Source organism: Anomalospiza imberbis, chromosome 17 (assembly GCF_031753505.1).
Source record: "Anomalospiza imberbis isolate Cuckoo-Finch-1a 21T00152 chromosome 17, ASM3175350v1, whole genome shotgun sequence".
NCBI lineage: Eukaryota > Metazoa > Chordata > Aves > Passeriformes > Viduidae > Anomalospiza > Anomalospiza imberbis.
Genome location: NC_089697.1, coordinates 6,500,683 through 6,641,825, shown reverse-complemented (window position 1 = coordinate 6,641,825; position 141,143 = coordinate 6,500,683). Strand labels below are relative to the sequence as shown.

The 141,143-nt window shown below is 53.2% G+C and overlaps 3 protein-coding genes across 9 annotated transcripts; 1 reads left to right on the top strand and 2 right to left on the bottom strand.

Moving 5' to 3' along the window:
* Window positions 1-1,664: 1,664 nt before the first annotated feature.
* Window positions 1,665-20,690, bottom strand: NCOA5 (nuclear receptor coactivator 5). 2 transcript variants are annotated; one of them, XM_068207646.1, is made up of 10 exons: window positions 20,542-20,690; window positions 17,395-17,581; window positions 16,793-16,900; window positions 12,784-12,850; window positions 9,025-9,384; window positions 8,682-8,773; window positions 8,454-8,580; window positions 6,309-6,508; window positions 4,023-4,346; window positions 1,665-3,614 (listed from the first exon to the last, which is right to left on the bottom strand). In XM_068207646.1, the coding sequence occupies exons 2-10, from the start codon at window positions 17,555-17,557 to the stop codon at window positions 2,959-2,961; spliced, it is 2,097 nt and encodes a 698-aa protein (XP_068063747.1). In that variant the 5' UTR covers window positions 17,558-17,581; window positions 20,542-20,690; the 3' UTR covers window positions 1,665-2,958. The 2 variants fall into 2 exon arrangements, with proteins under 2 accessions (XP_068063747.1, XP_068063749.1); XM_068207648.1 differs by lacking the exons at window positions 12,784-12,850; window positions 17,395-17,581; window positions 20,542-20,690 and having other exon boundaries at window positions 16,793-16,888.
* CD40 (CD40 molecule) lies at window positions 20,690-28,342 on the top strand. 4 transcript variants are annotated; one of them, XM_068207651.1, is made up of 9 exons: window positions 20,690-20,752; window positions 24,241-24,322; window positions 24,898-25,023; window positions 25,122-25,265; window positions 25,490-25,589; window positions 26,507-26,568; window positions 26,815-26,913; window positions 27,331-27,356; window positions 27,661-28,342. In XM_068207651.1, the coding sequence occupies exons 2-9, from the start codon at window positions 24,286-24,288 to the stop codon at window positions 27,814-27,816; spliced, it is 750 nt and encodes a 249-aa protein (XP_068063752.1). In that variant the 5' UTR covers window positions 20,690-20,752; window positions 24,241-24,285; the 3' UTR covers window positions 27,817-28,342. The 4 variants fall into 4 exon arrangements, with proteins under 4 accessions (XP_068063752.1, XP_068063751.1, XP_068063750.1 ...); XM_068207650.1 differs by lacking the exon at window positions 20,690-20,752 and adding an exon at window positions 22,865-23,008 and having other exon boundaries at window positions 27,739-28,342; XM_068207649.1 differs by lacking the exon at window positions 20,690-20,752 and adding an exon at window positions 22,872-23,008.
* A 33,509-nt stretch (window positions 28,343-61,851) lies between these two features.
* Window positions 61,852-139,072, bottom strand: CDH22 (cadherin 22). Of its 3 annotated transcripts, none has more exons than XM_068207640.1 (12): window positions 138,644-139,072; window positions 112,767-113,700; window positions 108,572-108,866; window positions 99,527-99,646; window positions 90,372-90,539; window positions 89,224-89,411; window positions 88,137-88,390; window positions 81,031-81,167; window positions 73,859-73,980; window positions 73,466-73,583; window positions 66,277-66,528; window positions 61,852-64,883 (listed from the first exon to the last, which is right to left on the bottom strand). In XM_068207640.1, exons 2-12 carry the CDS (start codon window positions 112,989-112,991, stop codon window positions 64,345-64,347), a joined length of 2,418 nt encoding a protein of 805 aa, XP_068063741.1. In that variant the 5' UTR covers window positions 112,992-113,700; window positions 138,644-139,072; the 3' UTR covers window positions 61,852-64,344. The 3 variants fall into 3 exon arrangements, with proteins under 3 accessions (XP_068063741.1, XP_068063742.1, XP_068063743.1); XM_068207641.1 differs by lacking the exon at window positions 138,644-139,072 and adding an exon at window positions 133,032-133,053; XM_068207642.1 differs by lacking the exons at window positions 61,852-64,883; window positions 66,277-66,528 and adding an exon at window positions 71,165-71,303.
* Window positions 139,073-141,143: the final 2,071 nt, after the last annotated feature.

Below are 141,143 nucleotides of genomic sequence, written 5' to 3'. Positions count from 1 at the left end.
CTCCACCGTGGTGAAGACAGTGTCCTCCTCTGGTACACATGCAAGTTCCTCCTTGGCACATGCGCAGACACGGTCCGGTTTTTGTTCCAGACAGGAAGGTCTTGACCCCCCAGTTTGTTTTACAGGCAGGCTGCTGCTGGAGCAGCACTGAGCAGCACAACCCACGGGAGGGTGGGCTGGAGCGTGGCCACAGCTGCAGGGAGTGTTCGGCCAGCACACAGCGCTGGTGGTGCGTGCTCCAGTCCCTGCTGCAAGAGGGCCAAGCAGTCCTAGCCCCTGAGCAGCAGTGGGCAGCTCAGGTCACTGTGGAGGGCAGCTCAGGTTGCTGTGGCCACCACGCAACACAGGCAGCAAGCCACAGGGCAGCAGGGACAGGAGGCACAGGCAACATCCAGCCTGGGCAGATGCTGGTCCGTGGCTGGACGAGAAGGACAAGAGACTGCACAAGGGCAAGAGTTGCACTAGAAGAGTCAAGACCCTCCTCTGTGTAGCAGGACTAAAAACTAGCAGAAAGACTGAAAGGTCTGAGATCTGCTGGTTACAACACTTTCTGTGCTACATGTGCAATATATTTGTTATGAATGTTATCACAAAGTCAGTTCATTCAATACTCTTTTAATCACTGTAGCTAGATGTTCTCTGTCCATTCAAGTGACTTTTATTCGAGTGCAATATTTCAATAGACATGTAGTGACCTAGAATGCTTTGTGTTTTAGAGAATCTGTGTGCAGAGCAATGCAATTAAGTTTAAAACCTTGTAAATAAAACAGATTGCAAACCAAAAAAAAAAAAAACCCTAATAGGCTTGCATTTAATTTCTGTGTGTGTTTCAGTGTTGTGCATTAGGCCGCCTCGGTGCAGACCCCGTGTTCTCTGTGCAGGTGTTCATGGAGGAGTGGCTCCTCAGCTGTTGAATGCTCCCTGTTACTGCTTTACTGCTTTACCTGTATTCATTTTTCTAGACTCCTGTCTGCACAAAATGCAATAAATGATTTTATTACACCCTTCACTACTTGCACGGGGACTTTCACTTGCTTCCAGGTCTCCACAGCTATATTGCACCATTTCTGTAACACGGAGCAAGCCCTGACAGGGTGCAGATTGCAGAGGAAGCAAAGCACAAGGAGAGGAACAGCCTCTCCAAAGGGATGAAGTTCCCACATTTCACCTCTCAAAAATCTCAGGTCACTCCACCAGAAGTGCTCTACTGGGCTGCAGGAGTGTAGAGGTGGAGAAAGGGATCTGTCAGGAGGAGAGAGTAGACAAACACAGTGCTGTCCAGACTCAGCCTGTGGGGTGATGGTAGCACGAAGCCATGGGACACCAGTGCTGAAGGCACAGGGACTTGCAGCCCTGACCTCACGCTGGCTTGTGGCACTGACCCGGACTGTCCCTCCCACAACCGGTCACCAGAGAGGTTTTGGGCTCCTCACACTGGCTGTGCCACACCACATCTTCCTGAGGCCACCCCAGTGCTGTGCAAGAGTCAGGGCCTGTGAGGTCCACACACATTCTGCTCAGCATCCAGTGTGGAGCTTCCAGCACAGCTTATCCAGGAGAGGAACAGCAAACACAGTGAAAGGACGTATTCTGGGAGTACTCAAGTGTCAAAAAAAATGCAACAAGAATTTTTTTCTGGCCTTTTATTAGAAACTCATGTCCTCTTGTTAACAGCACAGAGATAAAAGAAATGCTACAACACAAACCACCTGGGACAAAGAAAATCCTCTGCTTCAGTCCACTGCTTTCTTAGGATCTCGCAGTTCCCTGCAGGAAGCCCACAGACTCCAAGAAGGCCATGACGGGGAGGACCACACAGTTAAGTGATGTTTTGTGTTCTGGTATCAAAGTATGTTCCCAGTAAAAACACGGTGAGGAATCACTGCCTGATGTACCACTCCACTGTCTGCTGCAGCTACCAAGGTGTTGAAAAAATGTTTAAAATTATGGTATTAACATCTTGGCACTGCCTCTCCTCCTCAGATGGACAGAACATCCATCAACAGCAAGAGGTTTGACAGAGAAGCACTGCCCCACAATATGTGGTGACAGGCGTTCCCAGGGAGAGCCAGCAGCACATCAGTATGGCTGCAGCTAAACTACACTAACAACGGTGCCAAAGATTGTAAGAAAAGGAAATTTACACACCAAATTTACCAGGTTGATCTTAACACTGATTACTCACGGTAGGAAAATTGACAGACCATTTGAAATCTCTGCCTCGGCTGGAAGTTCTTGTGTTGCAGATGTGTGCTCAGCCCACAGCTGCCAGTCTCTGTGAGTGGTCAGGAACACCGGCCCCTCTGCCTGGACAGGGCAGGCCAGCTGTGGATGGACTGCACAGTCCTGGTTACAGAGCAGTGGTCAGGCATGTGCCTCATGATTTTGGCTGCCAGCACTATCACTGGACTTTCCAAATGGTGTGTATGCTATTAAAAGGGGAAAGAAAAAAAAAAACCCAAAAAAAAAGAAATCCAAAGAAAAAGAGTGCCCATTCCACAGTGGTGTGTGTGTCCAAGGCCCGTCAGTTTGCTGCTCTGTTCAGTCCCCTAATTCATCAAAACTGATGATCCAAAACTACACCGAGACCAATCAGTGAGCCCAGCCTGCACCTCAGTGGGAAGGTGAACCTGGTGCTGGGAGTAAGGAAAATGCAGCAGGACTGAAGCTGCGGCAGCTTCTGGGATGGGACAAGACAACCAATGATCCAACACAGTTCAGCACATCGTGCCGTGGAGAAAACTGAGCATTCTGCTCCAAACATTGCTAACCAGACCAAGGAGAGGGAGGGCAGCACCAGCAACCGTTGGCAGCAATGCTGCAGGGGGGATGCTCTCGCCAGAGAGGAGAGGACATGCATGTCCAGGGCATCTGTCCCCGGTCAAGGATGGGAGACTTCTTTAACTGCTATAAGTATGGAATGGCAAAGGGAAAGGGAATGGGTCCAACAGCTCAGCTCTAATAGTGTCGCTGGTAGGCACCCATCGGTTGCTGGGCTGAGGACCCCGCTCGCCCCTGGGCCACGGTTTGGCTCACAAGGTGGGAGAGTGCAGGACCACTCTGGATAAGGGTGTCCAAGGCTTTCTGTACACTGGGGTTGTCAAAGTTGATACCAGAAGACACTGGCCTTTGGGCGGGCACATTGCCAGGCGCAGGGAGGCGGGTTTGGTGCTGACCATAGAGCGGCTGAGGTTGTGGAGGAGCTCCAGGTCTTGGACCTGCGTTTCTCGAAGGGCCTTGGAGAGCAGGAAGCTGCGTGTTTGGAGTCTGCAATCTCTGCTGAGCCTGGTTTAAATTTCCAGCATTCATCTGTACTGGCCGGGGCTGCCCACCAGCCAGGTTAGTGAAGTTCTGGTTGGGAGTGCTGCCCGAAGAGCCCGCGGAGGCCGCAGGACCGCTGTTTGCCACAGCAGCTGCTGCCGCCGCCGCCCCGCTGTTGAAGAGACTGAGGATTTTTGCTTGAAGCTCCTGCTGAGGAGTAGAAGAGGACACTGGAACAGAAGGAGTAGAGACCAGAGGCTGTGAACTCTGATGAGCCTGAGAACTTGGAAGGTTGGACTGACTACCCAGTGATGATCCTGAAGGTGCTCCCAAAGGTTGTCTTGACATGGGTGCTGGGAAAGAAAGGAAAGGTGGTTAAAGCTCTGCAAATGCCCTTGAAGGGACACCTAAAGAAAACTAATGAAACAGTTACCAAAGACATGGCATCAGTGAACATCCACCCTCAGATCACAGCTGCACAGCTCTGGGAACCCACACCACTCTAGAGAACTGAGCGTAGCAGCCCAACCAGTTATGGCAGCCCCGCTATCGCCCTAAGAGAATCCAGCATAAAAGGTCTTCCACATGAATACTCTGAATTGTCTCACGGCATGCAACGACACATCTATCTCAGTAATATCAGGTACTACATGAGGATGTTATGCTCCCAAACTCCCGTGCAGTCCCAGGACTCTTTTCCTGTCCCAGCCCTGAGGACCACAAACCACACAGTAAAGTCTGTCTGGGGCTGTGGGACTTACCCTGCAGAGATTCAGTGCTGCCCCGCAGCAACCGTTCCTTCCGGTCTCTCAGGTAATTAATGACTTTATCTATCTCCTCAGCAGTCACATAGCGATTGTCTGCCAGCAGGTTCAAGAGAGTTTGGATCCCAGGAGGGTGACCTCCTCTGGCACCCTCCTCCATGGGGGGTGGGCGCTCCCGCTCTTGCAGAATAGCTTCATCTGCCATCTTGGCAGCCTGCCGGGCGATCTCCTCCCGCTCCTTCTCCCGGGACTCTGTCTTGTAGCGCTCGTAATTCCTTGCCACCAGCACCATGGCATCAGCCTGGGGCATGTTGCGGTGCTCTGCACAAAGGAAGAAATGCTCTGAGTGACCCAAAGTGACCCTGGTGGAGGTGCTGTTCTTCCCGCCTGCCAGCACAGCCCAGTCAGCAGCACTCAGGGAGTGTGAGTGCAGACTTGGGAACTTCCCAGGCACACAGGAACAATTACATTTTCAAAGCCAACACAAGGCTCACGGCTATCAGCCAGCAAGGCCAGCCTTTCCTTCCGCAGCTGAGGGCTCAGCCCAAAAATGTCTTTCTTGTCTCTCATCAGTTAAAAGGAAAGCAGCTCCCTCTACCTCTCATATAAATTCTCAGTTCTCCGAGATGAGATGGTCCCAGTCATTTTACTGCTAAACCCTTGGACAGATCCAAAACTTGCCCTCTGAAGGGTGTATGCTTCCCAGAGGAAAACAGCCATGGGAATACGTTTGTTTCTGTGCTGCCAGTGCCTTAACATCTCATGTGCACATGCAGCTGGGGAGGGAGCAGCACTGGCTCAGCGTCACATGGCTGCTCACATTCACCACTCTTGAGGCAACAAGCAGCAATCAAATTCTTCTGTAATAAAATGAATAATGGGCAATTTTAATGGTGGGTTTTGAGGTCATTATTTCCAACTCCCGAAGCACACACATGAACAGTCACCTGAACACAGATTTAAACTGGGAGATCATAAGTGCCTTTACCTTCCCAAAAGTGCCCAAAGCTCTGGGCAGGGTCCTTTTAACACCTGCATAACATTAAATCCTGCAAGCCTTTTCCTCCTAACAGGAAACTTGGGTTCATTTTAACATTAGGCTTTGCACAAGCTGTGAAAGAGTTCCCTGAAACAAGCATGCATGCAAAGATGGCCAGGAGCGGTTGAAGTGACCATATCTAATCTCTGGAATGATCTGTGGATGAGCTAATGACTGGGGTTCCCATCACGTCTGATACACCAGCAGATCCAGTGAAGAAAAGAAGCTTTGGCCTCCTGCCAAAGGTTTAACAGGTGTTAAACCAAAGAAGTTGAGAATTAAAACCAAGGGTAGTGGGAAGCCCAGTGACAGTGCATATGAGCTGTGTGTCTGCAGGAAATGAGGGAGCTCTCCTATCACATCTGCATCTGATGTTAAAAGAAACTGGGCTTCTCCAGTCTGCGAGCACACACCAAGCACTGAGTGTGCACTCAGAGGTTTCCTCTCCCAGATGAACTCACAGAACATTACTTGGCAACACAGTAAGGGAGAAATAACCTTTGAAAGCTCAGCTGTGGTCAAACCAGTCACCTGTGTGACTGTGTGGTCAAACCAGTCACAGATTACATGAGCAGGCCTACGATCAGGGCAACAGCTGCTTTCCCCGATCACATTCTGACAAGCCATTTTTAGTACCTACACCCACCCTCATGCAACAACCAAATCACACCCTGTGATGGAAAGTGATGTGACAAGTGTAAAGATGCTAAGAAGGTGGAGCCTGTATACCCAAACACTTTGTAGATCTATCTTTTCATAACACTTTGCAGTTTTATTTTTTCATAACTCTTCCCAGTTTCATTATCAAATCTCTACCATTACCAAATCCTTATTAAATCACATTTGATTTTAAAATCTGTCCTTTAATTTACCATATTCCCAACACACTGCTTCTGAGAGCAAGAAGTGGTAGAGTAAGGTTGGGCTGATATTACTCAGAGGTCTCCCAGAGCAGTGCAGCTCTAGGGTCCATGACTTGCCCTAACACTGCAAAGGCTAGCAGTGTTAGGAGCCAAGAACACAGATGAGATTCCCTCTTGGCAGGAATCAGACATTCCTTTTGACAAGGGGCAAATAGAGTATTACGGAAGCTTTTAAATAATGATATTCACATTTATGACATGGTGTCAAGTAATTTATAACTATTTATGTGACAGCAAGGATGAACTTTGTCCTGTATGAGTCTGCCTGAAAGAAAGGTTCAGAGTGACCACACAATTCCCAGCCTACTGAGACCTTAGTACCTTGTGGAGTGCCAAACATGATGTTAACAGTGCAAGAACGGTGAACTTGATGCTGCTGGGTGATGACAATGGCGAAAGGAGACCCCCCTCTGCTCACATCGTCCAGGGCTTGCGTCAGTGACATCTCTGTGTTGAGGAAGATCAGGTCCACTACCATGCCCAGGTCCCGCACCTTCCGCCCCACGGACTCTGCGTACTCCCTACCACAAAGCAAAGCCAGCAGTTTACCAGATCAGCCACATACAGGAACAGAAACCTTGGCACTGCAGCCTCTCCACCATCTCAGATTCACTTTTCTGATTACTTGCCCGGCTTCATGACGTTTACCAGGACAGTACTAAAGCAATCCCATTATGGCAATATAAAAGCCCTTATTCTGATCTGAATCAGTCATTTCAGTTCAACCAAAATAAATTACAAATCAAGCCTCAGCTGAGCTGAGAAATAGAGTGTTTGCAAAGGGATTTACACTATTACGACTTTGTTTACAAATAAATGCATTTCAACTGAATTCATTAGGGGAAGAAATTTACGCCAGCAGAGGTCCGAGGGGTACAGAGCAGAGAAGCCAACCTACAGAACTCATTTACTCCTGCTTTGTTCAGTATTTCAACTGTTCATACACGCCTCATTCCTTATTGGCCTGCTCTTCTCTACTAGCTGCTTTCTGCTCTACCCACTGCCAACACAGCATCTCTGGATCCACAGCTCCTGTATACCCTGTCCTAAAGACTTCCCTATCCAAGCACAAAACACAGCTCACAAGGCTGAGCTTGAATTGCCAAGGGTTTTATTTAAGCCTACTATACTTAGAAGCAAACCTGCAATATTGACCGCACAAGAAGTCTGACAAATTCAGTCTGTGTGCATCCACACCTCAAGAAAAAGGGTTATTTTATTTTCTTTGGAGGCAAAGTCTGTAATGGTGATTAAAACTGTCACCCCTTCAACCATCTTTTTAAGAGCTTTGAAGTCAAATGACTGTATCTAAGGCATTCAGGAGTCATCTTTCAACAGGTCTATAGCAGGTGAGATCAGTGCTTCAATACAAGATTTATGAACAGGCTCCAGCTCTTAAGGTTTGTAGCTGTTACAGACCAAAATGATTCTTGGGATACTAAGCTAATTCTCTGGCACAAAAAAAAAAATATTCTTGGGTGAAGCACAATAACTTGTACTTTATTAGAATATCTTTCAAAGAATTTTAGCGACCAGGGGATAAAGGATCTAAAATTTCTTTTCAAGATTTGTTCCAATAGGTAATCAACTCCATCTGAAGTTTATTTCTAGTTTCACTGCTTCTCCTGTTTCCATTTCCTGCTCCATTTTTTACCAGCAGACGAGGCAAGTGCCAGATGTCTCTTTCTGCCCCACATGTACAGCAAATTTAAAGAAAAGCAACTCTTGATCTTTTCTCTGAAGGGTGAAGGAGACAGAACTTTAATTTTCCCCCAACATTTTCCTCAGATTACAAGCCAGATCTGTGATTTATTTACATATTTATTATTCTTTAGTATATTTAATTGTAAAGATACAGACATCAGACTGGTAACATTGTTAAAGCCCTCTACTACTGTGCCAGGTGTACCTCTTGTTCCAAACAGAGTGCCTGCCACAGGATATGACCCTGGTTACTACTTTTACCTGCTTTTGATACCGTCTCCGACTGTCTTCAGCAATGATTTTGTATTTCTTGCACATTGGACTAATGGCAATGACTGGTGTCTGGCCTAGGAACCAATCCAGCAGGAGCTCTGAACTAACACCCCCAATCCACCCTGACCCCTGCTCTGTACTGTCACCTGGTTGGCACATATTCCTAAATTTCATATCAAGCTACCCATGAAAAACAAGTACAGGACCCTACAACCTGCTGAAATGGTAGGCTGATATGGAGAGTAGGTATAAAAGTATTAGGAGAAGGTATAGCAATAGATTACAAGGGGGAAATACAAGTAAAGCACAAGATACATTTCCTCATCTCATCAACATATATTCCCAGAAGACAAATGGGAGCTGTGGCTTCCTGGGGACTCTAAACCCACACTCCTCAAGAGCAACCTGTAAGACAAACAGCCTCAAGGCAGCACTAAGTTTAAATCTTCTACCATGCAATAATAAAACAGATTATAACTATTTTCTTACTTTGTCTGTTTATTCACCACTATCACAGAACAATCCACAGGTCTCTCTGCATCAAAACGTCTCTTGATTTCCTCATAGTACTGACGGTACAGCTCCTCTCGGCGCCGCTCCTCGCGCTTCAGGCGGTCTGAAATGAGCCGCAGGGACAGGACAAGTGACACCCTTCAGACCTGCTCAGAGCACCACAACCGTGGCACCGTGGCACCCTTCCTTAGAAGTCATACTCACCCTCTGGCTCCTTGTAGCGCTCGTAGTAGGAGTCATCCTTGCGCCGGTAGTAGTCGTCGAGGCGCAGGTAACGGTCGTAAGATTCATCTCGTCTGCAACATTCAGAAGCAGCAATGGTTTCCTGCAGCATCATCTCAGGCAGTGACTCTGGGCAAAGCATCACACCCAGATCTCCCCCAGGTTTAATTTCTGAGGTACCCACCTGCTCCTCATAAGACACAGAGCAGCACCCAACTGTCCCCAGGCAAGGGTGATTTCCTTAAACACCTGACACCACTCAAACAATTGTGTCAGAAATGCCATAAAAACATTACTTTGGCAAATAGGATCTTGGAGAGTTTACCTGTACAAAGAGTCCCGAGGGTCTCTCATATCCCGTGGATCCCTCACATCTCGTGCACTTCTCATATCCCGTGGATCCCTGTATCGATCATACAGTGGCTCCCGTGGGTCACGAAGATCTCTAACATCCCGTGGGTCCCTCAAGTCCCTTGGATCCCTGATATCCCGTGGGTCTCGCAGGTCCCGTGGGTCCCTGTGGTCTCTGGCATCACGCATGTCTCTAGCTCGAATGTCTCGAGCGTCTCTAGCATCTCGCCCGTTCCTGCCATCCCTGCCATCTCTGGGGTCTCTCCGTGGGCTCCCCCGAAGAGGGGAGCGGTCGCGCCTGGAATCTCGGCCATCCCCGTAGGCATAGTGCTCTCTGAGGAAAACACCAGGGAAATTCCATTAGCCTGCTAACAACACGAGTACAGTTACCCTTACATCTCTTACCTGAGGTGCCGAAGTCACCTTTCACAGCAGCTGAATCCTCCCTCTTACCCCACAACAACAAACATTGACCAAAAGTCATATTTTTGAAGCAGTCTGAAGAAGGTTCTTAATTCTAATATTCAGCACAGCCAAACAAGACCCAGAAAGCTCCTTAATGGAGCACTAAGTGTAGAGCACCTGTGGATGAAGTGAACAGGCACTTCAGAAACCACCATTTTAAGGCCTCCAACCTCAGCCATAGATGATCTATCAATCATGTTTAACAAATTCTTTGAGAGAATTTAAGGTGATGTAGGTTAATACCCACATATACACAATAGCCAGGAGTGTTCAAGGGATCCATTAAATTTGCTCATCAATGACAGCAGAACACCGAAGTAATGGTACTGGCACATGATTAAAAAAGGAGCAGCTTGTGAGGAAAGACATTGCAGGTTCCATGTTGTGGTTGGATTTGTGCTGACAGACAGCAAAGACAGCTATAGCCTTGTCCTGGATTTGAGGGATAGTTTCTGTAGAAAGTCAGCCTTATGTTTGTAACGCCCTGGTTAAGAGGGTACTAAACCCAACCAGCACTGCATCCTCAGTGGCCGCAAAAGGCTTCTCTGTTGGATCTGAATGATCCATCTCATTCAGACTTTATACTGCAGTCTTCAGAGGCAAGGAAGAATAATGTTCCAGTCTTCATCTTTTCCCAAAGCAGTAGGGTTTTTTTCAGGTTGTATTCTGTTTTCCAGAGAAGACTATAACTTCACTGTAGTCAAAACAAAGCATTAAAAAAATACTGTGGAGAATCTATGGAGCTTCATGTGTTTGGACTGGTTTTTCCCCAAAATAGTGACAACCATAATGAAAAAAACCCCATTTTTTGAATCTTTTTATTTCCCCATACTTGACATGACTTTTACAGTCCTCAAACAGCCTAATCTAGCTTATGAAAGATAAGCAGAACCTACATCCACTGTAGTGCAGTCACATAGAGATCAGCTGGAGAGAACGAGTTAGATGAGCCCAAGTTTGGTGTTAGGCAGAGTAACAGGAACGAGATGGAAGAGCAGTCTGTGCATGGATTTTGGTGTCAGACACCCAGCTGTGCTGGGAACACATAAGAGTGCTGGCATTCTCTGTTTGTATGTCAGATACAAACTAGATTTTGGGACAAATTAGAGATGCCACCAAGAGCACACCTAGCTGCCTCCTCCTCTAAGTGACATAATGAATTTGCAGAGAGCCAGGTGTAAACTCCTTCAGCTTCTTGGACATATAAATCCACTTTTTGTTTGTGATCTGCATTGAAGCCACATCCTGTGAGAGACATGTCATAGACCCCTTCCCAAAACCTACAAGGAATGATGGCTGAAGCTCAGGGGAAACTTCTGACTTGCTCTAATGGATACTGAGTAACTGATCTTTCCATAGGTGTGAGACCATTTAGCAAAACAACCAGATGCAGGGGAATTGTTTGGCATATGACATTTATTCCAGCTGGAGTGGGGGTGACCAGAACAGGCCACATTCATTATCCGCAGAGACAAATAGATCCGGAATGAACAACGCACAACTGCGACAGAAGGAGAGATGTGGCACAGGTACCCTCAGCTCTTGTGCTCGCATGGCTGTCCTGCTCAAGGGAGACAGCAGCACAAAGGCACAGCTTCCACCTTCTGCTTCCACACCTCAGTCACCATGGTCTGGCTCCTGCAGCATCAGCACCACTGCCTGCATCTGCTTGGGACTTGGCCCTGCTGGCCCAGCACCGCTGCGTGCGGCGCAGCGTGGGGCTCTGCAGCAGCGGCAGCTCTTGCTCCCAGGCCACAGTGTGGTCCAGAGCCCATCGATCACAACCATGCCCAGGACTTGATGACTGTGACCCCACCACCACGTGTGCCCAGAGTGCTGCTTGGGACCTGGTGCTAACCACACGTGATGGCCACGGTGTATCCAGTGCCAGCTGAAATCCAGTGCATGTCACAGCGGCACCAAAGCCTTTGCCTGCTGTCCAGTCACATCCAGTGCTCCTCAGGACTGCAGCACAGGCAGCTGCTCTTGCACACATGCAGGATGACATAGGTTGCAATGCCCATGGCATCAATGCCTGTGCTTGTCCCTCTGCAGTGCAGTCCAAGGATCAATGCTCATGGTACAGACGCCTGCCCCTTAGCCCTGCAGTGCCACAGCATTGGTGGCACTGAGGCAAAAGATGTGCCATCAGTGCCTGCTGCTCACATATTCCCAGGGTCCTCCCACGAGCACCAAGCACACCCCAGGCCCAAGACTTGCTGCATCTGCCACAGGAATCCCAGCACTTCTTGGGTCTGATGCCCACATGCTGGTCTCTGCAAGCACATTTGGCCTTGTGTAGGGTTAAGTGCAGTGCATAAAAATCCTAGATGGTGCCAAGAATTGCAGCTACTCATTCTCTGCTTTTTTCTTTTTTGGTGTATGTCTTGCTAGTTGCACTTTCCCCTCATTTTTGGTAATTTAACAGTTCAAGCTAGTAAAGCACACTAGATGTGGCACCTCAATTACCTTCAAGTCCAACAAGCACCATGCTTTTTCATGGAAAGCTTTACAGCAGAGGCACACAGGGTGGATACCTTGTACCAAACAACACTGGAGCATGTCTTTGTGTGCTTCCTAGTGATGCTGTGGAAAGGAAACTGAAGTCATCTTCCTGTGACAGGCCACTCCATAGCTTTTCCCCTTGCCTGTGGCTGCCTATACAGAGGAGGTGAAAGAAGTGAACATGCTGTGCCCACTGCAGGGGGGGAAGCCAGGAGAAGCTGGAGAGTACAACAGTGACTGCGCAGGGGGGGCTGGCTCCAGGCTCTGATAACACAACCACATGGGCAGACAGGACCGTGCAAGAGATATTTGCTCTGTCTTGTGTTTTGCTCAAGCGCTCTTTTCCAGTCTCATGGCTGCGTTGGAAGATTTCAACATCAGAAGAGGCAAGATCCCAAGATCCTCTGCACTAGAAATGCTGCAGCCCTTGGCTTTCTCTAGATATGTCTCATCTTCTCTGATCCTTGGAGGCAGGAGCAAACATCAACTGTATTCTTCCTCCCAAGTCTCTTACAGTCTGTGCTGCAAAACTGAGTGCTGGGCTGCAGTAATGGCAGCAGACACAAGGCTTCCCTCGTGCCTCCCAAGGTGCCCAAGCCAAAAGGGCTCTCAGAGGTGGAGCAGACACTTTCCTGCTGGACCATCACTGTTTGACTGGGGAGGTGGCAGTAGGGAAGAGACACAGACATTTAGCACAGGCCGCTGGGCTCACGCCCCAAAGGCCTGAATTCCTAGTACAACTCACTGCTTCCAGGTACTTTACCTTCGTGTGGGACTGGACCTTGATGAAGCCTTATTCATATTTCTTCTTTCCACTGCTTTATTAATATCTGTAAAGAATAATCAACCCATCTGTTCAATGCTATGAAACAAAAAAAAGATCATCAGCACAATTCAAATGAAAGCAACTTAAGCTCAACAACATCCAGATGGTGCAAGGAAATCCATTCAGCAGAGAGACATTGTCACTTTGACAATTTTTTTTATTAAGTTTAGATAGTACATCATAATGAAAATTTCATGGATTTCTTTGACTTCAAAATAGGGTGGACAGCTTGGGTGAAGTTTTAACCCTGCATGTTCAGGCCTACATCCAGACTCTTCCTTCCATAAGAGAACCTCTTTCTTCTGCAGTCTATGAGCGAGCAGAAAGCGACTCATGGACTCTAGGAGAAAAAGCAGAGTCTGAAAACCTCCGAGAAAGGAATGATGGCCAGCACAGTCTTAAGTTCACAGCCAATCCTGTTCAACGGAGCATGCCGATACCCTTGTTGGAAATCCAAGGGTTCTCAAAGGGGCACATGCAACTGCCTTCCAAGAGACTGCTGCAGTGTTAAGGTGCATGGCCCCCACCACTGAGAAATGGATCCAGAAGCCTGGAACACAGGCTCCTTATGAAGTCAACACGGTGCATTCAAAACACCATTGTAAATGTGATGCAGACTAAGGCAACAGATCAGAAATTTGAAAACTGGTTGGCTTTTGAGCATCTCTGTGAAAAACACCATGAAGGGAAACACAAAGAAGGAAGACAGCTGAAGAAACAGAATCTTGTCCTCAACCCACAAAAGTGAAGTTGCCCAGAACTGGCAGGGACCCACACTGTTCTCAAAGCCTCCCATGACAGCTGACTGAAGATGAAATAATGCACTGGAGGGGGGCAAGAGCAAATAGCAATGTGACTTTGGACATTTTACTGAGAACCTTTTAAGGAAAAGAACCCAAATCAAGGCCCTATCTGCTCCCCCAGAATCTATCAACAATTAACATTTCTGATGAGTTATTTGCATTAACCACTTTCAAAGCTCTTACATGAGAATACAAACTGAATATGCTGTGATGTCTTTAGGCAGACTCAGTCTTAATATCTTCTGTAACATCCCAAATTATTCTTCGTATTTTCAAGATTAAAATTGTAATTAAGGGATCAGGTCTAATTTTTGTTCTTGATGTCAATCAAGCAGCATGTTGCCTCGCAGATGGGGCAGAGAAGCAAGTGCAATCTGAACATTAACTACAACTGCAGCATAACACCACTCACAGGACCCCAAAGCACCTCCCCAGGATCAAACACAGCTGCAGGGTCTACTGTTACAAACTACATCTGAAGGACATTTATTCTCTAAATAGTTTTACTACTAAAGGTATGAAAACACTACTGTGCATTTGTGGAAATACTTGTATAATGCTACACTGGACTTAAACTCTCCCAAAACTTTTTACCTTACTGTGTTATTAATGATTGTATTCAATACTCAGACTGTATAACTGAAGTAACTGTTCTCCTTGCATTCATTTTTTAGTTGGTAATTTTGCCCCTTAAAGTCAAGTGTTATCTTTAAGCAAGACACTAGCTGCTTTCTTTGGTTTAAGATTATTTTTATTTTCTGTTTTAAGATGCCATTGAAGAAACCTATTATGATTTTTACACTTGATATCATACATTTCTTTCAAATAAAAAAGATATTTAGAGCTCCACAAAAATATTTTACTAGAAGGAAAAAAAAAAAAAACTTTGACAGGGATCCTTCTCTTGTGCAAAACAAACACATTTAGTAACATTTTATTCAATGCCAACAGCATTTACAAGTTAAGTATTTGAACACTGACAAAACTTCGGGAAAAAAAGCCCAAATAAAAAGTCTTCTGTCCCGTAGGATTTTGAGATGACAGGCCACTGTAATCACACAGTATAACCTTCTGAACAAACACAGGTGACAGGAGTTTCTGGAATCCGTCTATCTCAAGTTCAGCAGTGGCACTGAACTAGTGCTTATCTTTTAGCAAAACATCCAATTCCTATTTAGAAGTCTTCAGAGCACAGAAACCACCACAGATCCAATAAATTACTCCAGAAGCCAATTACTCTGCTGTTAGAAAAAAGTCTTTATTCACATTAAGGCACTGTCACACTTATGCCTACTACACTAAAACTCCCTGATCCCCAGATCTGTCTGTAACACAGAGATCACATCACTCCTTTCTCTTGAGATTTTTGCTTAGGCTTGTTCTTTAATTCTAAACCTCTGTCATGTTTTTTCAAGGCTTTTCCAATTCAGCATTATCCTTTTTGAACCAGGCATACCAAAACTGAGCACTCTTCCAGCAGCAAAATCCCACAGGTACCAAAACCTCCCTACTTGCACACCTGAGTTTTGCACAGCCAAGGACGACCAAAGCACTCTGGCTGCGTGCAGACCTTCCCAGTCAGCTTCACTTAAACTCAGGGCTGCCTGCATCCAGGGCAGGAAGTCCAGGTCCTTTCACCATCAGTGACTCAATCTTCTTTATTTCACCCTTTGTTAAAAACACGTTTTTCTCTCCAAGTCACTTATAAAAGCCCTGTATGGCCAGGACTCAGTTTTTCTAGACCACCACTCAAAGCACTGAGAAATTCCATCATGTTACATCTATTCCATTCTAGATTCACTTGAAATCAATTTAACTCTGTTGTTTTTAACTGTTCTCGTTTCTTATCAAGTCAAACACCTTACAGCAATCTGTACACTAACACTACTGCTTCCAGCCCCAGAGCTTGCAGTACCGTAAGAATAATTAAGACAGGATTTATTTTGATGGACATTAATCAGTTGCCTTCTCTTCAGCGTCAGGTGAAAGAATCCCTTTGTTCCCAGGCTCTGATGCCAGGCTCATTCCACTTACCCTGCCTACTGGCTCACCTGCAGCACTCTAGCAGCTCCCTGGAAACTCCCTAGTTTTCCAAGGCTTGTGGAAAAACACCAGTAACAGACCAGGCAGGTCAGTAGTTCACTGAGCCTCACTGACGTTAATTCTTTTGAGAGCTCTAGATTTGGTAGCTGCAGTTTTACCTTTTTGGTTTTGCTACTAAAATGGAAATTACATTAAACACATCTCCTGCCTCTTCAAAAACAGAAAGAAGACCAGATTAACTGGTCTTCTCAGAAATTTTATCATTGCCATTCAGTTACCCTTAGCTTCTAAAACAGCCAAAGTTGTTCCTGTTTAAGTCTCTACATTTGGATAATGCTGGACATAATTTCTTGTATCCTTCTACCCCTTCTTGTCTATTTGCCTTCATTTCCATCTTCAGGCTCCTATTTGTTACTGCACATACACCTTCCCACAGGTTACTATTTATTCCTCCTGTCATTCTTTTTAAGTCACACTGTTTTTCTTCAAATTATAGGCTTACTTTGAAAGTAATTTTTTTCCTTGCGTTTAAATATTACTCGTGGATTTCTAACCATTCATGTCCATTTAAGTCTGCTTCCAGCACATTTAGCAGAATTATCTTCATCTTTATGAAAATATCCTCTTTAAAGCATCCAGTATTTATAGCACTACTTAAAGGCTGGCTCCACTTGTGCAAAAATCCCAGCTAAGTTTACTTAGCCAACCAGCCGCTAAGCGCTGTGACCAATTCCTTTGAGTATGTCAAGATGAAGCCCAGTTTTGGTTTACAAATGTTATTAAACTCTGTGCTGGATGTTTCAAAGATCCCTTTCCAGGGCTCACTTGCTGCACAGTTTCTTCTCTGTTCTTAAGGCTAACAGAGCTTTCCAAACACTAACACATAAAAATTCAGGGTAAGACCCAGGCAGCAAGGTGAACCACACTGCAGGTGAAGCACACAGCAGGAACTCAGGAGGCAAATACATTCTGATTAAACTGATTGAGACTAAGGCCAGACAAGTGTCACACTGTGACCTTTCCAGAGGGCTTTAAAACAACAGCACTCTTTCTCCCGAACGCATGCTGGGGTCAGGAGAGCGAGGAGCAGTTTTCCTTACCTAATCTATACCCTTTATAAAGGCGACCCTTCTCACCGTCCAGAGCGGCCTGGACATCTTCTAGACGGTCATACTGCACGAACCCATAGCCATGGTACATGCTGAGGGCTGCAAGAGTTAACAGCAGGGCAAGACCGGTTACAACCACGGACAGTGCTGACCCACACCCGGCCATCGCTAACCCCACCAGCTGCACTCTACCCAGAAACCACTATGCAAGCCTCCTGGGAAAATCAAATCCACCAGGATCAAAGTGCAGAGTTCAAAGACTCTGATCAGGTTCTTTTGGACAAGGCAGTGACCAAAATACAGACCGTGAAGTGACCAAGATTTGATTAAGAGGCTATGAAAGAGTATTGTGACATCACACTGTGACCCTAAAAGCTAAAACACAGCTGATATATTTGCATTACGTTTGAGCTGTACTGAAGGAATCACTTTTCCAGACAAAATGCAGGCAGAGAAAATTATCATTAAAAGGTCACTATTTAGGAACAACATTGGTCACTCCTCTCATCATCATCAAATAGCATTTGACAAGCATGAAGCAATATTTCTTCCTGAAATCCCTGCCACAAAAAGGCATAAGATAACATACTAACCCCTGATTTTGCCATATTTTGAAAATATCTCTTCCATTTCTTCACGAGTCATGTGGTCTGTGGGCAAATTGCCGACAAAAAGTCTTCTCTCTAAATCCTGAGGATTGGTGCTGTTAGTGAAGTCGCTCTGTTTGATGCTATTGCTCTTGCGTACTCGAGGCATTTTGCTTTCGTTCCAAATCCAACTCTTTGCAAAAAAAAAAAAATGGCCATGCATATAATTTCAATCCATGACATTAAAATTAAACTGGAACAAGATTAAACTTAACAGCTTTGCAGACTAGAAGCCAACTGGGTCTGCTTGACGCAAACTTCACTCCAGAGAAATCTTAATATGAGGGACACAGAGGTCAGGCAAAAACACTCACTGCAGCATTCTGGTTGAGCTTTTCTGTAATACTGAAAGGTAGCAAACCTAATTATTCTGCAGATAGGTTTTAATGGTTTGACTCCAAACTAAGATACAAATAAAACTAATTTTCCACTAAAACTCCTTAACTTTAAGCTTTTCAACATGCCCATTGTTGCCACATCTCATTCTTCAATCCGCTGATAAGAAATATTGAAATTTATGCAATATTTTAATAAGCGGAAAGGAAACACTCATTGCAACATTGCATAACGGCACCCAAATATTCCAGCAGGGCTTGGAATGAGGTATCAGGAAATACTGCTGAAATACTCATAAGTGACCACATCTGGATCACTTCACTACATGTGAAATCTCAGCTTTCCAATCCCAGAAAGCACAGGTCCTTATCTGCATCTCTGTTAGACAGCATACCCTTGTCCCCATGGAGATGTCAGCTCCCACAGCAGGCGGGTCCATAGCTGGGAATTTAACCACCCCCAGGTAAACGCTGCACCCTTCCTCACCTCCCCTTTGCAGAAAAAGCACATTTCTTTAGTCCACACCCCTGCACACAGCTGGAGCAGTCAGCAACATTCGCTGCACAAACTCACCCAAACAAATAAAAAAAAAACACCCCATCAAAAAAACAAAAACAACACTGCCAAGAATAACAAAAAACACCATCCCCAGGAGATTCAGACCTTCTGGTTTAAAATTCACCTTTAGATAAAGCTTAAAGAAATTAGTAACACTGAAACTTTCAAGGTGAACTTAAAAGTTTGAAAATTATTTAATAAAGTTGTTGTATTTCCTAAACATTCACCTACAGGAATGCAGGATGGGATTTTCTGTTTGTAACATGCAAGAAGCTTGGAAAAAGAAAGATGGTGAAATTGAGTGTATCAACAGACACTTCTCTTTTTAATCATGCAATGCCTATAACCAAGATACTCCCTAACAGTACCCTGGAGTAAATACAATTTAAAAGTCATCTCTAAATAAATAAATCAAATGTCAAAATAGATAAGACGACTCTATATGAATACTTAACTGGCATGAAAAATACATCTACTCCAGATCTTAGACATAAAATGTATTTATTTATCCTTTAAAGATCAATCAACTTCAGATTTGTATCACTCTTGCCCCTTTTTAGGAAACCCTCCAGAGATGGGGGACAGAGAACGCTTCCTTGTCTAATAAACTTTTTAAAATTAACTGCCAGAACCGGGGTGAGTAAAACAAACCCAACACCCAAAATAAAATCCAAGAAATTTAATCTCCTCTATCATATTTGCCCCAGTCCCCCTGCAAGTTTGTCCACACACATACACAGTTTTATCTTCCCCATGAGTAGTACCAAATCCCTTTTTTTTTTTTAAACATGAAAGCATTGGACTTCTATTCCACTACTGCAGCTCAAGTTCTCATCAGTTGAGGGTAGAGAAGCTTTCAAAATTTCCTCAAAATGAATAAGAAGCAATAAAACACAGAAGGCACCATCTAGCCCAAGATCCCATTCAGAGCAGGATGCAGTGCACAGGCACACACAGCAAACAGGTGTCAAACAGGCCTGTAGCTGCTGGCAGGACTGCTCACTTTCAGTGTAAAAAGCTGTAAGAAATTCCTCTTGTGTTCCTTAGGGGTGGGGATAGCAGGGGTGTCTGAGGAAGAGGCTGCAAGAACTTTCCACGTTAAGAAAGCCAGAGAGCTATTTTCCCACTTCAAAATAATCAGTAAATCAGGTGAGTTACCCCAGAACTCTCATCTAAGACAATTCACTGCCTCTTACCATTTTCCACACGGCAGCTTACATAGTTAAGGGCTATTTAGTGATCATAAGACCAGAATAAATGAATGTTGTCCCACCTCCGGGCACGTTACATCAGGTCAACATCTAATTCCCACATTAAGTCTTGTTGTACGAATGCGGCCAGAGAGGCACCGGGACAGTTTAAAGGTGCCAATTCCCCGCTCAGAAACGGTGGGTCCTACCACAGGACAGCCCACGGCACCTCATGAGCCAGCAAGTCCTCTGGAAGTTAATTAAAGCCACACCTCTCTAAAAGTCTTATATTTAAAACCAGAGTCGTTTATTAATAGCGCTACAGCCTCAAGGAAGCAAGACCGCTGGAGTGGGACACTGCAACTCATTTGCCACAAGTGAAACTCGACACAAGTCTCCATCAAGTTCGGGGGCAAAGCAGAAACAGCGGGCACGGAGGGCAGCGGTGCCGAGGAGCAGGGAGCTTCCCTCGGAGCGGAGCCGCGCTCTCCCCGAAGCCAGCAGGGCCCGCCGGGGGCAGCGCTGGCACCGCCCGTGCCGGCCCCCCGCACCTGGGCACAGGCGGTGCCGCCCACACGGTAACCCGGGGAGCGCCTCCGCCTTCCGCCCGCCGTCAGAACGCGCCCCGGCCCGCCCTTGCCCCGGGCCCCCGCTCACCGCGGGCCCGCCGCAGCTCCCGGGGCAGCGGGGAGGGACCCCCGGCCGGGAGCTGCACCGGCGGCCGCCGCTCCCACCCGTGCTTCCCCTACCTCCGTCCGGGCCTGGGCGCTGCCAGCGCCGCTCAACTCGCACACCGGCTGCTCCGGGGGTGCGGAGCAGCCCCATCGAACCCCGGTGATCCCGCGCTGCCCGGACGCGAGGCGGAGGCGCGGCCCGCCCGCAGGCCGCGAGGCACGCCCGGCCCGGCCTCAGCCGAGAGCCGAGAGGGACCGGGCCCTCCGCGGGGCTCGCTGCCTTAAGCCTCTCGCTCGGGCGCTCCGCGCACGGGGCCGCGGACCCGCAGACTCACCGCCGCTCCTGGCCCGGACCCGGTGCCCCGTCAGGCCGCCGCCGCCGCCAGGACAAAGGCGCCACCCGCCACTACCGCACGGCGCCGCCGCAAAGAAGAGGAGGGGGAAGCACGGTCGCTATGGCGATGTAGCGCACTTTACGGCGCGGCAGCGTACCGCCATGCCTGCCGAGGCAAAGGCCACTTGCCCCGGCTCCCGGCATATCCCGCGGTACGGCGCTGCAAGGCAGGCCGGGAGTTGTAGTGCCGAGGAGGCCAGGCGGCCGCTGGGTGGCGCTTTCGGACCTCGCGCGGGGGAGGCGGCGGAATAGGGATCGCGATCAGACAGGGACCGGGACTGGGATCAGACAGGGACTGGGACCGGGAGCGGGATCGGGGTCAGACAGGGATCGGAACCGGGACCGGGATCAGACTGGGACAGGGACCAGGATCGGGGTCAGACTGGGACGGAGACCGGAATCAGGGTCAGACTGGGACAGGGACCAGGATCGGGATCGGTATCGGACCGGAACCGGGACCGGGATCAGACTGGGACAGGGACCAGGATCGGGGTCAGACTGGGACGGAGACCGGAATCAGGGTCAGACTGGGACAGGGACCGGGATCGGGATCGGTATCAGACTGGGACCGGGACCGGAATCAGACAGGGATCGGGAGCGGGACCGGGATCAGACAGGGATCGGGACCGGGGTCAGACTGTGACCGGGACCGGGATCGGGATCGGTATCAGACTGGGACCGGGACCGGAATCAGACAGGGATCGGGAGCGGGATCGGGACCGGGATCAGACAGGGATCGGGACCGGGATCAGACTGGGCCCGGGAACGGGATCAGACTGGGACTGGGACAGGGACAGGGACAGGATCAGGATTAGGCTCTGACAGGAACCGGGATCGAGATCAGACAGTGACAGGGACCGGGATCGGGGTCAGACTGGGACACGGACTGGGATCGGGATCAGACTGCTGTTGAGACAGGAGTAGGAGTCGGGATCAGACAGGGACCGGATGGGACTTTGGAACGGGACCGAGACTGGTGTCAGGATCGGGACACCAGGGGTGGGGATCAGAACCAGGACAGGTTCTCAGACTGAGACCGCGATCGGGATCAGACCGAGACCAGGACCGCAGTGACCCTGCCCCGTTCAAGGGGCGGCGTCCCCGTGCTGCGCCCCTAGCCCCGGCGCCGCCCCGAGCAGCAGCTGCCCCGGTACTCTGCCCCGCTGTGCGGGTAGCGGGACCGGGGGCTCTCGTAGGGAGTCCCACCTGAGCAGCTCCTGCCGAGCGAGAGCACCGGCCCCCGCTGCCGCCCGGGACCGGGAGCAAGGGGCTCTCACAGCCCGTTGCCACAGGAGACCCTGCTCAGGCAGTGCCCGGCGCCGCGGGGATTTCCCAGGCCAGGCCCACGGGAGTCGGGCCCAGAAATCCCCTTCTCTCCGCAGCCGCCCCCTTTGCCCTCGAGATTCCCCAGGGACCCTTCGTGCTCCCGAGTGAGTCAGTTCTGGGAAGTGACATTGGGCCGGGGAATCCAGAGCGCACGGTTCCCAATTCTCGCTGCCCGCGGGGAGCACGCTGCCCTTCTCCCGGGAGCAGCTGTGACCTGGCGATGGCCGATTGTGGCCACCAGCCTCCAGCTGGGGCCGAGGCCGTGACCGGGCAGGCGGCTGCTGCGGTGTGTCCTCTCGGGCATCGCGGCAGTGTGGGCAGTGTGGCGGCAGTGCCGTAAGTGACCGGGGCACCGAGGGGCGCTGAGGAGCCACCGTTCGCTGCCCAGCCACCGCAATGCCAAGGGAAGTGCAGGGAACGTCTCCGGAGCGGGCAGGGATCCTGGAAATTCCTTGGCCGTTGCTGGGAACCTCTTTGGGGAACTGAGACGAAGGTACATCAACGTCACAGCACTGTTGCCCATTCCCCTTTCAGGACTGACGTGTTTGCGGGGACACTCCGCACAGGCCAGGGCTCTTGGTGGCTGTGGGGGCTCTCCAGGGCTGCAGGCAGAGGGGCTCTCCCTGACCACAGCCGTGGGGGCTCTCCAGGGCGACAGCTCAGGGGCTCTTAAATGCTAAATTAAAAACAAAAAAAACAAAAACTAAAAAAAAAAAACCTCTCTGAGCTGCTGTTGGAAAGAAGAAGTGAAACCTGGGGCGGGGGGCAGGGGGCTGCACAGGCGCTCCCCTCCCCTCTCCTTTCCGCGGACCCCGGCCGACCCCTGCCCCTGCCCCTGCTCCTGTCTGCAGCCGTGACTCCGGGCCGGGGGTTCCCGGCGGTGGCAGCGCGGGGATCGGAGGGGCCGGCCGGGAGTTGTCCCCAGCCGGGGCTGGCGGGGAAGCCCCGGGCAGAGCGGCCCAACGCCCCTTCCTGGGCGGGAACGGACCGAGGCGTTCTTAGGAGGGCGGCGGCGGCGGTCGGGTCGCAGCGCCATGAACCGGCTGGGGCTTTTGGGACTGCTCTGCGCGGCGCTGCTGGGCGTGAGTGGGGCCGGGATCGGGGCATGGAGCGGGACAGGGGCAGAGGCGGAGGGGATCCCTCCATCTTTGTGTCTCGCTGGGCTTTCCGGGAGGGGGCACGGTCCGGCAGCTCCGGCCCGTCCCCTCGGCGCAGCCGCCCCCTCCGGGGAGCTCCGGGGCTGTGCGCGGGCGGCGTCGGCGGGACCCGGCAGCGCTCCCGCGTCGGGTCTGTCGGTCCGCTCTCCCGGGACCCAGCCAGGGCGGAGGAGTTGTCTGGGCTGCCTGGTATCATCTCCCGGTCTTCTACCCACGCGCTTTCGCTTTCCTCCGATGGCGCGGGCCCGGCAGCCCAGCCCCGCCCTGCGCTAGCCCGGGGGTCCCCACGGGCAGGGACGGGCAGCGGCGAGCCCCGGGACCCTCGGCCGGGACCCCTAGTCGGGCGGGGCGCTGGAACCGGCTGCCGGCGCTTCTTGCACTTCTCAATTGCATGTGGGCGGCTGGGACGGCCCCGCGGCCTCGTCGCTGTTCCCGCACCGGGACTGCTCGAGGTGCCCACGGCGGTGGGCTGCGCCCGCCCGTGCTGGGTGCTCGTGTGGCACCCTCGGCCCGGTCTTCGCTCCCTCGCTCTCTGCCGGAGCCCCGTCCCGCTCCCCAGGATGGCCAGGCCAATCTGCCGGGATCTGCCGGACTGCTGGGGATGGGCAGCGAGGGGCTGGCTCTATGAGAGGAAAGGGTGCCCTCTTGTACCCTGTCTTGCCCTAGAGCTCATTCCCTGCCTCCTTTTTACCCTTCCCTGTGCAGGTCGTCCCCTGCCAGGAGGAGCAAGGGCAGGCTCTGGCAAAGTTTGCATGGGTGATGTGTTTGACTGGGGTTTTCCTGTCCCTCAGGGATGGTGTGTCAGCCTTGGGAAGGGGCTGGCAGTGCTCTGGCTGTGAAAGCTTGGTGATCGCTGCTCCCTCTGTGAGGGACTGCAGTACTGTTAGCAGGGGCACAGGGTGATGTGCAGTCACCTTATGATAGGAAATCTGGGGAAATATGGAGTAACTCTGCCGGAATCACTGCCACCCCACTTCAAAGACAGCACTGATGGCATCAGGCAGCGTGGGTGGCTGCTGTGGTCTGTGGTTAGTGGAGGTGTGGGAAGAGCGGTGTGAGGAAGCCCTCACCTCAGGGTGCAGGTTAGCACACGTGTCTGTGGAAGCGCGGTGATGTGGGAGTGTTGGATATGAATTCACAGGTCCTGTTTCTTCCAGTGCTGGGAACCTGGTGATGCCTTAACATGCTTTGATAAGCAGTATATGTACAAGGGCAGATGCTGCAACCGGTGTCGGCCAGGTATGGAAATGCTTTCCTAGGGACCTTACAAATGGGCTGTGCCAGGATTTACTATCTTGGCACAGCGGGGAAAGCTTTGCTTGGTGTGATGGAGCCCTTTCACCTTACTGCCAACAATGCTGACAGCTTCACCTCCCTGTGTCATCTCAGTGATAGACCAACTGGGACCTTGTGGGTGCTCTGAGAGACCCCTTGGACCTCACCAAATGTGCCACAGCTCTCTTGGGACTGTTTGTGCTCTTGCAGCTACAGGACCCCATGGCAAAGGCAGCTTTGTGGGGAGAGCGCTGGCATTGGCACTAGCAAATTGTGATGGTGTTTGCCAGCTCCTGCTGTCACTGTCAGGTTATCTCCCAGTCCCTGGATGCTGGAGTGGCCCCACAGCCCTCCCTCCCCGCCTGGCCCCTGCAGTGTTTGTGGTCATCAGGCTGACTCCTTCAGCCCTGCCTTCCATGCAGAATAGTGCAGCAGTCTCGGCATCCACAGCTGCCAGTCTTCCCCTGTCCTGCTGGTAGAGGTGCTGTCTGGAGAGAGGGAAAGCCCCCTTGCCCCTTCCTCACCAGCCTCTATTGCAGGGGAAAAGCTGGTCTCTGAGTGCAATAAAACAGAAGACTCTGTCTGTGTCCCCTGTGAGAGCGGGCACTATCAGCCAAGCTGGACCAAGGAGAAGCACTGTGCTCCTCATGATATCTGTGAAGGCAGTAAGTGCTCCCTGTGACCACTGACCCCAGCCTGGGGGGACTGGGGGCACTGGCTCCCCTGCTTGGTGTCTCACCTCGTCCCCGTTCCCTCCGCCCAGATGCCGGCCTCATTGTGAAGATGCACGGAAATGCAACACACAACACGGTGTGCCAGTGCCGGGCTGGCACGCACTGCTCTGACATCAGCTGCCAGACCTGCGTGGAGAACCAGCCTTGCCAGCTTGGCTCTGGCTTCGTGGCAGGTAAATCTGACAAGCTGTTCCCACTCAACAGGACTGATGCCCTGTCAGCACTGACCTCAGGGAATGGGGGCTCCCCCAGCATGGTGCCCCCTGGCAGGGATTTGGGAGAGCCGTGCCATTGCCACAGGGCGTGCTGCACAGCTGGACTCTGCAGCCCCTTGCCCCCTCAGGCCTTCACCCCTCATAGCCCTACTGACCTTCCTGCCATCTCTGCTCCTCTTCAGCCAAGGCCATGGACCGGATGTCATCCCCCTGTGAACCCTGTGCAGAAGGCACCTTCTCCAATGTCTCTTCTAAAACCGAGCCGTGCCACCCCTGGACAAGGTATTATCTGAGTACAGACCATGTCCTTCCACCAGACCCAGTGAACACATCCTCTGCTGCCGGTTTTCTTGGTGGCCTTGGGGACTGGGCAGCCAGGCTGGTCTGTGAGTGACACAGCATCTGGCTGGTGTAGGGCCAGAGTGAGAGGAACAGGGCTAGGATCACGGTGCGGACCAGGGCTGAGGTCGAGGCAGACATTCAGGCACTTGTGTCTGTCCTTCACTATGTGCACAGACTGCTTGTCCCTTCAGGGGTGTCCAAGCTGTCATCCATGCTGGAAGTAAGGGATCAGGGTCTATGGGGATGCCCCATGCCCTGTTCAGGTTCTCCCTCCCAGAGCTCTCTGTGGCTATAGACATCAGCCAAAGCACAAGCCCTCTCCATGGGGAGTTTGGCTTTGAGGATGCCATGAACTGGCAGGTCATCCCTGTCTCTAGAAAGCTGCTTGAGGGTTAATTGCAGTTCCTGGTAGAAACATGAGCCTTATTTCCAAGCTGAATTAGTCTTGCTTCAGCTGGCAGCCATTGGATTTCACTTTGCTTTTATCTGTGCCCAGAAATTACTTCCCCACAGAACCACTTGTAACCTATCTTAGCTTTTCTGTCATAGCTACCATGCTCAAGCCCTGGGGGCTTCTATGACCAGGCAGGTCTGCTCCTTCCTGTGCCTTGTCCCTAAACTTGTTCCCATCCTCAGCAGTTTCAGCAACTGCAGGCCAAGTCCCAGGGTTGGTACCCTGCTGTGTGCCTGCTAACCCCCTCATGCTGTGTCCGTGGGGGTCCCCCTGCTCGCCCTACTGGAGCTTGGCAGGCTTGGAGCAGGATGCGTTTTGGGGAAGCTCAGGTGCCTGCCCAGCCCCAACTATTCCCTGAGCTCCGGTTACTGCTGTGGTTACATGGTCTTGTTCTTCCCTGCAGCTGTGAGGAAAAGGGGCTGGTGGTGAAGGTGAAAGGGACGAATTCCTCGGATGTGATCTGTGGTAAGTGCCTGGTGCCCAGGGCTGACCCAGTGCAAAGCAGAGAGCACCCCAGGGCTCCAGCTCCTGCCGCACTCAGAAGAGCTGGCCTCATGCATGGTGTTTTTGGGAGGGGAAGGTCTGAGTGCATGGCCAGTGTGATGCCTTCCTGCCTCTCTGTCTCCATGCGGGACCCCTGTGGGGCTGGGGCACGACTCTGTGTCATGCATGGTCCCGTGGGTGCCTCACTGACCCTGTGTCCTCCTGCAGAGTCGAGCAGGCGCTCCTCGCTGTCGGTGCTGATCCCCATCACAGCTGCAGTTGTCACATGCCTCGTGGGTGTCTGCATCTACTGCCTGGTGCACACAGGTGAGGGGCTAAAGCCTGTGAACTGCTGCCTTGGTGGAGGGAGGGAGAACCTTAGCCAGAAGGGCCATAAAGGGCTGAGGGGTTGAGCCACGGAGGACAGTGGCAGCTCTGCTGAGAGTGAGAAAGCTCCTCTGGGGACATCACCAGGACAGGGTTTGCTGAGTCCTGCCCTGTCTTTGGGAGCAGGTGTGTAGGCACTGCTGCAGCCTTGTGTGACAGCACTGGTGCCCCATGAGTCCATTCTGACTCCTGCTGTGATCCCCAGCCTGCCCAGCCTGGCAGTGGCAGCAGGCATAATGTGAACTGCAGGACGTGTGGTGCAGCAGCACCAGCCCTGGCTGTGACCCCGGGAAGCTGCCTGCAGGGCAGGAGCACTTCCCCCTGAACATTGCCTTTTCTGTCCCTCTTTCCATCCAGATTTCAGGCGACGAGTGCCAAAGGAGGTGAGTCTACCTAGAGTCCCCTCCAGCAGTGGGTTGGGATCCCTCCTGGGCACAGCTGGGGATGTGCCAGCAGCAGAGCAGGGGTTGTGGCTTTGCAATGCAGGAGGGGTGGGGGCTGAACTAGGCTACGTGGCTGGGGCAGGACAAGGGTTGGGGCAACCTGAGGATGCTGCTGGCAAGTGCTGAGCATTTGGGAGGGACCCATACTCTGGCCTACATGGGAGTGTAGCAGGAGCCTGTGGAAAGACATGGGTGCAGAGTCGGGGAATGTAGCTGCCTGCCCCTGACCCCTGCCCCTGTGCAGATAGAGGCTGGGGAGCCCGGAGAGAACCCAGATACCCAGCAGCCCACGGAGCAGGATGAGAATGTCTTGCCTGTGCAGGAGACCCTACTCAGGGGCCAGCCTGTGGCCCAGGAGGATGGCAAGGAGAGCCGCATCTCGGAGCAGGAGATGCTGTGAAGGCGCAGGACACTGCCTCCGACAGGAGCACAGACTGGACAGCACCATCTCCTCTGTCCCCTCTCCAGCTGGGGAGGAAATCTGGCATCTGGCCTGGCTGCAAATGATGTGATGCTGCAATGGACCATGACACGACCACCCCACGGGAATACCACTACAACTCCTGGTCTGGTCACCTGCACAGGGCTGCCCTGGTGGAGCAAGGCTTGGCTGTCCGCATGGGGACATGGAAGAGAGCCCCATCCTGCTTCCTGCACAGGTGATGCAATGACCTGTGTGGCTGCTCGCCTGCTGAGCCCTTGCAGAGCCCAGTGCAGCCCCTGGCCACAGCAGAGCGTCACTGCTGACAGGAAGACCCCAGCACAAAGCCCCATCTCCCTGAGCGCTGGAGAAGCCAGGGCCGGGAAAGGGAGCTGCTAGTTTGAGATCACTACGGCAGAGCTCAGTCCCCTGTCTGGGGTGCTGTGGAAGCGCTGCCCGTGCTGGAGCAGGGCCCGGTGGGTGCTGGCATCCGGACAGGGCACCCCGGCCCGGCCCCTTCCGTGCCGTGCAGCGCTGCCGGCCTCCGTGGGACGAAGAAAGGCAGGACCGGCGGGCCCGCGGCTCTGCCTGGGCCAGGGCCGGGGATCGCGGCGGCGGGGCCGGAGCGCAGAGAGCGGCGTGCGGCGGCCGGGAGATGGTGCTGCGGGACCGGCGCGGGCTGCGCGGGGCGGGACCGGCACCGCCCGCCCCCGCCCCGTCCCGCGTACGCTCCGGGTGGGCGCGGGGGGCTCTGGCCCAGCGCGGGGCCCCCTCCCGCGGCTGCCCCGCACAGCCGCCCGTCCGTGCGGGAGCGGCCGCGCTCCGTCACCCTCCACCCGCTGCTGGCGAAACCGTGTGATTAAACGTGATTATCTGCCCCTGTGCGTGAGCAGCCCCGAGCCCCTGCCGCCCACCGGCGCCCCCGGGACCGGCGCTCCCAGCTCTGATGTTCCGGGAAGGATGCTTTGAGAATGGGCGGGTGCTGCCAAGGCAGAGGCTCGCAGAGCTGCCACCAGCTGTGCCGACCCCCACCGTGCCCCCAGGCCCCTCCCCAGCACACCCTGGCTGGCCCCACTGCCCTGCATGTGCTTCCCCTGTGGCTGCCCTCACTGACCCCCACAGCAGGAGCTGCCCCAGCACAGCCATGCCCAGCCCGTGTCCTATGCCGGAGGAGACAGGGAATGTGGCCAGGGCTGCCTGCAGCAGGCAGCTCCGTGCCCCTCTCCTCACTGCTCTGGCAGTAAAATGCACAAGTGGGGTCCGTCGCGCTGCAGGGCAGCACTGTGGGGTGCTGTGGTGTAGCAGTGGAGTCACCACGGGCTCCAAAGCACTGGTGTGGGGCTGCAGTAGCACTGAGCCCACTGCAGGCTTTAGCTAGTGGGAGCAGCCTCAGCCTGTGACCCACTACTATCTGAACACAGGCAGCACGACATGAGAAAGGCCATAAATCCCAGAGCAGGAGCAGCTGGAGCATGGAGCAACTTTGCTAGTACAGGCAGTGGCACATTATTTAAGGCTCCTCTTAAAACCTAATGTTAGGTTTAATAAGGGAGATAAAAACATGGCAGCAGCTTTCCCTCCTCTCAGTGCTGGTCGGATGGTCTCAGGCTGGGTAGCATTCCCTTGGCACTAGCCCAGAGAACACCCAGTTCCGCGGACAGATGTGATCCTGCTCCTGCTGGAGGAGAAGGTGTTATGTGGGCCCCAGATGCAAAGTCTTTGGCCCCAAACATGAAGCCCCAGATGGTTTCCAAAGGACTGTCACCCCAGGTGGCAGGCTGAACTCTGGGGCCACCTCCCCACTTCCCCCAAGGCTGACCCTTCCCTGCTGGCATGCAGCATGCTCAGTGCTCACTCCCCCGTGTCAGACATGTGCCATCTCATTAGCGCATCTGTCCCCCAAAGTGAGAAGGGAGAGCGCGTGAGGCCTAATTGAATGTAACTAATTATTCACTCTGCAAATGCTCTGTTTAAATGGGATTGTGAGGGACAGAATTACTCATTCCAAAAAGGGGAGAGAAAAAGAGAAAGACAGAGATAAAACAAATAGAGGCGGATGCTGGAGCTGCAGCTTGCTCTCTCTCCCTAGAATACCAATTACCGGATGAAGTGATTGTATAAATCTTTACCGAGTGAACGGACTGTACTAGTCACTTACTCCTGTCCTCTTATTATGAGGAAGCAATGAAAAATCATCCCACTCTCCAGTCCAGTTAAGGGTTCCCAGTCGCTGTCTTGGGCAATATCTCACCAGCTGGAGAGCTCGTCCTGGGGCTTTCTCAGGGTAGGGATCCCACTGAGACAGGGCTGAGCACTTGGCAGGAGCCCATACCCCTCCTGCACCCCCAGCCCTGGGGAGGAGCAGTGGCTCTGCATGCTCTGGGGAGGTGCAGGACTTCTGCCCCAGCAGGAGCCAAACCATGCCATGCAGCACCCTGGAACATGGGGAGACATGGGCTGGACAAAGGCCCCAGTGTCACACATGTGACAGGTCACCCAGAGACCCCAGTGCCTGGCTCAGTGGCACTCCAGGTCCTGATCCTTCACCTTCCTTGTTCTTCCTTTCTGTGGGTCCAGCCCTGTCAGTCCCCTGGTCTCCTCTACTGGCTCCTGCAGTGCTCACTGAAAAGGGAGAACACAGTGCTTCCCACCCTCTTCCCACGCTGCAGTCATTGTTTCTCACTCAGGGTGTCTCTGCTCCACTGGTTGCAGAAATGCACTTATTGGCAGTGACCTCCATCACTCTTGCCTGCCACATCTTTTAATCCCAGATCCCTCCCAACACCCACATTTCTGTTCTCAGCAGTGGTGTGGGATGGGAGAGGAGGTTCTGGCCATGCAGAGCTGGGAAAGCTGACAGTCACCCTGCACCCTGCCATCAGTGGGGAGCACCGACATTCTGGGGTCCTGCTGCATGGGCTGGTGAGGACCCAGCCAGTCCCATGTTCCCTGCAGGCAACCCTGGATCCCCTCACCACAAGGCACCCACAAGGGGCTGCTTTACGGGGAGAAAGACCACTTGGTCTCCACATCCTGCAGCCAGAAACAGAGAGACCCCCTCAGAGGGGCCCTGCAGGTGCTATTCCAGAGAAGATACAGGAGTTGTGTGGTGGGTAAGACAGGCTGGGCACAAGTCAGTGATGAGAGGGTAAAGCCTCCAGTCTATCCTGCCTTGTCCTGATTGTTGCCAGCAGTGAGTTTCCATGCACTGGAGATGTGCGTGTGTGGGTGTGAGGGAGAGATAACATCATCATCATCATAACAAATGCAGTTGTGCAGCTCCATTCTCTGCTTATTGGCTTTCTTCTCTTTATCTATAAATAATTGCAGGGACACAATAGACTTTTAAGTCTGCCAAAGAGTTTGTCTCCCTCCAGCAACCGTATTGCTACAGCGCTGCCACCTTATCTGCTTGTAGAAGGATGAGGGTGGGAAAAATATTTACTGTCAGGGATATTTGTCATCTGCAAATTACCTCCTCCTACAGTTTGCAGCGGGGATGGGACTGACAGCGCCGATCTGTACTGTGGGAGTGTGAGCACAGGGGGTCTCCACACTGCCCCAGACCCACCTGAGCCTCATCCCATTAGCTGGTGGGGTGGGCAGCAGCAAGCTGGCAAACCCACCGTGTGTGCAAAGCCATGCCACAGGAAAGAGGGATACAGCTGATGATGCTGAGCCAGGCGCCAGCAAGTGCCTTGACACAAAGGATCACCTTGATGGGACTGGGACATTAGACTCAGAGGTTTGCCAAGTTGCCAGCCCCTCCCCAAGCACAGGCCTGCACCCCCAGGCTGTGCAGCAGCCCCCAGCACAGCAGCCCCAGGCACTGACCACTGTGAGAGCCGCAGGCCTTACTGTTCTCCTGCAAAAGCCAAAAGTGCTGGACACTCCACCACTCTCTCAGCACCCAATGTCCCTGCTGGCCCTGCTCTGCCTGCTGCTGCCAGCCCCACCAGGCTCGCTCACTGCTGGAATTCCTCACATCCTGCAGCCCAGAGGCCTTTGCACAGCACTTATCACTGCAGTATCCAAAAACCGATCTAATTGATGTGACACCAATTATTCCTGTATCACTAAATGCAGAATTAATGCATCTGTGTGTACAAACTTCCTTAGACCCTGACCATGAAATTATGACTTTGACATGAAAAGAGCCAGAGCCTGGCAGCACCATCTCTCCGCTGAGCCCCCATCATTGCAGCTCTGGCCCGCCCTGCTGGGACACCTTTCCGAATGGCCACACGTACCATGCGGGATCCCTGAATCATCCAGCTGGCTGCACGGAGAGCTGGGGCTTGTGGCTCTTTGCAGACTGGGCTGCAGCCATGGTGGTCCCACACAGCCATGCCAATCCAGGCGGCACCAGCCCAAAACTGAGTGCTGGCAGAGCTGCCATGGCTGTTGTGACAGCCAGCCTAGGGAGCTGCATGCTCCACAGGGCAGTGCAAAGCCATTTCTGGGCTGCTCCGCACAGCTTATGCAGACTGCAAAGCTCTTGGCTTGGACATGGACTGGTGCTGGGAAAAGGCATTCATTGCACTTGAAATTTTACTGTGAAATTAGGCTTTGCCTGGACACGCAGGGCTTGGCACAAGCAGAAGTTTGTATTTTGTAAATTGCTTTCTACAATCAATTAAAGAAAAGAGATGACTGTAGCCAGAGGTGGCACACGGGATGGCTCCAGGTTGGGGCTGATTCCAGATGCCTGCCATACAGCCCCAGGAGCAGTCCCAGCCCAAAAGGAGCAGCCTCAGAATGGGTAGATAATGTGGCTGGGCAGTGCCTCACCTGGTGGAGGAGGAGGTGGGCAGCCGTGGAGGGGGGAGGATGGCCCCATCAGGGGCTGCTCTGCTGCCCCTGTGCCCACACTAACCACTGGGGTCACATGGGAGCACACGGGAGCTGCTCCCAGGCCTTTGCACTGTGCCAGTCAGTGGCAGCTCAAGCTGAAGCCATCCTGGAGATGTGCCCTGTCCCCTCCCAGCCTCATCCCAGCACCAACACCCCTGACACTGGCAGCACACCATGGTGCCAGCTCTGCTTCAGGGCAGCAAAGCAGAGAGGTCCCAAGTGAGCTGGGGGTGCAGTGAGGCACAGCCAGCATGGCAAAGCTCTGGTACCCTTTCCTGTCACATTTGGGCAGAGCATGGTGAGCACAGCATGTGTTGGGCTGCTCGGATGGCGAAGGGCTTGCCCTGGTTCTGGTTTGCTCAATGTTTTTATTAAGGTCCTGGATGATGGAATAGAGAAAGTGCTTATTAAATTTGCAGATGACACGAAGCTGGGAGGGACTACAAGTATCTTGGAGGACAGGATTAGAATTCAAAATGATCTTGACAAATTGGAGAAATGGACTGGAAAAAATAGGATGAAATTCAACAGGGACAAGTGCAAGGCAGTACACTGAGCAGGGGAATCAGCCGTGCAAACACAAGCAGGGCTGGCGGCGTGGGGCCCAGCCGGGCACGAGGCCACACAGGCATGGGGCAGGCACGGGGCAGGCACGGGGCATGGGCAGGCAGGAGGCTCAGGCTGTCTGCTCAGTCTGAGCTGGTGGGGTAGGGCCATGAGGAGGCAGGAGGAATGGATGGAGGGAGTGAGAGAAACTAATGTTGGCCTCAAGCACAGACTGACCTCTTGGAGCTGTGCCATGGGCTCCCCTGTGGTCCCGTGCACTTCTCCCACCTGGCCAGGAGCTAAAGTGAGATCTGGCAGCATCCCAGCCCCTGTACACTTCAGGTGTGTGGCTGAGCAGACATTCCCTGCTGGGCTTCTCAATCCCCTGCCTTTGCCAGCTCAGAGCCAGCACAGACACTGCCCTGCAGTGCCCCAGGGAGATGCCCCTATGTCAGCTCCAAAAGCCTTTCCTACAGAGCCCCACTGAGGCAGATCTCCAGGCACTGGCACAGCCCAGCACCAGGGGCCAAACCACCATCAAATGTGCAGGAAGCTTTGCTCTAAAGGCACTTCCCATGCCTGGGGCTCCGCTGGAGGTCTGGCCACAGCCCCCTACCCCACAGCACACACCCCTGCAGAGATCCCCGGGAGCTCTCCAGCCGCCTTCCCTTCGCTCCAGCAATTAGAGCTCCAGCCAGCCCCCTCCGAGCCTGTGCAAACACCAAGGCTCATTTAAATAAATTAAGAAGACATAATAAATCAAAGGGAAATGAGGGGCTGTGCCTGGGGGCAGGGGAGTCACTCGAGTTTAATTACACTGGTAAGCCTCTCGCAGCAAAAGCACAGCAAGTCCCAGATGTGTCAAGCACAGATGTGCAGGAATGTGCAGAGCTTGGTGGCAGAGCTGGTGGCACCGCTCTGACGCCTGTGCCCGGCACAGCACCGGCTCCAGTGAGTCAGGAAGTGGGGCACGTGCTGGCAGAGATGGGTCCTGGGCACTCGCCACTCCAGGGCACCTGTGCAGCAGTGCCCATGAGGGCAGATGGCATCCTGGAAGTGCAGCACTGACAGCACCTAGTGCCACATGGGCCATGCTGGGGCAGCCTGCAAAGCCCTGTCTGCCCCTTCCCCAGCCCTGTGCCCTATGCCCTATGTGCCCTGTGGCCACCCAGAGCCAGCAAGTCAAGCTGAGGCTCCGGGAGTATCAGTGGCACCACATCCCCCTGCCACACACGCGATTTGCAGCCCGTCCCCCGTTGTTTAAGGACTCTCGCTCACGGCTGCATCAGGAACTCCAAATAGAGCTTTGTGTAGAGGCTGCAAATTTATGATACTGCCTCTGATTTCCTAGTCACATCAGGGGCCAATTCGTCTTCCCAGGACTGAGGATGAAATTAAATTATTGTAAAATAAATCTGTAAAAATGATGAAAAGACCATCACCCAATGGCAAGGGCGGGGTGCTGAGAGCCCACGCGTGGCCGTGACGGATGGGGCTCACCAGGTGATAAAGCGCCCGGGACCTGGGAGCTCAGGGATTTCTGCTGTAATCTCACTAAAGAGATGTTGTTTACAGGAAAAAGGATATTTTGGGGAGGAAATTGCATTTCAAGGTTAAAGGAAAAAAATGGAGCAAGTCTCCCAGGGAGCCACTTACATGCGAGATGGCGGCAGAGAGAGACAGGAGCGGGTGCCAGGGAGCAGCCGGGGTGGGACGCGGTGGGAGGCAGTGCCAGGCACACACATGTGCCAAGGGCCAGCTCCCCAGCAGCCCAGAACCAGGCAGTGATTGCCCAGGCTCACAACAGGAGGCCAGAGGCGCTGATGGGTCCAGGACAGTCTGAAGGGGCTGAGGGTTCCTGTGGGCGCTGCCAGCCCACCCTGATGGAGAAGCTGCTGCCACGCTGCTCCCCAGCCCTGGTGCTACCCTGCCCCACCAGAGAGGTGCCTCATCCAGCTCAATAATGGCAAACCCTCCATGCTTCCTGTGAGGAGTCCTGCAGGGGCCTGAGTGGCCACCATCTGATGCTTCAGGGCAAGGGGCATGTGCCCTGCACAGGGACTTGCAGCTTCCAAGTTTCAGTCTTATCCTACAAGATGGATGCTGGAGAGAGATTTTATTCCAGCGATGAGTGGAAAAAATAATGACTTCAGCTTACAGTGAACTGGCTGGCCATTTAACAATAGGCCATTAGCATGGCTCAGCGTGGGGAAGGGATTTATTTAGGGGACACAGTTGCAAAGACAAACCAGCACCAGGTGCTTAATAGCAGTTCAGAGGTATCGGAGTGTTGCAGTGCTCAGAAAATGCAGCTGTGGGAGTTCAGAGACTTTATCCTTCATGTCTGTGAAATCCCACAATACCAGCAGAGATTTCTCAACTCTGCCCCAAAAGCAGCTCAGGGAAAGTGAGCAAGGGCAGCAGCTCCTACTACATCCACCCTGGCTGCCCCAGCACTGCCAGGACTGGCTTCCACTGGCACAGACCATACCTGTGTCCTCACACCCACCACAGGGCCACTTCCAGGGCCTGTTAGACCCTGGGATTCCCCTCTGTCCCTGGCAAATGCATCCTGAGTGTGACACAGGAGAGGGACATATTCTGCCATCCTGGGAAAGCCTAGTCCTCCCATCCCAGGACTGGGTTGAGCTCTGACATGAGCCTCCCTTGCTCATCTCCAATACTAGTACCATTGCCCAGAGCAGCTCTGGAGCATCAGCAGGCTCTGCCTGAGCCCTCCTTGTGCCTTGGTGGCCTGGACAGGCACTGTCACCCACCAGAAGCCTTCTCACTCCTGCAAACACCATGGCTCAACCACGGCTCCAACCCCTGTCCTGCCGTCACCACCAAGGCAGCACAATGATCACCAACGTGTCCCTGCCCACGGACACGTTCTTGACAGCAGGGATAGGTGCTGGGCAAATCCCCTCGTGCCTGTGAGTGCTGCCCCAAGAGCAGTCACTGCAAACCCTCCCAGTGCATGCCAATACATCCCAGTGCATCCCATGTCCCAGCCAGAGGTCCCGTGGCCGAGAGGCTTGCACTGCTGTAGTGGAGCCGGAGAAAAGGCCTTTGCTGGACCCAGAGCCTGTGTGGCCCCTTGCCCGCAGCCCTGGCAGCGTGTGGGGCCCTGCCATGTGCCGAGTATGGTGAGGGGTCCCATGGCAGCAGGAGGGGCCGGGGGCAGGAGCTGGCGGCCGTCCCACACAGGCGGCACGGCAGCAGTGTGCCGAGGTGGAAGTAAAGAGTTACTGAGCAAGCAGACGTTCAATAATTCATGGTCACTGAACTGCAACGGGAACGACGACAAATAATAATACAGGAAAATGGGGAAAAACCTGAAATCGTTAGGCCAGTGGTTCAAGCACGAAGTGTGCATGCTGAGGGAGAGGGGTGCAGTCACGCCATGCCTGGGTGCAGGGGTGCTGCCAGCTGCACTGTGGCCCTCTGCCCCTGGCCTGGCTCTCCAGCCCAAGGGCTCCAATGGTGTCGTTGCCCCATGGGGGCTGTTCTGGGGATATGTCCAGCCCAGGGGAGGCTGAGCAGTGCCACGTGCCAGCCCTCAGTGCCCCTGAGCCTGGTCGGCATGCAGGGTGCTTCACGTGTCCAAGAGGCAGGAAGAGCAGATCTACTCTCCTTAATTATAATTAGTAATGCTTGCCATGGGAGTTTGCAAACATGGTTTAATTAGAGCAGCCGGGCTCCCTCCACATGCTGCACCCTCCCCAGGGTCAAGGACAGAGAGGAGTGAGGGAAGCAGGAGCTGAGGAATGCTTGGCAGAGTTTGGCTGCTGGGCCCACACAAGATTTACCCCTTTTCTCTGCCCACAGCCATGGCTCAGGAGGCTGTGCTTAGTTTAGCTCAGCTGGCAGGGACCACCTTGTGTCCCTGCACGCACCCTCTCCCCAGGCTCCGGCACCACCAGGACTGCCTGCTGCTCCTGGGGACAGGAGGACACCTGTGCACAGTCACTCAGCCAGAGGCCAGCCGACACTGAGCTGGGAAATTTAATCTACAGCTACAAGAAAGGGCTGTGGAGTCTCTGGATGCATGAACCTGCTGCTTCTGTCGAGAAGAAAAATAGGAAAGGGGCGTAGGGAATTAGACAAAGGCCATGAAGCAGAAAGGGAGGGTTGGGTGAATTTGGGAAGAGCAGGCAGTGGATGCTGCAGCCCCAGAAGGGGCTGATAGCCAAACATCCTTGGTCCCCAAAGCCCTGCAGAGCTGGGACCAGGATGGTGAGAGACATCCATGAGTGCCAAGAAGGGATGGGTGTTGAGGGAGAGCAAGCCCCTGACAGTCTGAGCCTCTGGATATAGCCAAGACAAGCCCTGCCTGGGTTGTCCTATCACCAACCAAGTTATCTGGAGGGATGAATTTGGGATGAAGGAGAGCATCCTGAGCTCAAGGACAGTTAGCTGTGGTGGCTGTGCAGCAGCAGGCAGTGTATCTGTGTGGGCTGAGCCATGGAGAGGACACCTGGAGCCGCAGCATGGAAAGCAGTGATCTGGTCTGAGCTCTCTGCACGTCCCAGGCACCGCAGTGGGGAACCTCGATGACTAATTGCCATTGTCACCACACCTAATTAGGAGGCTGGCCACAGCCAGCTGGAAACTGTAGGTGTTAATTCTTTCTGGCAGGGGTGGTGCCCCATCCAGAGGGGCTCCTGCCACCCAGCCTGTCCAGAGCAACTCCCATCGGCCTTGGCACCATGTTCAAGTCCTCACGCTGCTCTGCATGCACCCCAGGATCCACTGGCGGGGCACACCCTGCCTGGATACTGGCCGGACACCCCTCCCCGGAGCCGGACCGAGGGGACACGGCTGGGGCGCTTTGCAGGGAGAGCTGGGGCGGATGCCCCGGTCCTGTGGCTCCGGGGGCAGGTGCGATGGTGTTCCCGCTGCCGTGAGGCCGTGCCGCTGCGGCTGGCAGCGGAGCTCGGTGTCTGGTGACAGGTTTACAAATCACCACTGCTGCGTGCAGAGGGAGCTTGGTTGCCTCGGCATTCATCCCCGCGCTAATTGCTGCCTCCCCGAGGAACCTGATCCATCTCGCTGTAATTGACAAAAGGCAATTAAAAAGCAGTTGTGAATAAAGGGGGACATCTCCGGAGGGCCTGGCAGGAAAGATTTAGGTGCTTTTCTCCCTGGTGCTTTGGAGATGATCCGGTGGCGTGGCCGGGCAGCGATGCTGGGGCGGCTGTACCCCCTCCTGCCCCATGCCCGGCCCTGAGGCACGGGCGCTCTGCCCTGCTCCCAGACCAGCCCTTTGCTCACCTGCATCTCTCCCTGCCCTGCCCTGCCCTGCCCTGGCAGCTGCAGGACCATCCGCTTGCCCCATGGTTGATCACCAGACAGACCTGGAGACCCAGCTGGCTGCAGGCTCGCTGGCCACCTTCCTGAGGGCAGGAGCAGTAGGGTCCTGCATCCATGTGGGGCCAAAGCCAGCACCCTGCAGAGAGCCCATCCCTGGGGCTCCTCTCAAGCCCCTGGAGCTGGGAGAGCCCCAGCACCTTCCTCTGCTGGGAACTGTGGGTTCATGGGGAGTGGAGGGCAAAACCACACCATGGGAATGCCATGGGAGCGCCCTGGCCCTGCTGTCTGCGCTGCCACCGAGCACGGCCTTGCGGGAGACAAAGGGCAATCAGCAGCGAGTGGCACAGCGAGTGGCACAGCGAGTGGCACGGAGCTGGGCGTGAAGAGCAGCTGATTGAGGAAGAGATGCGTCAGCTGCCTCTTGTGCACAGCAATCTCCTGATTGTGGAGAGCCGCAGGTGCGAGTGCTGCCAGCTCACCTGCAGAGAGGAGCCCTTCCTGCCGAGGTGGAAGGGAGGACAGCGGGGAGGGCAGGGTGGATGTGAGTGTGTCCTGTGTCCCTGCACAGCAGAGCCCCGTGTCTCCAAATGGCAGTGCCCTGTGCCCTTGCAGGTATTTTTCTGCCAAGGGCTTGGCAGGTCTGCCCCACCCTGGCAGGGACAGTCCACCTGGGGACCCGGGACCAGGGGCCAGGCAGCCCCATGGGCAGCAGCAGGCAGGGGCACTGTGCTGTGGTCTCCAGCTTTGGGGCAGAGCCTGTCAACAGGGCAATCTGTGCCCACCTTGAACAGTGCCAGCTGCTGATGCTACCAGGAGCCAGCCTGTGGCATGGCAGAGCTACCTTTTTGCCTGCTGCTTGCTTGGGTCAGGGCTCAAAAGTGCCCAGGGAGAGGAAAAAAGAGGCAAAATGCCTGGGGCAGAGTTGCAGACCCAGCGGCCCCCGGTGTGTGCTTTAGGCTGTTCCAGCCCCTCCTCTTGCCCCAGAATGAGCACCAGCACTGGCTGTGCATGACTCTAGTTGAGAGAACCCCACCTACCTGTGGTCCATGGGGGGCAAAGTGTCAGGGCTGCCCTGTCCTAGGTGTGGTTGCCATGGGGCATGAGGCTTTGGTGGGGCTGCCATTTCCAGAGGTGGCAGATGGCAGGATGTGCTGATGCTGGGATGTTCTTCACCATCTGTTGGGTCTAATTGACTTCCCGCAGAAGTTCTTAAAAAAATTAAACCAGTTGCAAGAAGAAAATTGTTAATTAAAAGGCCTTTTGATTAGATAGACAAATATTTACCAATTATGACTGACCCCGGCCACTCTATTTTTTGTTTGCAAACTCCACAATCAGCAGTTATCTCAGCAATTACGCCTGTGCCAGCAATTCCCTCGTGTAATGCCTCCCCCGGGGGGGAGTCCCTGCAGTGGTGGGGAGGCCAACGGGAGGAGGGGGACACAGTACTCCCGAGCAAGGGGTGAGCTGCCTGCTGTGCCCTGGGCATGGCCACGCACCACCCTACCCACAGCCTGCTGGTGTTACAGGTGCCCCGTTGTGACCACGGTGGTTTCTGGTGGCAGCATCCTCTCCTGGGTCTGGTGCCGGTCCCAGGCAGGCAATTTAGGCTCATGTCACACTGTGAGTCGAGGGGACACGACTCCCAGCAGAAAAGCTGTCTGTGCTTTTGGGGGAGACTGCACACACAGCAGGGCTTCTGGCTGACCCCAGTGCCTTGGGACAGGGACATCCTGTGCCCAGAGGCTGCAGGACAGGGAACCTGTGTCTGTCCTCATGTTTGCCCATGTGATGCCAATGACTCCTGGGCAAATCCCACTGCCCACGAAGTGGCCAGGCCAGTGTGACCACAGCCTGTGGCACACCAGTCCCCCTCTCTGCAGAGGGCAGTAGTGTGGTCACACTGCACCAAGAGATGTGCTGGGAGGGACTCTCGCGGTGTAGCACCAGCCACGCACTCCCAGGGCAGGACGTGGGTTTTAATGTGGTACAAAATTGATGCATGATTCTAAGCAAGAGAATGTTCAGTGTAAATTACCCATGTTAGGCTCCAATCCGTGGCTAATTCATTAGACACACATTTCTACACAAAAATAAAAAGCCTTCTGCATGCATTGTTCACCAAATGCTCTGAAGAAAAGATGTGGGGAGGCGAGGTAGTTTCTTGACCCACTCTTGAGGTTAAATCCTAATTCCCAGCCTCTCTGCTCCTGCTGCCAGGAGCGGGAACAGCTCCAGCTCAGCCTTCCAGGGAAGTGCTGCGAGTGCCTCCTGCCCCAGAGCCTGCTTGGCCATGGGGCTCAGCCCCCCTCGAAGCACGGAGGTGATGGAGATGAGTGCACAGCATGGCACTGAGAGCACTGGCTGCCAGTGCTGCAGGGAGAACAAACCCTGGGCATCAGACTGGGCAGAGTGCCAGGATGGCTGTGAAGGCACATTCCCATGATGTAGCACTATTGAGAGTCTTATTAATGGAGTGGGAAAGCTAATTGTGATTAAAGTAACAACGGTGCTAAACAGATAATTCTGCCCTGAACGGCAAGATAGATTTTTTTAAAAATGAATGAAAAAGGAAAAGATAGAGTAACCAATCTTTCAAAATACAGAGATCAGTAAGTGAGGATTCATTTTTTTTATTAGCACAGGGCTCTCGGGGGAGGCATGTGTCTGCATCCCCAGTGCCCGAGACTGCTCAGCTCATAATAAACGGCACGCTGGTGATGCTGGGCCTGCCCGCTGCATTGCCATGGCTACTGCACTCTGCCTCTGCAGAAACTAAATATTGAACACAGAGCAGGTGTGCCAAGGATCCCAGCTCTCCCACGCCACCAGCATCATCCCTCTGGGCAGCTGGTCCCTCAGGAGGGAGAGGTTGGCTAGGGGCCACAGCTCAGTCCAGATGGTGACCATCTCTGTTCCAGCCCCCTTGCTGCAGGAGCCTTGACACCTGAGTCAGGGACAGGGACAGGCCAAGCCCTGGGCAATGGGATCAGCAGGGAACCTTCTCCAGAGAGCTTGAAATTACTGCCTGAGTGGAGCAGCACTCCTTTCCCTGCCAACTGCCACAAGGAGAGCCCAGACAGGGCCAACGCTGTGCAGGCTGCCAGAGAAGGACCCTTCCAGAACCAGGGATCCTCATCCCTGCACTGGCCACAGAGGATATGTGACAGGGACATCCCATGTGCAGCCTCCCTTCAGGGCTTGGCTCCTGATTTCAGCAGATCCCAGCGCCCAGGAACTCAGCAGACACCCTGTGGCTCCTGCTGCCCGCAGTGACTGGCGCAGGAGGCAGCGGGAAGGAGCGTGCGTATCAGGATGCTGGAGGTTATTGCTTTCATTAATAGCTGCATGAGAGCGCTCGAGGTGAGCCAGGCAGGAGAGAGCCCCCCTCTCAGCACAGCTCCTGCCTGCAAACAGCCTTCTCCTCCCTTTTGCTTCCCAAAGGCTCCCACGGCTGCTCTCTGCCCAACGGCTACGGGACTCCTGCTCCTGGGTGCCCCTGGGTGTTTTGCACCCCACTGTTCTCCCACCCCCACTGTGCATTTCTGCTCACCCCTCTAAATGTTCTAATACTGTAAAAGATCCATCAGAAACCTTCCACTCCAGAGGGATATATATTATCTAAATTTGATAAGACAACTTAATTTCTCTCCGTGTCTGTTACTGGCGATAAAACTGGGAGACTTTTATGACCCGGAGTCCTCTGTAAGATTGTCAGGAACTTATTATACAAGGTATAACTGGATTTCTCTCCACAGATGGCTCGCAGCCATGAGCTGTAACGCAATTCTGCAGCACATTTGGTAGAATAAATGCAAAGAGCTTGTTACAGTGAGTTAGATAAGAGAGACGGGAACACGGCTCTCGCAGGCTAATTCGGCATCTGATCTGCCTTTTTCTCACTGTGAAGGACGACTTGGAAAAGTGCATTTCACACTGAGGAAGGAGCCGAGCCCTTCCCAGAGCCACCTGGGATTGGTGTGGCAGCCAGCATGGTGCACTCAGAGGGGCAGCGCCCAGTGTGTCACGGCAGAGCTGCTGCCCTGGCCCTTTGTGCGTGCCACTGCTGTGTCCCCAGCGCCAGCAGGTGCCTTCCCACGTGGCACGAGGGCCAGCAGGTCCCTTTCAGAGGCCCTCATGGCAGGCTCATCCGTTATAGTTATCACACAGCCCATTCAGGCTCTGACCAGATAAAGACTGGTGATTTTTTATTTACTGATTTTTTATTTCAGCATCCTGCAGGCAGGATGCCATGCAGCATGCTCATTTATCTCAATTTGCTCCCTCCCACCTCCCATCCCTAATTTTTCAGCAGAGCCTTGGAGGTGAAAGCCTTATCTCTGTGGCTCTTCTGCACATGGAAAGCAATCATGGCCTCTCCTTGTAGGGGCCCTAGTGGGGCTATTTGTTGTCAGGGCAGTAGCTTTGTGAACTGGAAATGAGACAAATGTCTCTGCAGCTGCTCATGGCCCTGGGTTGGGGCAGACCCTGCACTGTTTTGTGGGACTGCAGTGGGGCTCAGGTGTGGGGCTGCAAGAGCTCCCAGTCATTGTCGGCTCTCCAGTGACCATCCCCAAACAAGAAATGTTTGCCCAAGCTCAGACCATGTTAGAGCAAATGGGAATTGCTGAAAACCATCAGGTGGTGACAGCATGTTCCTCTTGTAGCACCCATTCCTCTGCAATCCCACTGGCTGCAATCCCTGGGGTGGGCAGATCCAGCCCCGCAGAGCTGTGCACCCTTCTGCGGGCAGCACCCCGGTGTCACACTATCCCCAGAGCAGAGGCTTGCCTGGGCCCTGCCTGCCCCTGCACCACTGCCAGAGCCCCTACAGTCATTTGGAAAAACAGCTGCTCCCTGGCTCTTGGGTCCGAGGGAATGGCAGGGCCAGGAGCCCAGCTCAGGGCAGGGCTGCAGCACAGCATGGCCACGTTAATTCTGGATGAAACGTGTTGTTATGAGCATCAGGTTTTGTAATGGAACATGTTTAAAATTCAATAGAAAGAAAGATTAAAAAATAAGTTTCTTATCTAGAGGAGCCATAGAGCCAGTGAGGAAATTATGAATGTCTCGTTGTCCAAGGTTAAAGAGTGAGAGCTGAGGCATGAAAAGGCAGGAGATAAGATGAAATGTTTTCTGTTCAAATGAATGGGCTCCACTCTGCTCCCTAATAAACGATCAGTGTCAATATGACAAATTAATTCTGCATTGAGCTCCACTCAGGGCTCAGTGTGTGCAGGGTGGGGAGGGTCCTGGCCAAGCCTCCACTGCCAGACCTGTGCTAGGGGCCAAGCCAGCCCTGCACAATCCACTGCTCTGGAAGGGTGGTGCAGGGGAGGCCCCATGTGCCTGGCTCTGCTGTCCCTCTCCATGAGGAGAGGATGGGATGCCCTGAGGCTCAGCTGTGTGCTGCAGCCGCCTGTGGGTTGGGCTCTGACTGGGAGTACTTTACCCGTGGGCACAGAGGGGACCACTCAGGACCCCAAGGACAAGGGGACAGGGATGACGCATCCTGGACTGGCAGCTGCAGCGGCTGCAGCAGAGCTGTGCCAGCACGAGGAGCTGCTGGCAGAGCAGCCAGGTGACCCCACAGAAGAGATTGGACCTTTTAAAAGAGACAGTGACAAATGAAGCTCTGTTCCACTCGAGGCACAGAGGAAGGGGACAGGGAGGTGCTTCCAGGAGCTGCAAGCTGAAGGTCACCCAGGAGCCAGATGAAGGCAAGGGGGGGGTCCAGGAGGGGACAGTGCAGGACAGGAAGGTGGAAACAGGGTGGGATGATGGATGTGGCACCTGATGGACAGGGCCAGAGGTGCAGATAGTGCTGGGAGGAGAGGTCAAGGAGGAGCTGACCCCACCCTGGGAGCAGGGGCTCTGTGGATGATGCTCCTCAGCACCGTGGTACATGCCTGGTACCATGGCCTGGCCATGCCAGCCCTGTGCAGAGTGGCCCAGCCAGACCCAGTGCGGTCCTGACAAAGCCCCCACACCAGTAAGTGATGCTGCTGATGGGGACTTGTTTTCCACTGATGAGCAGGAGCCCAGGCAGAGAACACTGTTCCTTGTGGTGGGGAGCAGGCTGTGTGGCCAGGCAAAGCCCAGTGAACCAGTCACTAGCCCTGACACTTTCAAGGCACCGTTCCTGCTGGAGAGCAGCCTCCAGCCAAGCCCTGGAGCTGCACCACCCAGGGCAGGAAAAGGCCAGCCATGCCAGGCCAGCAGGTGCCAGTGGAGGCAGGGCCGTAACAGCAGCTGTTATTACTCACAGGAGACCCTTAGTGCAAGACATGCTCCTGCAGAAGACAAATCACAGCCGACACACAACACTGTTACTCCGTGTTTATCTCCAGCTGCCTGAGGGCAAAAGCAGGTGAAGTTACAGAAAATGTGGGGTGTCTGGAGCTTAGCATTGCTGCAGCCCCGGGCAGATCCACAGCCCTGTCTGCACTGAATCACTCACAGCCAGCCTCTGTCCCACCAGCCTGGCACAGACAGGGACACAGCAGAGCCCTCAAACTGGGGAGACATCTCCATCACTGCTGTAGGGCTGGACTTGCTTCTTTTGGTGCTGCTGCAGCAGCTTGGAACCCAGCTGACCAAGGAAGGTTCCCATGCCATCGTGCTGCCCTTGCCCCAGCACCGGGGCTGGCGTGGGAATGGGGCACTGCAGCAGCTGGGCTGTGGGACCTGCTCTGGGAAGGGTTAACAGCCTTCCACACGGACACTGGAGTGGAATGGATAGAGTATCTCAACAGCTGAGATTAAAACAAGAAAATGAGTATAGAAATTATGTTTGTTAAAGCGAAATAGCTAATATAATCCTCAAAGGATTTTTCCTTTTGACTTAAAAAAAAATCTAATATCTTCATTTCCATACCTTTTTTAAGCTAATTTGTGGAAAATTAAAATGGTGAACCCACAAAGGCTGCAGTTTAATTGAATCTTGCATCAGCCCTTGGTGAGCAGTCTCTCTTGGATTCCTTGATTAGTTCCCTCCATTAAATCATTTTTGCATCGTTTAGCTGAGATACTGTCTTCTGGCGGTTCTGGGACTCAGGGACCTGGATAACTCAGTCTCCATCTGAGCAGATGTAAAACGACACGCCATGCTCTGGAGAACTCTCTTATTTGGCCTCCTGTGTCTGTGGGACTCGCTCCTGTGGCTTGCTGCCTGGGCAGAGAGCAGGCACGGGCTGCCCTCAGCACCAGGCCTGGCTGGGCTCAGCACATCCCCAGGCAGCTGGCACAGCTGCCAGGCTCGGGCTGCAGTGCCCCCGTGGTGGCAGGATGGGGAGCAGAGGGAGCAGAGGGAGCAATGCTTGGCACTAGACAGCTTAGAGGGGTGCACTCACCCAGCTGTGGGAGATGTGGGGTGAGGTAGGGACCACAGCGTGACATCCTGGCAGGGGCAGTCCTTCCTCTCTGCCCACCTGGAATGCCCTGTGCACGTGCTGCAAGCACCAGCCCTGGTGGAGCCACCAGTCCCCAGCATGGGCAGGCACACAGGATGCAGCCTCAGCGCTGGCAGCCACTGAAGTTCACCTTCTGTGTCTCCCTGCTGAATCCCCTCTTTTTAAGAGCGGATCAATTACACCTAACAGGGATGGTTCTTAATTTGGATCACTTACAGCCTCCCCTGTCCCACGGCACAACACTCCTACTGGGTCAGGGCCACTCAGTCTCTCTGGGGGCACCAGCAGCAGCTGCACACCAGGACAGCTGGCCTGGCTCTGGGCCCACTGAGCCACGTTCCAGCCCTGCCACTCTCCTGACCCCGTTGCACTTGGACTGGTGGGTGCTGGATGAGCCAGCTCTCCCTCTTGCATCCCCTTTGCAACTCTGGCACCTCTCACTGCCCCAGCAGTGGTGCAGGAGTGTTCTGATGGCCTTGTCAGGCTATCATGTCCCGTAGATTAAAACAGATTTATACAAAGTCCTTTTCACCCCATTAGATTACTCTGGATTAACCTTGATCTCAGTAATAGATGCTATAAATGTAAGTCCCGCTCAGGGGGATTTTATCCATATGTTCTTGGAAGGCAGAAAGTAGATAAATTCTTAGAGAAGGTCTTACTGAGCGATTAGAAAGATTTAACCTCTTCAGAGTCAGCTGGAGCTGCCTGCACCTCTGCAGGGTGAATGCTCAGCCCCACCTCCTCAGGCAGCGCCCCCCAGACCCAGCACCCCCAGACTTGAGCTGGGACACATCCTGTGCTGTCTCCCAGGGGTGGGGACACAGTGTGCTGTGCTATGTGACCGGTCACCCCGCTGCTGTGTAGGGCTGCCCTGCAAAGCCTGGACTCTGCACCCACCCAAGAGTCCCACTGCAGTCATCTGGGGGGGGTTGGTGGCCACCAGCACCTGAGCTGTGCTCATGAGCCCTGCAAGGTCCCTTCAGAGCCAAGGGCTGCCTGATGCTGCTGCTGCCCTTGATTTACGGCCTGTGCTTTCCTTGAGAGCTTTGTGCTTTTCCTTCAGCAGAAAGGCCAAGCCTGTTGGGCAGAGCCAGCTGCAGCCCTTCAGTGTTTTGTGGCTGAGAAACAGTTAATGCAAGGAAGGATGAAGGCAGGACAAGGAAATTCAAGCAGCTGTTCCAGCAGAGGAAGGGGGGAGCCAGCACATTGCACTACCCAGCACACGTAGGTGTGGCCCGAAGGGGTGGCAGCAACCAAAATTAATTCCCCATCCCCTCCTGCTGCTGATATTAAATTGTTCTAAGCGCAGGCTGGAGCCAGAGCCAAGCTCAGCTCCTCCAGGAGAGCCTGACCAGCAAGTTGCCTTCTGCTTGCTGATCAGAGAAGCACCTAATGGAGGAAGAAGAATTTGGCAGTGGGCTGGTCCTGCTGGAAGCTGCTGCTATAACACAGCCCGGGCAGGAGAGAGGAACAGGCTGTTGACAGCAGACACAGTAATGAAGAGGAGTCAGCTCTGTGGAGCAGGGCAGTGCAGCCACAACATTCAGGGTGGTCCGTGAGCTCTCCTGGGGTTCCCTGGTGGGGGCTGCAGCGCTGCTGCAGAGCACTCAAAGGCTGGAGCTGGTGGGAGGTTTTGACTTCAGCATTAATCACTGACTGCCTATGAGGCTCCTGGCAGGGCTGGACCGTGGCAGGAAGGGGCTGCAGTTTCACCTGTCCGGTCCCAAGCCAAGGTGCTTTGCCTTGCAGGGGCATGGGGAGACAGCCCTGATAGACAGAGCCCTCTCAGTGCTGCCCACCCTGTGGGTTGCATGGGCAGCCTGGACTGCAAATCTGTACTGCAAGGGCATCACTCCCTGGGCTGGGGGGAGGCAGGGAGGTCACCCAGACCTGCCTGCAGCACAGGAGGACCAGGTGGAGCATGCCATCCCTCTGCTTATGTCCCCCAGCCAGGCACCTCTGCACACACGGTGGATGTACAGGAGGACCTGCACCGTTAGCAAAGTTTGATGCAAATGTGCAAATGTGTGGTTGGCAGTGTGCTGCAGCCAGGGCTGCACCCGAGGAGCTGTGGCACAGGGATAGATCAGCCAATCCAGCTGGCATGAGCAGAGCTCTCTTTGAGGCAGCAGGCACGGGGGATGCAGAGTCAATACTGCATGCCCTGCCCTCAAGGGCGGGTGCGTTCATTACTGCAATGGGCTTGCTGCCTTCCTCCCGCCAGTGGCCATGGCCACACATACCCCCAGGGACGGGAAGCTCCATGTCCCTTGGATCAGCCAGGACCCACACTTCATGCTGGCTCTCCTCTTGCAACAGGAGACAATTCCTGTGCTGGCTCTGCAGGGCCATGTCCATCCCACATACCACAGGGCTTCTGAGCAGGTACAAGGCAGTTTTTGAACAACGACTTGTGCTGCAGGAAGAAGCACCAGCAAGGAGAAGTGACTGTTCCTCATAACCATCAGTGGGAGCCGGGCTGATGGCAGCACTTGTGGAAGCATCACTCTCAACAGTCTGCCCTGACCTGCTGCACAGCACTGCAGCACTGGCCCTGCCCTAGTGCTGCTGCCACTGGGAATCTGCAGAGCACCTGTCTGCAGCCCAGCAGGCACCCTGCTCCCTGTCCAAGGCATGGCTCTGGAGGGCAGCTCTGTGGGCTGTGCCGAGCTCCATCTCTCTTCCCTGCTGACCCAGCTACTTTACATGCTCAGCCGAGCCTGCCACTGGCTCTGCCCACACCCCTTGCACCGCCGGCCTGCCCAGACCCCTGTTCTTCCTGGCTCAAGAGCCTCCTGCCCACTGCCACTTGCTGGGCCTCTCAGAATGTGGCTGCCACAGCCATCACCAGAGGGCTGAGGAGTGCCAGCTCTGGTGTGGAGCTGGTGGGAGCCCCCAGTGCTCCTGAGACACCCCAATGCACCGGTGCTGACAAAGCAGGGTGGCTACAGGCAGCACAGGCACTACCTGCACGCTCCAGCTCGCAGGGAGCAGCTGGAGCAGAACAAGCTCAGCAGCATCCTCCTTCCTGCACCTCCACTGGGTCACCAGCCACGGGGAGCACAGGGAGCTCTGGCCAGGCTCACCACGGTCCCAGCCTGCGCTGTCCCCAGCCACTGCCGCGAGGTGCCGGGCTTTGTCCTGCTGTGCCCCCCCTCCCAGGGGGCCAGGAGGGCTTTTCGAGACGTACAGAAATTCTGCCTGCTGCCATGAGCTGTCACCTCCGATTCTGCTGAATATTTAAAAACCGCCTGAATCTGAAGTGACAAATCCATCATTGACCATCTGCCACTCTGCACGGTCACCCTGCAGCAGTCCCTGACATTTCCAGCTCTGCCCTGACACGAGCCAGTAACTCAGAGATGGAAGGCATCAGCCTCAGCAGGCTGACAGGCGCTGTCCCCCGCCTGCCCCAGGCCCCTCGGCAGCCCACGCACAGGGACAGCCGGGGTACAGGGCCCCTCCTGCCCCTCCCTGGCACAGGCTCCGTGTCCGTCTGCTGCTTCCACCGAGCGCACGGCTCCACGGGCACTGATCCCACCGCCAGCACAATGTAGGGGACAGAGCCAACGGGACACCCTGCTGAGGGCACGGCCATCCCCAAAGTGAGCATCCCCTGCTGTCCCTCAGAGGGGTGTTGTCCTGGGGGACAGGGATTGCTGCAAGCCCCATGGGCAGCAATGAATCTTCCTGCACCTGTACCAGAGGCTCCTATGGCTGCTTGGGGGTCTGTGTACAAATCACCAACGGGACGGGGCTGCTGAGGAACACGTCTCGAGCTGTTTATTTTCCAGCATCAGTCTCATTACATGGTTATGACAATGGGAAGATGCCAGCAGCTCACATCCTAGGCAGCAGACTAAGAACCTAATGTTACAACTTACTTCAAAAACTTTTTGACTAATCACACAAAGCAAAAGCATACTGACAGTAATTCTGTCCAACCACTATAAGCACACGTACCTTTGGTTAAAACAATGCTTGCATACTTCAAATACAATACCTGCTTGTAAGCCTTAAGATACAATGCACAGAGCTCCATGATTAAGCTTAGAACTTCCTAATATCTCACTAGATATACTTTTTTGTAACTTAGAGAGTTCTTCTAACTAAGCGTTAATATACTTACCATTGTTCTATTTGTCTTTACTTTCTACTTCTTATATAATTTTTCTACTGGCAAATCTTATAGCTACTACTTAACTCTAATCACAGTTCTACTGTCTCTAAAGCCTACCTTTTACAACTTACCCAAAACCCTCTCATATTAAAGATTCCCACAGTTCCCTCAGCACAGCTGAGCAAGTGGGGCTCCACTGTGGGCCCCCAGAAGCTTGTCCCTCCCTAGGGCTGCACAGGAGTCCTGCCACGTGTCCATGGCCAGCCAGAGCAGCCAGGCTGCCTCATACTCTGCACAAGGGTTAGGGGGGGATGACTGCTTGGGCATGAGTGACAGCCCATTCCAGGGCCCCCTCCTAGTCCTTGACAGTGCCTGTCCTGTGTACACCAGGCAGGACAGCATGGGATGATGGGATGGTGCAGGGAACAGGTTGGTTTGAGGCAGTCATGCCCAAGAGAAGTGCACATGTTCACTGCCTCACATCCCCTTGGCAGCACAACAACCACACTCACTGCTTGGCTGTAGCCAGTCGTCCTGCAAGGTGAGCCCATGCTCAGCCATGCCTCCCTGCCCCACAGGGACAGGTCTGGGGGTCCCCCTCTGAGAAGTGGTCTCCCCAAGGCTGCTACCCACACAGGATGCAGGAGGCGTGTTACAACTACCCACTTTCCAGCAAGGCTGCTGCACCCTGGACACCTGCTTAGGGGACCCATGGGTGGCACTGCTTATTTGGACTCTGAACCAGTGCAGTTCAGGCTCCAGCATGGAGCAGAGGAGGCTCAGGAGCTCTTCTGGAGCAAAGGATGCTCTAGGAAGTCAGCATGGCTCTTATACCTGTGACCCCAAGAAGGGCCAACAGGTCCTCTCTGCAGAGCTGCTCCCGGCAGTTCTCCACAGAGGAACTGTACAAGCAAGGTCACAGGGCTCCTCACCAGCTCTCCTGTGTCTGCAGCAGCATGAGGGGGAGGCTGTGGGGCCAAGTGCCAGGAGACCTCACAGGGGATGCTGTGGGCCACGGCCCTACACGTCCTGCTTGGCTCAGACCCGAGCAGAGACAGCCAGGCTGCAGGAGAGCTCCCGCCAGCCATTCGCTCCGTACTTGTAGCTGGCACAGAGCTGCAATTTACAATCAACCTGCTGTTTGAGCTAATTGTGCTGTAATTGCTGAGCTGTGCTCCCTCCTGTTCCACCAGCGAGAGGCAGTTCTCACACTTCTCTAGGCAAGCTGGCACATCCACGGTCAGCCCCGGCGCTCAGCTCGCGTGCTTCCACCCCAGCCATGCCCCGGGCAGAGGCAGTTTTCCTCTCGCTCCTCTGCCAGCAAACACCACTGTGTGCTTGGCAGCTGCTGGTCTCTCTACAAGCCCTCATTGGAAGCAGCTGCTGGAGGCCACAGGATGCCCAGGACCACGGAGCCTCGTACACATGGATGGGCAGGCACTGGGCACTTCAGAGAGATGCCTCTGCCTCCTGGGAAGGCATCTTGCCAAAGTTTCCTTTATTCTTTATAAAATGTGGGCAATTGGAGGAGCAGAACAGGCTGTGCCTGGGTTCAGGGAGCAGCTGGGTAGGGCCTGGGGTCCCATTGTCCCGCTGCGAGGCAATGAGCTGATGAGCACTGGGGAAGGGAGATGCCAGGTCATCAATTGTAATTAAAGGACACTGTCACTGCCGGGGTTGGGCTGGCTCCCAGCAGCTCCTGTCACTCCCCCGTGCTGACACCGCAAAACTTGTACATCCTCTGTGCTATTTAAAAATCCCATCTTTAATAACTTGGAGACATCAGGAACCTGCATGACAGGCACAGGGGGGATGTCAGACACCAAGGGGACAAGCACAGGGGGAAGCCGCTCCCTGGGGAGCAGGGGGTGCTGCAGGTGGTCCCAGCCCCATGTGAACAGGCAGGCGGCCCCCGGGCTCAGTGTTCCCTGCAGGCTCAGAGCCCCCAGGCTTGGTGCCCTCCGCTGTGCCCTGGGCTGGGACTGGTGCGGGGTCACGGTGGGGCAGAGCTGGCAGAACTGCAGGCAGAACTGCAGGCAGAACTGCAGGCAGAACTGCAGGCAGCACCGCAGGCTCTCGCCGCTGCAGGCGGCGTGTGCGCAATCAGCGCTAATCAGGTCGCTCACTAATTGCGGGGCCTCCCGCAGGGTGGTGAGGGCTGGGGGGTGCGGAGGAGGGTGGCACTGCCCTCCCCATCCCCTCTCCTGTCCCGGGCAGGTGTCACATCTCTTGTCAAAGGCATCTATGGAGAGTGGGTGTTAAACACTCACAAAGGCGCTGGGATTCTTTCAAGTGAGAAGGGTTTGAAAAGTCAATTTTCCTGAGAAAATTCATCCCTCTTCACATCCCAACAGTTTTTCTCCAAGGACACTGTACCACTCTGTTTTTCCCACAGAGTAACTTGTGGTCCCAGCAGTGGGCAGCCTCATCCTGGCTGCCTGGTGTCCATCCTCACTGTCTGGTGTCCATCCTGGCTGCCTGGTGTCCATCCTCACTGTCTGGTGTCCATCCTCACTGCCTGGTGTCCATCCTGGCTGCTTGGTGTCCATCCTCACTGCCTGGTGTCCATCCTGGCTGCCTGGTGTCCATCCTCACTGCCTGGTGTCCATCCTGGCTGCCTGGTGTCCATCCTGGCTGCCTGGTGTCCATCCTGGCTGCCTGGTGTCCATCCTCACTGTCTGATGTCCATCCTGGCTGCCTGGTGTCCATCCTCACTGTCTGGTGTCCATCCTGGCTGCCTGGTGTCCATCCTCACTGCCTGGTGTCCATCCTGGCTGCCTGGTGTCCATCCTGGCTGCCTGGTGTCCATCCTCACTGTCTGATGTCCATCCTGGCTGCCTGGTGTCCATCCTCACTGTCTGGTGTCCATCCTGGCTGTCTGGTGTCCATCCTGGCTGCCTGGTACCCATCCTCACTGCCTGGTGTCCATCCTGGCTGCCTGGTGTCCCCATGGGATTCCCAGCTGGGAGGCAGAGGACATTGGCTGGGCACTGACCCCCCTGGCAGGGATTCCTGCCCAGCACACCTGGCTTGGCAGGAAGTCTGCAGCTTGTCCTCATCATGGGTTTGTGCCTTCAAACCCATCCCACCTGACAGGCTGGGGCCTATGTAAATTCCCACCATAGTCACACCGAGAGCTATCAAACTATCTAATTTAATTTCTTTGTGAAAATAAATAGCTAAAGTGGCCCTAGGTACATGCATAAATACTTCAGCTTTATGTTGGGCCTGTTATTACTTCTCCCAGCTCGTGCAGTTGTAATGCACACTTAATAAGTACATATTTATTGCATGTCTCGTCTTTGTGGAAGAGTAGGGAATTTTTGCTGAATAAGCAGGAAAACAGCTTAGTCTGTAATAAAAAAGGGAGAGAGTTAAACAAAAATATGCTGGGTAATTAATGATTGAGCTTTGAATGGCCATAATTTTTTATTAAGCAAGTATGCAAATATGGCGTAAGTGGCTGTGTTAGTATTCAATGGCTTTTTTCAAATATTGGTGGCTGATCTCTGGTAAGACTGTCTCTCTTTTCTTCATGCCTGTGTGCACGATGATGAGCTAACGTGAGCACTCCTGCGTGTCCATGTGGGAAGCTGGGAGCATGTACCCAGGGAGGTGTGCTGCTCCTGTGCAGACCTGGCCAGCTTCACTGACCAACACACCCCCTCATCTCCCTCCTGCCTGCTGCCAGCCGCTTGCTCTGTCTCTGCTGCTTTCTTTGCCTCCCTATCCGTTTGTTGCACGCTTCATTAATCCTGATAAATGTGTGGGTTAGTGCTGGGAGAAGCAGCTCCAGGGATGCTGCCACCGTGGAGCTCCCTGTGCTCCGCTCTCACTCCGGAGGGTCGGTGCTGGCACCCAGCAGCCCTGGGACAGTGTCCTGCTGTGCAGCTGGCACCCGTGGCTGTGGAGCAGGGAGAGCAGGGGACAGGCACAGGGAGAGGGACAATGGGCCCCAGGCCTGTGGAGCAGAGATGTCCCCTGCAGAGCTGCTCTGTCCCCAGGCACCAGCAGCACAGCCATGCGAGCCAGGATGGGCATGCAGGTGACAAAAAGTTACTGAGCTGTGGCCAAACCATCACTCCCCTAGGTACCAGTGACTGCTGTACCCTGTGCAGACCCCAGGGCACAGCAGGGCAGCACGAGGGGTGACACAGACTCCATGAGTAGCTGGCTGCCCCTTCTCTAAAAGGAGGGTCCCAAGGGTGTGTGTGGCTCTCCTGGGGCTGCAGAGACACGAGGGGACGTGGCAGCACTGTGGGTGTCCCAGCCACAGGAGCTAATTGAGCTTTTGGGACTGTTGATGCTGTGACACGTGGGAGCCCTGGAGATCCTGGGGACTGCCCATGGACAGCACCAGGAGGGTTTGCTCCCCAAATGAGTCTTGTTGCTCTGTGGTCAGAGAAGGTGGCTTGGTGGAGCGGTTTTTGACATGCCACACGAGCCCCAGGGGGAGCAGACCCCGAGTCCCTCTTCCCATCAGAGCAGCAAGGCAGGAAAGACACCAGCCAGTGAGGACAGCCAGGCTGCAGGAGTGACAGGGCCATGGCAATGCACACAGCAACGCTGGCAAACAGCAAGCTGATCTTCCCATTAGCCCTCATTAGCACGTGGCTGAAAGACAACACGAGTTTAAATTAAGACGACATCACAATGGTCCCAACTGTGTTACCGCTGTGCTCAGGAAGAGCCCGACAGCTGCTGCTTAATACACCTTCACGATCTGTCAGGGCACACACAGGCTGCCCTGCACAGCGTCTGCCTCACCACACTCATGCTTCTGCATGGCTGCACACCTCCACACGCAGACAGCACCTGCCTCTGCACGTGCCCAGCGCCCTACACGTGTGTGCGCAGGGGCAGCTCAGCCCCGCTGCCCAGCATGTGTCCCTGGGGCAGGACGTGCTTCCTCCATCACCAGAACACCTTGCTGTGGCTCCATGTGTGTCTGTGCTGGGCAATGGATGAGCCCCTCCCTGTATGCCTTCGTGTGCGGCCACGACCCAGCTCTCTTGCACTGTGCCCTCATGGAGCCAGGAGGAGCCTGTGGATCTAAAGAACAGCCAGGGTCAGACTGATGGGTGGGAGCTGCCAGGGGAACAGCGTCAGTCTGGGATTGCTGCTCCCAGCACGGCAAAGTGGGATATCAGCACTCCATATTTACACTGCAGATTCCCAGCGTGATGCCTGCTAATGACTCCCACTGGTATGGGGGAGCTGGTGGCTGTCATGAGAAGGAAGGAAAGAAAAAGTCTGTTAGTGGGTATGAAGGGAGCCAGAACCATGTGATGGGAGTGTAGGGGGCTGAGGCTGAAGGTGTGAGCTTGCCCCTCTCCACAGGGACAGAGCAACCTGCTGATGTCCCCCATAGATGTCCCACATGGGTGTCCCACATGAGTTTCCCACACAGGTAAGCCTTGCCTGCAAGCTCATCTGCCAGCCCACAGCTCATGCCTGATGGCCTGCAGGAGCCCCAGTCAAGGATTGCACTTGGCCTTTGTGCCAGCTCTTTGTGCAGAAGGGCTGGAGTGGTCTGACTGGTGAACAGAATGTGTGCCAGGTACTACACTGTGGTGGGACTCACGAGGGACAGGTCCCCCACTAGTCACGGCCAGGTGAGTGAGGAAAGCTGTGTTCAGGGATAGATTGTGTTTCCAAGGCCACAGCAGCAACAAGCACTCCCAGCCATGGATTGTGAATTTCCCACACATTTAGTGACAGTATTGGAAATGCATCTGAGTACACTAAACTATTTCAGATAGCATTAACTGTGCTGGCCATGTGCTGGCACGGGGAGACCTGCAGGTGCTGCCCTGGGCAGCTCTGGAAACTTCAACAGATTGGGAAGTGGTGGGCACTGACAGCCAGGAACTGCTCCTGAGTCACTGGGATCACTGGGCTCCTCTACCCACGTGCCAGGTTCTCCTCACACATCCACAAGTGGCAGTGCCCCAGGCAGGAGGCAGGAAAGGCAAGGTCTGGAGCCTGATGGTCTGCACTCAGCCCCCTGCAGGGAGCAGCCCAGACCCCCAGCCCTGGGAGCACGGCCGGCCAACACAGCAGAGAAATCACTATGGGGACAAATGTCAGTGCCCCTTCATGTCTAAGATGGTGAGTGGGAGAAGGAGAGGTCATCTCCCCAGGCCGCCTCGCTGGAGGAGCAGAAAGCTGCAGCACAGAGCTCAGTGCAGACCTGCTGCCTCAATTATTTATAGGTACCATGGGTAGAACATGTTTTAATGACATTTGTGCTGGAGCTCAGCAGTGCGGATCCGCAGCGAGCCAAAAGGAATATGTCACAGGCTTTACGGCCGGTAAAAGCAGCGTGTCAATCACAGTGGCATGCTCACCTCAGCCCTGGATTTGCTCCCCCTGCCCTGCGGAGAGCCTGCCGCCGCCGTGATGGATTGATGGGCAAACCCACAGACACACCAGCATAAGTCACCGGGCCTTTTTTATGGGTAAATCACAAGTAATAAGCTTTCTCAGTAGAATTAGAATGACATCCTGGAAAATTATGCTCTGGTTTTACAGAGTATGATGGAAAGGCAACGGACTCTTTTGGAAGGGGATGCTTGTCCTACCATCAGGCAGCCATGGCTCGAGGCTGGTGCGGATGAAGCAAGCCTGGCTGGCGCAAACTTGAGCAGGAGATGAAAGAGACAGGACAGACCTGGGGGTGTGATCTGCACTGGACTGCACCAGCTCTGCACACAGGACTCATCCCAGGCCCCAGAGGCCCTGGGTGATGGCTGGGTGCTGCTGTGCATGGGCAGTGCTGGCTGTGTGCAGCCCTGGCTGGATGGGAGAGCCTGGCAAGGAGCACGCCTGATCCCAGCGATGTCTGCAGTGACATGAAAGGGATGTGTCTCTGCCTAACCTTGTAATCTTGCAGCCAACTTTTCAGTGCAGCTGGTGGGCTAGGGGTCCACAGGCCAGGGCCCTGGCAGCCAGACCTGAAAACAGATGAGATTCCAAATCAAGCCATCTGGACACAACACGCTCCAACACCTCCAGCAGCTTCCCAGAGAAGAACCTAGGACACAAAGCTGTGATGCTGAAGCACCTCCAGCTCACCAGTATGTCTGACAGCATGCCTTGTGCTGGGATTTAAAGACAATTGGCCCTTGTGTCTTTTTGCTTTTCTGCTTGCAGAGTGTCATTTTCTTCAGAAAATGCTCTTTTGCAATAACTGTGATTTACACATGAAAAGCAAGCGACCACGTATTGATTGGAGCCCAAGAAAAACACCAAAGCTATTTAGAGTAGATTAACTTTTTCTGGAAAATGGCTTCACAATTATTTAAAGAGATTAATCAGTTCATTTTAGGTCATTTACCATTGTTTCCATGGCCTAACCTGGAATATCTCCCTCTCCATTGTGGACAGAGCTGAGACCTTCTCAGGAGGAGGAGTGCCAGGAGGAGGAAGGAGGGGTGCAAGCAGATGGTGCTGCTCTCTGGGTCCCCATGGAGACTGAACCACAGCTGCCTCAGGGCAGGACACAGGGGAACCCTCCTGAGCCAACCCAAATACCTGCCTGCTCCATGCCAGGTGCAGCCAAAGAACAGGAGAGCAGCATTCCTGGGATACATCCTGGGTCATCGCATGTGCACCCTCACTCTCCTCCCGCTCCCCATGCCAGCATGCTGCAGGCAGAGCAGGCTCCTGCCCTCGAGTATTTCAAAGCATTTTTTTCTTCAGGAAGAAAGAATTGAAGTCAAATAGCTCCTGTGGTGGAATACTTCCCAAATGTCAACACAATCTGTGCTACATTACGGGTAAATGTGATAATCTTAACGCCTGGCTTCTTAATGTCAGTGGCACTGAAGTCTGATGGATTGACAGACTGCCAGAATGACACGCAGTCATAGCTGATAAGGGCTCTCTCCGGGGAAATCACAGCTTTTTAAAGATGTTGGCAGCTACTAGCAAGTACCTTTTTATTTAAAAGGATTACAAGCATTGATTGCACTTCCTGTTTTCTTTTTATCACATTCCTGCACCAAGTGAAGCTTGTGCTGTGAGCTGAGCTTTTCAGACAATTATTCTGGAATAATGAAGGCGTGTCATGTTGCCTGTAATGAGTGTTTTCAATGCCTAATTTGCGTGCAGTGTGAAGGGATTTCAACAGCTGCCTGGCTCCTGGCTAAAGGTGAGTGACTCCTGACCTCGGTGGAGGCTGCCGTGGGCTGACTCTGCCGGGGTGGATGGCAACACGTGCTTTCCCCAGCAGAAGAGGGATTAAAACTCCACGAATTACTATGGTTAAAACACAAGCTAAGGGGATGTGTTATGCTTAGAAATGGCTGGTGGCTGTTTCCCCGGTGAACAGCTGGACCAATTCATGCTCACCTGAGCAGCTCCTCCAAAGCAGCGAAGGAGAGAGATGAAAAATGGATGTCTATAAACTGCAGTGTAGCTGGACAGGGCAGTTAACAACCCTGAGCCACAAACACTTGCTGTCACTGACTACAGATGAGGGATGTCTAAGAATCACCACTTGGCCTCCCAACCACGGCCGATGGGCACATGCAGCAGCAGCACAGGTGGGTGGATGGTGAGACTTGCTGCACAGCCTAGGGGAGGCAAACACCAAGGCACTGGGCTCCTGCTCCTGCTTTCACCCTTTCTTGCTGCCCAATGTCATGCTGTTAAATGCCAGTTTTGACCCCTCACAACTGGGTTCCAGTGTTGGTGAAGGCAGGTGGGATGGGAAGGGTCATGGGAAAGCCAGGGCTGTGTGGTTGTTGCGTGGGGAGCCCTGGTTGTGCTTTGCTGTGTATCCCAACTGCTTCAGACTCTGCCCACCCATGCTGGATCCAGCTTTGCAAAGCCCAAGGTACTTCCCTAAAAATTTGAAGAACAGTCATTCAATCCACAGTCATCTGGAAAGGAATTGTGAGGCTGGAGAAAGCCCAGGCTGGGATGTGTGAGTGACAGATGATGGCCAGCCTGGCTGCTCAGCATGGCACCAGCATCCCGAGAGGGCACAGTCCCGCTGGCAGCAGGAACACCAGCTCTCCACCACACTGCCCCGGCTGCTCCAGACAGTGAGGGGTGGTTTCAGCCCCACTGGCTGCCCAGAAGCACAATTCCAGGATCAAGTGAAATTCAGTGATTTTGTTTCTCTCCAACTTCTCTGGCTGTGGTGACAGAGCTGTGACAGCTGCCTGGAAACACAGCTCTGTTCCCACCAGTGAGAGGGAAGCAAGAATGGCTGCTGCCAAGCACAAAGCCAGGTCATCTCCAGATACTGGGAACACTCCTGGGATGGGCTGGGAGGCAGCAGAGCCACAGCCAGAGCTCTCAGTTGAGAGCACAAACCAGAGTTCTGTGACAGCAAGAGAGCCCTGACAAGACAGAGCTGCTGCCTGCACCAAGCACAGGGCAGAGATGTAAAACAGAGATTTTGCTGAGCAGGGGGAGTCTGACACCAACCCTGAAAGCAGCTCAAGGGCTGGGTAAATGAAAGGATGTAGAGGGCTGGGATATTAGCCTGGTGGAGGTGGTTAAAGGAGTCAGCTTTCTGGTGATAAAGCAGCTTCCTCAGAGGGAAGAGAAGGGATCACCTTCCACAGCAAAATACTGCCAGTGAGAACGGGAGGTAGAGGTTGACACAGCCTTGCTACATTCAGTTACCAGAGATGGATTTTCCTCCTGGGGGTGAAGGTATCACTGCCCTTTTTTCACTTCCTTTTAATGATCCCAGCAGATCACATCCATCTTTTGCAAATACCTCTCTAGAGGAGACCTGGACACCTTGCCTTCTGGAGCTTGCCATGGCTCAGTGCAGGCACGGAGGTGACTGATGCAGCCTCCCTGTGCTGGGGAAGGGGCTGCAGCAGCCCGTGGTTGATGGGACACAGCACTACTAGCCCTGTAGGACCCGTTCAGAATGTGAGAGTGGCAAGTGCCACTGTCCTTGGCCAGCACTGCCAGCAGACAGCCACAGGTCATGTCCCATGTGGTGAGAAGCATCATCTGCAGAGCAGGACTGGCTTCCCCTCCTGCAGGAGGAGGAGGAGAGGGACCTGCCCTTACCCTGCTCTACAACGAGGCTGTTGGGCAACTGCTGGAGAGAGAGAAGCTGCTATAGAAAAATTTCCTCAGAAGGGGCTGTGTTGAGGAGGCATGGAGCTATTCAAGCATCTTCACAGATGCTTCTGCAATCAAAGCTCTCAATAATCCTCCTCTTTTGTAGTGAAGGGTCTGGTTCTGACTGGCAATTTGTTGCTTTGAGCTCTCTCCATTTCCCCACAATATACAAGAAGCAAATCCTCCTGCACAGCGCAGGCTCACACTCAATGCCAGGCACTTGTCACCTCCACTGCAATGAGCACAGTGACTGCAGACACCTCCTCCTCCTCCTCCTCCTCCTCAATGTGGAGTTCCCAGAACACTCCAGACCCTAGCCTCTAGAATCTCAAAGTGTTTGGGTGCCTGAAGTGGGACAGCAGGACTTGGAGAGCTGCAGCTGGATGAGAGTTCTTGTTGCCAAGGAGCTGGGCTGGAAACTCGGGTACAAACACTCAGCTCTTTGCAAACAGCAACAGGCCAAGTGTCCAGATCTGCCAGAGCAGGTGGCTGTGACCACAGCACTGACTGACTTGCTATGAGGGGGCAATTAATGGTGATGCTGGCAGAAAGGCTTCCTCAAGGCTGGCAGCTGTAGAGGCACTCACTGTATATTTGAGAAGGAAAACAGTGCAGATGTTGGGGTCAGACAGCACACCCTGTGCCTCTGGAAAACCCTCCAGCCTCAAGACTTCCCCCTTCTGTCACAGCCTCCCAGTAACTGCTGTCATCAAAGGTCACCAGATGCTTCTTCCATAACATTTAGTGAATAATCAAGGGAGCAGGATGGAGTGGAGGCAAGGGGATGGTGAAGGATAAGAAAACATTCAAAGACCTGGGGGAACAATAATCCTGTTTTGGAGCCAGGACTGTAAGATGCTGTTTAAATGACTGTTCCTTTATGGAGCAGTTTAAAGTTTGCCTGTTCTCTCTGCTGACCTACACTGAGGCCACCACTGAGCTCGGCCATGTCCCCTCTCTCTCTGCCTGCTCCATCCCTCCATGGTGTGCCACTGTCACACTGATGGGTGCTGGAGCATCTGCAGCCACCTCAGTGAGGCTTCCCAGGTCCAGGGAGGGTCACATTTTTTTGCCATGAGCACCTTGATCCTTCCCCAGCCCCTGGCCATCAAGGAAACCACCAGCAATTGATTTAGCTGGGGTCAGGTCAGAATGTTATTTATTTGCATAATTTCAGTATTAAACTGAGTTTGAAGGAGGATTTTTTAGCTGCTGCCAGTAACTGAACACTGCTGTAACACACAGCATCACCAAAATGAGAACGGGTCAGGTACCAAAGCTGTCGACAATGCTCAGCTGTACTGAATCCATCAAGAATTACAGAATCATACAATGGTTTGGGCTGCTCAAAGCACAACCCAACTTTCTTCTGAAAGGATGGAGAAAACCAAGGGCATTTTTTTTTCATTGTTCATTTTCATTTTTTTCAAGTTCAGAGAGAAAAATGACCCTTCTCTTGAAGAAGCTTTTTCTGATGAGCATTTCAATGAAAAATGGGAAGAAGGCAGAGATGCAGCATCCTGCCAGTGGGAACATGCTGCAGGGGTTGGCTGTGCCATGGCCCATCAGCCACCCAGCCCCTCGTGGAAGGCACCAAAGGGACCACAATGACAGGGCAATATAAGGAAAACAAAAAAGACAAAAAAACCCACGTAAGACTCAGGCTAGACGACAAGGAAATAATTTATTTCCAGGTCCCAGAAAGACCTTGAAAAAATTAACAAGGGTGAGGAAATCAACCTTCTAATTTCATCGGGGTAGAGAAACAAAACCGAAGTGACTCCATCAGACATGGTGGCAGCTGCCAGCTCCTCCTGCGGGGCGGGCAGGGGGTGCGGGCACCGCGCTCCGCCCGTATTTACAGTGGGATGGAAACTAAAACGCAAGCGTGAGTGCATGCGCGCCGGGGAGCACGGGCTGCTCAGGGATGGGGAGAACCCGCCGCGAGGGTTGCTAAACACGTACCCTGTCAGACCCCATCTCCTAGGACAGAGCCCTGCTATTGCACAACACTTGGCTAGAGGAAGGGCCAGTGCCGGAGGGGCTTGGGCACAGCTCTGCAGCCCAAGGGAAAACACGAACACATTCCTGAGGAAAGAGAGGGATTTCTCCGTTCTCCTGCTTGGAGGTGCGGGGTGTCGCGTGCTTGAGACGGCGTGGCCAGAGCTGGCACTCGAGGGCCCTGCTGCCTCCCCAGCATCATCACAGTGAACCAGCAGCATGCTGGGCACAGGTGCCAGCCACAGCACCATCGCCTCCTCGGAAGGACCAGAGAGCCCCTGAGGGGCTCCTGGTTCCAGTATGAGCCACGCTGGAGCTCTGCACAGGGGCCGTGGTGGCAGTGGGCAGGAGCAGCTGAGGGCAGGCACCGTGGCAAAGCCAGGTGCTGTCCCTCTCCGCTGCCGGGTCTCGTGCTGCAGCCAAAGGACCAACGCCAGCAGCCGGGAAGGAACACACAGAAAAAAAAAAATGGACACGCATGTACATTTACAGTTAAACCTTCTCCAAAGAGAGAAAACAGTGTCTGTACTTAAATAAAAGGACAAACCCAATGACAAGCCCAGGATGTGTCAGGCCTTGGGAGACCATATCAGTTACCTATCAATGATATAATTGATTTTTTCCCAACATGAACAGATAAGGAGCTGCACCAGCCAGGACGGCCTGAGGTGCTGTGCAAGGACATCACTCTACAGGCTGTTCCATTCCGTTTTCCCTGTGGCAGTTGGCAGGCTGGGAAGGCAGTGGGCACCCAGTGGTTTCCTCCAGCATCATCTGCAGCCTAAGGAGCATTGGCACATCCCACTGGCATCTTCCTCACCTGCCTCCCAAACCCAGGAATTACATGCAAAAGCAGTCCTGCTGGGAGCTCATGCTGGTTTGCTGCAGGATACTGTGCTGGGGTGGGGACACCCTGGGTATCCCGAGGTGTCACAGATGTGCTGCCCAACCTGCAGCCAGCTCGGCCCCAGAGCTGTGCCAGCAGGTTCTGGCCTCACACACATCTCCTGGGCATGGCTGTTCTGTTGTTAATGGTGATGCTCTGCTGTCAGCTGGGGGCAAGCAGGAATTACTTTTCCCAGCCAGGGGCCAGGGTTCTCCTGCACCCTGCAGCAAGATCCTGCATGGAATGCAGCTCTCCCCCAGCCACTGTGGGCCAGGGAGCTCTGGCGTCCTGCCTGCTGCCCTGTGCAGCTCACACCATTTGGTGACAGCTAGTGCCTGGCTGGGAGCCCTGCAAACACCAGGTCCTGTGTGAGGGGCTGGCAGAGCCCACCCGGGGGTGCTGCTCTGGGCCCCTCCGATGGCACTCCCCAGCACTGCAGCTGCTCTGTGGCCCAGGCCACAGCATCGTGCCTCGGTGACAGGTGGGACATCCCTGCCTGCCAGGGGGGCTGTGGGGCACACCAGGACTTCACAGACAACGTCTGCTGCGCAGGGAGTGTTGGGGATCCCCTTCACACCACCAGCACCTCTGTGATCACAAGACAGCGGTGAAGTGATTGCAGCATGGAAAGGAAACCTGGTTTGAGGTTTGAGCCGTTCTGCAGGATGTGATCCCAGCGTGGCACCCTCCCTCCAACACCGTGCCCGCAGCCGGGGGCTACTGCGAGCCCCACAGGGAGCAGCGAGAAGGAAGACTTCAAAAAGCAAGTAAACTTAGGAGGGGAAAATCTGAACAGAAGTTAAAAGCTTGTTTCCCTCAGCAAGGAAAGCTCTTAAAGAAATCAAAGCTCTTTAAATGCTCTGACTCAAGTGACAAAAACAATTTAGACAACAAAAGGCTCCCGGTTTGCTCTTCCTCTCCTGGATGGGGATCACCGAACAGATCTATTTAAATGATAATTTGTGGGGGAGAAACCCTCTCCAAACCCTCTTGAATTAGATTTGCTCCTTCTTAAGTCAATGCGTAGTGCTTTAATGGAGACTGGCTTTGAGGAGATGAGGACACCCCCGTGGCTCCTCTGGGCTCCCCAGCCTCCCCACGCGGGTGTGGAGCCCACCCGAGCCGAAGGCAGCTGCAGAGGAGCATCGCGGTGCCGCCTCTCGCCGGCAGCCGTGCAGTCCGGCCCGGGAGCACACGATCCCCGTGTGGCACCTCACGGCCTGGAGCCCCGGTCCAGGAGGTGGCCGGAGCCCGCGGGGCTGGAGGGGCAGCTAGGAGTCCTCGCTGTCCTCGTCGCCCCTGCGCCCCGCGTACAGCGCTGCCAGCTGCCGGAAACGTGGCCCCCAGCCGCCCAGGTAGGAGAAGTCCTGCTCCGAGCCGCTGGACCAGGTGTTGATGGAGCTCAGGGAGGGCACTGGGGAGTCCGAGCCCTCGAAGGCATAGGTCTGGAATGAGTCGTAGGGCGGCACAGAGAGGTCCTCATCCGCCTGCTCCACCTTCCTGCAGATATAGTCTCTGAACACAGAGAAGTCCAGGTCTGGGCTCTGCACCCACTGTGGGAGGGCATGGAGCTCGGAGGCTGGGTTTCTGCCTGTGCCCCCCTCTCCTGGCCCCCCACCTCCATCACCAGCTTTGATCTCACTGAAGTCGTAGAGGCTGCGCAGGGCTGACATGTCATAGGCCTCTGTGTCCTGCTCACCACCTCCTTCATCGTTGTATTTGATGACATTGTCCCTCATGTCCTCGTCATCCTCAGAGGTCAGGTGGCTTTTGTGGTGCCGCTTCAGCGTGAGGATCAGAAGGACCAGCACTGGGAAAGGAAGAGACAGTCAGACGGGCGCAGAGTCTCGGGACGCTGTGCTCCTGCAGGGCGAGGACGACCCCTGCTCGGTGGCAGCTGGAGGCACAGCACCCCTGGCATGGGGAGCCCTGCCGAGAGGCCAGAGGTTCCCATCAGCCAAGCTCATCAAGCAGCAGCCCTGCTGTGTACTGGCTTGGAGAGAGGTTTGCCCAGGCTCCAGGGCAGACCAGGAGCTTCCTTTGCCATGCAGCGCGACCACTGAGACAGGAGGGAGCGATGGATAAACACACAGCTGGACAGATAAACGGATGGCTTGTGCAGATGATGAGCAGGAAAAGGGGGTGCATGATTCACAGTAGCAGCTAAATATTGGATGGGTGAATGTGGAGCAGATGGCACAGAGCCTGAGCAGCGAGCCGCAGCTGTGTCCTGGGTCATCATCCATTCAGCCCATCACCTTTAAAGCACCGATGTGCACTTTATTTGTCTGGGCAATTAGGCAGAAATTTGTTTGCACTGCGTTGGAAAATGAAACCAGTGTAAAGTGCACCCTGTGGGTAAGGGTTTTCTGAACGGACATGCAGCACGAGACAGAGAGTGGAGCCATGCCAAGGAGACCTCACTAAACGATGTGCTGCCTCCCACAGGTATCTGGACAGCCCTTGGAGCCAGCCAGGAGCCAGCCCTGGGGCCAGAGAGGGCTGTCAGCAGCTGCATCCATCAACTGTCCTGGGCTAAACCTGAGGGCACTGCAACATCCCTCATTCAGAGCCCCTTCCCACACGCACACAAGCACACGCTCCCCCTGCCCAGCAAAGCTTGTGCCAGTGTGCCAGTGGCAGGCAGCAGCATTCCCGGGGTACAGGTCCTGACCTAGGCAGCACTCTAGTTTGACCACAGCCCAGTTTTGCATCCTGCCCACACACTCACACACGCTCTAACACTGACCTTTTCAGGTAAGAGCACGCCTGCGTGCCCCACGCCCACCAGCCCTGCCCACACGCTGGGATCACACAGCCCCATCTGCTGTGAGACGCCTGCAGTGGGCACAGCAAGGCAGCTGGCAAGCAGCTCTTGGCTCCTGCCTGTCCAGGCAGGGAGCGAGCCAGCAGCTCTCCAGGCTCTGCTGGGCAGCATCACACCTGCCTGGCACAGGGAACTCTGCTCTGGCTGCCTTGTGGAGCCCAGCGTGCATGAGCTGTGGCAAACATGGTCCCCCCCAGCAGGGGCTGAGGTTCATGCCCCGCATGCTGCAGCTACCAGGGAGGAGACAGATGCAGAGAAGCCTGCTCTGTGCCCACAGCTCTGTGCCCACAGCACCTGCCTGCACACATTCACGTGATGCTGGTGGAGAGGAGCTGGGACAGGACAGGGAGGACTCAGGGGACAGGCAGGCACTCACCAACCAGAATGAGGACACAGACCAGCAGCGCGATGAGGGCGCCGGGGCTCAGCGTGGCTGACACGACGTAGGCCGTGCTGTTGCAGGACTGGATGGCCCCGCTGCTGTCACAGCCACAGACACGGATGGTCAGAGTCCCTGTGCTGCTCAGGGCTGGGGGGCCGCTGTCCACCACCAGGATGGGGAGCAGGTACACATCCTGCTCCTGGCGATTGAAGCCCACTCTCTGTGTGTGCACCGCTGCCGTGTTGTCTGCAGGGAACAAGCAAAACCACAGCAAAGTCACCCCCACATCACAGCCTGCAGCACTCGCCAGGAGCTCCTCCATGCTCTGGATGAACAGCAGCTACTCCTGCACCACCTCCAGCAGCTATCCTGAGAGAGCCTTGGGTCTTCCCCTCCTCCATCACATGGACCCAGCTCACTGCAGACCCCCTGCAGCCTCGGCCTGAACATGGGCAGCTCCACTCCAGCACTTTCCCCTTTGCCAGCAGCACCTCAGGGCCAGCCTGGCACCTTCTTTGTCACTACACCTGGGAGTGAGCCTGGCACAGGAGCAGCAGCACATGAATGTCTGAACCATGCTGACAAACAACGCAGGCGGCACAGAGAGGGGAAAAACTTCCAAAAGACCTTCTATGAGTGGCAGAGTCAGGATAAAAATCAATTGCTGACATGTACACAAGAACAGACAGGGTCTGCAGGTGGCACTGAGACTGCAAGAGCAGACTCTGCTTCTTCCAAAGCCAAAAGCCATGAGTGAATGGTCCTGCCTCAGCCGGGGGGCCAGATACCCCTGTAATCCTCTGTAACTCCTGAAGGAATAGGCAGAGCTTCTTCCAAGCCTCCCAGCCAAGTCAGGCATCCTCCTCCCCATCTGCTTACACCCTGCTGCTTCAGGGGCTCAGCTGGCACAGCACAACTCGTTAAGATCCCATTAACACAGCCACTTCACGGGACCCTCCAGGGCCCTGGTGCCAGCAATGAACCCAAGGAGCAGCTGCTGCCAACCAGGAGCAGGGAGGGAGGGCAGGGACAGAGACTGACACTGGGACTGACTCCCTGCTCAGGGGTGCTACAGGCTGCCAGCCAGCAGCAGCGTGGGCAGGATGAGGCTGAACAGCAGGTGACAATTGGAGGCAGGTGTCACAAGCCACTGCCGACTGACTGTAGCCTTTATCTAATAAACCATGGACTGGCCCACTCACAGCAAGGTGCTGCTGTCTACAGATTCTGCTCATCAGACCTGATTTATGCCAGACCATCCCCTTTCTCTATGAATTAGCTCCTCCATTGGAAAAGACATGCACTGTAACTCTGGCCCTTGGGCTGCTGCCATCACGGAAATTGCTGTATGGATTGGGTGCTGCATGAGAGCGCACTGGGCATGGTGGGGACAGGAGGTGAGCCAGGATGGAAAATCTGCTGGTCAGCCAGGAAGCAGATCCCAAAGATTCTGTGTGGCAGCCAGGGCACCGCAGAGCACAGATTCCTGTCCTGTGGGACACCTGCCACTGTGGCTGAGACTCCTGGAGCAGCATGTGGCAGCAGCACCATGGCAACTGGGCAGAGGTGTCAGGAGGAACAGGGGAGCACTGGCCCCTGGGTGCAAGGAGGCTGAACCAAGTGTGGTGGCAGCAACATCTCAGAGCTGCTGGTGGCATACCAAGGATGAGCTACGGAAAAAAAAAATTGTTATGCTAATAGTTTGCACAGAGGTAATGAGATCTCATTTGGTGCTGGTCCCCCCTCCTTGCTGCAGTGTAGCAGGGGGACATAAATAACATTAATGGCACTATCTCAGCAAGAGACCAGGACTAACTCCTAGCTAGCCCAGGTACAAGTAAGCCTCAGACACCTGGATCAAGTGGAGATAAAACCACAGGACAAAAAGGACAGACGAAAGTGCTGTTAGCAAGGCTCTGGCCACAGCCCAGGAAGGTCACCTTTGCTGTCACTGTCACACCAGCACAGGGTTGGGGTCAGATCCTGGCTCAGAGGATCCCTGAGCACACAGCCCTGCACCTCCACTGCAGCTCAGCCCAACCATCACACAGGGCTGATGGAACACAGTGCTTGGGAACTCCCCCAGCTGCTCTTCAGCACTGTGTAAACACAGGGGTAGCACCAAACCTCTCTGGAAATGCAGCAGGAGGCTGGCAACTCCCTTCTGTTTACAGCCAGCTCCAGCTCCTGTTAGGGACCTGCGACAAGTCATGCTGTATTTTTAGAAACAGCCTCTAGAAACCAAGGAGAACTACACATGCAAGTGGCAGAGGGGCAGGCACCAACCTCAGCTCAGCCCAGACAGTTTAGGCAGCCTGGCACCACTGAGAAAGAAATATTGCCACCCACCAAGTCAAAATAAAGAATGTGGTACTTAAATTTAACAGCAGCATGACAGACAGGTCTGCTCAAAGAAACCTCGCCTCAGGAAGGGGCTGTGACCCAAAACTTGATGCAAGGGAGCAACAAAAATCACAGCTACAAACACTACTTTAAACATCATGAAACAATATTTTATCTCCTGAACAGGGTGGCAGGCGCCCTTCATCCCAGGAGGGAGATGCACAGAAATGTCTCACGTACACTGATGAAACTGCTCACCAAGGCTCGACAGCCAGAGCCCAGCCTGGCAGGGACCACCTGCCTCTGGCACTGAAATGGCTCCACCACCTGCCCACCACCCCCTGCCCCCCACCACCATGAACTCTTCTCGTTGGGTGTTTGCACCCCTGTTACTCACAAACTTCTGTGTTCCCCTCTGAGATACTACAAAAAAAGTGCTCTGCCATACGATTGTAGTCCTTTTGATCACAGATCTGGGAAAATTTTGCCCAGATCTTGGAATGTCTATCCTGGAAAATGCATCCAAAGCAACCTCTTACAAAACAATTGTCATTTCTCTTGGTGCGGTTGTTTCTTTACATGTAGCTGACCCACAGCAGCTGCTTTGGGATGTGTCTTGGTGTAGATTTGTTTGCATTGGCACAGCCCAGGCAGCCCTGGCCCCGCAGCCCTCATGTCTCTTCCTCCACAGCAGCTTTCTGCCAAATCCATTTCTGGGGTGATGAGCTGAGGAGCAGTGCTTCTCAGGAGCAGCACTGGAATGTGAGCAGACGTTAATCCACAGCTTTCCTGAACAGACGAGTCTGGGTCTCCACACTTGGCTTCCTGCCCAGTCCCCACAAAGCTGCACCTTCTGCTGCGGCAGTGCTGAGTGTCCTCTGATGCCCCAACCAAGCCTTTTACTATCACTGCTTTCTTGCTGCACAAATTGACATTTTCTTCATAGGTTTCCACTGCCACCCTCTCTCTGAGCACGCAGTGACATTATCCTGTGTTACATCACATCACCTTGCGTGACAGGGCAGGAGATGGCCCCTCTGTCCACCTGAGGAGCAGGACACTGGGCAGGGCAGGAACTGACATGAGCTGAACACACAGGCACTCATCAATACTGCCCTAAGAGGAAAGTTTGGGAAGGCAATATACTCTAGTGGTAACCTAATGTCACTAGGAATAATAAAATAATTAAGTCTCCCAGACTCCCTCTCCAAAGAGGCTCTTGGCAGCCTTGAAGATAGAACTAACAAATCCTTCTCATAACTCAGTCTCAAACAGTGCTAGCAGAGCAGGAGGGATTTTGATGTCCCTACCCTCTCCCACACTCACAGGGCCCAGTGAGCATCTGCCTTCCCCTTCTCCAGCAGCTGCTCTGCTGCACCAGAGCCTGGGAACACCAGTTCTGGAAAGGAGCACCAGCACCCTGCTGAGCCTGCAGGCACACTGCTGCCAGAGCTGCCCCAAGGGAGCAGACCTCCTCCAGCCCCAGGTGGTGCAGCTGGTAGAAGAAATATCCTGTTTTTCCCTTCTGCCTCTTCATTTTCTTGAGTTCTGTGGGTACCAGGCCACAGCATCACTGCTGCTCTTTTGCTGTTTGCTCAGCCCCGAGGTGGTTTGATGCTCTTTTACACACACACACCAACCCTGCCCCAGTCAAACGAGCATCTGAGCTGCTTGTGCTGAGAGGGGCATCCCTGCGGGGCTCCAGGAGGTTTCCTCTATCCTCAGGCAATCCTCAAATCCTAACATTTTGCTTTTGATTGTTAGGATTTTCAGATCTTCTATCACCCATTACGCGCTTTTAATGAGACCTGCAGAGAATTCAGACATCTGCTTGCCGAGCCCTTGAGCCCTGGAGTCAGTAGCTCCATGTGTCACTCCATACTACCTAGCACTCCTTCCAGGTTGCTGGGCATGGATGCTTTCTACCATCCCTTCCAACACAATTAGCACTTCTTGGAGAACATGATTTCAGGCTTTAATTGCCTTTGATCCTGCTGTAATCAATTTTCTCAGGCCAGAAACACCCAGCAAAAGGTGAGTTAGGAAACAGAGGATGGTGAATGCCTTTGGAATGGCACCAGTTGGATCTTAACATGGTCGGCTCATCTAATTCCATCTCTTCCTTTAGTCACTCCATATGATGGGCATCTTCTTCCTGGATGCTTGCTGTTGTTACCACAGGTGACATTTATTCCTTGTCTGATGAATCAGGAAGCGTGTGAGCGCTCCCTCAGACAGGGCAAAAGCACGGAAAGAGAGGAACCAACAGGCAATGGTGCTGTTTCCAAAAGCCCAATTCTTGCCAACCACCTGTAACTCAGCTATGTGGTCGCCTGCAGGGACACCCTTGGTTTTTGCATCTCCAACCCGAAGCCAGCACAGCTCTGTGTGCCACACCCAGGACGCCTGGAGGGAGCCCCAACAGTGCTGGCAGCTCAGAGCCCCCAGGCTCCCCCCAAGCAGCCCCACCATGCCAGGTGCTCCTGCCCTGCCCCACCGCACCAGCAGCACTCTCAAGTGGGTGCTGGTCCTCACCCTGCTGAGAACAAGTCACTCCCTGAGGTGGCTTTCTGGTGCCACAAAGGAGCCAAGTGAAGTAGGTGCAAAGCAAAAGAGAGGATTTAAGCAAAGTCTTTGAGAATCCATCTGTGCTGACATCCATCAGTGTCACTCCTTGGCTGCAAAAGCAATATTTATAAATCACATTTCAAAACTGGCTACAAATTTGTACAAAGAAACAGATGGGCTGGTGGTAGCAGTTTGTCACCACTGATATTTGCACGGGGGAGTAGAGACAAGTGCAAGAGGGGTGAATGCAGGAGAGGGAAGCAATGGGGATGAAAGGGAAGATGCAGCAAGGACACCAACAAGAGCAGGGGCAAAGGTGAGTGTACCCAGGGCAGTTAGTGGACTGGAGAAGGGGACAGAAATCAAAGGGAGGGAGATGGCACCAAGGCACCCTGTTAGAAATGAGGGGTGCCTCCATCTGCCACAGGCAGCCACCTCCGCTTGCCGTGGAAGACAGCACTGCTCAGCAATTGGGAGGGTCTCCAAACACTCTGGGAATAACCCTGCAGCAACAACATTTGTTTTCCCAGGAGCGGGAGGTGATGCCAGCTTTTACTCATTTTATGCAGTGTTACACCACACAAAAAGCTCCAGGGATCGTTTAGCACAAAGAGTTACCCTGTGCCACAAGAGCCTCATCCCACTCAAGAGAGCAGCAGCTCTGGAGGAGATGGTGGCACACGTGTCCTGCATCTTGGACCACTGCTGGTGAACTCCCACACAGAGCCAGGGAGCCAAGCAGCCCCTGCTAAGCCCCATACACCCCCAGCCACGTGCCCTGCCCGACGAGCAAAACAGCGGTGGTGGCTCTGGGGTGGCAACCGGGCTGTGGCAGACACCCTGGCCCGGAGCTCGGAGCCTCATTGAGGGTCTGGGCAGGGATGGACACCTGGATGTAGCTCAGTGTGTTCAAGCACATTTTCATAAGGCTTTTCAAAGAAAGTGAGGGAAGTTAATCAGTGGGTGTGGGGCAAAATCTTGCTGAGGATTAAAGCCTGTTTACATAAGAAGCAAAGGTCTTCTGAACAGCTGCCCTCGAGCAGAGGGGGAGGGACTCAGGTCAGGGACAGATGTGCTACTCAGGACACAAAGCAATATCCAGCTGTGCTACCATCACATCTCAAGCTTTTCCATTTTGACTATCCCTAATAATGCTGAACCAAACTGAGCAAGCAGGATCTTACGTCAGCAGGAGGCTCCTATGATAAGCTCAGAACAAACTAAACCAGGCTTTTGACAGATAAAGCTGCAAAAGCAGAGAAAGAGAATGGCTTTAAAAGAAAACCCAACCAAAACCAAAGAAGAATTTCAATGTGGTCTGCTGGGCCCTGTGACAAGCACATGTACATGTGGCTGGAGAAGGTCCCAGTATCTACAGGGGACCCTGCTGTACCTATTGCTACAATCAGCACCTAAATTCCCCCTTAAACATCAACCGAAAATAGGAAGCATCCTGATAACTATTTTTCTAGATTGTTACTGTCTACACAAACGCAGCCTGACCTGACAGCCTGCAAAATCCAACAGCTGCCAGGCTCAGCCAGCAGAACGTGCATGGCACCCCATCACTCACAGCAGCATCGAGTCGCCCAGGATGAGCTGCTGAGCTCAGGGATGCAGAGAACCCCAGAGCTGCCCAGAGGAACAGACAGGCTCTGCCTGGCTGCCTGTCCCAAAGGAGAGGACGAGCCCCAGGAAACAGAGGAACTGCACCCCAGAGCCACCACCTTACAGGCTCTGCAGGCTGTGTCCCAGAGAACCCACCGTGGCTGTGGGCTGGCTACAGCATGGCCCCACTGCCTCCCAGGGCTCTGGAACTGTTCCCATTTGTCAGGGGCACAGGGCTGGCCAACCACATAGCAGCCCCAAGATGACCCATGCTCCAGGATTTACCTTGGAGAGGAATAAATCATAACTCTCAAAATGGGAGTATGTTCATCTATAAATCCACATCATCTCCTTGCCTAGAGGCAGGTTGTAGATTTCCCATCAAGAAAGGGACTGAGAGCCCTGAAAATACCAAAGGCTTAACCAGACAGCATGAGAGGAGCTTTGTAGCTGCTTGCAGTGAAGAATAAAGCTGGCAGAGCCTCCTTGAGGAAATCCAAGCTGTTAGCTGATCAGTCCCACCATTTCAGGTTGACAAGAAGCTCTGCAACATGCCCGAAGCACCCAGAGCTGGCACAGAGAGACAGTAACCCACCTCCCTGTCCATGGCCAGAGGTGCTGCTCAGCCTGAAGGATGCTGGGCCAAGGGTACAGCAGGACTTACCCTGGATATCCAGCAAAGAGAAATGGTGGTTGTTGGTGGCTTCAGGCGCCAATGTGAAGTAGAAACGGTGGCCGCTCTGAGGCTCATCCCGGTCCACAACGCTGATTGTCTGGATCAGCTGTGGGGAGAAGGCAGAGGTGAGCACCAGAGCTGCTCCCACAGCCTCTCCCAGGGTCCCACGTGCAGGGTCCAGCCAGCAGCATCGCCGGCTGCAGGCAGACTGGGACGAGTCTTCAGCCCTGCAGAAGGGCTCAGTGGGACCAGCAGAGCGACTCCCACTGTGACAGGGGCTGCACAGGAAGACTCTCAGGCAGAAGGGGACAGATGGGCAAGCTGGCACTAATCCAGAGTGCTGCCTGCAGCCCAAGACCAGGGCTGGGGGACTCTCACTACCTGGCCTGGCTTGGCATCCTCACACACAGCGGCTTCATAGGGGGTGGCAAGCTCAGGTGGATTGTCATTGACGTCCAGGATTCGGATACGGAGAGAGGCCCTCGACACCTGGGAGTGGTTATCTGAAACAGAAAGAGAAGCAGAGCTTCAGGACAAAGGGCCAACTGCTGCTATCAGGGAGCAAACCTCCTCATCCCCACCTGTCCAGAGGCCGTTGTGGCTGCTGCCAGCACTGCAGCTCTGCCTGCCTGTGGCACAGACTGGCTACAGGACAGCAGCACCTGTAGAGCATGCTTCAGCCTCACTGCAGCCTCACGGCACCCTGCAAAAGAAGCCCACTGGGATTCTGTGTGCCAAGGATTCCTGAAACATCACCTGATCTACCCCTGAAAAACTAGAGCAGCCCAAAGCTAGTCCCAGCCATAAGGGTCAGGATCTATGCTGCAGCAAAACAGCACCAAGATGGGACAGAAAACTTGGATGTGAGATCCCCCTCTGACCTGGATCCTGATCCGTAGGTGCTTGAGACTGGCAGCAACATCTGAGAGCTGAACAAATGGAGCAGGGATGTGAAACAGCTGCATCAGCTAAGGGCACAGGTTGATGGTGAGATCTGTCCATCCACCTCTGCTGTGTCCAGGTGACCCAGGGTCACATGTGCCCCACTGAGGCATCAGGCTCTTGCCCAGGGACTCAGGCTTCTTATGCTGACACTGGGTTTTTGTTGCCATTGCAGCCGAAACTTAAACACAGCCCCATCCACCAGCTGGCATGAGGGGGTCACGCAGTAAGACTGAGGGCAGCCCTCTCACCCTGGCACTCACCAGCCCAGCCTCACACAGGCTGGGGACCCCCCTCCCTTGGGGTTCACTCTGCACGTGGGATGGGGCAGCATTTACACCTCCACTCACTGCAGCGTCACTGAGCTGCACACACAGTGCCGAGGGACACTGAGCCCGTGCCATAGGATTATAAATCACTCTGGAGGGCCTGATGTTTGCTGAAGCACCTCATATATCTCCAGAAATGAGAACTCCCTCTTACTCCATCTCCTTTGTTTTACCCAGAGGCTGCACCTGTGACAGAACTAATGCTTCTCTCCACGCTCAGGCAGGAGTTCTGCTGCCTGTTTGTCTATAACATTAATACTGGCCCCAACAGATCAGGTGGGGGAGGACCCAGGGGAGAGGAGATTTAGCACTGCTCCATAATTAGCCAGGAATCTAAGCCCCCTCCCCAGAGCTGCCTTCACCCGGTTCTCACGTTATCACTCCCTCTCACCCAGACCAGCTGCTCTGGTGATTAGATAGTTGTTTTTGGGGGAGGGAGGCTGAAGTCGTGACTAAAAGCCTAGAACTATGTGTTATTTTAAAAGGCATATTGGTGCAGTGAAATTGCTTGCAAGAAGAGAGAAAGGGGGAGGCAGCGGGGTGAGAAGGGAGCCCGGGGAGGCGGCGGGGTGTGTGCTTGATGCCCACAAAAGAGCAGGAAGAAAAAGGGTTCAATTCCTGCAAGAAGGAGGATGACAGCGTTTCATCACCCCCTCTTCAACCCACAAGGAAGATGGATAACCATCCCCGCTGCTCAGCTCTGGAGCAGGCTGGGATCGCTGAGAGAAAGACGAGGAAAGGCAGAAAGAGAGGAGAGGAAGTAGAGCCTGAAAGGAGGAAGAATCCAGGACCCCAGCTCTTCCCCTTCCTAACTGTAACCCAGAGGAAGAGCTCCTCCCTTAGTGCCCCACAGTGTGGGAGCCAGCTGCGAGAAGGAAGCCATCCCAGCACTGCCAAACCCTCTCCAGAACCTGGTGGGATCGTGCGTGCCAGCTCTGGACATCCAGGTGATCCTGAGCAAAGCAACTTCTCTTCGAGACCACCTCCCCCAGCCCCTGAGGAGGGACGTGATCAGCGTGTTCAGAGCCGGGCAGAAGCACAGGGCCGTGCTCATCCCCAGCTCCAGCCGTGGCTGCCAGGAGCAGGGTCACATCCCTGCCTCAGCACAGAGCTGGGGACCTGCACCGACCCCTCCCGAGCCAGGGCTCACGTCCCGCTTCCCTGGGCACGGCTCTGAGACACTGACCTTTCTAAATGCACCCTGTCATACAAAAACTCTCCTTCTGCCCTTCCAAAACTGCTGAAGCCTGAGGCTCATGCTCACTCCTGGCTCAGTGACAGGGTCAAAATTTGACGTGTCCAGGAACATCAAGGTTAGAAAGGCAACTGCTGCACTCTTGTCTACCTTTCCAGTGAGGCATACATCAGCTTCTTTTTATTTTGGCTGTACAATGTATATTTGAAGGTTTCTCAATGCTTTATCAACTTCCCTCATCCTTTGAGCCAGTACCTGTATTTATGGGTGGAAAAAAAGAAAAATGGTTGGATATATTTGAAAGAAGTTATCTTCAAAACATCTGAAATATGTTTTTTGTAACAGTGGCATAAACTGATATTATGATGGTCAGAAGTGTGATTGAGATTGCTGGAGCACATCTGTGATGAAAGGCACAAAGCACTCAACTAACGCAGGATTCACACCTGCGAGGTCAGAAACTCTGGCCTGTGCTTTTTCTACCTGTGTCCACGCACCCAAAATGCCCCAGCACAGGAGCAAAGGCTCAGCAGGCAGGTCCAGCACCAGAAAGAGAAGAAGAGAGGGTGGATGAGGCTGTGGCGTGGGTGCCTGCCCTCGCAGGGCGCTGTGACCAGCACCTGGCCCGCGACTGAGGCGAGGGCAGCACGTGCTGGCTGAGGGCACCCGGAAGGAAAATAACCATCTTCCATTGCAGCATCTCTCCTCGGTATTCCAGCTCAGCTGACTGACATGCAAATTAGTTTAATTATTTCTTCTTCTAAAATAAATTATATTTTGCAGTGGCTGCAATATGTTGTGTCAGGCAAAATTACATTCAATATTTTTAAACTAATTGATGTCAGCCTTGAGAAAACCTGATTGACAGCAGTGAGAAAACTAGGCTGCTACCTAAACGCTTTCCTAAATTAAAATTAAACACGCAGTTTTTCTGCATTTCCTTCAGGAGTTGGAATGCTATTAATCTGAAAAGACTGAGGAAAGAGACATGGAAAATACACAGAACAAGACGGAGATGCTGGAAGCACAGCCGTGCAGTATGGGAGCTCCAGGCTGGTGAGTGGCAGCTGCCTTTGCCAACAAGGGGAAGAATTATTTCAGAGCCACTGGAGCTGCTCTGTGTGGGGGGCAGAACTCTGCCCAATGCTTCCATGCTGCTGCATATGTGCCTGCCTCAACACAGCCACCAGCATGGCTCAGGGCGTGCCAGCCAGACACCCCTGCCCAGGTGCCATGTAGCAGAACAGGCAGCACTGGGACAGGACTGGCAGGGATGGGACAGGCAGCGCCAGGACTCTGGAGCATGAGATGGTCACAGTCCTGCTGCACGGCAACCCTCAGGCCGAGAGTCAAATGCTTCAGGGCAATCTTCATCCACATCCCAGAGTGTTTCCTTATTTAATTAATCATGTAAGTAAGTAATCTCAACAGGACAATATTCTCCTCTTAAATATTCAGATACAAAACACCAACTTGGCCTCTCCCTGAGCTGCAGACGGCTGAGTGCTCACAGGACTGACACCGAGCAGCTCTGGGCAGCTGCTCAGCAATGCTGTAGCTCTGCAGCAGCTCCCAGGGATGGGAAGGGATTGACAGTGCTTGGTCACCCCTGCTGTGGCAGGAAAGGAGGGGACTTGTGGTTTCTGCTGTGCCAGGATCCAGCCCTTACTCCTCCAGACACTCACACAATCTCACAATAAAACACTTTGCATTTTTATACCCAAACATCTCCTGTGGAGCTCCAAATCCAGCAAACGCCATTTGTCTTCCTCCCCACACACACCCAAAAGTGCTTAGCAGCTTCTCTGGGTCTGAGGAGAGCCCAGGGGACCGTGGGCTGCCACATGCAGCTGCAGCACCTGAAGCAGACCAGCTCAGGGACACTGCTGGGCACAGCATCCAATCTGCTCTTCTGTGTTGACACCAAATTGGTACAATACTGAATTCAAAATTTTTTCATTAGTAAGGAAGTCAGAAGAGGCAGGAGTGGAATTTATTCCTCACTATCTCAGCAAATTGGGAGAAGAAAATGCAGAACAGAAGACTGGGATGTGCCCTCTGCTCTCTAGCCCTGATGCCATGGCTCTGGGGCACAGGGTGGGTCTGTAGCTGTTGTGCAGCTCCTGCCTGCAAACCAGAGTGCTGATGCCAAGGACAGAGCAGGGGCATGCCAGGGGTATGACTTGTCTGACAGGTGGCTGTATCAGAGGCTGGAGCTGAAAACGTGGCCCCCAGCTGGGGAGAAGCAAAGTGGAAGCAGCAGTTAAGCCAAGTAACATAAATGGCTCTCACCTCTCCTGAGTCCTGCCCAAACTCAGCAGCATGAGAGTCATTAAATTGCATCCAAACACAATGCTCTGATTAAAGCCAGTCTCCAGCAGGAAGATTTATCATCTCAATTACCAGCAGTGGACACAGCAGTCAAGGCCTCATCATTTTACATGAGCAAAGAGGAAAACAGGAAGAGAATCACTAATATTAGCCCAAGGAAGGTAAACAGCTTGCGAGAGAGATGAAGATTTATCTGTGGAAACGCTTGGCCTGGTCCCAGGCCAGATTAGCTGAACAGCCCCCATGCTTCCTGCTGGCTGCCACGCTGCGAGGCCAAACACTCTGCTGGTCCCTGGCTGGCCCAGGCAGCTCCTGCTGGGGGTGCCTGGCTGCGGGGGCAGAGCTGCCCTTGCTCCTCAGAGCAGCACTGGGAAGCCCAGACAGCTCATGGGCACAGCTGGGCACCTTCTGCAGCTTTTCTTACTGCTCTCAGGGGCAAACACACTCTGATACCTGCAGGTGGGAAATAACCTGGACACGGTCTCTGCTGCAGCAGCAGCAGCGGGCACCAGACAGGGCTGTCCAGGGTGGGGGCACAGCTCCTGTACGGAGCTGCTCGAGCCCCGCAGGCTGCCTGTGGGAACAAGTGTTGCCAGTGGGGCTGGCCAGTGGCACAGCCAGTGGGGCTGGCTGTCCTTCAGCCTGCAGTGGTCAAACCCTGCCCGGGACAGCCCCGACAGCAGACCAGCAGGGCAGCTCAAGGAGGCCACAGGGATGCAATATCTTGTTGCAACGCACTCCAATCCATGTGACTGGTGCCATGGGAATCAAGTGGGTCCTGGCACCATGGGAATACAGTGGGTACAGTTTCCCACCAGCCCCAAGGAGCTGAGGCACCAGGCACAATCCTGGGCAGCAGGACTCCCACTGGGTATGTTCCATTCCTCCTGCCAAGTTTACATCTCACTGAGGAAAGAGAATATATTACCACTTGCCTCTGATGCAGTTGGTGACGTCTGGCCCTGTGGCATCCAGCTGCACCCCACATGCCCATGGTGAGCACCACAGAGCCCTGCCAGCACCCCTGGCCCCAGATCCCTGTGTGCCAGGAACTGCACTGCTGGATGTGCAGCTGCCAGCGTGGAGGCTCCCAGCTGCCCTGCATTCCCCACACCCATGGCTGATCCCACTGTGCCAGACACAGCTGCTGCATGGCCTCGTTCCCAAAGCCCTCCATCACTCAGAAGGCTGTACCTTTACAACTGCCCTTTCCGCCAGAGGATTCAGACATAAATTGTACTTTAAATTCAATATCAGTCATTAATATTTCATGATTACAAAACGTTAAGGATAATGTCACTGGGAAGAATGTCTGGGCAGCTAAAACGGATGAGTCAGAGCTCACCATGGGAGAAGTCAGAGCACTGAAGAGTCTCCATGGCTTTTGAAGCGATGCAGCCTGACAGGCTTCCCTGCCAGAGGGGAGCTGCAGCATTTACTGACTTGCTCTGAAATCCTAGCCACAGCGTGTAAATATTGTCCTTCTGATTCTTGTCACCTCACGTTTCCTCTGGATGCTGAGTTGTGCTGCAATGCTGCCATCCCCTGCTCCCGGCAGAGCCTCCCCATGGAGCCCCCAGTACAGGTCACAGCTGGGCAATGGACTGCCCTCCCTGGGACGTGACCAGGCAGGGCTCACAACAGTGCCACAGTCAGAGAGTGCAGGGGTCACTCCCATCATCCAGCACAGAGCATTGGCACAGAGAGGGACTGGGATGTACCACAAAGCCACAGATATTCCTTCTGGGCAGTGGGGGTCTGGCCAGGGCCACTGACCCTTCCTCTCCCAGGGCTACAGGGCCTGTGCCTTGCCTGGCCAGAGTGGGTGGCAGGATGTGACCTCTGGGATCCAAGTCAGGCCTCGACCTGGCTCCTTGAACATGAACAGCAGCTTCAACACTCAAGAAGGAGCAAAGAAATACTCAGAGCAAAGCCTGGAGAAGGCTCCTGCCCACAGACAGACAGGCCTTGGCACATGTCAGCAGGGATAAGGAGGTGCTCTGCAGCCACAGCAGCTCCCTGGTACCCACTGCTGGGCAGAGGCAGAGCACAGCAGGGTCCAGGCTACCCTGGTGACTTGCACATCCAAAATATGGAAAACTTTGGAGAATATGGCAATGCCTTTCTGTTTCCCAGCATGGTGGCTGGGACATTCTGCTCCCACAGCCCCTTCCCACTGCTACAGCCCCAGGACCTCCCACCCATCCCTTCTGTGCCAAACCTGCACCACCCCAAGCGCACAGGAGGCATCCAGAGCTACACACCCAGTGTAGCTGAGTTCATAACCAGTCTGTGAACCCCAAACAGTGAGAGCTCTGGCAGAAGCAAGTGCTGACAGTCCTGCAGTGCCACAGGGCTCCAGCTGAGGGGACATCCACCATGGCACAGGACTGATCCGGGGGGAGGCAGGTGATGTGAGCGCAGCCCCCCGGGAGCCCCCAGTGTTGCTCAGCAGGTGTGAGTGCAGGCAGCAAGCTGTGCAGGGATGACTGGCAGAGATGGCGCAGAGATAACGCAAATTTGATTAGTGTTCATCAAATATACTATTCGACCATGCTCCCTTATTAATGCTCGACTCAGGAAGAGTATTTTTAGGTTGTCTAGGGAGATGTCAGACTCAGTGCTGCTGCATTTATTTTTCTTTTTTACTTCAGTGTTGATTAACACTTCTGTCTTGGCCACCCCTGCAATGACAGCACCCACATTCCTCCTCCTGCCCCACAGACCCTGCTCCACACAGCATTCCTCCATCTCACCTGCTTCCATGGCCAGGACAGTGATGTTGTGCCACCCTGCTGTCTCCCTGTCCAGGACCTTCCCTGTCACAATAGCACCTGTTTTGGCATCGATGTCGAAGATCCTCTCGGTGTCCGTGCTGCGGTCGATGGCGTACCTGTGACCAGGCAAAGGGGAAACCATAAGCAGCTGGAGGTGCCAAGCCCACCCTCACCACCAGCCCCAGGAGTACTGGAATCTAACACCACAGGCCCTGTGTCACTGCTCTCCTTGTCCTGCGTTACAGTATGGTACAGGAAGACCACGTTTCTACCGGGCTGCAAGCCCAGAGCCTTCAACTAAGATGAAAGTGTGGCTTTTGGTGCATAAAATGGAACTGTGCACAGACTTTAGACAAGGGGAAAAACCTGTTCTGATGGGAACCTTATGCTCTGGATAGACAGAGCAATACAAAAACTGTGGGCTGTAACTTCACCTGTGACTCTGGGAAGCTTCAGCGCTGTAGGTTCAGGAAAAGCATGAACCAAACTGAAGGTGGGCACCCCTGCTCGAGGAGCCCATCTCACCTGCCACCCTCTCTGCTGCTCCTGCCACTGCATCCTCCCACGTGAGACACCCAGAGGGCAGGACACAGTAGGCTGTAAGCCACATCTGCAGCTACAGTGCCACAAAGCACAGGGTCTGAACTGACCATGTGCAACTGGTGCAGCAATCCTGGCAGCAGAGCAGTGGGCAGCATCCCCCCATCAACACAGCACATCACACCAGTAGCCCCAAGATTTGCCCTATTTCGAGCTTCCTGTCCCACAAGGAACAGGCTGATGAGCTCCTCCAGCTCTGGCTGTGTCCAGCTGCTCAGCAGAGACCCATCACAGGCAGCTCTCACTCTGCTCATTCTGCTGCTTCAGTGCTGCCCCAAACAGCCCCTCCTGATGGTGGAACCCACGTACTCCCTGGGTCACCTCCAGACAGCACAATTCCCACTTCACCCCAAGGGCAACCCCACAGCTCACGAGGAGTCAGACACCAAGTTTGGCCCTGAGCCTTCACCAGGACACCACAAATCCATGCATGTCCCAGTGGTATGTCCTGCATTTCCAACCATTACACATGGAATGGAGCAAGCCAGCAGTAAATCAGGGCACAACGAGATGTGAGCTCCTGAAGGAAAGGGCTGGAAGGGAGGTCTGATCCAGCTGAGGCCGTTGAGCACAGCCATAGCACAAATAACACAAACCACCACTGCAATCAGAATTAGAAATCCAGAAGGCCTGCAAATCACAAACAATACAGCATAATGTTATTGTGTACAGCATCTTTCACACACACTGAATCCCAGAGTGCTTCACAGAATTAAATAATACAAGACAGCAAAGAGTACAAAGGATAAATTACCAAAAGCAGGACTGTGAATAAATTAAAGCCTTCAGTCACATGTCCAACCACGAAGGAAGATAAATGTAGGGACAAAGCAAACTGGAAAGCTGGCAAAGTAGGACTGAGGCCACATTGGACAGGAGCAGAGCACGACAGGCTCCAGGCTAGCAGCAGGTTCAGGACAGGGGAAGTGCTCCATGTGCTGCAGAGCAGTTTTCCAGCTGTGGGTCCATCACCCACATGGCTCACAGCCAAGGAACACCAGCTCACCTTCTTCATGACCAGAGATGGCCCTGTGCTGTTCTGCCCCATGCCCTGAGATGGGACCAGCTGCAGATGGGAGTGCCTCTGGCAGAGCCCCATCCATCCACACTGCTCCAGCTCTGATGGAGGCACACAAAAAGGCATTCCTACAGTTTAACATATTATACAGTAGCAGATTATATTTCTTAGCTCTCTCCCTTTCAGACAGATGGGGAGATGAGAGTAAATACAACAGCACTTGCTTGTAGCCAAATAAAAACATTCAAAATTCACTATCTAAATTCATTTGCACCCAGCCACCATCTAGTACTTATGTAGCAGAATTCCTCCTACCCCCTTGCATCTAGAGGTGATGGACATCTCACACAAAGCCAGGTACAAGCTCATGTATCTCAAAAGCAGCTACTAGGGACTGCCTGCATTTTCTGCCCCAACTCCCAGCTGGCAGCAGAGCTTTTACAGATGCACAGCCAACTCCAAAAGGGACAGTGACACTGTCTTGGCATGTACTGCAGCCTCTCATCCACTCTGTTCACTCACTGCAAAGGTAAAGGAGAGGTATGACCACTCTGAATTGTACAAATCAGTCCTATGTTCTGCTGGAAAGAGGAACAGAAACTGGGATGACAACACCTAATACCTTTCCAATAGCATAACTAATTCTACATAACTGTTTCCATTGTTCTCCCACATCCCCTGACCCTGAATATGTACTGCCTTCCACTCCACTTTTTCATGCTGTTAAGTTCAAGATGGTACTTCACCCTGCCCATGGCTTCCCTGCCTCTCAGATAAGCACATGCCTGTTTTGATCACACTTCTCTCATTGCTGCATAAACAGAGACATCTGCAAAAAAAAAAAAAAAAAATCTACACAGAAAAACCCAGTTACTGATGGGAGACACCGCCAAGCCTGGACACACCTGACAGAGCTGCCTGCCTGGCCAGAGGGCCGGATGATGGCAGGGAGTGTTCAGGGTAATGCCACTGGGAACCTGTTCTTATGCTTCTCATAGCTTTGCTGCTGAGGTTGTCTTCTGTCCCTTGTGAATGGTCTGTTAAGGACATGCTGCCTGTACCCCATGGCCAGCCACAAACCAAACCATAACTCTGATCTCTTTGCCACCACTGCTACAGAGAAATGTCACCTTCTCAGTACTGCCCCAGGGAAGGAGACAGAGCTCAGCAAACTGCCACGGCAGGACTGACTCTGCTGCCACTCACTGTGACTGTGGAGGTGGCCAGTCCAGGTGAGTCTGCAGCTCTCTGCAGGTGCCAAAGGCCATGGATGCTCTGGAGTGCTTGGCTGCTGTGGGAGCTGGGGACTGGGACGATGGCACAGGGGTGTCCATCCACCCCTGAAAGCCACAGCCATAACCTGATTAGAGCTACAGATCTCACAAGAGACCTTACCTTCCAACAGCTTCCATCTCATCCCATGCTGGAGTGAGCAGTGCTTTGCTGTGCTCACTCACATCACTTTGTGCAATACAACCTTCACCACCAGCCTCTCCACCTCTACTCCAGCTTCATATTCACCCATCCCACCGAAGTCAAACAGTGCTTCTCACCCGGGAAGAGGCAGCATTTAATCCCTCCTCCTTCAGGTACTCAGAGACAGGACCTGTGCTCGTCTCTCCTGAAGCTGGCTGCTGCTCGTACCTGGAGCTGCAATGCCCAGCTCTGATTGGGATGCGGACCTTGTACTCCATTTCCCTCTCTTCCTGCTGGCACTGCCTGTTGGTTTGGATGTAACAAGTGACTGTTTAATTTCGACAGCTTTCTCGGTGCTCATCTTTCCCATGAATGCGTTTCTCAAGCAGTTTGTTTCACTTCTCCCCTGAACACAAGAAGAAGCACATTTTATGCTATGTGTTTTGTTAATAGGGAGCTTTTCAAACACTGTATGAAAAGCTTTTTGTTGTGTTTGTTTTTTCCTCCTCTCCCTTTTGTATTGAAGCAGGTTGTAGTTCTTGCTGTGCTGTTGGAGTCTATAAAATGCCCATGTCCAACACGTGTCTCCAGATTTTGTGAACGCCAAACAAGAATATCTCTGAGAACCTTAAATCCCAAGCAACATCTTCCCAGTGCTGATAAAGCCTGGAATGCACACAATCAGAGCACAGGCTCCCACTGCAGAGAGAGAAACAAAAGGCTCCCATACAAACAGCCTCACACACACAGACAGTCTATCACTGTATTACTTCATACAATGGCTCAGCTGAGAAAAACTGCACTACGCCCAGAAAACACACAGCTAAAGCCAAAAAAGCCAACTGGAAACTAATTTTTTTTTTTTTCTGAAAAGAAACAGTTCCAACCTTTGACAGGCAAAAAAACCAAGGATGGAATCAAATAAAAAGAACCAGACCTTTAGGAGGGCAATTCCCCCACTGGTACCACAGAAGGTTTTGTGCCCCACAGACGGTTCATACAGCTGCTTGGCCATGCTGAGCTCCACACGGCTCCCTGCTCATGGTGTCACTGGGAGGGTGTCCTCCTCTGAGAGATGGGGTGATCTCCAGGTGCCTCCTCACACCCAGGGCAAGCAGTTGCCAGGCAATGTGCAGCTGGAGTGAGGCAGTGAGGAGGTGCCTCAGGGACACCCCTTCAATCCACACATCTTTGTAACAGGTCACTGCGACCCAGTCCAGCTTGTGGGAAGGGATTTGTTGTCAAACGAAGTCGCTGCATCCGGTGGGACATGTAGATCACCAGGAGGGCAGGGGAACATCAGGCTGGAATATGCCTCTAGCAGTTGCTTTGGGCAGCAGCAGGAGTCGCACAGCCTTGTTCGTGCTGGCCTGGGGCTGAAAACAAAAAGCCAAGGGCACCTCCCTTCCCATTTGGCTAAAAATACCTCCTAAACCTCGTTACTGGCAGCCTGGTGTCAGCAGGACCTGGAAACCCTGACAGAGCTGATTTCTGCTCTGCTGTCTCTGGCAATCCTTGTTCTTTCCTGCCTCAAGGGGAGGGTGCATCTCGACATGACAGAAGTGGTGGCTGTCCCCTATTGACAGGCAGAACCAACACACAGACCCGAGGCCGGGAGAGCAGCCCCTGCAGAAGCACAGCCGTGCCTCTGCTCCCACCGCTGGCAGATGAGGAGCGGGAAGTTAAAGGGATCTACTGAACTGCAGCAACTTCAAAGGGCTCATACCAACTTCAAGGCGACGAGGATCAAATGCTGGTCATGCCGTCAGGACCAGGTGCTCTCTAATGTATCAGAGGTGAAGTACAAGTGCTGGCTTCTTGTGACTGTACTTCCGAGCATCACACTTGAAATGAGAGGTGACTTACTGCCTCTCCTGCTGACGGGTTAGTGTCACATCCTGGTGCTGCAGGGTGCTGGCATTAATGTCTGTGCACTGCTTTGAAGCTGTTAACAGCTGCCTACGCAGCAAAGTATTTTATTAAATTACCTGGCTAGCCAGAGGACAGGGAAGCAGGAGAGATCCAACTGTACCTTCCTCTTGCATTGGTGCTGCATCAGCACGACCAATATCAACCTGCAGCTCCACTTGGTACATGTTAAATGCCTGTGAAGGCTCACCCTGCTGCACTGCCACTGCTCATGACAGCAGGGACTGCCAGCACCAGGGAATGAAGGGATGGACCAAATCCCACAGGGCAGCATGGGGGACACAGGATGAGCTACCTGCCTGGGGATAGCTGCAGGCAGGACACGTATTTGAATGCATCAACCCTGACAAGGGAAAACACATGGCAATTCCCAAGCTGCAGCAGATGCCTGGGAGTCCTGTTGGCTGGGTCCTTGTGTCTGAGCACGAGGCATTGCCTTGCCAGCACTGAGCTCACTGTAGGAGAGACTCCCAAAGTGAAGTTTGGGCTCTCACCATCTCATTCCTGCCCAGTACGTGAATCGGCTTCTCTCTGTCCAAATCTCTTCTGTACAGCATTAAGAGCCTCCCTCTACTGCTTTCTTTTGGTCTGTCTACAAACAATGCAGCAAGCTCTACAGGGAAGCAGCACAAAGAACAAGAAAAAACAAGAATAAGAATAGTTCTGTCCCCAAGGTCCCTTTTCTACAATTACAGATCAGAATATAAAATCTGTGTTCTGCAGCACTGCTAGAAACAGTCAAGTGAAAAAGCACATACACGTGCACACACACAGGTATGTGGACACACCACTCTCCTGAAGGGTGTGTGCTGACAGACACGTGCTCAGGGGCAACAAAGAAAGAAATCAGACACATAGCCTGACTGGAGAGGGGCTGGAGAGCCACAGGATGAGGTGAGCAGAGGTATGTTGAGAACACATTCAGGACTCAGCACCCACTAGTGCAAGTGGTGCAGCACTCACATACACAGTTCCTGGCACACCAAGGCTGATTTCATTCACATTCCCCACAAAGTCAACTTTGAGCATCCAACTTTGTGACACAGTAGTCTCTGCTAGCTGCCAGGCATCTGTAGATGGCAGCTTTCCATGTGTAAATGCATTTCTGAGCTTTCTAATCATCATAGTCCTTGTTTGCATAAGGATCAGGAGATCCTCCTCACCGTACCATGAAACAACCCATGGCTGCTCAGCACTGAGCTCAGTGCCCCAGACAGGCACTGGGGACATCACTGAATGCAACTAAGTGCTGTAACTGAGCCCTCTCTGGCCCGTCCCCCTCCACCCCACATCCCCATCCCTGTCCTTCCCAGTCTGCTGCTGCGGGGCTGACTCCCTGCAGAGCTCTCAGTCACAGCCAGCGCTGCTCCCTGGAAGTGAGCGGCTCCACGGGCGCCTGCAGCCCCGCCGGCACCTGGCACCAGAACACACATTTCAAGGAAATTTTCTACACGTTGAGGATGTTTTCTGAACACCAGATTTCCAACCCAACTGCTTGTGACTCAGGCCAGTTGGCAAGGCCAGAAGGCTGCTTTGTGCCTTAGGTAATAACAATTTAACAAGGTAACAATCTCTTTAGCCACAAATTAAATGGAAATGGGAAATGTCCTGTGCAGATAAGCTGTTGCCTGGATTACATCCCCTGCCCAAATATAAACTCCTCTGATCTTTGGTCCTATGCACACATGCACGCACACACAGCTGGGCTGCGGCTCTGCACCTCCCAAGCCTCACCACATTTATCACCCTTCACCACTGTCCTCCTGCCACTCCTGGTGTCAGGTACCACTGCAGATACCTTGCTGTCAGCAGCAAGGACACACAGGTACCTTCCCTGACACTCCCTTGAACTCACAAAGCCATCACCTGTCAGTGACATATCTGCTGCCTGAGAGACCGCTGTGCTTGCTTGTGCACGGCTGCCACTCACCTGCCAGCTGCCTGTCCCACGAGACACGCACACACTGGGCCACACATGCAGCACTTGCCACTTTTACCTGCACTCTCCCACCTCCTCTGCCCCACCCATGGCCACAAGCCCTCCCAGGCCACGTGTCCCTTGCAGGCGACCCCATGCCCACTGCTGGAAGGGGGCTGATGTGAGGTTCGGACGGCGCTTTACCGGACAGGGTGGTTCGCTGTGTCCGGGTCCAGGGCAGTGACCACCCCCACGACAGACCCAACATGTGCATCCTCCTGGACCTCCATCAGGTTGGAGGGGGGCCGGAACTCGGGGGGCTCATCGACGTCCAGCACTGAGACCCGCACGATGGTCTGGTCCCGGAAGGTGCCCAGGTCCACAAACCGCGGGTCCACGAACTTGTTGAGGGCCTCCACCACGACAGTGTGCACTTTTTTTGACTCGTAGTCAAGAGGCTGGGACAAGGGAAGAGGGTAAGCCACAGCCAGCCAAAGCAGTCCCTTTGCTGCCCCTTCCTTCACCAGAGACATCGAGGCAGCACTAAAGCCACTAAAGCCACCTCCTCCCAGGCAGTACCTTTGTAGAAGCCTGGGGGCTTCTGCTTTGCCCTTCTGCCAGCAGCACCCATACCAAGGGGCCAGGAGGAAGCAGAAGCCTGCAGCCCACTCCACTCAGGGCCCCCAACAGGGTGCCCAGGCTGTGAGCAGCCAGGATTCACTGGGAAGACAGCACAGTGTGTGCTGCACATGAGCGAGTTTTCATCATAAATCACCCTGCTCTTATTTCTACAGGCGAGGCAAGCTGCATACAGTGGCCTTGAAGAACAATCATTCTTCCCTGCCTGCACCAAGTATTTGCTTGATTGTTTTTGCCACCAAAAGCAGATACAGTTAAAGTGCTGCTGGTCAGGTACAGAAATTAGGTGGGCATTTTTCTCCTCTAACAGGTGCTATCAATAACAGCTGGAAGCATTCCTCTCTGTAGTCCTATGCATGGTGTCTCCTCTGCACAGCTCACTGCTTCACTGCCACCCTCAAGCCACCCTGGGGGCCAGCAGGCACTTTCTGCTGCCCCTTTTCACCCTTTCCTCCTAGACACAGCCCTGTGTTTTGCCACATAGGCAGAGCAGAAACAGATCTCTTCCCGCATCAGCAGGCACAAAAATGCAACAGCTACTGCTAGAGCAGCACTCAGGATCTTCTTCAACTCAGATTCAACAGCAGCAGTCCCCAAAGGAAAGGGTCCTCCTAGGGACCTGTGCCCTCCCTACTCAATCAACACTTCTCACCTTCTGTACTGTGATGACAGCCTCTTGGGTATTGCTGTCCGTGGTGACTTTGAACATCTCCACCCCTTCCTCATCCTTCACTTGATATGTCATGTCCGTGTTCTCCCCGACGTCAGAGTCCTCTGCCTTCACCCTCCCGATGGCAGTGCCCACGGGGGCCGTTTCGACGATGCTGAACTGATACATCTCTGGAGGAGAAATGGGTACCAAGGTCACTGCTTCTGCCTTTGAACTGCCCCCACCCTTCACACACTTCCCTGGGGCACCTTTGGGCTGTGGGGATTGCTCAAACCCCACCGTGTCTACAGTCCAGAATGCCCCAACAGGAGAAGTAAATATACCAGCCAAAAACAAGGGCTGAGGGAAGATAATTGGGAAGCACTGACATTCCAGGTGCTGTGTGAAGTAAGGGCTGATTTCTCTGCATGGACACTGCCCTGCAATCAGTGCTCTCTGATTCCTTGCAAAGATTCCTTTGCAATTTCTGATTTCTAGGAGATGCAGCCCAGGAGCTGAGCCTCCTCCAGCTGCAGCCCCTTCCCTGGCCTGCCAGCCTTGAGCTGCCAGGCCACAGTTGGAGTGCACTGCAGAGCCCTCTCAGCCCACTCCTCACAGCAGGATGACCCTGCACCTTGTCTGGGGAGGGTGCCAGATCAGACACCAGCACCAGCCACAGGCCATTAGCAGCAAGTTGGAAAATAGCTGTGCTGTGACAAGGCTGCTGCCACTGAGCAGCGTCACTGTCCTTGCACTGGAGCAAGGGTGTGACAAGCTCTCACACAGCAACCAGGAGGGGCCAGGCCAGCAGCCAAGTTCTGGCCCCAGCTCCCAGGGGACAGCACATGGTGGACCTTGCTGGCTTCCAGCTTCTTGGAAGGGCTCAGGAAAGGGCTGGCCCTGCTCTCCTACCACACATGCCATCCTTGCTTCCAGGACCTGCACTGGAGCAGGGATCTGGCATCCACTGTGCTGCCAGGCTGGGACACATTCAGACCCAGGCCAGGAGCTATGTGTGCCATGGACCTTTGGTATTGTCACCCTGCCAGCAGTTGGAATGGCCAGGCTGGCTCAGCCTGCAGGTTCCATCCCACCACCCACAGGAACCAGGACATGCTGCAGTGCCCACCCCCACGGCCAGCAGGACTTACTCTGAGGGAAGCGTGGTGGGTTGTCATTGACATCAGTGACCACGATGGTGACTGTGGTGGATCCAGACAGGCCACCCAGCTGTCCTGCCATGTCTGTTGCACGGATCACCACCTCATAGCGGTCCTGTGTCTCACGGTCCAGGTCTGCCACGGCGGTCCTGATCACACCTGGAAACCAGCAGGACAGCTGAGCACAGAGCACAGGCAGGCTGAGGCTGGAAGGGGTCACTGGAGATTACTTTGGACAAGATCCAGACATAAAGAGGATCTGCTGGATCTCCCTCTTCACACGGGGCAGATGCTCCAGTATTTCACCAGCCTTCACAGCCCTTCCCTGGACTCACTCTGGTATGCCCACAGAATCATATCTGGTGTCAGGTGTGACACTTGCATCTCACCAGTGCACAGAAGAAGGGACTGTCACCTCCCTCGACTGCTGGGGACACTCTCCCCAACCACAGGCCTGGTGCTGCCAGCCACTTCTGCTTCAGGAACACACTGCGGGCTCAAACGGTGTCTGCTGAACCCCTTTGCAAGAGTTCACGTGAGCAAAAGCCAGCTAAGGGGAGAGAAGGGCACTGGGGAGAAGAACAAGCCCAGGAGGTTGTCAGCCAGCCAGAAACATCCCAAAAATCCTCCTGAAGCCCAGGAATGGCCACAGGCCCAAACGGCTCCCAGCAAGTCTCCGCATGAAGCGTGAAAGAGTCCCAGCTGCTGCTTTTCCTGTGGGCTACTTGCAGCTCCCATCGGGTTAAACCCTGGCACTGAGGAGGCTTGTGCTTTTCTCCAGGGTGACCAGGAGGTGGGTGAAAGATCTGTGCAGGTCAGAGGGTTGGTGGGGACAGGAGTCATAGGAAGAGAGGGCTCATCCTCACCCCCATCCAAATGCGGGGGCTGTGCTGGGGCCAGCCTCAAGGTCTGCTCTGTAAAAACCCAGGCTGAGTCACAAAATCCCTCTGGCACAGATCTGCAACAGCCCACTGATCCTGATGTGCTGAGCAGGAGCCAGGCTTGCTGCAGCACCCCTTACAGAACAGGGGTGCCCCTGCCAAGGCTCCATCTACAAGGTGGCGTGGCCTGGGCACCTCTGGGGTGCACATGTGTGATTTGGAGAATGGGGGGGCAGGCAGCACATTTCTCAAAGTCTGTCTGCACAAATCCCCTTATTTTCAAGTGTCCTTCTAAGTTAAGGAGACCAGAGATGACAAAACACATGCTCTGTGACAGAGAATGCACTGGAGCTTAACAAAATTAATGGTACGGTAGTACTTTTTACAAAAGTAACTCTTTTAAAAACAGTGTTTATAGGTCTCCAGTATTCATCTGGGATTGGGGAAATGACCAGGACTAAAATATAAAGGAATGTAAAACAAGAAACAAAGAGCAGTAAAAGCGTGAAAACTCTGTGCATGGCAGAAATTACCAAACACCCATGACTGTTTCATTTAAATGGAAAAAAAAATTGAGGATGAAAAACAAAAGAAAGAAAGGACTCTGGCCTGACCTGGCACCAGGCTCAGGAAGGAAGGAGTGCCAAGATGGATACAAGGTCATTAGCACCACATTCCACTCCCACTGTACCAGCAGCACCCCACAACAGACAGGAATCAGCTTTAAATCCCCTCCAGCTCAGTTTTTTAACATTCCCACAGATTTAGACGCTGGTTTATGTTTTTGTAAATCCTCTCTCTTCCAGGGTTTTCTGTTTAACTATCAGCTTTGCCTCCTCCTACTGTGAACTGCAAATTCATCTCTGCTTTGTTTCACCAGTAATCCTGCCCAGTGCTAGGGACAAACGGGAGGAGGCTGCTGGAATGGGTCCCCAGTGAGGGCTCTGATCCAGAGGGAACAGGGAGCTCCTCTCTTGCAGAGCAAAGGGTAGAGAATCATCCAGTGGTCTGAGCACCTTGCAATCCATTTGCTGATGTGTAGCACATTGAGCAGTGCTAGAGCATCAAAGGTCCAAGTCACCAAGAGCACAGCAGAGGGGGAGCTGAGCTCTAGCAGGCTGCAAAGAGCCAAGATATGGCTACAGGGATGGACCCCAAGGTTTCTTTACTTCACAGCCAGCAGGTTTCCAGTTTCCCCATTCAAGTGCCCGGTGTGGCCTTGGGCACCTCCAGACAAGGGCTCACACCATGGAGTCACTGATGCTGTGGCCCAAAGGCAGCCAGAAATGCCACTGAGATGCGAGGATGAAATTCCTCCCCCTCGCCATTTACATGACGTTACAGGTGCAGCAGGAGCTGGCAAAACTGTTCAGGAGACATTTATCACTCCTTCCTTTCTGAAACAAGCAATTATTCCAATGATTAGCATTGTTAGGATTTATTATAAAGACATAAGCACCAGTTCAGGTCATTGCCATTCTCCAGCTCTCATGGACAGGCACAATTATCACCCAGCCTCCCTCGTTCCTCTGTCACTTCAGGTTCTGTAATCACCTGGACTCTCCTGCCTTCAGCCCCATGGATAAGGGAGCAGGTGATTATCCTGTGATGGGGCCCAGGATGCTCTGACCCCCTCATCACCCTGGCTGTGCTCAGAGGAAGCCACTGAGCAAGGAGTCCCACTCCACCTCGCACAGAGAGGCAGAGCAGACGCAGGAAGGGAAGGCAAGAACGTGTCTCTGGGCATCCATCCCAACAAGGATGGCACTCTCCCACCTGGGTAGCAGGGCCAGCCCTGCACAAACAGCCAGGGCTCAGGGGCCAGCCCCAGCTGCTCGTGCTGACAGGCCTCTCCTGCCACTCCACTGTGAATACAAAACCGTTATTTCTGGGCAAGCGCTATCTCATTGAAATTTAGGCAATTCTGTTAATTAACGGGGTCTGAAGCATTTTATAATGAAAATTATTCATGTCAGCACAATAGTGATGAATTGGGATGAGAGAGAAAAAGCTCATGCATTCACCAAGGCTGTAATGACTTAACTGAGCTGCTCGTAATGATATAGCTCATAATACGCCATGCAAGATGGGAGGAAAGTGCTCAGGCACTTCCCAGAACACCTCCAAGGTCACTCGTCCCAACAGGGATCAAGTCCAGGCTGTTTGGCACATGCAGAGTAGGGTAAATGTCCCCAGCCAGCTCCTGTTCTTCCAGCAGCACAGGGCAGACAAAATCTCTGCCTGCGGCAGGGTGGAGACTGATCAGAAACTCCCTCTCATGGGGTTGTGTGTCTAGTCCATCCTGGAAAGGTGGGGATCTGCTGCAGACAAACTGCCAGACCTCCAGGAGCCCATCAGGATTGTCACTGGGATGCTATTCCCAAATTGCACAGGCCACACCAGGCCACTAGCCCAAGAGTCAGGCTGGCTTTGTCTTCTAGGCCGAGGTACCACTCACCATTTGCTAACGGCTGTGGCAAATCAGGGTCTCATGTGGCACTAAGGGCACTGCCTCAAACACCCACCAGCAGCAAACCCACATGGTCCCATCTTCCAGAGCCAAGATAGTCTCTGCTCCCAAAACCTGACTCCCAGGGACTCTGCAAAGAAGCTGCAAGGGATGGAGACAGACCTTCCTCAAGGCTGTACAGGGAGCACAGAAAAGTCATTGCTATCATCTCCCAAGATTCACCTTCTTTCCAGCTGGAAAAACTGACAAACTTTGTCTTTCCCAGACACTGCTAACAAAGCAAGAACAACCTCGAGCTCAGACTTGTCTCCCCCATTCTTGTCAGTATCTGTTATAGCTGAATAATGTGGACACATGGTGGCATACCCTCTGGTACAAGGCACATGTGGCTTTCCAGCATGATCCAGATTAATCAGTATAATTACCAGGCAAGGGGACACTTAGAGCATCACATAAATACCACTGAATCTGCTCCAACAGCAGACTCTCTTTGGGTGATAAAAACAAAGCAGGACAAAGCACTCAGCAGGTAACTGCCTTCCAGGAATCCCATCACTATGGACTTTGCTCTGCTCTCAGGTACTTCTAGGCCAGATGTCCACATCCTCAGAGACTGCCTGGACAAGGCACCTTCCAGCTGAGGGCAGGAGGAGCAATAAGCCAGAAAGTCATGGAGTAACAAACAGGGACCTAAGGAGGTTCCTGATCCATCTACAGCTCAAAGTAGGCAGTCTTCAAAGGCAGATGAGATTACCCTGGGCCATAAAGAGTCAAGTTTTTAGTATCTCCAGGGGTGGAAGTGCCACCATCATGGTGACAAGCCTTGTCTTCCTGCCATTTGGGTCTTTTTACTGTGCATGCCTGAGAAGAATCTGGGTCTGTCTCCTCCATCCCTCTCCTATTTAGCTGGATAAAACAGATTAATTTCTGCCAGCAGCCTGGTCAGTTAGATCAAACCCATCTCTGCTTCAGGCCAGGAATGGCAAGGCACCTGCCAAACTGACTGCAGATTCCTCACCTGTGCCCTCACCTGCCTGCAGGGACACAGACATACCAATATATCTGCCAAGACACGAGTCCTGCGGGAAGCACATATCCTGGAGGAGGACAGCCCTTGCAGAAGAGGTCTTGGCTCCAAGAACCAGCACTTCAGTCACCCTCCAGCCCCCCATCCTGTCCTTCAGCTCAGCACAATTTGAGAGGCAGAAGCTAAAGGTGCTCTGAGTGAAGTATGAGGCACAAAGGGTCAGGAGGTTCACGGAGCACTTAACAAGAGCTTGTTCCAGGCTGCAATCAGCCTTGCCCATGCCAGTGAAGAGCCAGCACACTCACACTTCCTTTGTCCCTTCTTTTAGCAGCTAAGTCCCTCATCACTTAACATTAATTCCCTCAGCACATTAGTAGATACACTCGAATTTCCTCAAGATGACCAAACATACAATTTGGTCCCAAATCAGCTGAACTTCCTGCACCAGCCTCGGAAAAGGGCTGTTAAATGCTCAATCTCGCTGACAAGAGGAATCCCCTTAAACAGATGTGGCTTCTCTACAGACTCTTGTGCCTTACATTCAGACTCCCTTGTGCCAGTGCACAGCTCTGGTGGATAAGGGACAGGGATGGGGCACAGACCTGCACAACCTCTGGGCACACATGTACTGATACATCTGTGTTTCCAGGCACCAAGGAGCATTTTTAACAAACTGGCAAGAGCAGCAGAGAAACTTGTTCTGCCTCCCACCACCACATCACACAGATCAACAGCTCATCAGCCCAGCTCGGTGTGCAGCAGGCTCCCAGACACAGCTCCTTTCCCAGTCCAGCCTTACTGCCCCAGGACCAGGGCAGGTCTGTCTCCAAACACAGCAAGGCTGGCAGATAGGGATGAAACAACTAAGGACTGCACACAAATAACCATCAGCCCCATCCCAGCAGGCCAGTATCTCCATTCTCCCTGGCATAAAAAGCTCCAAGCCCTTATGGCTCAGTCTTTAAATCAGGACACAGACTCTAGAACTCAGGAGCTGGTTTAAGTCATCACAAATGCCAGACTGCATTTCAAATACCTTCTGAGTTCTGCCTTTTCCCTGCATTCAGCAGAGTGACAGATTCGAAGAACAACCTTGTCCTTACGGTAAAAAGCCAGGCTCCCATGCACAGCCCCAAACTGACAAGCTGGCTTTTAAGGAAGCAAACATAATGAAACCTATGGTGTTACATGCTGTGGTTGTTCTATAGCACTCAATATCCCTACAAAGGGATGAACAAGACTGCTGGAAACAGAGGCATCAGGTTGTGGAGTGCTGAGCAGTTTCAGGTGCCCGCCCAAGGAAAGCTGTGTGCAAGGGATCACAGGCAGCAGTGAGTCTCCAGCCACACTGCCCAGGGATAAGAAAGGGCACTGCAAAGGACATGGGAACAGACACAAGCAGGCAGGCACAGCAGCCTGCCAAAAGAGAGATTTGCCCCTATAAAGGTGAATAATCTGCAGAGGTACAGACAATGCAGGGTGATATAAAGCAGCATGAAAACACAGCCCGTGGATTTAAATGCACAGACTTCTCCTCTCACATAAATGCACTGAGAGTGCTCACACTCAGGTGCACATCTCTGTATTGGAAATGCACAAGCTTGAAAGATCTTGGTGAGGATGAGATTCCTGGAGCTGGAACAGGAGCTGCCACTCAACCTCCCACCTTGTGTAACTTTGGGAGAGCTGGGCTCGTGGCCCAGCAGCAGCGAGGGGGATTCTGCTGTCAGATTAGTGCTCTCACCCAGAGCCAACACCCAGCACAGCAGCAGAAGAGGCTGTTTTCAACTGGAAGCAGCAGGGCAGAGCTGTTTGCTGGTTCCTGTGAGAGCACAGCCTCCTCAGCAGATCAGGGCAGCCACAGCACGGGCACTGCTGCTCACCTGCTGCAAAGAGCAAAGATTGGCTGCACCCTGTCTGAGCAAGGAAGGCAGCACAAAGCTTACAAAGCCTAATGCCTGCAGGCTCTTGCAACAAGCCACGGGGATATTCTTACTGTTGGCAAGAAAACCTTGCCTCAAAAGCTTATGCATATAAAGCTCCCCACTCACACAAAAAAAAAGCCAGCCTTGACCTTCAGCACACAGAGGTGAAGTTCTTGTGCCTGGTTTGGTTTACACAACACAAGTTTCAGTCTGTGAAACTAATCTCAAAGCATGAGAGTGGCTGCTGTATATGAAAGAAAGAAAAGCTCATGTGCATCAGCTGTGCTTTCTCTTCAACATCATTCAATTCTGGAATCTTCCTACAGCATAAATGCCATCCTGCTGCTCCCACTACTCCAGTGGAGCCATTTAGATGCTTGTCTCCCTCTGAGATGCTACGGGCATTCAGGGCTTACTGAGTGGCAGGACTTGGCACAGCACAGCAGCCAGACAGTTTGGGTTTGCCTGTGAAAGGTCCATTGAATACAAAATCCCAGCTGAACACTACAGCTGGAAACATCCAAGAACAGGAGACAAAGTCAGCTACACATGTTCTATGTTCTGTACTCAAGCATGGAAACCACTTTTGTACATGCCACACCTGTGCTATGAGGGAGGGTGTGAAAAGAGCACAAGACAAGGGGGGAAGAAAGAATCTGTGCTGGAAGGAGTCAGAGGCTGAGGTGGTGTGCAAGGCAGTGCATGCATGCATGGACCTTCAAGAAACGGCAGAAAAGGAGGTCAAAACCAAAAATGGAAATCAAATTGTTCTTCATTATCATATATTATAAGAAATGTAACATGCCAAGTTTTTATGGTTCTTTTTATGGCCATTAATAACAATGGTGGCTCTGAGAGCTACGCTGCTGCTATGGATAATTAAATCTTATGCTCAGGGCAGAAGCTGGGCCACCTCGGGCAATCAGACTTGGATTCTCCAGTGCAGCATAAAGTCTTATTCTAACAGAATAAGAGTGGGAGCAGGCTGGGTGTGCTTGGGTGGATATGATGACGCCTTGTGCCCCCGCAGCACTGCTGCACCCACATGGGCCAGCGCTGACAGAGGGGCACAGGACAGGCTGCAGCCACAACTTGAGTGGCTGATGGGCAGAGCTGCAGCCCTGTAGTGCTGGTGAGGCAGCTGCCACAGGCCATTTGCAGCTCAGAGACCCCCAGAGTCAGTCCCAACACCTGTGTTAGCAGCTAGATATCCTGCAAACAGATGTGCTCAAGAGGGGCTGGAGTCTTCTGCAGACTGTCAGCAATTTTGCCTTCGTGAAACAAAAGCAAGTAAAACAGTAAATCAACCCCCCAGTGTATGAAACAGCCAGCTTGAGAATTAAGACACAAAAAGTCAAGGAATCAAGAAGCTTGGATTCCCAGAGTGACATTAATTCTCACCACAGTCCCACAGGATACATTTTAGTTTATGCCTTAATACAGAGCATTAATGTGGCAGGAAGCTGAGCCTCTGCACGTCCTGGCTCGTGCGGCTTGCTCCCAGTGGTCCCTCTCCATTCCAGCAGCCAGACTTCCACTCACACAAAGCTGTCTCAGATTAACAGGATCTCATGTGCACCTGAATTTTCAGTGTTTAGCCTATTGTTCCTACACACACAATATAAAACAAAGCAAATCTGGGAGAGAAGAGAGCCCAGGTGCAACAGCTCCTGAGCTGTGGGTGGGTACAGCCTCAGCCTGCTGTTGTGCCCTCTCCCCACTGCACCAGCCCCAGCCCAGACAGAGGCATTTCCCAGCACATGCCACAGTGCTGCTGTCAGGTGTGTGTAGGAGCTCCCAAACTCCCAAACCTGAGTGTTGCTCCAGCAGCAGCTAGGCTGGTGGCCCAGCCAGGGCTGGGCCCAGCTTCCCCATGTGCACTGTCAGGAGGTGGAGGGTTTCTTGCAGGTACAGAGGCTCAGGCACACAGACCTTCTTTGCATTCTCCTTACACCAGCATCTCCAAACAAATTCCAGCCTTACAAAATATCTATCGGCCTGACAGAGACTTGGTACTTCAGCCCAGGGGGTGATCTCAGCTCATGCCACTGTGGTTCAGCAATAGGGTGGGGAGGACTTTGCTGTCCAGTTTTCAGCACAAGCTGCAGCTCCTTGGCCTGCTCGTCCTTTGACAAATTTTCATTAAACTATGGGCACTTTAGTGCATGCTTTGTGCCTTAAATATCCCTTATTAGCATTTGAGTGTCTTCCCTTCTTAGCAAGCTTGTGAGGCTCCCATTAAGGGTAATGAGAGTCAAACTCCTGGGAGGCAAGGAGAATATATACCCCAACATCTCCTGGTTATGGTCTACTCTAACCAGTATGTCAGAGCATCATCTGCCAGGGATTTATTAGAGAGGCATTTTACAACAGGGCTCTATTATAAGTTATTAAGGAATGGAGCAGCTTCTACTGTTCTTTCATTAAATATTAATAGAACATTTATAAACCTATCCTTAATTTAAAGTGTTACCTTTAATCAAAGCCCTGGTGATAATGATGCAGCCTTTGGTAAGGCCCCTTTGGTAGTATTTAAACCTTCTACACTGAAGTTTTATGTGCCTGTGGGGGCATTCCTGCTCCAGGCAGAGAGGAGCTCTGGCCAGTGCAGGTGCAGACCAGGCACTCTGGGCAGGCAGCTGCAGATCCTGCCTGCTGCAGGCAGGGCGTAGAGCTAGGCAGCAGCCTGAGCAGGGCTGCTGAGCTTCCTCTCCAACAACCCTGCCAGGAGTATCCAGCACCACTGGCCAGCAGGGAGGCACAGATCTGCTGGCTCACAGTCATGCCCAGGACCCACAGCCACTGTGGGGTCTCCTGGCCCAGCCCAGCTGGGTGCTGCTCACCTGTTTTGCTGTCCACAGTGAAGTGCTGCTCCCCCTCCAGCACACTGTAGACTACCCGGGCACTGCTCCCATAGGTAGGGTCGTCAGCATCAGAGGCCATCACCTGCATCACAGAGGTGCCTGCAGCAAGGACAAGGAGGAAAACAAAGGCAGGAGTTTAGAAGAGCAGCACAGAACTCAGAGCAGGGCCCAACACTGATTGCTTGCAAATGATGAGGGAAAAGAGAACAGCTGGGTGGAAATGCAGCATCACCTCCCCGCCAAATGCCTGAAAGCCAGGACTCCAGACACTGCTGCAAATGCCTCTGGTGTGCTGCAGAGTGGCAGCAGGGACAGGATCCTGGGCCGTCCTGGAGCAGGACCTGCTCTCCAGGAGATCACTGGTCTGAACAGCTGGGAGCTTTTCTCCCAGTAGCCTTCTACTGGACCATCTGGGAAGGAGCTGGGGATGTCATACTCACAGCTGCCCTTCCTGTCAGCACAGTGACATGGTCACCTCCAGACCACAGAGGGACCAGCCAGCTGATCCACACTGCAGCACCACTGCAGCAGGCAGACCTGCACAGGGACAGCAGCCTGAAGAGAGGAAAGGCTTTCACTTGCCCAGAGCCAGACAGCACCAGGTCCTCATGCTCTACACGTAGCAGGGCAGGAGGACTATAAATCGGATAAAAGTCCATCAAATGTCTGCAATTAAGTTATTGATTTTCAAGGCTGCCTCATTAAACTGGGTACTTCACTCCAACTGTCCCTGTGATGGCTTTAATTTGACATCATGTTCAATTTAACAAAAGCAGGACCCAGGACGTGAGGGTGGGGGCAGGAGCAAAGGGGCTGAGATCTAGAGAGATAACAGAAGGGAGAAAGGAAGGGAAACCTACCCCTACCTACAGACACCTTGAGAAAGGAGGTGGTGTGACCAAAGCACTGTGAGGACAGGCTACCCTGTTTCATCTCTAGCACCAGACTCAGTGCATCCCTGCCCAGAGGTCAAGCACTGGCACCAGTCAGTCAGAATCAGCCTCTGTTCCTACGTCACAGGAGGCAGATATGGAGCTGAAACCATCCAGAGAAGGATGAGGAACTTCAGTCCCTGGTGCCTTCCTTCTCCTTTGTCGGGAGTCCACAAGCCCAGAGCCTGCAGGCAAGCCAGGGATTTCCTGCACCAGCCCTGCCTGGGCTCAGGCAGGAGATGAGGCAGCACAGACAGCAGTGCTGCTGTGAGCAGCTGGGATGCACATGCTCCCCCCAGTCCAGTTCACTCTGATCTCCTGGAAAGGGTGTTCACTGAGGGAAACGAGCAGTTACCATGGTTGCTTTTAATTTTCCCTGGCAGCCTTCTCAGAGCTGCAGCTCTGCTGATAACAGGAGAATCCCCCTCATCGGTCTTCAGCAACAAGCTAGTTTGAGTCAACTTATTTATGCTTTGCTGTCTCCAGTGAAGTTATGGTGCATCCCTGCCAGGCACGTCCAGATTTTACACCACGGCAACACTGGCTCTCTGCCTCACAAACAACTGTTTAAGAAATACTATTGCTGCATTTCCTTCTCTTCTGCCTGCCATAACACAACTCCTTCAAGCAGGTATGAGCCAAGGCAGATCACTCCCACACCAGCACTGCACATTCCCTCGGGCAGCCTGGCATGTTCCCTTGGGAAGTTTCTGATCAGAAAGCAAAAAAATGGACCTGAGAAAGGAAATGACACCAGGGTCTCCAAGCATCTTTCTCCCAGCTGCAGTAGAGAAGCCTGCTAGGGATGCTGGAGATGCCAAAGTCTGAGAATCACAGAAAGCAGTACCTGGAGCAACAGGGCAGGAGATCCACCTCCAGGTCCCAGGGGTGAGCCTCATGTTTGGGACCAGAGTTTTCTGCTCTAGGGCAAGGGAAACCAAGCAGCACGAGGAGCACTGCAGCAAGATACCTTCACTCAGAGGCAGAGATGGGCCACAGTGCCCTTGGGCTGCAGCCAGCAATGCCAGAGGTGATGAAGGCTCTGCCCTTCCACACCTGCCCTCACAGCATCTCATTAACAAAAGAGCAACATCAGCCAAGTAGGGAACACTGACCCCACTTTGTGCCTTGACTTCTTGTCTGCAAAGGTGCCTGCTCAAGGTCACCTAAAGGGCATCAGGAATTCACTGGTTTAACTTCCCAGCATCCTCCCCTAACCTCCACTTATCCCTTTCCCACCCTTCTCTCTTTCCATGTGAAGAGCAATGGTCCTCAATTTCAGCTTAACCTGGTCCCCCTCTTCCTGCAGAGACAAGCTTTCCCTGGCTCCCACCCTGCTCCAATATTAGTCCCTGCTCTCCAAGCACAGCACTGCCCACAGCAAGTACAGAATGTACAGCTTTTATTTAGTTTTCTGGCACATGCCTTAGCCATAAAAGATACACTAAATAAAATCTAAACATCCATCATGTACTGTATCACCCGCCTCCCATAACCAAGAAGCTCTGAGCCCATATCCAGAGAGATAATTAGACATGTAAAATGAGATAAGACCTTGGTTCCTCCCCCAACAAGCTCACTCCACAGATCAGAGGAAACCAACAATTTTACATAAAAATTAACAGGTCAGAATCGATCTCTTATTCTCCCTCTGCAAAGGTGAGATCCGGCACAGCAGATCAAACAAACCCTGATTTCCTCCAGATGAAAGGGGAGCAAGACCCTCACTTCCAGAGCAATACTTCCCTCAGCCTAGCTGACTGTGGCTGCCAGCCATGCTCTGTCCCCATGGGCCCTGCTGGGGCTGTCCCCATTCCACACCCTGAGCCATCCTGGAGACCTGCCAGGGCCAGCAGCCAGCCCTGAGCTCTGCCAGCAGCATCCCTCCTCTGCTGTGAGCAGGGTCAGCAGGGCAGGGAGGGGCTGCCCACGCTGAGAGGTGCCCGCCATGCCCCAGGAGCTGCGGGATGCAGGAGCTGTGTCCCTGCAGGGTCCCTTCCCGTGAGGGCAGAGCTCAGCCCCCACAGCCACCCTGCCATGTTGCGTGTCCCCAGGGCTGGCAGGGCACAGCAGCTCAGCCCAGTGCCCTGGATGGGATGGATGGGGCTCTGCAGGGCACCTTTGGAATAGCAATGCAGGCCTGTCCTGGCATCTGCCTTCCCACAGGAGCCAGAGCTCTGGGACCAGTCCCAGCGACCCTGCATGAAGAAGGCTGAGAGCTCCAGACCACTTGCTATGCCACTCACTCCAAACACGTTCAGCTAAAAGAAATGTTGACAGGCAAACTCCAAACACACCCACGAGCAGAGAGGCCCTGCACTGAATCCACAAGCAAGTGGCTGGGACCTTGTCACTTCCCCAGGGACAGAAGTACAGCCAGGCTCTGGGCAGGCAAAGAGGCAAATGAGCAGCAGGAAAAACCAGCATTTGCTAAACTTGACTGTCCCTCCTCATGGCAGCAGTACCCTTCTGCAGTGAAACCAGGAGCCTCCAGATGCTCTCCAGACCAGCTCTGGGGCTCAGCTGCCACCATCTCATGCAGAGAGCAGGGACACTTTCTGGCCATGCTGAGAGCCCTGTCTGTGTGCATAGCACTCAGGCACTTCAGCCCTGCAGAACATCAGGGACCCTGCAAGGAGTGCTGTGTCATTCAAAGCCACATTCCCTGGCCTGATGCCAGTGTGCAGCACTCTCATCCCAGGTGCCTGAGTGCCATGGGGCAGGAGGCAGGCGGGGTTTTATAAACAATGCAATTTACAGCTTTTGTCTGGCCCCAAACACCTGCAGTGGCTGATGCACCCCAGACACATTCAAGCAGGACATCAGGGAAAAAATGAACTAGAGTTGCTTAAAAATTACTGGAGCAGAAGTGAGTTTCTTGCAATCTTGTGAACATCCTGACTTGGTAGAAAGCCAGGCCCAGAGGAGATTCACTGCACAGCCCTCTCACCCCGCAGCACAAGCCCGAGGACAGTAACCTGGTGGGGTGCAATTGCTCCAATGTGCTACTGTGAAACTTCTTTTGGGGTGTCTGGCCAGAGAAAGGCACTGCACAAAGCACCCCAGCCCCTGGCATGGAGCAGGTAAACCTGATGCCATGGGGAGCAAACCAAAGCATCCCGTGGAGAGGCTCAGGCTCCCTGAGGGGCTGCCAAAGGCAGCCTGGATGAGGTCCTCACTTGGGCAGGGCAGTGTTTGGAGCCTGTCCCGTGACCTAGAGCACGGTGCAGAAGTGGGGGGACTCACCTCACCAAGGACAAACAGACAGGGCAAGCCCCAGCTCCCAGCCACTTGCTGTCCCAGCAGCTTCCAGATACACACAAGTGACTTTAGTACTTTCTAGCAAGTGGGGGGAAATCCGATTGCCTGCAAGTGTTCTGGCTGCATGCTAAACAAAGTGTTTTTCTCTGCTTCCAGCACAGAGATTAAACAATTTCTCTTCACAATAATCACTTCTGCATTCAGCCAGCTTTGTGCTGGAGTCAGGGCTTGACCCCAAGTTTCTGTCTGTAGAGCCAAATCGCCTCTAATCTGGACATGGTGGTACAGAGAGAAATGAGAGTGAAATGCACCAAGGGAGGAGTGGAGTGATGTTCTGATGAAACCATTTCTATACCTTTCCTGGCATGCTCCTCACTCCAGGCCCTGCCTGCTCCCCAAGGACCCCACAAGTGAGCTCTGGGCTGCAACACCCACCCTGTGCAACCAACAGAGCTGTCTAACAGAAGGCACCGTGTGCTGGATTTGGGCTCACACCTCAGTGCAGCAGACAGCTGTTAAGCAGACCCCAGGGAGATCAGGAAAGGAGCCCAAAATACAGCTAATTTTAGCAACTCCTGTAACAAGGTGAAGCTCCTGCAGCTCTAAGGCAGTTGGCTGGGTCTCATCCTACATTCTTCTGCAGCTGCAGGTCTCTCCCTTTGGTGCTGGATTCTGCTCAACTCTGATGTTTTGGAGAGATCCACCCAGGGGTATCCACAGAGGCTGAGCCTGGGGTGCCAGCACAGAGCAGCCTGCGAGGTCTTGACCAGCAGCCTCTCCCTGAGGTGACAGGACAGCAGTGAAGCTGTAAACAGGATTTGCAGCTCAGGCCCCATCATGCACACACAATGCTCCTTGGTAGGCACGCTGTGGGCACAGGGGAGTCAGTGAAAATACTCCCCAGGAGCCCCTGCCTTCCTCAGCCTGGGTGACTCCAGGGCATGGCCTCCAGCCCAGCTCCCTCTGGGGGCTGAGCAGGGACCTCTCCATCCCTCTACAGACCCATCTGCCCTCCCTGCCAGGCTGCACACCTCCCACAGCAGCTGCACTACTGCTCCTGATGCCCCAGGCCAGACCAGGTTTCTCCAGAAAAGCCAGTTGCTGGTTTTGCAGCTGGTTCTGCTGTGCCAAGGGAGGCCAGATGAAGCTATTGGGTCAGCTTCCACTTTGGATGTGCTTCTTCCTAGTGCAGGATATCCCTGTGCAGAAAACAATGACTTCTCCAGCCTGGTTCATAGGCTGGAGCTAGCTCCAGGTACCACCTCTGCCCTTTACAAATCCCTTATCCCCCTGACTATCCTGCATCTGCCACTTTTGATCCATCAGATAACAACAGCAATCCCTTTCCATTTCCCTTTGCAGAGGTTTACAGTGAGCCTGGATGAGTTCATGGAAGACAGATACCAAAGCTGACTAAACCCCCAGAAACCACCCACAGCCAAAGAAATTTCCAAGCTGAAAACAGATGCTGGCTGGGAGAATATTAAGAGGAGCATCACATGTCCTGTGTGTGCTGTTCCTCCTTCCTAAGAATGCACTTTGGCCACTGCCAAGGCAAGATCCTGGAACAAAGAGGCCTTTAGTCCACCCTCAGTCTCAGGCAGCACGTACAGACGCACTGCCCTGGCCCCAGCGCAGAGCAAGGGGCAGCTGTGCTGCAAAGCACTCCCAGTTACTCTGACAGTTTGTGCACTTCTCTCATTTGTTATTCCCTCTTAGACTCTAGGAAATCAAATGACTTTCCCTCCCAATTAGTACTCCTTCATTATGCAAATAATGTCCTTTGATCTGCTCCTGCTGTCACAGAGCGGATCTGACTGTATTTGGTTTATTCCTCTTCACGCCCCAGGAAGGCACCCACCTCTGGGAGCTGGGATTCTGCTTTTGGCAGGGAATGGAGAGTGCAGCTGAGAGCTGCCTTGAGTGAGAACAAAAACCACCCAAGCACAAACCCCAGTGAGGTCTGGGAAGGCAAGACCATGAGAGGAGGAAGAAGGGGCCACCCTTAACTTTTCAGGCTGGGATGCAGAGCAAAGGCTTCAGAGCAGCAGAGACAGGGAATCAGCAGCTCCCTACAGCTCCAAGCTGGAGAGCAGCCCTGCCCTTGGAGTGGCCCCATCCCAGCCCCTTCCCCAGCAGAGCACAGCTGAATCCAAGTGGTTCTGACAGCAGGCATGGCCACCAGCAGGTCCCCAGGCTTTGATCTTGATACACTAATAGCCAACCTAAGTTCTCCTGCTTGGCCAACACCAAGCTGGGATCACCTCTATCCACTCAGGAAGGCAGCAAGGCACACTCCCCATTCAGTCTCATGACAATACCCCACAGCTCTAGGGGTCCAGCTCAGAGACAGCAAATGTCACCATCAATACCAACCACAACAAAGCCATGAGCACTGCTGCACCCAGCCTTGATGCCACAGAAGGAGCACTCCCACACAAAAAGGGCCTGGAAGGTCTCTTCCCACAATAATATCCTGAACTTCACCTCCCTGGCCCAGCAGCTTCCCATATCCTGCACCCTCAGCCCTTCCTGCAGCGTCTGGAGCTGAACTTCTCACACCAGGTCCGCAACCAGCCCTATCTACCTCCCAGCTGCTGAACCTCAGAGGGTTGAGCAGAAAGCTCCTTGCCGGCCTTGCCTGTTTATGCTTTCACAGGATGTGTCCATCTTGTCCTTTGTGCTGCCTGTTCCTGGGCAAAGCCCTGGCAAGCTGAGGGAGAAGTGGGAGGGAGCTGGGGCTTGCAGCAGCAGCAGCATGTGGGTCCCTCCAGCTCTGCACTCACACTGCTGGGGCCCGGGCAGCAGCAGAATGGGAAGATGATGTGTGAGGCCCTCCCTGGGCCATCTCCGGGGCAAGGCTGCTCTGGAGGAGCCCGCACACTTCCCAGGATGGCCAGACTGCAGAAGGCTCCAAGGCTGTGGCAGGCAGGTAGCCTGGAAAGCAGAACAGACTCTTGGCTCCGGCTCCCCTCTCTAAGCACACAGCTGGGAAATGCAGCCCACGCCGTTCACAGCACTCCTCTTCACTTTTAACTTCCGAGTATTTTAATTTGCAGGAATCGCCTTCTTTCATGTTGTGAAACCGTGTTTCTTTCTCCCTCTGATCTCCAATTTCGCATAGAAACTGTCTCCTTTGATATGTCTTGTTCACATCAGTCTGATCAGGCAGCTCCATAATTGTTAGTGATTTTCAAAGAACTGGGATCCTTGTCTAATACCCAGAGTTGAGAATTCCTTGCTTTTTAAAATGTTGTTCAAGCAAATCAGATTAATTTAATTTCTTTCTTCCCTTTGGGAACAGGATGCCTCCTGCTTTGGTGCCCACATGCTGTCTTTCATTTCTCCAGGAGCACCCAGCTATAGTTCAAGGGGTCACTCTCTGACTGAGGGAAGGATTTGCACAGGTAACTGGAAGCAGAAGAGGAGCTTGGGATGCCTCAGAACTTGTTCTCCATACATGAAGAGAATCCAGGCAGCAGCAGCTCCTCTGGTGCAGGCAATTCCTGTACATCTGTACCTGCTGGAGGCCACGCACCAGCCTTGCAATATGCTGCACACGAACCATGGAGAGCTGGAGCTCTGTCCTGAGGCAGTGCAGACCTGAGCACCATTCCCTGCACTCTGCTGCCAAGATGCCTCCGCAGCCAGACCTTCCTGCAGCAGCCCAGCAGGACCTGGTGGTTGCCCTGAGCTGGCCTCTCACGCCCCTGGTGCAGCTCAGCTGCTGCCGCTGCCCTGGGGCTCTCTGCAGTCGTGGCACTGTTACTGCCCCCTGTGCTCACTCATCTCCTGCTGACAGTGCTGGGGTCCCGCCTGATCTTCGGTATCAGCCTTTCACGAGCTGTCTGCTACCTGGACACAGCCTTTGGGAACAGTGATTTACGGTTCCTGCTTGCAGCGCACGCTGACACACAGAGCCTGCTACAGGGGTAGCAGAGAGCCCAGCATGCACAGGGAATGGTGTGGCTTCAGGCAGTGCAGCACCAGCCATCCTCCTGGACTCCAGCTGTGCTCAGCAGCATGGGAACCCAGCAGAAGCGAGGGCAGCAGTGCTGCAGCTCGCACATCACCTCCCTGCACCCCTCCCGAAGCTTGGGTGAGCACAAAGCCGACTGTCCTGCTCTGCCATCCCAGCGGGATGGACTCATGCAGCCTCATCATCCCAGCCTGGTCCTCAGAGCTTCAGTGAGGCTGATCACAACACACTTAAGAGGGGCCTGGTGCCAAGGGGATGGGCAGTTAAGGCTAACACAGGGAAGCCACACTTCTATCACAGGGACATGAATTCCCCAATCTCAGCCAAAAAGGCCTGACCCCTCAGAGAAGAGCAGATCCCGCTGAGAAGGGACTGGCAGTTCTGCATAGGGACACACAAGGGGGATGTCTGGGCAGCCCTGGGGCTCAGAAGAGCAGCAAAGCAGCACACAGAGGATGACCTGAGCTGGGGGAGAAGACCCAGCTCAATCTGAACCACAGGCGGACGTGACCCCTTGATTTGTGAGGGTTTAGTCCAACCACCCCGCATTTAGGAGGGAGGGGGCTGTGCAAAGCCACAGTCAATGCACAGCAGGCAGCTGCCACCACCACGACCCATCCCCAGAGCACGGCTTAGGGCTGAGACTGAGCGCTCAGCCAAAGGCTGGCAATCAGCTCAGAGGATTTATCCACTTGTTTTTCTTAAGCCACCTTATTTATTTCTCCCTTTTGGCTCTCTAGCTCTGGAATCCCTGGGATTTGCAAGTGGCGTTTGTGGGGTACAGCAGGCTCAAGGTTTGACAAGAGAGAGGTGCAGCTTTCCCAGCCCGCACTGTCCCCGCAGCAGACCTACCGATGGGGGACAGCTCCGCCACGCTGCCGATGTAGGGCCCCTCCAGGAAGCGCGGCTCGCTGTCGTTGATGTCCTGCACCTTGATGATGAACTCCGACTCGGGCTCCAGCAGCTGGTCCGTCTGGCGGTCCCGGGCCTGCGCCCGCAGCGTGTAGAAGGTTTTCTGCTCCCGGTCCAGGCGCTCGGTGGCGTGGATGTCACCTGTGATCTCGTCGATGAGAAAGATGGTCCCTGCGCCCTCCCCGGAGATGGTGTACTTGATGGAGCCGTCTCCCTCATCCGAGTCTGAGTGGATCTGCCAGGGAAAGAGGGAGAGGGTGGGAGCAGGCTGGGGCTGTGCTTGTACCCAACCCTAGCCACCTGCACAAGATGCCCATGGTCCCTGTGTGATGCCCCTCTGCACTTGTTGGACTGGACAGTGACAGAGAGCATCACCAGACAACTCCTGCGCATAAAGGAAGGCCCAATAAATTGGACTTTCAGGCCTGCCGTTACAGCTCTGCAGACTACAGATTCTGTCAGTGCCCACCCCCACACAAACCAAAGGAAAAATCCCTTTAATAAGGGGTTACGAGATGATGGAAAAACAAAGGACAACTCAACTGCACTCCAAAGAAAGAGGCTTCCCTATGGGCAACGACCCAGGACTCTAGCAGCATGGGATCACCTCTCCCAAGCTGCACAGGTACCTCACCATCAGCATCCCTCCCCTTCTATGCAACCAGTTGCCCAAAGACCATCCTCATTCACCTGCTTTGCCTCAGGCACAGCTACCTTCCATGATTTGGGCAGCTGCTGCTGACAAGTCTCCCTGGTGAAGAGCTCACATACTTGCTGCACCCCTGTGCTGGGTTTATGTTGCAGGGTAACAAAGGTCACAACAACCTATCGTCATGCCCAGAGCCCCACCTGGACAAAATCTGCAAAAGATTTTGACAAAATCTTGATTGTGACAAATCAGCTCATGTTCAGGACTAAAAACAGACCCTGAGGAAGACGCCTTTGCAAGCAATCTCTGCTGCTTCATTTTTTAATTAAGACAGTGTTTGGAATTAGGAAAAGAAAGGGTAAACAGCAGATCCCCATGGACCAAGAGCTGACTGGAATCCAGGCCAGACGTCCAGAGATAATTTTATTGGTGGCATTAAACTGAGTTATGAGGTTTTTACAATCCAGCCACTTATGAGAAATCTATTAACAGTAACTGGACAGGCAGAATGCATCTTGACAGAGAGCAGCATGGGCATTAATTGGGACAATCCATAATGGGACAGGCCCCCGGAAAGGTTTCATCAGCTGCTTTCATTTGTTTCCTACAATTTTTGCTTAGAATCAGCAAAGTCATGTCCCCCCTCTGCAAAAAGAAAAAAGCCGTCCATTAATCGGCTAATGAAATATGAAAATGTTTATGGGCCATTCAATCTTCCAAACTGCAGTTCTATAATCCACCTTTCAGACATACAGCTCTACCAGCAAGAATTTATACCAGAGCTGCCTCTTTTTTTACGATGCCTTCATTATATTTGTCTTGTTAGATACAGTTTATGTATTTATTTCACAAGTGAGGGACCCACACGTTAGGCAATTCAATGCATTTTGCACAACATTCACAAATTACTGCCCATGGTGACAGGTCTCTCAAGGCTTGCCTGGAAGGAGACCTTCACTCAGCTCACTAATAGGGCTGTGAGCCCAGCAGAGTCTGGGACCACCGTGATGGCTTTGGCTGCAAACGTGCCTATGGGGTGGTCACCCCGCCCTGGCCACCTGCAGCATCCTGCCCTGGTCTGTGGAGATGGTCATCCCATCCTGGCCATCCAGTCCCAACCCTCCCCGCTGGCTGGTAGAGAGCTTGCTGCCCTCTTCACTTTATCATCCTCTCCCAGTTCTCACTGCTACTCCGTGAGCTTTTCAGAACGAAGAAGGAGCACCAGGTCTGTACAGCGCTGGCAGCAGAAACCTGCATTTTCTGCTGAACACCGGGCTCATGATTAATAATTAGGCTAGAGATAAAGCATCCAGCACCACATTGAGCTCTCAGCACATCCTCTTCATATATTTGCTCATCACTGACTGCTCGGAGCAGACACCAGCATCCCTGCATACAGGAATGCTAGGAAGAAAAATGGAGCCTGGGCTCAAGGGGCTGTAGAGATTGATTTACAGGGGAAGATTAAAAGAGCTAAATCTGTGCTGCTTGGCTAAACAACAACTAATGGGGGAGGGCCAGATCACAGACTACAGAAATGCGAGGGGAGATGCCACAGACCCGACCACATCCCAGGGATGTTCTCTCCTCCCTGTTACAGCAGGCAGGCTTGGGGAGCACCGCTCTCCCACCCAGCCTCAGGGCTCCCTCCACCCCTGGGCATGGCAGGAGACTGAAGTCTCTCAGCTCTGGCACACGCTGGGCCCCACGAGCAGAGGGACCACCCAGCCCTGCCTGCAGCTCAGCCCCAAGCAAGGGCAGCAGTGTCTGCAGAACTGGGACATCCAGCAGGCGGACAATGGGCAGATCTGTTCCATTTGTTAAACAAAAATTGTTTCCTTGTCCTAAAAGACTACAACCAGAATTCTTATGAAGCCATTAATTACATACTAATAATTAAATCAAAATTAAATATGAACAGAGGTGCACATTCCTTATTAAAAGCAATTAAACAGAAAGCACAGATACACAAATAAAAATGACTCTGGGGCTAGAAAAGAAAGAAAATCAAATAAAAACTAGCCCGTAATAAAGGCGCACTCTGTTTGCTCCAACTCATAAAGCCCGAGTTCATCAATTTTCTTTAAATATTAGCAACTTAATTAAATCTGCTTTTTTTCCCTTTAATCCTCTCCTCTATCTAAAATAGATCTGTCCACATGCAGAAGTTTGTAACTAGTGCTGACCCCATAATTCTATTTAAAAAACCTAAAGAAATCCACATCAAACTGACAGCAGCCTCAGGGGAAATTACAGTTCAGAAGAAGGATTAGCTAGAGAACCCAGATTTTATGGAAATGGTATCGGCCCTGCAAAAAGCACACGTAGGTGTGTGAGAGGCATCCACAGAGGGCAAGCCCCAGCTACTCTGCAGGGTTCCCCAGTGCAGGAAGGCTCTGGACCCACAGACTGTGCTAAGAGGGCTGGCACACTGCTGGGGACAAAGAGTGTCCCAGGCGAGCACTCCATCCTCTCCCAGCACCAGGAAAAGCCTGGCCCTGCTGGCTTTCAGCCCTGGGGACCACAGGCTGCGATGTCAGTGCCGCTGTTGTGAGCCGGGCGGGTGATTTGGTGGCTGATGTGGAAAGGGGCTGTAAAACGGGTGAGTTGTAGGTTTCGGTTCAGTTGGAGCGAGGCATTGCCAGGCCTGTGACAGGGCCCGGTGCCTCCACTGCTCCCAGGGGAGCCATGAATTAGCTGTGCCTGCTCCGAGGGCGGCGGAGGAGCGCGGCTTTGAGTGTCTGCTGAAACGGACACAAATCACCGCTGAAATCCCTGCTGGCCCCCAGCCAAGAAACCCATTTTCAAGCTCCTCCAGACTCATGCCCAGACGGCTGAGGCCATCAGACAGCCCTGCTGTACAAGCTCTTGGGCACTTTCCTTTGGGGTGAGCCCATGCCTCCAGCTCTAGCTGGATTGTAGCGTGTTCCTCTGACTGGTCCCAACAGCCTTCCCCCAAATACAAACACCACATCTGCCTGACACGTGGGGAAGCTGCTTCTCCAAAGCTCCCAGAAAAGGATAAAGCTCAGCAACCCCAAGGTGAAATGCTCCTTCAGCCTCAGGACACCAGGAGTGGAAGGAGCAGAGGTCCATGTCCAGCCTTCCCAGGAGGTCACACACCAGGGAAGTGTGGTGAGCTCCCACCTGCAGACCCAGTCCTGCCCAGCAAGGCATTGCCACCTGCCAGCAGCTCCCACAGAGACAGGGCTTCTTGCACCCACCCCCAGACATCACAAGAAGCCAGTATACGATTGTGAGAACACAAATGTAAATCTTGGTGTGTCCTGTTATCATCTCTGGGAGCACATTGACCTCAGCACCCCCAGCAAGGACCAGGCTCCTGCCATTGCAGTCCACAGAGTATTTCTCTAGCCAGGCTCCCATGAACAACCTTCACATGAGCCTTCTCTCTGCTCAGCACTGCCAGCATGTCCACCCTGCCCCTAGCTCTGTCAGCCCCATGGAGACATCAGGTCAGCTTACCTTCCCCACATACAGCGGCTCCGTGCCCGTGTACTCCTCCACCACAAAGAACTGATTCCAGACCCAGCCACGCTTCACTCGCCCGCTGGCCAGCAGTGCAGGATCCCCGGGCTCCCCGAGGCCAGGGCCCTCCACCGCCGTGTGCATGGCCCAGGACCCCAGCTCCTGGATGGCGCAGAACAGCAGCAGCATGGTCCACGAGAAGCCCTGCAGACCCTTCGCCATGGCACTCTAGGAGGCTGCATGAGCAGGAGCTTCTGGATGTGCAGCCAGCATCCTTTAGGGAAAAGTAGGAGGAAAGTCCACACTAGCAGCGTGAGGCTGCCCGGTCAACGCAGAGCATCCCCGTCCCTGCTGCATGCCGTGCCCTGCAGCCGGAGCACTCCTGTCCTGCGTGAGTCACATCTGTGACAAGAGGTGTCCCGGACTGCCCGCTGCTGCCGTGGGAGCAGTCAGTGCTGGTGCCTCGCAGGCTGCTCCTGGGTCTCCAGAGCAGAGTCTGGCAGCTGGCATTTGTCCCCCGGGACAGAGCTGCAGGGCTCCGTGCTCGGCTGCCGCCGGTCTCGCTGGGGAAGGGGGCGATGCACAGCCTGCTGCCCACCCCGCCGGCGGGCACACGGGGCACAGACACCCACTGCTGGCATTCACAGGAGAAGAAGGAAAGCTCTTCCACAAAGGTTTTCACAGAGGAGTTAACAGGATGAGCTGCTGTGGCCAACGTCTGCCTGCCCTGTGGCAGCCTGGGACTACTGTGCAAGGGGTGTGGCAGTGCAGGTGTCCGTGCAGTTCACAAGGCCATTTGTAACTCCCATCTCCAGAGGGACACCATCCCAGTGCCTGGTGAAGGGTCCTCTGCCCAGATGATTCCGGTCACTTCCATTCTCTGCTGGCTCACGCAGGGAGGTGCAGGGCAGTCAGCAGCATCTCCAGGAGCCTGGAAAAAGCCAAGGTGTCAGAGCTGGTATGAAAACACAGCCCGATGTCCCCCTGTGCTGCTCCTGCAGCCTTGCTCAGCATCTCCTGTCCTGCCCTGCCCCAGGTGCTCCACAGCAGGGCCAAATCCCACAGGTCCTGCCAGAGCAGGAGACAACAGGGAGGGCTGCAGAGCTCTCAGCACTGCAGACATCTGCTCCAGCAGGGACTCAGAGACCAAGGACCCTGCCGACAAGGGCACCCCTCACCACACGGTCCTGGCTGTTGAGAGGAGTGAGGTCTGTGCCTGAAGGGAGTCACTGGTGACCACCCACACTGTTAGGAGATGTGGAGCAGCATTCCTGGCACAGCACAGCTGCTGGTGCCTGCGCAGGACCAGACCACAGCAGTCCTGCACGGGCAGACAAGGCTCACACTGAGGGATACCAGCCCCTGAGCATGGGAGGTACAGCCTGTGCAGACACTCCTGCAAGCCCTCCCTGCAGAACCTTTCTGTCATCTCACCTCTGCAGCCACGGGCAAGAGAAAAGCATCTGTTCAAGAATTTGCCACCTGGCTGACTCTAAAGGTAACAGTTTGAAAAAGGCCTCTGGTGTAAGCTTCAAGCCATCCTCAAGGCACTACGGGCTGAGACATGAGACCTTTAGCCAAGGGTGCATTGCATCCAGTGAGCACATGGAGAGAAGAAGCCTCATCAGGAGATGGGGATGCAGCATCCATCTCTCCCTGCACCAACGCCCTGAGGTTCCACCAGAGCTCTGCAATACCAGCCACAGCCTGATCTACTCATGAAACATGCACCAGTCTGCAGAATTCATCTCCTGTCAGCTGTTACTCTTAATAGGAGGCAGAAAAAGGGTGAATGGAAATGCAAATGATCCTGGACTAGATGTCCATCTACTCCCCATAAAAAGGGAACTGGACTGTGCTTTGCACAGACCCCTGCATCAATCTGAACAGTTCAGAGGAGGGACAGCTCCCACATATTTCTCCAGCCCTTTCCCTGACTTGCCATTCCCCAGTGTGACTCCACCAATGGGACTTCTTCCCAAACAGGGAATGTCTGCTACACTCTTTGCTGTCTGCATTCACTTGTCTGGACAAACACTTCCCTGAGAACCATGAAGCATCATTCTACACTGCCTGTTTATGGCTCACAAGTTGTGTGTCACACAATGTGCACAAATCTATTCACCAAAAGGTCTCACACACATCCCATCCCATGCACAGATAAGATCACTCATACACGCAGGCTTCTTTTGTCTATTTGTGCCTCACTAGTGTGCACACACATTTCCTCCCCGTGTACACACGCTATATTCCACTCACATGTGCATATCAGCTGTCACATGGGCCAGCCCTGTGCAGTTCATGCTCCAAGGAAGATGGGGTCTCCAGTGTATTTTTATGTTAGCAATCATGGTACAGAAGCAGTAACATTGCTCCCCACCCCTCCTCCTTGCCAGCCCATTTATTATAAAGGTATTTCCACACCAGCCAGGTGAGGTTGTTGGCAATGCCATGACAGTCTTGCAGGCAGGCCTCCCCACAGAGAAGCAATTCCTGTCCCTGCTCCCACAGGGCAGCTGGTGAGGATCCCTATCAAACAACAGAGTATTTAGCACTGCACACTTAGGGGAGCAAGATGACCTGTAGGTGGGGGATGGACTGAGCCATCTCTTTCCACGCAGAGTGTAAAGAAACTTCACAGATCAAATGCAGAGATTGGGGTCCCTGCTCTGGAGCAACGGAGCCGAGGCTGCCCGACGAACAGCAGGCTCCAGAGCAAGACGCTCACAAAAACAGCACAAGTGCAAGTGTGCTTTACCACATTTACCTGGGTATACAGAAGATAAACACAGCAAGGCATAGTGCATCACTGTCACAAACAGCACCTCTCCAAATTCTCACACCTAGGAGATCTCTGGTTATTTTGGAGTAGGTTACCCAGATAGTGAGACATGTCGATAAACTGAGTGGCATAAGCTGTGCCTGAGCAAGAGTTTCAGGTCAGCAGCAAGAGTAAACAGTAAGTGTGGGAAGAATACCCTACCCAGCATCTCTGCCTGTCACTCTGCAGCACTTTTGCAGGCAACACCTCCAGTTGCATCCAAAATCTGAGTACAAATGAGTTGTAGCTGGTAAACTCAACTGCCAGAAAGAGAATTTAAAAAATAATCCATCTGCATGTGGTCTCAGGACAACTATGTCAGCCAGAGCCTTGGGGAGAAGCAGCCACCACCTGCTGAAGTCTCCCATTCTGCCCACCCAGCATCCTGTCCTTGCCATCCAGGAGCAGATCCATCCACACTGATTTATAAAGCCCTGCCAGAAGCCTGACAAGGCAGCAATGCCATTGCCAGGGTGCAGTTCTGCAGCACTGAAGGCCTTCTGAACACATGGGGAGGCTGCAAGGAAGCCAGTCCAATGGAGCAAATCCTGGCACCACAACTAACATCAGCATCCAGGGCCTCCAACCGAGCTGGCACATGAAGGCAGCACATTCCCACTGCCTCCAGAACCCAGCACTCAGGGCACACAGCTGGCAGAAGGCATCAGCACTGGCTCTGTGACAGCGGTAGGAGCCACCTTCACTCCCCTCATCACACCATTTCACACCTCAGCGGCATCTGATTTCCTGCACGACACAGCCACCCCAGGCACACACTGCAGACAGCCCTGTGCACACAGAAAGGGAACTGCTCCTTGTTCAGAAATGGACACTGGGCCACTCTGTCAGCCTGACCAGAGTTACAGCACACCCATGGAAGCAGCACAGTCCCAAACAGTGTCAATAAACCAGTAACAAGAACAGCTTAAATGCACGCACTAAGGCAAGGCAGGAAAGAGGAAGTGAGGGCAGAAGATGCTGCAGTGGGTGAGCTCCACTTGAGCAGAGCTGCTCCCTGGCTGGCAGACAAGCTGGCCCACAGTTCCCAAGGCAACTTGTTCAGCCCAGTTGCATCTGAGCACTCCACAGAGCAGATTCTGCCATGGAGAGGAGAGTCCTGCTGAGCACCCATGGGGCTGGGCTGCGTTGCTGTGGGAAACACAACCTTATGTATAGTCTCAGCTATTGTGCTGTTTTTTATATTTAACAGATTTCTCATCTGAGCTGATATGGTTTGCTGGTGATAGTGTCACATGTCCAAAGTTCAGCTATTCTCAGCTGACCTGTCTGCACGCTCTTCCTGTGGGCAGCAATGCAGGATTGAGTTGCCTCATCCAGGTCCCAGACATCAAAGCCCAACTACAGAAACCTGTGGCGACCTCCAGTCCCCTGCACCACGAAATGTGGGCCCAGAGATACATCTGTAGCCAGGCTCATTGCCGCAAACCAGATCCTTCTTCTCCAGCGACAAATCTTGAGCCTGTGTCTCTTCTGTGACAGCTTCAGGGTCATGTCTCTCCTCAGCAGGCAGAACCTTCTTTCCAGCTGTCACATCACAGACCTCTTGCAGAGGCTGCAAAGCCAAGAGCCCCAAGTCCTACTCATGCCCTTGCAACAGCAGGAGTCAAGACACCCCAGAAGGTCCCATCCACAGGAACCAGGACTAGCACAATATTTATTTCCCAGTGTTATTGAAAACCTTTCACCAACAGCTGGAAGTGCCCCTTCTCTCTGCCACACGAGAGCAGTGGGGCCGTAAATAACCAGTGGGAGCTGCTGCTGCAGCCAGCCCAACCCACGTGCTCCCACATGGCAGCGTGCATGGCAGCACTCACCACACCAAGCAGGTTTCCATGCAGAGTGTGAAGCACCAGACCCTCACACTGCCCCAGGCCCAGGGTGATGTCCCCTCTCCTGCTGCTCTTGCCATCCTGCTTCCAATTATCAGCACAAGTCCGCCCTCCCCTCCCCACAGGAGCTCGTGCAGTTTGTTGGTGTGCATTTGGCACAGCTATACTGTACATCATGTTGACAGTAGAAATTACATCCTGAGCTTATGTTTTACACTGTGCTCTGTCAGAACTCACCGCAGCCCAGTGATCAGGACAAATTGAATAGCATCCCGTCCATGTCAATATTTATTTCATTTTATAAATGCAGGCTGATGCAGGAGAAAGTAGGCAGGGGGAGGGGGAAGAATGCCAGGCAATAGCACACCAGGATAGCAGTGCCCAGTACACCACAGTCCTGCGTTACTGCCCAGGAGCCCAGGGAGGACTGTCCCACCCAGAGGCCAGGGAGCATCCCTGGGACCTCATGCAGTGCTCCCATGCATGTAGCTCTACTGGAAGGGTTGGCACATCAGTACTGCTCCTCTGACAAGCCCTAATAATTGGTAAAAACCACAGAATTGCCCATCACGTACCAGAAGATGCAAATGCAGGGAAAGAGAGCCTTCTCTCCTCACCCCCAGTCTGCAGCCTCAGCAAACATGAACTCGGATGTCCTGCTTTGGCTCCCCACTCCTCCCAGCAGAGTGGCACCAGCCACCAGCACAAGCATCAGGACTGCTCCAGCTGTACAGAACAGCCACGAGGATGCTACAGAGGCTGCTGAGGAGGAAGGCAGGAGCAAGGAACTGCTTGTGCCACCCTCTAGAATGCAGAGCCACAGCATGAATACCAAACACATGAGAGGAGCTCCTTAAAGCTTGGGCTTTCTTCTGCTTTACCACAGCCCTTCCACACCCCAGAGGACACAAGGAGATGAAGGCTGCAGTAGGAGGGTTGCTGGACAGAGGCAATACCTCAGTCCTGACACCCATGGCCCTCCTGCTGCTGGATTAGCTGCCTGCAGAATGAGTTCAAACTAGGAGTGTTGGAGTCCAGGACATCCCTCTGGCTGCCCTGGCTGTCTCGAGACCCTGGCAGGGGACTCGGAGACCTTGGCAAGAAGTCAAAAACACCTGTGGCTTTGATTTTAGCCTGTGGGAGAGGTTGCCAACTCTATATGAGGAATTACAAGCCACAAGGGTTTGAGTAGTGTAATAGGTGAATTGACACAGGGTGAAAAAGTAGAATTTTGGGATTTTTAGAATGTGATTCAGGGATACAAGATGGATGAATTTGGGCGTGTCCTAGCTGTCTTGTCCTTCATGTCTTGGTGTGATGGTGACACTTTTCTATTGGTTTAAGGTAGAGACACACTGTCTAACATAGGTGATGGGTATTGGCACATTATTGTAAACATAATACACGTAATTTCTGATATAAAATGTAGACACAGCCCGGCAGGGCAGGCAGATTGCCATGGCTGCTTTACTAGATGGACCTCAGCAGGTCACAGAAAGAATGTTATAGATAACGAAAAATAAACTACCTTGAGAACTCGATCCTACACGTTTTCAGACCCCTTCTTTGGCTGCACGGGCTGGGAAATGAGGACTTTTACAATACTGGGGTCAGCCCAGCATTGAGACCCCAAGATAGGAGCACCCCTTACACAGCTCCAGCCCCACTACCCAGCAAAGCCAAGGAAGGAGCAGACAGCAGCACAGCAGGGACAGTCCTTGGGGGGGGCACAGCAGTGGCTGCCAGCACTGGCATGCAGAATCCCAACCCCATGGCTGAAAACTGGGAGCTTGTGGACTCCCCATGCTGCCAGAGAGCTGCTCCTTACAATGTGCTCTCCCAAGGGCAGACCATGCAGGGACCAAGGGGGCATGAGAAGAGCTGTGGTGTGCCTGCATCCCCAAGGTCTGGAGCAGGTATCTCTCACCTGTCACGAGGAAGCCACACAGGTCCAGCACAGCTCTGCCAGCTTGGGCACTGACCACAGCTACCTCACAGGGAGGCTGCAGAGAAGAGCATGGGGAGATGTAAGAGACAGGCTGCAGATGCAGACAGAGCTCAGTCACAGCTTTGTCAGTGGTTTGCAGCTCTGCTTCCAACAGGAAGGACTACAGCACCTTTGGATACAACCCAGGATAGAAAGTCAGGACAAAAGCTCCTACTTGACTCCCAGCAAGCAGCCATAAGTGACCCACTGTTAGAGTAGCAAGAAGAGCTGTTTCACACCAGCTTGTTCCCAGAACATGCAAACTTATCTGGAGACCCTTTCTAAAGAGTGGGGCCAACCTCCAGCACCAACCAGCCCCCTGCATTCTCTGCCCAACTCCTTCTGACCCCACTGTGCCTTTACCTGAGAGCTCAGAGGGTGTGCGCTGGCTCCAGCACCATCCACACGTGTCAGCTGTGTGACCTCAAGGGAACAGCTGAAGCCACAGCAGGCACAAGAGCAGCTCTGGGGGTCAAATTAGTGCCAGCTCCGTCTACTCCCCACAGGGAGCCCACCTGCCTCACATCTGAGAGCATGGGCAGCACAACAGCCCAGCCTCAGACAGCCCTTGCTGGGAGATGGGGCAGAAAAAAGCAGCAATTACTCCAACAGCAATTCTTTTCCAGCACTGCCTACAGTGCAGCACGGGCTGTGACCATGTCTTCTCCCGTTAAACAGGATTCAAATCCGCTTAAAGCTCTCCTTCCTGGGAAAAGGAACAGCCTGGCTAGAGCACACTCCCCAGATCTGTTGTATGGAGGTAGTACAAGCATGGCTAGGCTGCTGCAAAGCTTTAAGATGGCTCATAATCTCCAAGCCTAGGGCTAAGACATGAACTCAGGCTCTCTGGAGCTCACTTTCTCTACTGGATATTGTAAGACAAGATGAAGCAAAGATGAAACTTTTTTCCCTTTTATAAACTTCTCCTCAAAATATAGAGACCAGAGATGAGGCAATCTTGCCAGACATAAAATACTGTCAACTCCAGGCCAGGCAGGTGTATCACAATCAAGCTTCCAGCATCCCAAATGCTGTCTCTTGACAAGAGATGTCAGTACCACACCAAGCACCTTGGCCAAGCACCGACCCATATCCCCACAACCTCCCACAGCTCCTCTCCAGCATTCAAGAGGCACCTCGGGATTACTCCTTTGGGCTGGACAATGGAATGCTCAGGGCACCGAGCTCCCTGCCCCACAGGGAATACTCTGCAGTTTTAGAACACCAGGGACCAACAACACAACCTGGCTGCAGCCCCCACAAACCAGTGTCCTTGACTGGAAAACATGAACGCACATCACTAATTCTGTAAGGGATGGCAGCACTGCTGAGAGAAAAGGTGTGGGATGCCCAACTCACATCAAGACAGATGATGGTCACAGCCACTGCACTGCAAGCTCCCATTCCACAGCAGATCCCACCAGTGCCACTTAAGCCTCAATGTTCAGATAAAGCTGGACACAGTACCGGAACACTGGTGCCACAGAGAGCACCTGGAAGCTAGACAGGTTTTTGCCACTGCAAGTTCTGGAACTCCCATTGCACCCTCTGCTGAAATGGATCCTGCAGAAGGCAGACTCTAACCCAGTGTCCTTTCCAGAATATCACCAAATTTTGCCAATCAAGCGAGAGATGGCAAGAGATATTAACCTGGATAGCACATAGCATCACACTGTGTACAAATGGTGGAGATCAGTGGCAAAAGGATTCAAAACTGCAGAGGCTTTTGAATGAAGATATTTAAATTACTTTTGTCTTTACTTACACAGTGAAAGAGTCATGTAACCAGTTACTGGATAAGCATATCCCAAATGCAAGTCCAGACTGTGCAAGGCAACATTTGGTAGCAATCTGCCTTTCAGCAAGTCTTCAGCCTTGATAGAGAGCACAGAAGACAGACAGACAATGATAAAATCAAGTTCTCTCTCTGATGTAACCATAGCCTCAGCTTTGACAACAGGGCAGAAAACCCATTATCCGTAGTAAAAGTTTAGTCATGCTTATTTTTGAAGCAAATCTCTGGATTTCCTCTTTCTGCTTCCTTGGAACTATTCTCTCAGCAAGGAACTCCTACATCTGCCTTTCTTCTCAGATCAACTTGCATACGGTTAAGAAAAGTTGTTTTGGCAGAGGACTGTGTACCTACACAATGCTCAGGTCTCTATGACTAAACATGCCTCTTTCTCCCTTCTTTTTAAATTGCTTTAAGTTTAATTATTGTCCCCTTTGATGCTGCCTTAAGAAATTATAATAGAAAAATGAGGCAACTGCCAGAGCAGGAGCTATTCACAACCTTTTGACTTCTCATGCAGTCACTTTCTGCTATCAGACACACTGTGAGGAACAGTATTTGTTAAAGCTCTCACACAAGCATTGTTTGGAAAGAAGTATTTTCAAAGTTTAGAAGGGTTTTTTTTTCCTCCAAATCTTCTCTAGTCCAAGTTTCAAAGAAATTTTAATTGCAAAGAAAATCTCAACATTTGCCCTAGGGAAGAGGTTTTTACAGCCAGAACGGTCTCGCTCTGCAGCAATTCTTTTCCAAATATGGAATTTTCATGCCTTGTCTAAGTGAATACAATACTTTTAATTTGTCTTTAAAAACATTCTGTGAGAGGAGGTGGAAGCAGCCATCACAGCACCTCTGTCACAACTTCTGAGATGGACAGAGCTCTTCCTGCTGTGTTGAGAGAGCTCTAGAGCTCAGACCAAGCCTTTCATTTTAGGATCTGGACAGAGAGCTGTATCTGAAAGTCATTCCCTTACAAACACCCTGCATAAAGTCAGAAGTTGTATCCCTAAAAGAGCCACATCTTTTATGCCCCAGCACCTCCTGAGGAGCCTCAAGTGCTCTTGTGCAGTGGGGCAGAGAACCCTCACCAGCCTCCCCTGCCAGAGCTGCACCTGTGGCACAGCCCTGGGACACACAGGGACCACCATCACCCCCCTCCTTGCCTCCTGCTGCCACTTCTTTGGGCCCTGAACACCAGCAAAAGTGACAAGAAAGGAAAGGCATGAGCCCAAAACAGGACAGGTGGAAACAAAGCTGATGGCCCAGACAACGGGCCATTTGGATAGGAATTAAAGAACAAAGTAAAATAAGAAAAGCACAAAATGGAATTCTTCCGCTTTGACAAATGTGGAGGGAATTGGGTTCTTTTGAGCCAATGTTTGGCAGATGCATGAATTATTTATCATTCAATACTGTGTGATTAAATGGAAAATTGAAGATGTTCATAGCTTAGTCTGAAACTTTCTACCTCTTGTGAAAGACTCCTCAAATTCCTACACAGAATAACAAGTGGATATTATACTGAGTCAGAAAGGTTCAAAGAAACCTCCTTCAATTTGCTTCTCAAGGTTCAAGGTCACGTTCAGACTCAGTTCTCTGCTGAAATAAATACTATGGCAGGCACACATCACTTTCAGGAAGGTCTCTTGCTGCTGCTCACTCTTCTTCCCTATACATCTTAATCCTCTTAGCAATTTTGTCCTTGGAAATCCCTCAGTCTTCGTGACAGGAGATCTGCAACCTCTCTTCACAGAACGCATGAGCCCGAGGAAGTCCCTTCCCCTGACAGCACACAGTCATTTTGAGAATAAGACCAGGCCCCCACAGGATCCTCCACAATGAAGCTGAGAGGTTGTGAGGGAGGACAGGAGAGCAGCAAAAAACCAGGACAAGACTGGGGGGCTGCACCTGCAGTTTTCACAGTACTTTTCTGCAGTGTAACAAAATCATCTGGTTGAGCACAGCTCAGATTAGAAGCCCATACCAACTTTCTACTGCAGATACCTCTTTGGGTGCCTTTGGTCCAAGCTAAGTGGCTTCCTCAGCACCTCAAGACAAGCCTGCAGCAATAAACAGCTGTTAGGAAGGTGGAAGAATGAGTGTAATTAGTCTCCTTAATGCCAATTTCAGCCTGATCTCTCACACTTAAGAAAACTGTTACAACGATTTTCTTTTTTTCAGAGGAGCTCATTAAATAAAAATTAGAAACAAGATAGTATAATGGGTAAGAAAATTGTTTCTGCAATATCCTGCTAAAATCCAACACTGCCCTGCCTACAGACAGGCTTTTTTGGTTTGGAAGAAGATGCTCCAAACCTTCCTGCTCCCCAGGAATTCCTAAGCACCAGGAAGAAAAGAAGGAATCTGGGTACCACAGGAATTTAGGAACCTGAAGCAGAATGGTGCACAGCCTCATCTCCCAAAGAGGAGGCAAACATGCTTTGCTAAGACACAGCACTGTGCAGAACATTCCACCACAGCCGGCAGAAATCCCTGGCAGCTGAGTCTCCAACACAGGCAGTGCATTTTGGCCAAGTCTGTTTGAAAGCCAATGTCTCCAAGTGGAGCACAGCAAGGAAAGGGGCTGCCCAGATGATCAGAGCTCTCCTAGTCCCTTCCTGGGTCCCTAAGGCTGCACCTTGAGCACAAACAGGTCAGCAGTGAGCAGCATTCTTGAGAACAAGCCCCAGAGAATCACAGCCCCACAGAAGTCTCTGGATGGTCATCCTGGTAGACACCCACTGAAAACAAAGCCCATCTCTCCCTCACAAAGAACAAACAGGAGAGACCAGAGCTTCTTGCTGGGCCAGGGACCTACGCACTGGAGCAGATGTGCCAGGAATACTCAGAGCACAGCATCTGCCCATGAACTGTAGATAGCATCCTCCTGCAAAATAAAGGACTGACCTCCTTGTAAGCAACTTGCAGACAACAGCAACAGGCTAAATTTTGCATTCAACCATTAATGATTGATGCATTATTTATCTGGAATCATTTGCTTCATTCTACTAATCACATCACCACTACCAGCTCCTGACAATGAACAGTGCTTACAGTCCTGTCCCAGGAGTCGCTCCCTGCCCAGAGCAACTCAACCAGAAGCTTGGTGGCCTCAGGGCTATTTCACCTCCCCAGGAAAACATCCAGCCTTTGCCAAAAGCTGCTCACTGCCCTGTAGACACTAGGAGCCACATAGCCTCTGATGGCCAGCCTCTGGCACTGGTGCACACTGCCCCATGTCCAGAGGGAGCTGCTGAAACCAGCTCCTGTCCACCAAGGGCTCACTTGCAGTCAGAAGAAACCAGCACCAAACTCACTCTTCTCCTGCCCTGAGTCCCTCTTGCACTTTGAGCCCAGCCTACTGCCGTGGTTTAACTGCAGAACAAAGTAGCTATAATGAGTTTCTGCACAATTCACACGTCAATGGCCCAACTTGGGCCCCACCAAGAAGCCCTTCCTTCAAGGGCTAACAGCCCCAAAAAGAGAACCCACATGGAAACCAGATGTCCCTGGAGCAGAGCAGCCGTTTGTCCCCTAAGTGCCACAGCTCAGAACATCCCAATTGTGTCCCCCAAGCACTCCTGTGCAACCACTTTGCAGGCAAAACCCACACAGCAGAGGGCACGGACACCTTTCCCCAGAGGAACCAGTCCTTTGGGAATGGACCAAGTCTGGATGGGGGCTCTGGAGACAGGGACAGAGAGACCACATGTCGCAGGTCACTTGCATGCAAATGAAGAAGCATTTTAGCATCCAGTCTTGTAGAAATCAAATTTTGATACCCTTTCATGGCCACTAAATTCTGTTCACAAAGACCAAGAAAAAAAAAAGGAAGCAAAAGCCTTAATAAATGCTGGAAGAGCTGGGAGCTCACACCAGCTCCCAGCCCAGCGTAGCTCAGGGATTATCTAGGCAATAGTTTATTTTTCTCTCCAGTATCATTTTCCCAGCTTGATCTCTACTGTCGCAGTATGATGGTTTCACCCCATTAGCCTTGCTTAAAAAAGTGATCCCAGGACTGTGAGTGTTATTGCCCACATAAATCAGGAGGCTTTGAATATGGAGCACCTTTAAATAAACAGCTGATGGAAGTGAAGTTCCGGGATCATTATTAATAGCTTTTCATTTCTGTGTCCGCTGTGCTGTGACATTCTTTCCCAGCAGAAAGCCTCCGCTTCCTATCCCCAGTACATCTGATCCCATGAGTCCTCCAGCCAGAATGAATGACTGTACCTTTGTGTTAATTGCATCGCCCGTTCCACAAATGGAATACTAATATTAACTAGCAAGAGGAGGAGAGTTTGCAGAGCAGGAGTGATGGGACAGTTTACAAAGAGACACACCAGTCCCACTGCCTTTTCCAGGGCTGGTCCTTCCTCCTCGCCTCGAGGAAGGGCAAATCTTCCAACACAGTAAATGCTACAACAGGTGACGAGGTCCTATTCAATTTCTGTCCTGTCTGAAGTGCCTTGTACTGGACAGACACCAATTTTCTCTGCTCTGCCAGCAATACTATACCTTTCACAAACCCCCTGTAAGCAGAATGATGCCACTCTCCACATTCCAAACAGCTTCAGGATGAGTTCAAAGCAATATACACCCTTGGAGAAGCAGCCACCACAGAGCAGCCCCAACAGAACTTACAGGTACTGTTCAAAAATCTCACCTGACCAGATCCAGTTCATTTTTCTCCAACATGACTTCTCCAGGAGAAATCACTCTCCTCCTCCCCCTTCACCTATCAGGGACTCTCCTGAGCACTGCAGGAAGGTACAGAGCAACAAGGGGCAGACCTAAGGGCAGCAACACCTAACACCACCCACTTCCCTTTCCCAGGGTGATGAACCTGGGACAGGACTAGACATCTCATCAAGAAGAATCTTGGCCACCCACTCTGGGAGCACCTGGCTTTGCTCTCTGCTGCCAGCACTGACACATAGGTGCTCCCAGGTGGAATTCCCAAAGTCTTCATGTGCAGGACCCAGAGCTGCCAACTCTGCTGCATCCGCAGATGACATCTTCCCCCAGGTCTGTGGAGAGACCAACTTTCTCCTCAGAAAGTGTGCTCAGGCTCTCTGAGGCACTTTGCCCAAAGAAAGAAGGAAATGACCCTGCTGACAGCCAGCTCCAACAAAGTGACCGATGTAAGCGCTGGCAGAAATGCTCCACAGTGGTCCATGGTGCCCAGGAAAAGGCTGGCACAGGTGTTACAGCCCCTTTACTGCAGGGACAAAAACAGAGGGTCCTTCTGCCACAGCCCACCCCCATCTCCTTCTCCTGTTCTTGAGTCTGACCTGCCTTGAGGTCATGCTGCTCAAAGAGAAATCACAGGGGAAGCAAATATCCCAAACCAGCCTGTTGCTGTTTGCAGGGACAGACTTTGCAACAGACGTTTGCTGTACATAAACTCAAAGGGCTGCAAAGAGCAGCAAACCACAGGAACAGGTGATGGCTTTTGATTTTACTGCTTGCTCTTTTCCCAAATCCAGCTCTCAGCAAGGAGATTTGGGACACAGGCATAAATAACAGAAGGTTCACCTATGAGAAAGCTGAAGTGGAAGCATCAGAAAACTGGAGTGTGGCTGAACAAGGTTGAAAGAGACCACTACACACAGGAAGTACATTCCTTGGAGGACCTGAAGAGGAACAAAAAGTGTTAAATGTGTCTCCTGATTTCAGAGTCCTTTGCTAGCTATGGTCTGAGTTGTGATGGACTAGCACAGCAGAGATACATTCCTCATGACAAGCCTGTGGGTCTCTGGATATGATTCTGCAAGCCAGATACAGCACCAGCCTTCCTTCTGCAAGAAACTCTGACCACTTTGTCAAGTGAGGGAAAAGATTTGATTCCTCCTCCACAAAGTTGGATTTGATTCCTCCTCCAGCTTGCAGACAACAGCAACAGGCTACATTTTGCTGTATTTGCAGACTGTGAACCAGCATCTAGCAGCCACAGAGGGCCTTCAAGCACAGGAAATACAGTGGGTATCGCATATGCAAAGCTCAGTGCATCACTAGAAACACTGCTTTCCAACCACCAGACTTCAGCATCCCATTGAAGCATCACCTCTCAGCAGAGGCCAAATGTGCAAATTGCAGTTGAAAGGGAGAACATTTCTGAAAGCTTGAAGCACGTGAACACAGCAGACTGGAACAGAATCTGCAAGTAGCTTCACTTTAATGTCACTACCAAACCAACAGCACAAAGAGGAAGGGACAGACTGGGAGCCCTGGGAACAACCACTCTGCTCAGCACAACTGATAAAGAGGGATTAATCATTCAGTTCCCCCATCAGGCACAGGGGTTCAGGGCTTTGGTGTAAAACTCCACCAAACAAGACTGGCATCTTCACTTCTGACATTCCTGATGGACAGAGGACGCAGCGTGAGGTTTTGCACAGGCCTTATTTCACAATCCAGCCCTTTGCCTCTGACACTCCTGGAAATCGTGAGACTGTGAGAATCTTCTCAACCCAGCACACAGGCTTTGAAGGGTCTTTCCTCATGTATCTGCACAAAGCTGAGACCTTGGGGCCTTGCATGTAGGTTCTAATATTATTATCAAAAGGAATAAAGAGGAACATGGTGAAGTAAGAGGCAGCAAAGCAGCCCAGGCAACAAAGGGAGAAAGAAAGAGAGAGATTACAGTAGCAACAGGGAGGACAGAAAAGCAAATGGACAAAGTGCATGGGAAAGAATAGAATGAAGGAGATATACATACACGTGAGCAAGTAGGATTGTGCTGGAACGTGTGGGAGTGTGGGCGTGCAGCAGAGGGCACAGACACTCACACAGGCAGGTGCAGCCATTTGCAGCCCCCAGTCCTCCTGCCCCACCCCAGGCTGGCAGCCTGGCACTGCTTCAGCGCGGGATCTCCCTGAGAGCACCCAGGGCACACGCAGGACTCCCCTGACCCACCCTCTCCATTCAGTACAGCAGCCACTCTGACAGAGAAAGATCCTCACAACCAGGCACTGACAGACCCTGGCTCTGAGCACCCCCGCTCCCCCCAGAGCAGTTCCGTGCTTGGAAATGGAACTTCCATGCCTGGGAGAGGGAGAAGTGGCAGGATACATGTACAGACACAGCCACTTTCCTGTATGGTTTTCTCCAGCTTTGTCACCCTCACACACATCGACCCTTTGCATGCCGCTCTGTCACTACACTGCAGACCCTTGCTTGCACTGCCTTTGTCCTCTGGGCTGCTTCACTTCTCCCTTCACACGCCTGTCTAGCTCCCTTGATGGCACTCACGTTAGAGCCCATTCACACAGCCCCGAGTCCCCAGCCCAGAGCCCACCACACTCAATCCATGCAGTCACTCGCACACGTGCTGAAATCCAAACTGCACATCACCCTCTGTGTGCTGCCACACCGATCTCCAGGCCCCCACTGCTCCAGTTGGACACTGGAACGTGTCAACCTGGACTGCAGCGCAGACAAAACGTGTTCCTTCGTGTCCTCCTCTCCAACCCACCACCTAACTCAGGCTGCTGGGCTGGCAGCAACCTTGGGCAGAGTTTGGGCATCCAAAGCCAAGCAATGTCCAGCCCAGAAGCCATTCTAGCCCCCCTGGGCCTCTGAGTTGTACATGTCTTGCCCCTCACACCTCACAGTGGTGTGACACCAAAACTCACACCTTGAACACACAGTCACTGTGATTCCAAAACAGAAAAACAAGACACAGCTGCCCTGAGCAGGGCTGATTACAAACCTTTGAGAGGTTCAGGACCAAGCCAGACACAAGCACTGCATCTGGGCACTCCTTGGGCCCCCATGGTGGAGGACACCAAGAGCATTCATTCATAAAACAGCTTTCTACATCTTGGTACACAGAGGCACAGACAGTCCTCACACACAAAAAACATATAAAACATAAAAAGTTATCAAAGACTCCAGGCATTGTCTAGAAGAGGACAAAGAAAAAAAAAAAAGCTATTTCTATATATACTTGGGAAGCACCAGATAGCATAGTGATGGACTAGATATAAAAAAGATACAGATGAGTCTCAGTCCCAGCCTTTGATCACTCACAAGGGAAATGCATGTGCTGCCTTCTGGAAACCAGGACCAGACATTGTGTCCTACCTCTGCCTAAGCCCAGCTCAGCTGCAGTTTAAAGAAAAGGCCTTCCAGCCTGGTGCTTCACAGTCCCTCCCTCTCGATTCTATTTCACAGCAGCTTTTCACAACCCTGACAGTGCTTACTATAAGCAATACAAGCTCAGCTGCAGGATTTTCTCCTTCTGGGACAGCCTAAGGTTTGGAAAATGCCTCCCTAGAAGCACCAAACGTGACTGGAGCCTGTGGCCAGGAACTGAAGGGAGATGCTGAGCAGCAGCCCTGAGCAGTCCCAGGTCAGACCCTGTCCTGCCAGCTCCAGCACTCTGAAGGAACTGAGGATCATTTACACCAGCTGAGTGAGCAGCTCACCACTGACACACAGCCCTGCTTACCAAGGCTTGCTTTCCAGCACTCCGTTGTTTCTCCAGCTTCTCCCAACACACACCGTGCCTGGCAGCAGCCCAGGCAGTGCCATGCCTCTGTCTTGGTGAGCCTGAGTGTGCCTTGGCCAGCAGATCCACAGGACAGAGGCCCCATCTCCTGCTGCCCAGGTCTGACAAGGACTCTTTTCCAAGGCATCTCCCTCGGTGTGAGCACTAAGAGGTGTTTAACTGTCCTCTACTGGGGATGGCTGGAAGAGAGTTAATTAGCTTTGCTTGGTGCTGAGTTTTAGGTTTGTCACCAAAACAAAACTGGTAACACACTGATATTTTAGCTACTGCCAAATGGTGTTCGCAGTGTTAAAGCCTTCTCTGCTTCTCACCATGTCCCCCAGTAAACAGACTGGGGGTGCACAAGAGTTTGGGAGTGGATTACCCAGATCAATAACAAAGCTACCCTGTCCCCTGTCCCATCTAACATCATGCTCAGCAACAAAGAGGGAGAGGAGAGATCCTGGGGGGGGGGGGGGTTGCCACCCTTAGGTCAGGAACTCCTGGACATCAGTCCATGCACAGAAGGCAGTGAGTGTTTGCCTTTGCATCCCTTGTTTTCTTTCTCTCTTCTTCCACTTTCACTTATTAAACCATTTTTATTTCAACCCACACATTTTCTTGCTTTTACTCTTCCTTTCCTCTTCCCATGACCCACTTGGGAATAAGGGAGTGAGTAATTGGCTGTGTGGGGCTTAGCTGCTTACCATGGCTATCCCATAACAGCCCAAAACACTTGGCTGCATCAGTGCAGGCCACGTTCACAGCCAGAGCAGAGGAAATCGGACTGAACCCTTCCAAATGCATTAGCCAGAAAGCAGCAGCCGTGGCAGAGTGAGAAACTGCCATTCTCCTTGCACAACGCTTTGAGCCTCTCAGTCCTGTGACGAGAGCTCACATCTCCAGTTCTGGAGCAGCCAAGCACCACCCCACTTCCCATCTAATCCACTTAAATACATTAACACTCTAGGTGCACAACCAATTAAAGCCTCACCTGATGGTTCCAGCATCCTTCCCAGCCAGACATGAGTCTCCCATTACACAAAAATGTAAACCACTTTTTCAGAGAAAAATCCATAAATGATCACCTGCGGTGGCTACTGGAGCTGGGGAGGGTTCAGTGTCTGCACTCACTCCTTACGTCCATCGCTTTGTGGTGCCAAGGACGGGAGCAGCATCATCTGTCAGCACAACAGTCGGTCCTCTAGGCAGGACTTCAGAGCTCCAGCTCAAAAACCCTTGTCTGCCTTCACTAACCCACTGGCAACTCCTGGGCAAGGCCATGTCTTCATCTGCAGGGTCAGCCAGAGCCCCTGGCCGCTCATGCCATGGGGACTCCCAGTGGCAGCCCCAGTCCTTTGCACACCTGGGGCTTGTGCCCCGCTCACACACCCAGCTGGCCGAGACCCTGGCATCAGCCTCTGCCATACCTGCCACGGAGGCGGCCCCTGTCTTGCATGAAGCTGGGCCAGATCAAACCCACCCAAGGGCTCACCTGAGAGATGAATCTGGGCAACAAAGCAGAAAAGAGGGATTTGGGAAAGACACGGTCACTTCTCAGCCTCAGCGAGACGAGCAGAGCCACTGCCCAACGGAGGAGCCTAGCTCGCAGCTCACCTCCCGCGGCACCTTTCGGATTAATTGGTTAATTGGCACGGCGGGCTGTGCACAGGAAAGGAGGAAGGATGGCTCCCTCTGCCGGCACCGGCCCAGGAGGAGCCCCCCGCCCGTGCCCGTCCCCCCAGCACCGGGAGCAGCCCGGCCCGGCCCGGGGCACGGCTGACCTCGCACCGCCACGGCACCCGGGAGCTGCCGCGGCGAGAATTCCCACCTCCTGCGGCACAGCTGAGGATGCCCAGGGAAGTCCAGTATTGCTGCAGCACGAGTTATTCTGGAAAAAATACCGTGCCACTGGGAAACAGCCCGGGAGGGCTGTAGCAAACGGGCGTTCAGCTGACTTTTGAAAGTTTAAGCAGGGATGTAATTTCTTAAGGACTCTGCTGATGCTCAGCTATTCCTACCTGCCATTAAAAGGTTTAGCTGTATTTCATAAGTGGGAAGGCAGCCAAGCTCAGAAAGCTGGTGAAGTCCAGCTCTCCAAGCAACCCTATCCCTCACCTGTCCGTCCTCGACCTTCCAGGCTCCAGTGCCAGGGGAAACAATTCCCTCTCCCACACAGGCACAACACTGTCAGCAACAGCCACATGCCTAGTTGGGGCCATAATAACAGCAAAGAAAGCAGATTTTCACACAGCTAAAAAAAGTGAATAGTGAAAATACAGAAAGATCCAAGGGTAACTCCGCAGTCTGGTAGTGGTGGTGGGGGGGTGGGGGGCGGGGGAACAAAACATCCCAGGTTAACAAGATGATCTGCTCACTGTTAGTATGTGCACAACTCAAACTGATTCTCTCTAGAGAGGGTGATGAGGACAGGAGGAGGTGCTTGGAGCTTAGGAGCCACTTTTAATGACAAGGATTATTGGAGAAACAGCATTTTGGGGATTTGGGATTCCGGGAAGAAGCTGCAGTAGGAGCAGAGGGAGATAATCCCAGTGTGACAGACAGAGACACAAGGAAGCAGGACTGGAGAAGGGAGTGCAGCATCCCCAGGCACACACCGAAGTTACTATCTGGCACAAAGGAACATCCATTCCAGAGCAGGAGGCTGCCAGAACAAGGGCCTGGCCCACAGCTTCCAGCTCTCTTCCCTCCTGGGATGGGCAGACCAGTATGGTTTCTCTGGACCAGCCAAACCTTTATCTGTATTCGCTGACTCTGGCCATCAGTGGGGCCTCAGAGCCAGAGGCTCCATCTGCCCCACAGGCTCCCATCAAGATGATCAGGCTCCGTGGACAGCCTGTGCCCTGTCAGCAAACAGCCAGCCAGGGGCACCCGGGGCACTTCGGGGCACCCAGGCTCTGCCCCGAAGGCAGCAGAGGGGCACCGAGGGGACACAGCCCAGGGTACCCAGCTCCAACACCTCTCAGGTGGGCCTGGGGCCCTTCCTAGGCTGGTGTCTGCCTGCACACAGCTCGGCAGAGCACGGGGAAGGGCAGCAGTGCTCCAGGAGGAGTCCAGAGACAGACAGGTGTCACCTGCAGAGGCTGTGCTGAGTCCCAGGTGCTGCCGGGCACAGCACTGGGGATGAAGCTGCCCCAAGCCTGTGGCTGCAGCACCCAGGAGGGGCTGTCTGCTGCACAGAACTGGACAGCTCATCTGTGGGAATGAACTCCCTCCTGCCAGGCCAGTATTGTGACCACATCACACCCTCCTGGTCTGGCTCTGTTTTGCCATCAAAACCTCAGGGAAGTGCCAGCTCACCAAAGCACTGCTCAGATCCTGTGCTCGCTCCCACAGCTGCTGTTTCCAAATGTCTCACTCACAGCCTTGGCGTGCAGGGTGAACACCACTACCTGCACCCACATTCACACGTGGGCTCCTGCCAAAAGGCATTCAGAGCTTTCAAGGCTCCACTTACTGTCCAAGATGTTACTATGGCGACTACCTTCACATCCCATCATTGGCTGTGGAAAGCTTCTGGCCATCAGCAGCTTCAGGTGAGTTGAGGGCCTCAAGCTTCAAGTCACCTGCAGTTGTTAATGCCACTGGCTACAGCCAATTGGGAAGAGCTTAAGAAAGCCCTCACTGAACGGTGAGCACGGCAGTGTCAAAGAGGAGTGAGCCCATGTCTCCTTCCCCTTGGTGCTCTCTCGAGTACTGTAGCAGGAAGGAGCATCAGAGAGAGGCAGGGCGTGTCTGCAAAAGGGTATTGGACAAACAATTCTGCTTTCATATTTCCTGAAGGATTTCCCAATCAGCATAGCTCCCAGAACTGCCATAACCAAAGCACAGGACCACTTCAGTCCATGCAGTGACCGGCCCTGACACACCAGTGCCCTAGCAGAGCTCCCAGCTCTGCTCCTACAGGGCACCTCACTAAATGCTCCTACAGGGCAGCCACAAATCTGTAGGTGCTTCTGAGAAGCACCAGGCCCAGCATCACCTCCATCACAGCCACAGCTTCCATCATGAGCCAGGCAGGGCCAAATTCAGCACTCACGACAGCAGTGACAGCGTGAGACAAGCAAGGTGGCTTTGTCTGGGGAGCAGACCCTGCCCCAACACTGTGACAGCAGTGCTAACAGGCACTTAGCCCACAGCCTCAGCCCTGAGGAGTGTGAGCTAAGGCACGGCTCTCCCACAAGAGATCCGAAATCAGGAAGTGCAGCACTGAGTAGAGTCAAAACTGAATGAGTTCTGTTTGGTTTATTTTCTCCCGGCTCATGGATGGCACTGCCAGAGCAAGGCACTGCGTAAAAGCAGGACAGCAGAACAGGGCACAGCAGGCAGAGAGGAGGCAAGTGCAGATTTCTCGGACCAGAGCAGGAGGGCAGGACTGGGAACACAGAAGTGCTGCCCTTCCTGCAATGAGTTAGGCAACCTTGCCTTGTGTTTAGTGAGCTATACTGAGATGGGGCACCCAGCAGAGGAGGCACTTTCTGAAAAGCACCTTGATTTTCAGCTTGTAGGTGTGGCAGCAATGAATGATCCAGCCAAACCTGGGCTGGAGGAGATGGCCAGCTCTGGGCTGGAGCACAGATGGACCAGCTTTGGGCTCGCTGCCTCTCCTATGCCCAAGGGCACAACTACACCAGTTTTCAAGAAGAAAAATGCAGGGGCCTCAGCTTAGCAGGGACTGTCCCCCGCCTTTTAGGCAAAGATGCCTTCTAGGAGGTCTGGGGAGAGCTACCCCCAGCTGACACTGGTGTGTGCCCTCAACCACCACTGAGGCTGGGCCAGCAGTGTGGAAGCAGCTGAGACAGCACTTGGAAACCTGTTTGAAGACAAAAGCCATGCCCAGCCACTGAGGCACAGGCACCCCCAGACAACCCAGATGCTGTGAACAGTCCCTCCTTGAGCTCCCACCGCCCAGCAGAGTCCTGTACCCCCGTTTGCTGTACATGCACCAGGAAACATCGATAGCTAAAGGAGCTCTGGGGCTGCCGTGGGCCCCACACCCAGCTGCCAGCTACCACTTGCTCAGGCCCACAGTGTCCCACAGGCCCTCAGAAGAAGGTGCTTTAATGCTGTCAAAGAGCTGAGACATCCAAGAGCTGAGAAGAATTCCAACCACACTGCTAGAGGATCTGAGGAAGAGCATCACCAAGAAGACCCACAGTTAGACCTAGATCCTCTGCAGGCATCCCAGCCAGCCCTGTGGGGTAACAAAAGGCAGACACTGCTGGAGAAAGATCCACTTTTGCTACCCAGACATTGTCCTGCAAAACCAGAACAAAAATGCCATCCAACAACCATTCCCCAACAGGATAAACCAGAACTCCCTTCTTCCTGCCACAGCACAAAGGACAGTAAAAAGAAAGAAAAATGCAGGAGATACAGAGCCAGGCTAAAGTAAAGCCTGGACTAGTCTCTGAAAGCAGAGTTGTTGCAAAGGATAAAACTGAAAATTACTGTAATGTGCTGTATTCCTTTTATGGACTTCGCAAATAATAGAAAGTGATGACTAAATGAAAAAGAAACTGTGAACTAACTGGGAGGATGGGTCTCTGCAGTGGCTGCTAGCAGGAGCAGAGAGCCCCATGCCTGAGCCCTCCACAGCTCTCCAGAGCAGAAAATAACCCACAAACTGGACACAACTGCAGAGAGAGATGTCCCACAGAGCTGAGCAGGCAGTGGACACTCAGCTCATGTTGGGTGAACAGCTGAGTCCAAGTCCAACCCCATGCTCCAAGTCTACAGCAATTGCTGTTGAAATCCAGCCACAAAGACTTGGCTTTTCTGCTGGGGTAGAGCGGGGACTTCACAAGTAACACAGCTCACAGGGACATGCAGGCATGAACCCTGTGAATGGTGCAGTAGCCAAGCCAAAAGACAGAGCCCTGTGCCCTCACCTGCAGCCCAGGGCAGCCACACACCTGAGAGCAAGGTGACACAGGGGACCCTGCTCCCCGCACAGCAAAGAGCACACGGGTGCTGAGGGCACGGGCAGGACATTCCCAGAGCAACAAACAGTCTGAGGCTGAGCTGGTGACATCCCTCCCCATGGGGCACCTCTTCCACAAAGAAAACACCATGGGATAAACTGGTGCTAGAGACAAAAGAGATCCTGAGAACAGCAAGGAGCTGTACACCGTGTCCACCTACAGCCTCGGGCAAGCAATCTGGTTGGGATTCACACCCACCTCATCTTTACATGTAATTTTTCAAGAAAGCAGATCACTCAAAATGGCCTGTGCCTCGGGATATGCATGGACTTATCTGCAGAGAAGTGTCACTGCTTGTAAACCCAAACACAGTTGCATAACCACATGGTTAAAAGATAACAAAAATTCATACATGGCTGTATCCTTATGCACGAATACTCTTCGGTGACATGATGTCAGAAGAACCCAAGTGTCACCACACCGTTTCTTTTTCAAACTGTTTTCCTTTACTTTTAAAATATGGGCTTTTAAAATATAAAAACTAATTCTTTGAAAAAATAAGTAATTGTACTTTAAAGGAATAACTGAAGTCCAGTTTTGTTTCAAAGCTTTCACAATCAATCTAATCCTTCTAATGAAATAAAGTCTGTGGGTTGAAGAAGGGGCTTCAAATAAACAAACATTCTCTCTGCAACATTTCCAGACAAATTTTGGTGCTACGGGATAGTGACTATGAGCACAAAAGTAAAATTTGCTACAAAAAAAGCCTTGCTATCTCAATATTATTTTTAATGCAAAAAACCCCAAAAGCTGACCAGATAATATAAACAACAAACAGTAAATTTTGACCCTTCTCTCATAATCCTTACACACAAGAAAGAACTATGAATTTTTCAAACATGACATTGCATTTAAATAATGAAAATATAATATTTTTTGGGATGGAGCTAGGAAGAATGGGATTTTAACTGTTATTTTTAACCCATAGACAACCTTTTCTTTCCTTTTTTTTTTTTTTTTTTTTTTTTTTTTCCGGAGGCCTGCTAGCTTCTTTTGAAAAAGAGTTTTAAAACTGACCTTGTTCCAGTAGCCACTTCTCTGTCATAGGTATGAAATCACTATATCATATTATAAAGTGTCAATGCACCAAAAAGCAAAGGGCATTTTTTTTTTTTTCAGAGGGAACAAAACTGGCTTTTTACCAATGAAACAGCACATACTTTTTCTTTCATAAGCCCACCAATTTCAGCACTGTATTATTCGGCAATCGGCAATTCATACAGAGACCAAACCTCACTTGATCTGACCCTCACCTCACCGGAGCAGAGGCGTACGTGAGACAAAAGTCAGCACAGAATCTGGGCCACCTTATTTAGATTTCAGCGGGCTCTACCCTGTGCTACTCTCAGGGTACTGTCAACATTTCAGGGAATTCATCAATGAGCAGCAGAACCACCTTTTGGCCTTGAACACAAACAAACACAGCACTAGCACAGAGAAACCGTTTCAGACTTAAAGCCAGAGAAACAATTTATTTTCAGCATTTAAAGCTCATGTACCAGGACAATGATCTCCAACCCTGATAATTGTTTGCTGCAAATACTCATTACCTAGTGCTCTTGAAAGAAGTGGAGAGCATCCATCAGCCCTCATAGGGAAAACCTGGCAAAGCCCAGGTTCTGAGCTGGGCATGCAATCTATGAGTACAGAGACTGCAGGCTTCAGCCATGCTCTGTGCATTGGGTACTCTGAAGAGACAGAAACAGGTCCCAAAGAAACAGTCGTGAGCTGAGATTTCCTCAGTGGTATTCAAGACTGTGTTGCAACACACGGCATTTTAACAGCGCAAGTACCAACCCAGGAGCAGGGACAGAGGCACATTCCCCCATTTATTTCCTCAGGCCATGCAGACAAGCTCTGGAGAATCAGAGCTCTGGCGGAGCCACCCATCCTTCCTTCGTAGCCCTCTCAGGTCCAAAGGCTTCCCAGAGGTGCACTGCACTCTCTTACGAAGTTAAGTCCGAACTCCTAAGCCTGCCCCTCCTCGCCGCTGTCTACACCATCACCCCTGTAACTGGTCTTGTTCATGCATAAAACCAGGTTAGATGAGAAGACAGTGTCGGCTGATGTCACCAGACTGTGCAGGATGTCAAAACTGTCAGAAACCAAATAAAAATGAAGAGGCATCAACTGCATCCCTCCACTCCCAGACCCACTGCCAGTGTCCGCAGGAGCCCAGATACCACAGCGTGGGCTCCCCGGGGAGAGGCACCTGGCGTGGCAGCACTGGGCCAGGGCACGCCAGGGAGCAGATGCGGCTGCAGATCTCTCTCCCAGAAGGCCTGTGCACAGCCAGTTGGGAACCACATTTTAAATGAGGAAAGTGCTAGTTTTAGAACAGTTATTTTTAGTTTGTTGTTAGAAAAAAATGTGGCTCTATGAAGGGAGACGTTACCCGGCCGGCTCTAAAGGGCTCCCGCTGGGCTCATCGGGCACAGCAGCCACACATCCACAGGCGCCCAGAGCAAATTCCGTGCGGAATGGGCACGGAATGGGTGCAAGGCTCTGGTCTCAGCGAGAGAAATGGGGAGATCGATCTTGGGTAGGAAGGAGCCCAAAGAGGATGTTTTAAGATACCACCGGTTAAAAAAGGAGCTGCAGCTCTTCAAGCACCGGACTGTTTTAACTGGAGGGTGTGCTCGGACCCGCCGCTGGCGCGGCCGCGCCGGAGGCATCAAATCTCTGGCTTCGCCCACCGACACCAAAGAGACCGGGGCACCCCGGGGCACCCCGGGGCGCGGGACTGCCCGGCCCGAGGCGGCGGCGACCCCGGGGCCGGGCCGAGCCCGCTCTCACCCGCGGGGAGCGCCCGCCGCAGCCCCGCCGAGCGGCGGCAAAGTTTGCGGCGCGGCGAGGGACGGAGAAGTTGGGCTCCCCCGCCGCGCCCGCCCCGCCGCCCCCCGAGCCCCCGCCCGCGCCCGCTCTTACCTGGGGCGGCGGCCGCGGCGGCTCCCCCGCGCCGGGCGCTCGGCCTCCCGCGGCATCCTGCGCGGCACCCGCCGGCGCGGCCCCGGCGCGGAGCGGAGCGCAGCCCCCGCAGCCGGGCACGGAGCGGATCGCAGCCCGGGCAGCCGGGCACGGAGCGGATCGCAGCCCGGGCAGCCGGGCACGGAGCGGAGCGGAGCCCCTGCGCCCCGGCACGGAGCGGATCGCAGCCCCGGCAGCAGCGCGGAGCCCCGAGCGGCGGCGGCGGCGAGCGGAGCCGGCTGCTGGCACCGGGCGGGCAGGGCGCGAGGCGGGGCGCGGGCGGCGGGAGCGCGGCGGGGGCTGCATGTGCGGCGAGAGCCGCCTTCCTCCCCCTCGCTCCCTGCCTGCCTCCCCTCCTTCCCCGCCAGCCCAGCCCAGCCCAGCCCTGCCCGGCCCGGCCCAGCCTCTGCTGGAGACTCTGAGAATGCAGCGCCGGGTCCGCGCCCCGGGCTGGCCCCGGGTCCTCCCCCAGGGACCCGCCCCAGGGATCCCGCCCGGCCCCGGGGCAGCGGCCCCGCAACTCCACGGGCTGGCGCTGCCCCCGGCGGGGCGGGGAGGCTCTGCCCGCAGCTCGGGTCCGCTCCCCACCCCGCGGTGCCTCCGCCGCGGGCACCCGCATCGTCTCCGCCGCTCCAGTGCCTTTGCCGGCCGCCCCGGGGGCGGGAGCAGGGCGCGGACAGGGGCAGGGGCAGACCTGGCCACCCCCAGGTCAGGGCCAGCCCTCCTGTGCCCGGTGGTGGGAGCTAACTCAGTGCGTGGAGCACAGGACTGAGCCGGGGTGCCAGGGCATCGGACAGGTCAGGGACAGAGACCCCAGCCCACGCTTCCGCTGCCTTTGAATGGTGCCAGACGTTGATGGCCCAGTGGCATCGTGGCAGGAGCTCTGTCAGGGGCTCTGGGCATCTCTGGGGCTGAGGCTGTCAGACCCCTCCCACTGTGCACCAGGTGGCCGTGGCTCTTGGCATCCTCAGCACCCACCTCAGCTCTTTGGTGCCTTCTCCAGAGTCTTGCTCGTTGCCTGGTGCGCACTGTCCTGGCCCAGCAGCATTTTGAGGGTACAGGGGCAGAAGTGGCAACACGGCTTGTTGCCTGCAGTGGAGTCACCCACCAGCAGCGGGATGCTGGGTGTACAGACCACTCTGGGCCAGTGGAAGATGGAAGCAGGGGAGAAGCTCAAGGCTGGTGAGACTGTACTGTACTACAGTACTGTATTTGGGGACGGATAAATCTGCTCTTGCAAGTAAGGTTTTAGTCACAGCTCAGGCAAACAGACTCCAGTGGGACATTTCCCAGTCTCCACTGCCCAGAGACTCACATTTTACCTGGAGAAAATGCTCTCCTGTGTCCACAGCACTCTCTGTTATTTGAGCTTGGAGTTTGGCCCTGAAAGGAACATAAGAGAACACCAGAGGAGAGAATGCTGTGTTGTTCTATTTGGACAGCACCTTGTGTACAACACAAACAAATCCTCTGCTTGGCCAGTTTGGTCAAGAAACAGTAGTAACCCAGTAGCAGGTTATCCACAAACTATGTGGATCTGGTGCTTCCTGTTTAGGCAGGTGCCCTGAAGGTGAGGGAGAGGTGGGTGGAAAGCAAAAGAGAGGCTTATAAGCACAGCATGGATCCAGGAGGAGTGGCTTTTCCTTTCCAGGACCAAAAGATGAGCAGGATGCAGATCCAGCAGCAGGCTCTGGCAGCTTTATTTCCTACCTTTGCACAGGCTGGCACAAGGCCTCCCACCATCCTACTGCTGCATGACCCCCACCCTCAAAGGCCAAGGGAGCCCTGAAGACATCCTAGGAAATGCTCCACATCAGCCCCTTCAGACACAGAAGCATCTAGAAATGTCCTCAATCCCAGTGTGAGACTGAGAGACCTGCCAGCTGCAAGCACTGCTGCCAAAGTAGATCCCACTTGAGCCTGATGCTCTTGTAGGGAAAGGAGCAAAGTGTGGAGCACAGCTGCTGCACTGCTAACACAGTCTGCAAACAGAGACCGTGTGCTCAGTGCCAATCTAGCCCTGGGACAGCTGCAAGGCTCTTGTGCCAGCTATGACACTGGCACTGGGAACACCCAGATCCTTTCCCTGGGACAGCCAAGAGGCCACCTCACACAGTGCAGGTGGAGTTGAGACCACCTGGCTGAAGGCATCCAATAAGCTGGTGTGATACTAGGAGGAGATGGTCCCAGCACTTGTCTGTAGTCATGGTGCCCTTTTCCAGCCTGTTTTTGCTAGGACTCCCTTGTTCTGAAGACACAGATTTGTCTCTCCTCCCATTGCCCCCTCCCCTGCGGCACAGCAGCTCCACGCCTGATCTAGTTGAAGAAGTCCCTGCTTATCACACATGGATTGGACTAGATGACCTTTAAAGGTCCCTTCCAACCCAAACCATCCTATGACTCCATGATTCCATGCCCTCTTGCTGCTGCCATGCAGGTGCTGGTAAGGCCAGGCAGCCTG

Excerpts from the sequence above, each read along its gene's own strand:
- CDH22 (XM_068207640.1), bottom strand. The coding sequence starts at position 112,991 with ATGGCGAAGGGTCTGCAGGGCTTCTCGTGGACCATGCTGCTGCTGTTC. Across the intron at positions 99,647-108,571 it reads GGCGGAGCTGTCCCCCATCG|GCACCTCTGTGATGCAGGTG; the intron begins GTAGGTCTGCTG and ends TCCTTGCTGCAG. Across the intron at positions 64,884-66,276 it reads CTGTGTCCTCATTCTGGTTG|TGCTGGTCCTTCTGATCCTC; the intron begins GTGAGTGCCTGC and ends TTCCTTTCCCAG.
- NCOA5 (XM_068207646.1), bottom strand. The coding sequence starts at position 17,557 with ATGCCTCGAGTACGCAAGAGCAATAGCATCAAACAGAGCGACTTCACT. Across the intron at positions 8,774-9,024 it reads CCTCGGGACTCTTTGTACAG|ACGAGATGAATCTTACGACC; the intron begins GTAAACTCTCCA and ends TGAATGTTGCAG. Across the intron at positions 3,615-4,022 it reads CAGCACTGAATCTCTGCAGG|CACCCATGTCAAGACAACCT; the intron begins GTAAGTCCCACA and ends TTTCTTTCCCAG.
- CD40 (XM_068207649.1), top strand. The coding sequence starts at position 22,961 with ATGAACCGGCTGGGGCTTTTGGGACTGCTCTGCGCGGCGCTGCTGGGC. Across the intron at positions 26,914-27,330 it reads CTACTGCCTGGTGCACACAG|ATTTCAGGCGACGAGTGCCA; the intron begins GTGAGGGGCTAA and ends CTTTCCATCCAG. Across the intron at positions 27,357-27,660 it reads GGCGACGAGTGCCAAAGGAG|ATAGAGGCTGGGGAGCCCGG; the intron begins GTGAGTCTACCT and ends GCCCCTGTGCAG.